General features: G+C 40.2%; 1 protein-coding gene across 1 annotated transcript; it reads right to left on the reverse strand.

Moving 5' to 3' along the window:
• Positions 1-2,125: 2,125 nt before the first annotated feature.
• On the reverse strand, positions 2,126-85,986 carry LOC126469251 (F-box only protein 9). Its single transcript, XM_050096617.1, has 10 exons — positions 85,822-85,986; positions 85,470-85,634; positions 62,600-62,803; positions 34,339-34,504; positions 30,777-30,889; positions 29,664-29,827; positions 19,765-19,953; positions 19,302-19,398; positions 12,383-12,526; positions 2,126-4,412 (listed from the first exon to the last, which is right to left on the reverse strand). The coding sequence occupies exons 1-10, from the start codon at positions 85,822-85,824 to the stop codon at positions 4,221-4,223; spliced, it is 1,437 nt and encodes a 478-aa protein (XP_049952574.1). The 5' UTR covers positions 85,825-85,986; the 3' UTR covers positions 2,126-4,220.
• Between the last annotated feature and the right edge of the window lie 58,193 nt (positions 85,987-144,179).

The following is a 144,179-nucleotide window of genomic DNA, read 5'->3' on the forward strand; positions in this document are numbered from 1 at the left end:
GAATAAAAAACTAATATTCATACACAATAACTTCAAGTATTCTTCCAACTTACACATTAAAATAAGTAGGAGCAAAACAAATAAAGTGTGCACACAAACTATTACATCCTCTATGAAGACATACACATTAATGTTCCACCAGTAAGGTATAAAGTATCACCCACAAATCCACTTCACAATGGAAACAGAAAAAAACAATGCACTAAATTTCTTGGATCTTACAATCACAAGAAACAACCACCAGTATTAATTCTCCATCTACAGAAAACCCACATCTACAAGTACTGTTATCCACAGTTCATCCAACCACCCGACAGTGCATAAATATGCCAGATTTACACACGTGCTCCACAGGATAAACAGAACACCTCTTAAACCAGAAAACTACACAGAGGAACTAAATCTAATCAAACAAATTGCTGTTGAAAATGGCTACAAAACAGACATCATAAAGTAAATCAACAACAAGGTAAAAATGAAATACAAAAATAGCGGCCAGCCACTCAAGAGCCCAATCAAAGGACCTGAAAACCCAGAGGCAGTACACACAGACAACACACACACCATACCAGGAAAAAGAGACAGATGGTACACACTAAAATACAATTAAAAAATTGGAAACATCTTGAAAAACCAAGGAATCCCAATAACAATCAGAACAAAAACACAGTTCAGAAAAGGCTATGACCAGACAAAAAAACCTCACACTTCCCCGAAAGAACCTCTTCCCCATCACACACAGAGATAAATGAGGAAGAGAAGTTGTAGCTCCTGCTACAGTTTTCAAAGCCTTCTCGCAACATGCGATACATCTCTCTCAACGCGCACGAACAAGATGGCATAATGTTCTTGATCATAAACAAAGTGTGAAAGTTTTGTTTTTCTGTATATAGAACAAATAACAGATCAGTACACACCAAAACTGTATTCCACAACACTACCACAACCCCAAGTGTATAATGCTGACATACTAAGTTCACCTTTTAGTATTTGTTTACCAACAGCCGCTCATATAGTTGCAGATGACATGATGCATGCTGAGAAAAAACATAAACAGAAAAAAGCACAGAAAATATGCTGCAAACAGCGACAATAATTCTTAAAAACACGTCATAACATGCAATAAATAAGGTAGTATGAAAATATCCATAGAAAACTATATTTCAAAAAATGAACAGTAAAAATGTACTAATGTGTTTGTATAACTATGCTATTTTCTGCCTGTTTTAGAGTAAAAGAACCCACTAATGATGGTGATATTTGTTGCTGAAACTAGTTTGGGAAATAAATAAGTAAATAAATAACAAGGTGTTTTGCATCAAAGCAGACTCATAATTCTGATATTGTTGTTTTTCTATGCAAACACAGAACAAATGGTAGAGTTCCAAGATATACTTATAAAGTATCATACCAAAATGAAAATACATGAATAAAAAAAACCTTGCTCTTAAAAACAGAAACTCTTTTAAAACCAAAAAATAAGAACCAACCTACTACTGTTTCATCTTGGTGTTTAGGAAACAATATCCAAAAGGATACTATTCATACCATTGGTGGCTGAATAAAACTCACACAAAATTAATTACTGGCCTAACTTTTCAAAAAAAAGTAAAGGAAAAGGAAACCACAGTAATGACCTGGCTGCAGCAAAGCAAATGCCTTGTACATTCACGTGTGCAAGTGTGGGACGTAAATGTAGAACATGACAGTGTAAACCACTGTGTGAAGAGCTACACAACTTTGTCCGCACAATATTTGGTACATCACAATTATCATTTATAGTCAGAACACCATTTCTGAAATAAAGTGATTCTTGTGTTTACATAGACATCACAACCTCTGACTGAACTTGTCTAATCACTGGAATACAAACTGTTCTACGATACATAATGAAATGTATGGAAATTTTTTATATCTGACTTTAGTAATTTAGACATTTCTTGTAATCAGTGCTTGCAACAAATAAATAAATAAATGGCACCATTTCCCCCATTCCTTTGTTCACAATGGAGCCGAATGTAACTGTTACCACAAATTGGTTTATTGTGACCATTGCACAACTGAAACAATTGTATGTACATTACTGTGCAAACATAAGAATTTGCAATAAAATGTAAAACTAAAATTAACTTTTTAAAATGTAATTTAATTTGCAAATTAGCACCAAGTTACAGTGAAGACAAGTCTCTCTCCAGCCACAATAAAATACAACACTTGCGCTATCTATAAACGTACTAGTTACTCAAATGCATATGTCGTACATTCAATACCCTTACAAAACTGCTTCATACAGCAAATTATTTGATACATTTTCTACCACAGACATGTTTTTTACTGTAATTGAAGTTACTCACACAGGAGTAAACTTTACAATAATGTTTACCTTTTGTGTTTTGATTCCTCTGTAATGAGAACATTAAGCTTTCTTCCAACTTCCATGAAATTGGCTTTTATGATATCAACAGAGAAAATGAAAACCTATACTCTCAAGCCAATGACAATTTATTGTTTCAAATTCAAAAATTAAACTCTTCCAAAATATATACATAGTTGGCCTCTTGTTCAGTCATCTGTATTTACAAATTTACATATATTATCTATGTACAGTGATATCTTCAAGGTACAGCTCTGCTCACATAATAGTTATGACAGTTTCACATGGAAAAATAATAATAATCTTTACACACATTTCTGCCGCCACAACAATACAAAATGTTGCATGGTGGTCCAAATGTCCTTTAAATGGCAGGCAGAGAGAGAGAGAGAGAGAGAGAGAGAGAGAGAGAGAGAGAGAGAGAGAGAGAGAGAGAGAGAGAGAGAGACCTCCTCACAACTCAAAAATATAAGTTTTAGATTTACAAAAGCTGACAAGACATTTATTATATCTATAATTATCACTACCTTGGAAGTGTCATAACTATATTAACTCTAAAAGCCACATAACGTCTATGACATCACTTACTGTATTTTAATTTCATATTTGCATACAATATATCTTATTAACACAGCCAACAGTTTGTTCACAAAATTCACATTCCCCAACCAAGAAAAGTTTAATGATTTGCTGTAAACTTTGCTTGACAGCTATGCTTTACAATTATCAGTAACACTATAATAAACATTTCACATTAGGCCATTAAAATGTAGTTTGCATTGCAAGAAACATTTACTGACATAATAAAACTTTTTTAGTATCAGGCCTTTGTGTTGTGCAGGTTTCAATTTACTCCCCGTCTATAAAATAATGTGTTAGTTTAATATGAAATACGCTTTCGTGACACTAACATTGTACTTTGAGAACGAAGTTTCCCACATCTTTCTTGTATAAAATATTCTTAGTATTCTAGCTGCGTCAAATTAAAAGTGAGGCAACAGGAGTATCAAGCATATTTCATACAACACAGCACTTGTTTCCTAAAGCTACCTCCTCAGCTTAAACCCATTTTCTATGTACCATCGCATCATTGTATTACAGCACAATTACACAGGTCAGTAAACCAGTCATCGTAACAAAAGATTTTCAAAGCCTCATGGTCACTTCACCAAAAAGTTCAAAAGTGAGGGCAGGAAACAAATAACAACAATAATAACATCTGTACTGCACAGGTTTCTAAGAAGAGCGACAGTACATTACCGGGCAACTTTGGACTTCCAATTTGCAATCAACAGATTCACTTGAAAACAAATGACAATTATGTAAAAATGTCATAAAATACTAATAAAAATACAGAATGTTACTGTTATCATTGGTCAAGTTTACACCACAACACCACGAAACATAAAAAAGAAATAAAGCAACTACAAAGTAAAAATTCACAAGTTACGATTTCTCTGGAAATGACAGAATGTGTTGTAGTACATGAGTACTACCGCATGTAAAGATTTAAAGATAATATCCATAATGAGAAGAAGGTAACAATTCTGTATCAAGAAAAACACACGAATAATGTGGGAAAAGGAATTAAAACATTCAATATTGTATAACATATTTTAAACAAAAAAATAATATGATACCTGTACTGTGCAACATTTTATAATTATGGCAGTGTAATTTCTCTGTTACAAGACTGTATTAGTTCTTAAAGTTTCTGAAATTTCAGAACAAACTGTTACATTATTATTATTATTATTATTATTATTATTATTATTATTTTCCATTGTACTGAAGCAAATAAGGTGGCAACTAAATGTGTCCTGTGAAGAATTGTTAATCAGACTGATTACTGTAAGAGGCTCTCTGATGTAGCAGTATAGCTTTTGACACGTGAAAACCAGAATGGTGGATAACGGCTTCCTTGCACACTGAACGAAGTAGTTGTTTCATTGCCATTACGAAACCTCGTGAATATGGAATAGCATTCCCACACAAGCTGCACGTGAACCTTCTCTTTGTAGTTCTTTATCTGCAATTTCTATCACAGAGAAAGGAAAACAGTGTTAACATCACATTATATGATAAAAAAAAAATAACAAGTAGCAAAAAGTGAACTGGTAAGATCATTCATTATAACAAGCTTGTTAATCCTGATTAGAAAATTGTTAATAGCAAATCATGCCAGAGAACAATATTGCTGCATGTTATGTGGTTGTGGTAGTAATAAATTGCAAGATTCTCTTGCCTGTACAGTAATGAAAGCTTATCTAAGTAATCATCTAAATCAGTGGCGTCCAACCTTTTGGCTTACTTGGTCCACACTGGAAGACGACGAGTATTTTTGGGCCACACATCTACATCTACGTGGATACTGCATAAGCTGCCGTATGATGCATGGCGGAGGGTACCCTGTACCACTACTTGTCATTTCCCCCCTGTTCCACTCGCAAATAGAGTGAGGAAAAAAAAAAGATGACTATCTGTATGTCTCAATATGAGCCATAATTTCTCATATCTAATATTTGTGGCCCTTACGTGTGATGTATGTTGGCAGAAGTAGAATCGTTCGTTGACATTTCAAATTTTCTCAATAGTGTTTCTCGAAAACAACTACGCCTTCCCCTCAAGGATTCCGATTTGAGTTCCTGAAGCATCTCTGTAACACTTATGCACTATCTGAAACTACCGGTAACAAATCTAGCTGCTGGACTCTGAACTGCTTCGTTATCTCACTTCAATCCGACCTGGTACAGACGCCAAACACTTTAGCAGTACTCAAGAATAGATCAAACCAGTGTCCTATATGCGATCTCTTTTACAAGCGAACCACTGTTTCCCAAAATTCTCCCAATAACCTAAGTTGTCCATTTGCCTTCCCTACCTCAGTTTTAAAATGCTCGTTTCACCTCATATCGCTCTGCAATGTTATGCCCAGATATTTAAATGTGTAACGTTCCCTGGCAGCACACACACTATTAATAAAATGAAATGACATTTAATTGTTCTATGTACGCCATTGTGAAGCAATTCGTATGTACTGTAATTGTTTAACAAAAAAGTATTATTTAATTTTGTATAAAGGACATTTGTTATTATTGTAATATTTTCTGTAATAATATTCTCGATGTATTTATGATTGTAATATTTCTATACTCATAATGTAATTACAAAATATGTTAATATCTGCGATAAAAAAAATGTAAAATACAGCCACAGAGGAAAATAATGTTGTAAGATTACAGAGACATTAACAATCAACAATAGTATAAATAGGGATACATAATGTGCATTCTTTGTCGTCTCCCTCGAGAGCTGAGAGAGAGAGAGAGAGAGGAACCTGTGACATCGCATTTTATGAATGAGTAGACTTCTTTTGTCTGTATCTATCTTTAGCCTCCATTAGAGGAGAAATTACAAAGTAATGTAAGTTTAATTTTTGTTGTGGTCTAAATACATTATAATTTATCAAAATTGTGTATTACTAATGTAAATTAGCTTGCCCATGTCATATATAATATTTCTTTAAAGAATTTTCAGCATTTTTAGCGATTATCGTTGGTGTTGCTGGGCTGTGCCGCGACCAAACGATTTGCAGCGGCGGCACATTTAAAAAATTGTTCCGCTAAAAAAAATTAACCAATCCTGTAAATCGGGAGCAGATAAAATTAGCAGTGAATTATGAAATATTTTTCTTTTACAGCGATCCTGAGGCTGACAGAATTTATTACTGGTTTTACATTTGTGCATTCATAGGCGGATAATTAACGTTGAAGTTGTTAATCTGTTGGTTCTTTCAATTTCCAAAGCAAATAACTTAAACGTATAGTGAAGTGTGTTTTGTCAATGATAATTAAACGTTCAGCTCAGCTTGGCAATATTTAACCATTTTATGCTAACAGAGACAGTCTTGTGTTCCATAGCTAACGCCGGGAAAGAATTCAGTAAATATTTAAAAAAAACCACTGCATTTAGAAAATGTGTGCCAAGGCCGAAATACGTAAAAAAATTTAATTTATATAATTTTCAACTAAATGTTCTTAATCAGTTAGTATGAATTTATCAGCATGAGAGGGTTGCTAAGGTTCACGTAATTTTAAATGTGCTTAACTCTGTCTAAATGAATTTTTATTACTACACGTAAATAAGGGGTTCTACAACAAAGTTCGTACTGAAAGAGCAAATAACAAAAATATTTAAAGCCATTTCTTCTCTATTTTCATCCATTTTCATTTTTTTACATAATAAATAAATAAATAAATTTTTTTTTATTTCATTAAAAATGACAGACCATGTCATGCATACTGTAACCAAACATTACAGGTTTGTTCTTCCAACTCATCTCCATTAACTTGCATTTTTCCACATTTGTCTAAGTCATCTTTTATCTCCCTACAGTCACTCAACTTCAACACCTTACCATACACCTTGGCATCATCAGCGATAACTGCAGACTGCTCCTCACCCTGTCCACCAAATCATTTACATACATAGAAAACAACAGTGATCTAATCACACTTCCCTGGGGCACTCTTGACGATACTCTTTTCTCTTATGAACACTCACCACTGAGGATCGCATACTGGGTTCTATTAATTAAGAAGTCTTTGAGCCACTCACATATCTGCGAACTTATTCCACATGCTTATACTTTTGTTAACAACCTGCAATGGGGCACAGTGTCAAACACTTTCCGGAGACCTAGAAATATGGAATCTGTCTGTTGCCATCCATCCATAATTCTCAGTGTATCATGTGAGAAAAGGGGAAGCCGAGTTTTGCATGAGCAATGCTTTCTAAAGCCATGCTGATTCGTGGACACAAGCTTCTTAATCTCAAGAAAGTTAATTATATTCAAGCTGATAATATGTTCAAGCATTCTGCAGTGAACAGAAGTTAGGGATATTGGTCTGTAATTTCGCGGGTCCATTCATTTACCTTTCTTGTATACTAGAGTCACTTTGCACTTTTTTCCTGTTGCTTGGGCCTTTGTGCTGGACTAGAGATTCACGATAAATACACACATAATCTACTTAACACTACCATGTTGAGAAAAAGGAGGGGGGGAGAGGGGAGTGAAGGGAGGGGGAGAGAGGGGAGTGGAGGGAGGGGGAGAGAGGGGAGTGGAGGGAGGGGAGAGAGGGGAGGGGAGGGAGGGAGGGGAGGGAGGGGAGAGAGGGGAGGGGAGCGAGGGGAGGGAGGGAGGGGCGGGGAGGGAGGGAGGGGAGGGGGGAGGGAGGGAGGGGAGGGGGAGAGAGGGAGGAGAGAAGGGGACAGAGAAGGGGTAGGGAAGGGTAAGTGTGAGGGCAGAGGGGCAGGGGGAGGGGGAGAGGGGGGAAAGGGAGAGTGAGAGGGGGTCAGCTTGAAAACATTCATTTTATCATAAATTTGATAGAATTTCAATTCTCGGATCGCACTGTTACTTACTGTTGACCACAAGAGGCCTGCAGGTTTAACATCCATGTTCTAAAATCTAAATCTTCAACAGGACCAGATGTGAACTGGGTTCCTTCTGAGAAACACACTGCCATTAATACCCAATTCCTACTTCAAGCCCTCCCCTCTTTCATCCTGTTTCACATGTCCCTAAATCTCTCATCATTCCTAACTGTGATCTTCTTATTTAACATCTTGATTACCCATCACAGTTCTGAATTTTCTTTAGTTTCTCTTTTTTTCTTACTATATTATGAATTATTCATGACTCACTTTCCTCATTATTCCTTTTCCTATAACCAAGTTGTTCTTGCCCTTACTCACTCTATAAAACTCCAAAGGGAAATCTCTCATGTATAATATTTATGACACTCTGAATAATGGAACGAGTAAAGATAATAACTCTTCATGTAGCTGGGGCTGTACATGTGCACATATGGGTACTCTGTTAATTTTGAAGAAGGATTCAACTGAAAGCTCAGTGATGTTCTTAGCCTCTTATGTGACTATAAACAACTGAACACCTCAGATATATGGTGTATTGTACGTTTACTACTTCCATCATTTATATTCCATCTAGAATATCCATTACCATACTTTTATGATAATCTGGCTAGGCAGCAGTTCAATTGCCTTAACCTGAATTCCATTCAGTATTTTGAGAGGCTTATGTAGGGAGAAAATGTTAATTTTGTAAAGGATAAGTTATATGTTAGGTTTTTCATTCATGCAACACATGTGTTTTTCAACTAAGCATCAGTATGATGATGGTTATTGGAAAAAACTGTTTTTGAGATTTATAACTCATTTTCAAGGAAATGAAAATTATGACAGTTTGGTCAGAAGAGAGTAGCATGTACACATAACATGAACATATAAACAAAAGTGAGCCAAAAATCATATCAGAACTGTTGGTACCCCATTATTGGCAGATCCCGAGCATGGGTGGCAGTTGTTTTCTGTATAACTACTTTTATCAGCACACACAGCCCATTCACTGAATAAATACCTCACTATTCTTAAAACTGTTCCTACCACTTCATTTTACAATTTTTGATTTATTTTTGTTATTGCAAAGAGACTATTCATTGCATATTATCTTACTATTCACGTACTCACAGTTTTCATTTTAATCCTTCTCCAATTTTTTATCCCCTACAAGCTTCTGTTCATTATTTTTTATTTAAGGTATTTCTAGAATCAAATAGAAAAATCAGTACTGATATAATCCATAACATGTGAAGATGTGCATGTTTTGGTGTCACATTTCATCCAAAGATTAATGAAAAAAGTCTGAAGACACTAACTTTGAAATAGACTCATATATTACACCAAAATTTTAAAAGTAGCTGCCTTAGTCATTATGGAATGTGGAGAAACAGCTAAGCAAACCTAGGTTATGAAAGCAAGACAAAAGGTTTTTCAGTCGGTCACAGTCATACCATTGATAATACCAGTGAAATTTTTGCACAACTACATAAGTTAATCATGAATACAATCTGCACAATCATTTTATTTCAGCTATTTTGTTGACTAATCATGTTTCATTCCATTTGAATTGATAAGCTCGGGTACCACACCATCATACAATTCTTGGTTTTGATCAGTGGAAAGCCATTCACAGTTGGTACAGGTTTATAAAGAATCTCACCCTTCAGTTTCAACAGTTAAGAAATGGGTGGCTGAATTCAAACAAGGCAGTACTTATAACTTATAGAGTGCAGCAATCAGTCTTTTTTTTTGGAAAATCTAGGATGGAATGTAACAATATTAGAGAAGGAAAGTTGAATATTCATAGAAATGTGACTGATGCCCAAACAACAGGGACTTACATGCATCGATAATAGAAAATAGTGCATTGAGAATGGCTAGCCACTAGCCGAAAGGTGGATTTGTGTAATAAAATCTAAAAAAGGATGACTGATTGCTGCACTCTATAAGTTATAAGCCACATAACAGTCGCTGAGTGCACCCACTTTCTGAATGGAAGGTAACCTGAAGGCAGTACTTATCTCAGAGGTGATCAATGTATAACACACAAATTGTAACCATAAATGAAAGCACCAAAAGAATCTGCATAGTGTGGTATTGAATGATCTGCGAATAAAAGTGTGTGACACAGCTGACACCACAGGCAGCTTAGGAGAAAGGAATATGACTTTTTTTTTTTTATCTTCATGTAAATGCAGCTTCTAACACTGGTGAAGGGAACAAAAGAGGGATCTGAAGTATGATTTATTGCAATAGCCATTTTATCCATCAGGGTCTGGCACCTTCCGACTTCCAACTGATACCATTTACAAAGAAATTTTGAGCCTTTACAGATCTTCCAAAATCACATTTCATTAATAGAATTCATGCAGAAAAAAAGATAGGAGAAAGTTCATTAAGTTACATGAAAATTACAGAGTGAGGCAGACATCAAAAAAGATTTTATGACTGGCTGACTACCATGGTGAAGGGTTACAGGACTGGGGGACTTTGCCTTTGGTTGTGTAGGCAGGTGGAAGTTGTAGGAGCCACAGGGTGTGAAGCATATCACAAAAATGTGCTTTCTGTTGAGAGTTTAATTTACTCTGATAGGCTCCTATGACATTCCAGTGCTACCAAACTTTGGATGAGAAACTTTGAAGTCACTGGTAGCACTATAAAGAAAAGAGGTGGTAGTGTAAACATTCTGCACTCAGGACAATACTGAGCATGTTCATGAAGCTTTAAGAAGTTTGATCCATCACACTGCTGCTCTGTCAATGGATTTGCTTGAACTCACATTTCCCAGTCATCTCATGAGCAGAAATGATGATATTCCAAAGCCTCCCCATTTAACAAATTTATTGCCTTCAAAAGTTTTGCTTTTCGGTTATCTCAACTCCAAAGTTTTCCAGGAAAACAACCACAGAAATAGTGATTATTTGAAGGGAAGCATTTGCCAAGAAATAAACAACATTCCACTGGCGATTCTGTTAATGGTTTTACCCTCGAACTCTGAACATGTGTGGGGAAACCAAGGATGTCATCTGAGTGATACCATATTTAAAACTTTCAAAGTAAGCTACACTGATGTCCAAAATTAAAGCAACAAACTACTATTTCCCCCCCCATCCTGTGTCTACTTCATGATATAACCATAGAAATTGTCAACATATGTGGGTACGATCGTGTTCTTCACGGAAGATGGCATTTTGGTCAAAGGAAAACTACGTCAACGATGATGTCAGTGCACCTATTGAATAGAGTAGTGTTTGCTGGATAGCCCACATCTACAATTGCTGTGTACACAGTCACAGAAAGTGCAGTATGGCACAGAGAAGATGCCTACCAGACTCTCTGCAGTGGAAGGTCATAAGAAGAATGGAAGCAGGGCAGTCGCAAACTCACGTGACCCACCTAACGTGAATCGTTCTGTTGTTTCTCACATGTGGCACCAGTTTATAGAGACTGAAACTATCATGAGGACCAGGGCAGGGCCAACCACGTGTGACACTAGAAAGAGGGAGGACTGTTATTTGGCTGTAAGGGCATGATGGTACTGCCCTAGTACTGGGCAGCAACTGGCATCTGACCTTGCAGCATCCGAGGCAAAAAGTGTAGAGAAGGCTTCGACAGGTGGTCTTTATTGGTGGAGACCTACTATAGGTGTGGCTCTGTCTGGAAAGTGGTTCTTGATGGATTCACATCTGAAGGGAATGTGGAACATGATTTCAAGACCCGAACATTGTGGAAAGAGACTGATATTGAGGAATCAGAAAGATTCAACTGCTGTCAGTTATCGTGACGAGGTCTTGGAACCTCGTGTACAGTTGTTGCGAGGTGCTGTGTGCCCAGACTTCAAAATGATGGATGATAATGCTCGACCTCATAGAGCACGAGTGGCTAATGTTTTCTTGGAAACAGAAGATACTGCATGCATGCATGGCATGGCCTGCCCACTCTCCTGATTTGAATCCCACAGAGCGTGTCTGGGCTGCACTAGGGAGACAGGTTGCATCACGTCAGGATCCACTAACCACTCTCCAAGACTTGCGAGCAGCTCCACGGGAAGAATGGGTGTTACTGCCTCAACATGACACTGATGACATTATTCACAGTATGCTCTGTCATAGTCAGGCCTTTATTGCCGCTAGAGTGGTCACACCCCACTATGAGCACATTAACCAGTTGTCGAGTGCAAATCTGTTAAGTTGGAAAAAATGAAGACCATTTTCCTCTACTGTTATGAATGTTGCAGTTGTTTATGATCCATATTCTTTACATTGTTTCTACTTTGCTATCACCTCTTCACAATGTTTTGTCACAAAATAAACACAATCTTGGAAAATTTCGGTTTGATGCTTTAATTTTGGACACCAGTGTATTTCCACCAATGTACATTGGAGCCACTTCAAAAATAATATTTTTTTTTTTTTTTTTCAATTCTCAGTTTGTATGAATTTTTTTTTAATCTTCCCATTTGAATGCCTGGCCCTGTACTGTACAAAGTAATTGGCTGTTCAACTTAAATAATAAAACTTTTTTTATTGCCTAGTCAAGAACATTTCACCTTGCCCTCATACACATATTTACTGCAAAACTAACCAGATGGAAAGTCTGCTCTCCAGGATCATACAACTGTTCTCCACGTCGTCCCTTTGTGCGTAATTGTCGCTGAGATTGCTGCTGTTGTCGTTGAAGCACCACAGTTACACAACTGCCCGAAAGACAATAATACCCACTCAGCACCTGTCAGAAAACATGGAAGTTCCATTACAATATTGCACTGCGTTAAAAAAAAAAACTTATGAGGAGATAAAATAACTTTCATAGCTACATGCAAATGACGTGTACACAATACAGAAATTATAAAGCAATCACTTATGCTCACAACATGTGATTGGCTATTAACCAACACAATACATGGTGTGAGGCAGAGGATAGCTGGTATCTGTAATACGTGTTATCATCTTTTGTTTGGTTTACTGGCAATCCTGATGCATAATGAATTTGTATCCTACTGTGTATAGTACGAACTGGCCTCTGATGTTATCATTATAACTTTTGTGTGAGACAAGTACATCTATTGAGAATTCACAGCAAAAGCAATAACTACGATCTAACTGCGCAAGCATCACGTAAGCTACTGATTCTTAACAGAAGCTACATATCGCCCCAAGACTTTTTGCATAACTGCAATCTAGCATATGCTTCCCAAGCTACAACTTCCATACGTTATTCCATACACTGCTTTAATTGTTGAAACAAAGGAATTTAATTAATTTCACTGCCTAGTGTTTTATATGTGATACTGAACTCAAATTAAGAGAAGTCTCTTCTTAAGTACATTACTTCACATTTACACATTTTAAGGGAATAGCTGGCAGACACAGCATCAGTAACAGTAACAGGAGCCATCGATTACGTTGGCATATCAAATGGATCATACCTGAAATTATTTTGGCTGTTTTGAGTTAATTTGTTCCAAAATTCTTGAATTCTGAACAAAAACAGTGCTGAATGCATTCTGCTCAGGAGTCTCTACATGCAGTCAACAATGCTTTGGGACTACTGATGCAGAATGTAATAGGAGACAAAACATGAGCTGACAGACATAATGTTGAAATTAAGTCTCATTCATACCAGTGAAGTATTCTAGGTTGCCAAGATCGATAAAACCTTGCCAAGTGTGGTCAAATGTGAAGCTTATGCTAAAAGTGTTCTTCAATTTTAACGGTACAGTGCACCACGAGTTCTTTAACAGTGCAGTGCACCATGAGTTCTTACTACAAGCAAATTCATCAATAAGGAGTTCTGTTTACAAGTTAAGCAACGTTTGCCTGAAGCAACCCAAAAAAAGTCCAGATTTGTGGTGGAACAATTCATGGTTTCTGTACCATAATAATACACCTGCTCACACTTTGTTGCTTGTCTGTGAATTTTTTGTCTAAAACAATTCTTTAATGATGTCCTAGCATCCTAATTAGTCCCTGTAATTTTATGTTCCCCAAAATAAATGATATTGTTAAAAGGCTGTCATTTACAAGCATTCATGAGATTAAAAATGCACTGCTGAGAGGGTTAAATGCTACTCCAAAGACAGGACATCCAGAGGTATTTAGGAAACTGGGAAAAGCCCTGGCATAAGGGATAATATATAATGACATATATTTTGATGAAAATAACATTGATGTAGACTAACAAATAATCCGAGTATTGGCTCCAATATTCACTACTGTACTCTAAGATTGTTCCTGATGCTATCAACACCAAGACCCAGCCAACATTTCCTAAAAGAAACATTGTCGTCCATCCAAGTTTCACGACTATAAGACGACTTTCTCTTTTGCTTTTTTATGTGCTTACTTGTATGAAGTATTTGCATCACCAGTCAATTGCATCAGTTCTCTCTACCAGAATCTTTCTTGGCGATCTACTCCAGATAAATCCCATTCCATCCAGTGTCTTGTATAAAACATCTTTCTGCCAAGAAAAATGAATCTTTTTTATTTTTATTTATTTATTTTTACAGCAAAAAGTAATTAGCATTATGCAATTCTTAGTACTCTTTCTTGGCAATTCCAGTAAATGATGTGATTTATGTGTGTGTTCTTTCTGGTGTGTTTCTTTGTGGCAAGGTTAGTTTTTGTAAAATTTTCATCTCTTAGACTGGGACTGGCAATATTAGCCAGCAGTTCATTTTGTGCCAGCTCTTATTATCTGCATCTACATAAATATGCTGGAAGGCACCATATGGTGCATAGCGGAGTATATGTTGTATCACTACTAGTCCTTTCCTTTCCAGTTCCCCTTGCAAATAGAGTGAGGGACAAATGACTGTATGTATGTTCGTATGAGGCCTAATTTCTCTTAGCTCGATCTTCGTGGTCCTTAGATGACTTGCATGTTGGCAGCAGTAGAATACATCTGCAGTCAACTTCAAATGCCAGCTCTATTTACTCAATAGTTTTCCTTGAAAAGAACATTCGTCTCTCCTCTAGGGTTTCCCTTTTGAGTTCTCGAAGCATCTTCATAATACTTGCATGTTGTTCGCACCTACCAGTAACAAATCTAGCTGTCTGTCTCTGAATTGCTTCAACATCTCCTGTCTATCCAACCTGGTGGGGAACCAAACATTCCAGCTGAACTCAAGAATGGGTCTCACTAGTGTCCTATTTGTGGTCTCCTTTTCAGATAAAACACACTTTCCTAAATTCTCCCAAAAAACAAAAGATGACAATTCACCTTCCCTCTACAATCCTTACAAGCACATTCCATTTCATATCTCTTTGCAACATTACAGCTAGGGGTCATTCCATATCAAGTCATCCAGTCTATGACACCCATTATCTAGTTGTGAACTGAGATTTTGTGTACTGCTTTTGAATCTAATATCATGAACTTCTGCCAATTTTTATTGCTTTACATACATTCTGTTGGTACCAATTGCTGAAAGTTTGATGCAATGCGTTACTTCAAAGCAAACTGTACAAATTTGAAAATTGGCTGCAGTTTTCAAGCAAAAAATGGTATTACTACCCAAAAGACATTAACAACATATGTACACATAACAATATCCAAATTGAACAAATATTGCAATATATGAAACAAAATTACACATTATAAAATATAGGGCAACCTGTACATTACATGACATATGGACACTTTCTTACCTCTGCTACAACCAAATTAACTCTATGTAAAAATAAATAGCATTTTGTTTATAATATTTAAGCATTTTGTCAAAAGCCAATATTGACAACATGCACAAAATGCTGGTGCTGCAATCTGCATTCAAGTTGATTAGGAACTACACATGTGACGCGAGGCATTGATGCTTAGATAACATTTTTTTGTATGAGAAGCAATTTTCTTCCACCAACTTTGAGGGCTCTTTGCTCAGAGAATAAGTATGGCCTGTTGCTGTGTTGATATCAACTTCACACAGAATATCAGATAAAGAAACATCACAAACATCATTATCAGGCCAACAGAAGAAAGAGGATGGTCGATGAGGATACAAGAACCTTATGGTAACATCTCCTTTTTCACAATTCACCTTCTCAATAATTCCCAAATACCAAGATGAGTCATATGGACATGCAACACAGTAGTTGGGCTGCATAGTGCATTCTGGCATTAGTGTCGGAAGTGCAGCTGAGAAATCATGCACGATACTAAAATTCGTATCACAGCTCCACTTTTTTGCTCCAATCTTGGTGGGTGATATTGGTGCGGTACAATGTGATGCATAGATTGTATTCCAGGAATTGTTTTTGCATTTGTAAAGTGCTGAGAAAAATAATGTCCGACTTGTACCATTTCATCTTTTGAAGCAAAGAGAACTGAAATGCCTTGCAGGTTCTCACGACAGAATTCAAATACCTGTGAAGCTGCAAGTATTTGATCTTTATAAACTCTTTGCAAACTTGTTTTTGTGATAAATCTTTTAACAGTGCTACCAATACCATCAAAGGGAGATTTTCCATGTGTGATAGCAAAAAAAGGCCCAGCTGCACTTTGTGTTGAAGTCGTGTTCATGGTAGCAGATATTTATGAAATTCTTACAATTTTCATATAATGCAGCACAACCATCAGTGAAATATTCAACATATGCAAGATGAATTTCTGGAAATTCACTCTTAAAAAAATTCAAATTCACTCTAAAAAAAATTCAAGACAGTCTTCTGAGTCTGATACATCAAGGCAACATCATGTTCTAGATTATTAGAAACAATACAAACACTTTTTTGCATGCAACTGTTTGTCCTTTTTGTAACATATATGGACAGTGTGAAGAGTGCAGCTGCCATTGTCCCATGAGGTGCTTCCAAAATTTTATACTTTTAAATCTTTATCAGATTGACTTTGATCACAATTTTTATTTTGTTAATTGGTTTAAATGTAACTTACTTATAATCCTAAACTGCTTTGTTTTAATTATCATATTAACTACTTTATTTGCTGTCATTTTTTCTTCCTATCATTCCGTTTCACTTGGAATTTATGTTTGTGGTTTCATTTTTAAGGTGGTTTTTCATCTGCCTCAGTGAATGCAAGCTGGTTCCCTTATTCTGCATCACTTGCACTATGTTGGTAATTGCTGCGCTAACACAGTCTCCACATGCGTGTACACCATAATTACTCTACCATGCAAACATTTGGGTTAAACTCATCTGGTATGAGATGTTCCTGGGGGGAGGGGGTGTCTACTGGGGACCGAACCACACAATAACCCTGCAGGCTGGCCTGCACACTGGACCTCAACTATAACCTTATCCAGGAGACCAGCTCACCTTCCCACTCGGGAAGCAGTATGCCAGACCATGCGGCTATCCGGGCGGTCTAGGATACATACTTCACATGCATGTCTGTAGCACTGCCATGAGAGTACCCCTTGCCAGACTCCAGGGGAGGACCAAATGGGGTGGTGGGTATTGCAGAACTGAGCAGAAATGTTTTGGGAACTGAGTGATAAGCTGTAGTATGCCCATCCCTGTAGAACTAACGATAGGGGTATGTAGGGGTTGCATACATAAAATGTAATTCAGACAAGGGAAAGCTGGACAGCAACAGTTTGCAACAAGGTGTTCAATGAAATTATTTGGCTACAGACACCGTCTCAGATGAGCAACATTACAGTCCCGTGAGCTGGAAATCCCTCCTTGGGAGGAAAGTCATACACATTGGGGTGAAGTGTAAACGTAACATTGGTCTTGACGCTATATTTTGTTTGAATTTATTCCTGAAATTCACCTTCACTGTAATAAGTACAGATTTACTACCTAAAGCAACATAAGAAAATTTTAGCCACACTGGGCCTCAAACCTGGATTTCCTGCTTACCATGATAAGTTGGACTTCAGGAAAAAATTTCTATATTTGAAAGTGTAGTTTGTCATCAAATATATATGTTTTTCATTTCTTGCAGTTATATAACTCATGGGGACTGTGAACTTAATAGCAGTGCAATTCTGCCCTATGCAATCTAATGCCACATACGTCCACTGAATGAATACAGTCAACTGAATGATAGTAATACTTAAGGATGAGATATGGCACTTGCTTGAAGCCTGGGAGCTTCAGAGTACCTGGTTTTGTATATGTTGCACTAAAGATTTAGAAACAGGAGACGCCTCCATTATTTCTTCAGAGGTATGGTTTTCATGTCCAGGTTGATCAACTTTCTCTAAGTTTGAGGTTCGGTTGTTGATTTGCACTGGTGAAGAGGAGGTTGCCCCGCCAATGTTTTGGGTGATGTTGCTACCGAGAAAGATCTCCAAGTTAGGGCTACTGTCTGTGAAATTTATTGTGAATAGGATTAGTAGTACAGAAATAAGAAATTTAAACATCATACATGATGTGGCAGTTTTTCATGCATCTCACTCTTTATGACATTCTATCTCCTGAACTATGATAAGTAGATGGTTCTTACCCCAACAGTGATTGTCGTCAGACAATAAGGAAGATGTGTATCAAGTTTAGGAGGACATGTGGCGCACAAGCACTCATGCAAGCACGCACATACACGACCCCCCCCCCCCCCCCCCACACACACACACACACGTCTATTTTTATAATATGAATGGATTTTACTTTGCTGTCTGTTAACATTTTACATCCCTGGCTACGTGGTAAAAAATTTTGGCTGCAGCATTGTACACCCCTTTTCATGCGAAAGATAACCTTAATGTGTCATTATGAATGTAATTTACTATAATTATGTTCATCTCTGTTCTTTCTGAACTGCAGTGGATTATTTACAACAAACTTCATGAGGGAATAAATATAATATGAAGCAGTAATCAAAATGCCTAACTGCTTAAACAAATACCTACATGATAATTGCTGCTGAGCACAACATATTATTCTTACAACATGATTTGAGCAATGAAGAAGTTCATCCTTAAGGATGAGTTACCCAAGAACATTATTCCATGTGACATTGAATGAAAATAAACAAATTTACTGATTTGTCTCTCCCCAAGATTTCAATGATCAAGTGCAAATGTGGTTGAACTACGTTGTTTTAGGAGTTGCCAAATTTGATTGAGTAGCGCTGCTGCACAGTGATACCAGACAGCACAAGTCAGTGGTATCCAGGTGTTGCTGGAGAACTGTTTATTCTTCATATTTCACTCTCCCTATTAATACATATCGATAACCTTAATATCGCATTGGACTAGTCTGAGACTGCTATATCAAATTTGCACATAAAATTCTACTATAAAGAGCATTTTGTTTTTACCAAAAAAACAAATCAATCATTTTCATTGACACTTGTCATGTGATGAATTGTAATTGTTTGGGCTGACTCCAGCTACTTATTGCAGAAATGAAACTGCAAATATCTGCTGAAATGTCAAAGTTTCAACTTATTTTCACTGTTTCTAAACATACTCTCATACGAATTCCTATCTATCTTTTAAAGAATTTAATTTGCAATGTGATCCAATGTAGTTTCTAGATCATGTGTTTACATCCTTCGTCTAATTTCATTTCCAATTGTGGCCTAAAATACTCACTTGTGGGTGTCGCGGTGTGCGGTAGGTCAGCTGGCCAACACAGCCAGGAGGCTCATCAGCTGTTGTCAACATTAGGACAGTCCCTCCTGGGAAGAACCTGGCAGCCAAAGATGCAGAATTGAAACATATTATTCAGCACATGAATAAAACCGTGTTTACAAAACTTGAATATGTGAATGCAAGTCGTCAGATGTGGCTATACCTTTGTAACATATTTACATGTTTCACATAAAAATGCTGTAATTTTTTATTAGTACTGTAACATGGTACTAACAGTTTGTGGACAGTATCAGAGTTCAACATGTCGACTGACATAATGTTACTATTTAAGGAAAATAATCGTAACAATAGAGAATGTTTCAATAAATTTCCCTGGTATGATATCTGGAATCCAAAAAGTTAGGCTGCACATCTGTACAATTACTTTCTATCATCTCCATATGAATTTGTTAAGTACACTTACCTGAGGTATCTGAAGTATGCAACAAGATGGACGGGACTGTAAAACTGATCCTGAAAACTATTTTCACCGTATCTAATGTACGATGTCTTGCTAATATAGCACCCATGGAAATTGAGGCGTGGTCGCTTTATGTACATTTCACGCCAAGATTGGTATGGATCAAAGTCTGCACAAGTGATGCCCCACACTCTACAAAAAGAAACATCAGTGAGTGTTCCAATTGTACACTACTGACAAACTTCTACCAGCTAAACATGATTTTCACACAAATATTCCTTCCAAACCTTCTTGTAATTCTTGTGTTAATTTTAAAAGTGCCTACCCAGGCCACCGCAAAATTTGTTTTTGCATCATTCATTGTTTCTGAATAAAATTATTGCTTAGATATAATGACCAATTACAGATCTGTCATGGATCAGCATGTAGGCAAACACACTTCTCTTCAGAAGTGCACAAAACTTTTGTTCATATCTTTTGTTCAGCTTGTGGTGCCCAAGCTTAGTGAGATTTGAGCAGGGACTATCTGAGAATGATTTTTCACTCTGTAGCAGTGTGTGCACTGATTGAAACTATCTCGGAGAATAATACTATTTGTCAGACTGGGATCTGAGACCTCTGCCTATTGTTGGCAGATGCTCTACTGACAAGTTATCCAAGCATAACACACAACCACCCCTCACAGCTTTATTTCCCCCAGTACCTCCTCTTATACCTTCCACACTTCACAGAAGTTCTCCTGCATACCTCGTGGAACTAACACTCCTGGAAGAAAGGACTGTGTGAGATATGGCTTCGCCATAGCCTGCAGGATAATTTCCAGAATTAATTTTGCAGGGTGAAAATTCACTAAACACACACACACAAAAGATGGCCACTGCTGTGACAGCAGTGAAGCGAGACTGAAGTGAGGGGCGATGTCAGATGGACTGAGCAAGGGGCAGGGAAGTGGAGGAATAGCCGAGTAGGGGTGGGGGAAGATACTTTATAGTGTTGCGAGTGAGAATATGCAGGGGCATGGTGGTGACAGGAATGGCCTTCCATGTACAGCATTGGGAGATATGTTTGGGGGTCTGGGTGGTGGAGGGGGAGCAGAGAAGTGGAAATGACTATGTAAGTCCACTGTCAGGCAAAGTTCTTATGAGGCTGCAGTGAGAGCATGAAAGGGCACGACAGGGAGTAACAAAGGTTGAGACACATGGGGTTATAGGAATGAAGGGTATTTGGTAGGGAGAGTTCCCACCTGTTCAGTTCAAAAAGGCTGTTTTGGTAGGAAGAATCCAGATGCTACAAGCTGTGAAGCAGTCACTCAAGTCAAGCACACTGTGTTGTGTGGTAACTACATGATCCAGCTGTCTCTTGGGCACAGTTGGGAGGTGGCCATTCATGTGAACAGACAGCATGTTAATGATCATGCCCACATAGAATATAGCACAGTGATTGCAGCTAAGCTGCTAAACTACATGGCTGCTTTTTCACACACGGTCTTGATTTTGATGGGGTTCGAAACGACGGTGAAAGGACAGTATTAGGTGGCAGAGGGAGGATGTGTGAGAGAGGTATTGTATCTAGGTCTTTAAAGTGATATGGGCGATAGGAGAAGAGGTTAATAGCAGGTGTGGAATACAGATGGGCAAGGATATGGTGAAACCAGATCTTCAACTACCTCTCTCCATGTCCTGAAATGAGAAATATCCTTTCTGTCTTTCCCCCAGTGGTATTACGCTGTCCACTTAACCTACACAATATCTTTGTCTGTCACTATTCCACTCCTGCTCTTAGCGCCATGCCCCATGGCTCAAATCCCTGTAAGACACTTAGAAGCAAGACCTATCCAATACTTCCTCCCACTATCACCTACTCCAGTCCTGTCACAGACATAGCCTACCCATCAAAATCAGGGCTGCCCTTGTGCATATACAAACCTCAACCTCTCTCTCTCTCTCTCTCTCTCTCTCTCTCTCTCTCTCTCTCTCTCTCTCTCTCTCTCTCTCTGTGTGTGTGTGTGTGTGTGTGTGTGTGTGTGTGTGTGTGTGTGTGTGTGTGTGTCAGACCCACATGCATGTTTCTAAATCTAGAAAGAATATGTCCAGTAGCTTAGTCTATTTTAAATGTGCCTCTCTATCAAACATTACCTGTTCTGTGTGGTAAGTACCAATCTATCCTACTTCATATTGTCTACAAATAAATAATTGACAGGAATGGGGGAAAGAAATACAGTAGAAGACGAATGGGTAACTCTGAGGGATGAAGTAGTGAAGGCAGCAGAGGATCAAGTAGGTAAAAAGAGGAGAGCTCGTAGAAATCCTTGGGTAGAAGAAATATTGAATTTAATTGATGAAAGGAGAAAATATAAAAATGCAGTAAATGAAGTAGGCAAAAAGGAATACAAACGTCTCAAAAATGAGATCGACAGGAAGTGCAAAATGGCTAAGCAGGCATGGCTAGAGGACAAATGTAAGGGTGTAGAGGGTTATCTCACTAGGGGTAAGATAGATACAGCCTACAGGAAAATTAAAGAGACCTTTGGAGAAAAGAGCGCCACTTGCATGAATATCAAGAGCTCAGATGGAAACCCAGTTCTAAGCAAAGAGGGGAAAGCAGAAAGGTGGAAGGAGTATATAGAGGGTCTATACAAGGGTGATGTACTTGAGGACAATATTATGGAAATGAAAGAGGATGTAGATGAAGATGAAATGGGAGATACAATACTGCATGAAGAGTTTGACAGAGCACTGAAAGACCTGAGTCGAAACAAGGCCCCAGGAGTAGACAACATTCCATTGGAACTACTGACGGCCTTGGGAGAGCCAGTCCTGACAAAACTCTACCATCTGGTGAGCAAGATGTATGAGACAGGCGAAGTACCCTCAGACTTCAAGAAGAATATAATAATTCCAATCCCAAACAAAGCAGGTATTGACAGATGTGAAAATTACCGAACTATCAGTTTAATAACTCACAGCTGCAAAATACTACCACGAATTCTTTACAGATGAATGGAAAAACTGGTAGAAGCCGACCTCGGCGAAGATCAGTTTGGATTCCGTAGAAATATTGGAACACGTGAGGAAATACTGACCCTACAACTTATCTTAGAAAACAGATTAAGGAAAGGCAAACCTACATTTCTAGCATTAGTAGACTTACAGAAAGCTTTTGACAATGTTGACAGGAATAATCTCTTTCAAATTCTAAAGGTGGCAGGGGTAAAATACAGAGAGCGAAAGGCTATTTACAATTTGTACAGAAACCAGATGGCAGTTATAAGAGTCGAGGGTCATGAAAGGGAAGCAGTGGTTGGGAAGGGAGTGAGACAGGGTTGTAGCCTCTCCCCGATGTTATCCAATCTGTATATTGAGCAAGCAGTAAAGGAAACAAAAGAAAAATTCGGAGTAGGTATTAAAGTCAATGGAGAAGAAATAAAAACTTTGAAGTTCGCCAATGACATTGTGATTCTGTCAGATACAGCAAAGGACTTGGAAGAGCAGTTGAACGGAATGGACAGTGTCTTGAAAGGAGGATATAAGATGAACATCAACAAAAGCAAAACAAGGATAATGGAATGTAGTCTAATTAAGTCAGGTGATGCTGAGGGAATTAGATTAGGAAATGAGACACTTAAAGTAGTAAAGGAGTTTTGCTATTTAGGGAGTAAAATAACTTAAGATGGTCGAAGTAGAGAGGATATAAAATGTAGACTGGCAATGGCAAGGAAAGCGTTTCTGAAGAAGAGAAATTTGTTAACATCGAGTATAGATTTAAGTGCAAGGAAGTCGTTTCTGAAAGTATTTGTATGGAGTATAGCCATGTATAGAAGTGAAACATGGACGATAAATAGTTTAGACAAGAAGAGAATAGAAGCTTTCGAAATGGGGTGCTACAGAAGAATGCTGAAGATTAGATGGGTAGATCACGTAACTAATGAGGAGGTATTGATTAGGATTGGGGAGAAGAGAAGTTTGTGGCACAACTTGACTAGAAGAAGGGATCAGTTGGTTAGACATGTCCTGAGGCATCAAGGGATCACAAATTTAGCATTGGAGGGCAGCGTGGAGGGTAAAAATCGTAGAGGGAGACCAAGAGATGAGTACACTAAGCAGATTCAGAAGGATGTAGGTTGCAGTAGGTACTGGGAGATGAAGGAGCTTGCACAGGATAGATTAGCATGGAGAGCTGCATCAAACCAGTCTCAGGACTGAAGACCACAACAACAACAACAACGAATAAATAGGGTTTCTAAATTATATTCTTACTGTTTCTCAATCTCTCAATCACCTGTTGTGTGCTCAATACGTTGATGATATATGAATGATCTTTGCAGAAATCATCTTCATCTTTACCCAAGAGAAGTTTTTCAATTCTTCTGATTTGCCTTGTCATTATGGCAATGGTGTAGTGATACGTTTAGTACTCTTTCTCCAGAGCTGCTTGAGTCTATTCCATTCCCTTTGTAAAACACCTACACAACCTTTCTTTAGCATCCATTTTTAGGGACTATCTTTTGTTTCTAGTATGAAATGTATGAAAAGGGATTAAAAAGTGGTGTAAAATACACAAAAATGTAAAATGTGGAAAATAATTTTTTAATTCGTAAAAGTTATGTATAGCAACCACCAAGTATTTATGTATAGAATCCCCCTTGCATTTTCATACTTATGTTCGAAATATATATGCAACAGGCATCAGAACACTATTAGGGGCTTGTTCATTATCCAAAAAAGGGTATCAAAATTCCGTACTCTATTTAGCTGCCGACGTAACTAGAAATGGTGACTGACTTGGAAGTGGAAACCTTTGACTTAATACTGTTCATCACAACTGGAAATCCAGAAATTGTGAGATTCATTATTCAAATAATGAAACACTGCACCAGTTACATATTTTTCCATCCTTAGTGCAATGCTTTTCAAAAATTTAATCTTGCTACTGAGCACAAATATTTACAGAAGTAAATTGTGCAATATCTGCATCTGACATGCTGTCCTGCATCTCTTGCACTCTAGTTGTCTCTTTTGAGTTTATGAAGTACTGTGCTTCCTCCATTATGCAGACCCCCCCCCCCCCCCACACACACACACACAAACCTTACTCACATTGTCTTTGTGTGAAGCATCACGGAAAACATTTACGTAAATATTTGCACTTGACAACAAGAATAAAGTCTAGAAAACACATATTGCATGAAAAAATATACAACCAGTGCAGTGTTTCATTAAATAAACCAAAAACATTTGAGCAACTCAAGGAGTGCAAAGGTGTCAATTAACGTCATAAATTACGAAATAACAAAAATTGTGAAACATGCGTTCTAGGTGTCATGATGATCACAACAATCACAAAGGGGCACATGTGCAGCAGAGACAGTTTGAAAACTATCTGGATTGGTCATTATTCAAATGAATTTAGTTTCTCCCACCAGACACCATGACTGATAGAGCTTGGCTGTGGAAGCAGATAAAAGCACCAATTTTTCCCAACTTTACCAATTCAGATCTGTTGAGTAGAGCGCCCTGGTGTCAAGCAACTTAACTGTGTAATGTTTGTAACCAGTACTTGGAGGAGAATGCCGAGCCAGTGTCATTTTATGCTAATAATGTCAGTTTTTTACCCACAAATATTGTTTCATAAAGTGTAAATAACAGGAAAATAATAAATATGTTAACAAGAGATCGGGTGTATATTAACATTGTGGAGATAAGAAATCTGATGGGAGCAATAAAAAATGTCATAAATGGCAACAAAATATTAATTCCGGGAATGTAAAAGTGGGTTATACTGTATTTCAAAATTTCAGTTTATGTTGTCTGGGCTAGTGATTTTTCTATTTTTAAAATTTTTAATCTTGCAACCATGGAATAATTTATACATTCAAACATTACTAACCTCGACATACATTCAAGCAGATGCTTCATTTAAATAAGAGAATGATGCTTTGCTGGCATCATTTATGCCATTTTAAAAATATACATAATATTACATCTTTTGTAGAAAACTGTATGTCACAACACTAAATCTGGCCCAAAAAATCTCTGGCTTCTTTATTATCAAAGTCACCCTCTACACTACTATCAAAGCCATTCTCTACACTGAATACACACACTGTTGCATGAGATGATATACTGCAAGTAGGATGGAAAATATTTTTGCGACATGAATCTACAAGATACCTAAGAAGTCCTTAATGCACATAACCATGAACTGCCAAACAATTACGTTTCAGGCAAGAAGAAAGCCAAGCAACCTGACACTGTGTAGTTCTTAAAGAGGAGCAAAAGAAAGAGAAAAGAATTAGTTACATTTGTAATTTTGTAATATAATATCATAAACACAAATATGATTTCATGTGTGTGAGAGATTATTGATATACGAGGGCGGTTCAGAAAGTAACCTCCGATTGGTCACAGTGCAGGTTGTGGGGGGAGTAGCGACGCCATCTGTGCGTTCACGCACTCAACAGGTCAGTCGGCATCAAGCCGTGGTCGAGTGAACGTCGTACCTGCGCTAGTTTAGTTTTTGTGGCAGTTTGAAATGTGTGCTGGCAATAGAAAACCCGCCAAATGTGAAGTGCGTGCTGTCATAAGGTTTTTTACAGCCAAAGGATATTCTGCAGCAGCTATTCATCGTGAGCTTTGTGCCGTGTACGGACCAAGAGTTATGAGTGAAGGAGTTGTCCGTGAATGGTACGTTTATTTAAAAGTGGACGAGAAAACGTTCATGATGAAGAGAGGAGTGGTAGACCATCATTGGTGACTGACAAACTCGTTCAGACAGTTGATGCAAAAGTTCGTGAAAATCGACGTTTCTCATGTCGGAGTTGTCTACTGGTTTTCCACAGATTTCTAAGACTCTCTTGTACGAGATAGTGACAGCAAGATTGGGTTACCGTAAGTTCTGTGCACGATGGGTGCCCAAAATTCTTACCGACCACCACAAAACTCAAAGAATGGCCTCTGCATTAGACTTTCTGTCACGTTATGAGGACGAAGGAGAACCATTGTTAAACAGAATCGTGACCGTGACGAAACCTGGATTAAGTACGTGAACCCTGAGACAAAAGAACAATCAAAGATGTGGGCACATTCAAATTCGCCTACCAAACCAAGAAAAGCCTCGCAAGATTTTTCTGCCAGAAAACTGATGGCAACGGTGTTTTGGGATGCCAAAGGGGTGTTGTTGGTTGAATTCATGGAACGTGGTACGACCATTAATCAAGACGTGTACTGTGAAACAATAAAAAAGTTACGACGGGCTATACAGAACAAACGCCGTGGTATGCTGACTTCCGGTATCGTTTTTTTGCACGATAACGCCCGTCCTCACTCTGCTCGCAGAACAACGGCCCTTCTTGAGTCCTTCAAGTGGGACGTTATCAACCATCCACCTTACAGCCCAGGCCTGGCGCCAAGTGATTATCACCTCTTCATGCATTTGAAGAAATGGCTCGGGTCACAGCGATTTGATGACGACGAAGAGCTCAAAGATGCGGTCACAGGCTGGCTCCAGGCACAAGCGGGTGATTTTTATGCAGGAGGAATTTCAAAGCTTGTGAAGAGATACGATAAGTGCCTCAATCGCTATGGAGACTATGTAGAAAAATAGTGCAAAGATGTAGTTGTAAGATGTATATATTAAAATATATTTATTTAACTTGGTGTATTTTTTTAAATCAACCGGAGGTTACTTTCTGAACGGCCCTCGTACATACTCTCAAATACCAGGTCAATGGCGCAAGAACAGACCATCATCAAACTAGGAATTAAGTGATAAGTAGTAGACTATGTTACAAAATTGCAGAAATGTCTACATAGTTATGAAATCTTAGCAGCTATCTCCTCTTTTGTTCTGCCCATACATTACTCAGCACTAGTTATCAAGACTAGTGTTAATCTGACAAAGCTCATTTCGTGTTTTTGTTGTTTCAGTTATGGTGCAGTTCATACAAAATACCATACTTGAGAGACAGTTATTCAACATTTTCATGCATCTGAAAAAAAAAAAAAAACTCTTACAATATCTGCCTAAAAAAAATACATATAAAAACATTTTCTAGTAACGCACAATGCAAATGATATTCTGAAAGTTTTGAGATTATCATTTTAACTGGCATATTTAAAAACACATATCCTTACAACTGTTACTTCTGTCCCTGGTGTTCTATGCACAGCTGAATCCAGTCAAACCAACTGGTGAAGGCATCTCATTACACTTCTTTTGGAAAGTTTTTAGGTATGAATCTTACATGCCGAAGACAGGTTTTGAAAACTCAAATCAATGTGACTATAGACAATTCCATATGATTTTTAAGAATAGGAAGAAGAAACAGGGGTTGGACAAAAATATGGAAACACTGAACAAAATGCATACCTGGGACACAAATGCAGTTCCCTGCAGGTTGCACTGTTGTATTTTATCACTAACAGCACCCGTGCAAGTGCCTCAATACTTTGCAACTGTCCCTCACAGTCAGAACAGTGTTCCATGCAGTTATGAGTGCATTATGTCACAGTCAAGTGAATTTGTATGTGGGCAAATTATTGGTGCTTGTATGGTGGCTGCTTCCGTAATAGTAACAAAACAACAAAAAGGGGCTCCATAAACTGGTAATTGAAGAGCAAGCTGAAATTTCAAAACCACAGGACAACAAGGTGCTGAAGCCATAAATGTGGATGATGGAACAATGGAAGACTGTCACTTGGATGGATGAGTCTTTATTTCACACTATTTCCAACTTTTGGCCGAGTTTGCATCCCAAGAGTGAAACGGCAGGGATTCGGTAATGATCTAGGCAGCCTTATCACAGTATCCCATGGGTTCCATGGTTCCTCTGCAATGTTGCATTATTGCCCCTGATTATGTGATGAATTTGGCTGATTAAGTCCAATCTAAAGTTACTGTTTTGCTTATATCTACAAAAATGGTGCCATTGTAACCCACCTGTTCTAAAGAATCTGCACGAAATTCTTATTTCCTTTCACTTTAGTGGATGGTTACCTTCCAGGAAGATAGAAATACATGATTACCACCTCATTTCAGTGTACAACTGGTACAGCCTAAATTCTTCATTTGTAACATTAAATACTGCTCTTACCTTACAGATGTAAAATTAATGTTTTTAGTATCTGATGGCCGAATTCAATGTAGAAAGTTTTTTGTACAGAGGTTAATAAGTGTGATATCCAGATGTTTTAACCACAGTTCATCATGCAGGATTTTACAAACTTCTGCTGATCTAATCCCAAAAACAGCACTCAGTTTCTTGACAGGTGCAAAGGAAATCCTCTTCAATCATAGCCCTAACTCATAACTAGTTTTTTTCAGTAGTGGATGTCACCAGAAGCCATGACAAAATTTCGTTTCAAGACAGTTTCTCTCATGGTTGAACTCATTAAATCAGCTGAGGATTGTTGCAATGGAAACTGAAGAAATGCTAAAAACCTGCTACAGCTTTTACAAACAGTGATTTGCAGTCAATCATATTTTAAAATCACAAAAAAAGTCATCATCCAAAAACACTCTCGTTTCAACTCCACTGCTGCCTCAGTACAACAGACAAGTATAGGAAAACAAAGTACTAGAGTCCACACAGCAGGTTGAGCAAGAGGAATCTTACACAACTTAGTAACAACATGACTGAAGTGGCATGTGAAAATTCGTACCAAGGACAGGAATCTGTACAAGACCAGTTAAGTCTCTGAAATTGTGTCATTTCATTTGAATTACTAACAGCAGATGCAACTGTTTACTGTCTTTCTTGGTTTTAAACAACCAGCAGCAACAGATAAGAGTTTTAAAACTTTCAATATGACTCTGCACACTGACTTGTTTCTAAATATCGTAATGTAACTCCATCTTATTATTTTTAGTAGTCAAATATGACTTAGTCTACTCTAGTTTCTCACCTGGTACATGCTAGCCTCCAAATCTTTGGATCCCGACAACACAGGTAGAAGCCACGGCAAACACGTGAGCACATTTCCAGTGATCGAATGTCTAACTCTGAGGACACCACCCACCGCATTATATACAGCATTATCTCCAATGGCAGTGCTGATATGTGTGTTGTCTGTCAACATCAACAATCATCAGTGCTGGGATATACAACATGGGCAATAGATACAAATAAGCTCCAACATATTGAAACCTGTGATTTAACTTTCTTTCCATGTAAACACTTTATGTACTCTAGCATATTTCTTTATAGTTTGATAGCAGTGAATGTAAAGTTTTGATGAAGCCTTTAAATTTCTAAGCCTACTGGTATTTTACTTTCAGATTCGTGCTGTTGCTCCTCTAGATTAAGAATATCATTGATAAGGAGGTTATTTAGTATGTTCTGGGCCAACCACCAATACAAGCAAAAAAATGGAAATTGATTTAGTCTGCAATACATGCCACTTCCAAACACTTTTCTAGTAACACATATCAGATGGCAGAATAGTTGATCTCTTGAAAAGAATTTGCAACTTCTTTAACGGAAGGCAACTTAAGATTGCTTCTGATAGGCTCATCAACTACAAAGAGCTGTTATGTTTAACCTTTTCAGTAGTACGGAATAATGCTTTGCATCACTGGATGATGCTGTCATCTATACATACTATACTGTTGAAATTACATAAACGAACTAATTTCTGAAAGTATTAAGTGGGTTGAGGGGTTCATAAAATTTACAGGCTACAATAATAATGTATGTAAGTTTATTGGTATAAAAATAAAATGCTGTATGACTATTCCATAAGAAAAATACTTTCTGTAAATGCATTTAGCTTTGTCTGGAAAATAATTGGATTACTAGATTCACACAGATATTATTTACATTTCTAATAAGTCTTCTCTCAAATAAGATTTGTGAACAACATAACACTTGTGCAAAGGTTGAACAGAAATAGCAGAGACTACGTTCTTTCAATTGCGTATCATTGAACTGCAGATTATAGAATTACGTACACTTTTAAGTAAGTTATGAAGTGCAATAATTGCACAGTAATGTTCTACGTCTGTATGGACATACATACCTTCTGTGGGTACTCTGGTAAACAAATACAGTGAGTTTTGTTAAACACCTTCTGGGCTCGATCCAACACATCAACCTCATCCATTGAGTCACTAGAATCTTCTTCATTTCCATCTGTAATTATTAAATAAATATCTGGTAAAACTGAAGAATAGAATTTAAATATGCAGGTGCATTTACACATAGCAAACAGCATCACTAAAAGTGCTTTTCAAGCAATATAATATTTTTCAATATCTAATGATAATGTGTTGATGTCACAAACCATCACTGTAAAGCATTAACAGATTACATAATATGAGGTTACAAAAATCACTACAGTGCATACAGCAAGAGAGTTTGTACAATTGAAGCAGGCTTGGCACATATGCATCTCACATCGGCCACAAACCAACATGTAACATAATTTTGTTAATGTTTCTATGGCAACGTCTCAGTGTTGTCGCAGCTCTAGGCAACTAGGGCTTTCAGCCAGGGCTGCGGCAGCCTTTCGCTCTTGGTGGTTTAAAGCTGGCAACAATGTACCAAGCTGTCAGAGAGCTTATTTCAGTGAGTGGCATATAGTATAAGACTTATATGGTGTCTTCAGTGGTAACTTTATGAGTTTTTCTGCAAATAAGGAAGAAGAGCACCCCCCTTATTCATTCAATTTACTGTCAATAAGTGATACTAGAAATAGCAATACAGATAAATGGCAACACAACAATAAACAATATGTTCCCTGAGGGCTGATTAATCAATGAGTTTAATTTGGACATTGTTTCTAAAGGATTATCAAGCTATGAGACACTTTTTTACTGTTGGAATGTATCAAGAAGGAAATAACGAGTAGACAGCTATCTAAGAAATTTAGTCACCAAGACGCTTGTAGTATAATTATTTATTCCACTATTTAACAACCATCATCGGTAAGAAATGCCGAACTGAGTGGAAATATAGGTATCTGTAAGGGTGGTAGGGGCATGGTGGGGGTGGGGGATGAGGGGATTGGAGACAAAGGAGGGGGGGGGGGGGGGGGGGACTTGCTCCTTATGGATTCTGCGTACACATTTTTTATTCATTACAGAATACTCTTGAATTTCCAGCATTAATTGTCTATGATGCTGCTAAACTATAGATTAACACTGCCTTTCACAATGGAAAATACTGTGACTAGCCCAGCCCACCTTTGTTGGGATAAGTGACACTTGTGACCGGAGTGGACTAGATGGTGGTGGGAGGATGTGTGGGACAGGTCATGCATGTAGGTCTATTACAGGTATATGAGCCATGAGGCAAGGGGTTGGGAGCAGGGGTTGAGCAGGGATGGACAAAGGTGTTGTGTAGGTTCAGTGGGCAGCGGAATACCACTGTTGGAGGGGTGGGAAGGATAGTGGGCAGGACAGTCCTCACTTAAGGGTACAAGGACAGGTGAGTAGCAACTACCATTTTCATAATATTGTCATATAACTTCTTTATATACCTTAGTTATAATTTTATATCCTTTTATATATGTTCCACGCTGCTAGCACAACAGCTTTACACAGACATGCGATTCAGTTATCATAAATTGTCAATCTGTATTTACAATAATTAATAAAATATGTGCATTTTTGGACATATCATGGCATTATCCTTCTATGAAGAACACACAGATATCCGATAAATCAATACCAAGTAAGTTTTTGTAATATATTTCTTACAACTCCTGTAAATGCAAAGGCCTAAAGATTTATTGTATCCTGAATTTTGCAAGCAAATTAATTTCTCGAAACTGGTAAAGTGAAATAAAAATATCTAACAACTGACGACTGAAATTTATTTTGAAGTATATACTACAGTCACTGAATATTACAGCCATGAATAAAATAATAACTGGATAACTATCAGTCATTTGAGGTACACAAAGTTTTGCGTAGTTCTCAAGAGATTTAGTTATTTGAGGCAAGACAGATTTTCAAACTTATGAAATAAGTTACATAAAAAATTGCAATTTCAGTATTTTGCCCCTCTTGGAAAAATTTCTACATATGCCCATGCTTAACACAATCACACAGGTTTTAAGTCCATTTTGTATAACTACGTTTTACTAAGATAAATAAAGCACAATCACACCAGTTACAACCAACCAGTGTGGATAAAATGAGGCATCAGAATCTACGAGGGTAAGTCAATTATTACCCGCAAAGTAGTTATAAAATTTTATTGTAATCAAATAGGAAACTTACAAGAACATTATTTTTCGACATAGTCTCCTCGCGTTTCAACGCACTTGGTCCATCATTATACAAGCTTCCTGATGCCCTCATAAAAGAAGGTTCTCATAAAATAAGGTTCTTGGTTGAACTGTGAGCCACGAATGCATCACTTCTTTCACTGCTTTGTCCGAGGAAAATCAACGGCCCCTTAACGCCCAAACAAGTGATTGTCAGAAGGGAGCAAGATCGAGACTATATGGAGGATGATCCAGCAATGCGGGTAGCAGTATGCGAATGGGCATTATCGTGCAACAACACACCACCTTCTGACAGCAATCCTCGGCATTTGCTTCGAATTGCAGGCTTTAGCCTGGTAGCAAGCATCTCACTGTAATGTATACTGTTTATTGTTGTGCCACTTTCCCCATAAAGTTCCAGTGCTGGACCTTGTGCATCCCAAAAAACCATAAGCATCAGTTTTCCTGCGGACAGTTGGGTCTTGAACTTTTTCTTGCACGGCGAATTTGGATGTTTCCAGTCCATACTCTGCCATTTACTCTCTGGCTCGTAATGATGGATCCATGTTTCGTCACCAGTAATGATCCTGTCTAAGAAGTTGTCCCCTTCGTTACCATAGCGATCCAAATGTTTTTTGCAGATGTCCAAGCGTGTTTGTTGATGCAACTGTGTGAGCTGTTTTGGGACTCACCTTGCACAAACTTTATGAAACACAAGTCTGCTGTGGATGTTTTCGCAGGCAGAACCGTGACTAATTTGCAGACGATGTGCGCTTCGTCAACAGTTAATCATCTGCCTAACAGAATCATTTCATGTGAATGGTCAATGGTCTCTTCATTTGTGACAGTAAACAGTCGTCCGGCTACTTCATCGTGCATAACACTTGTGCGACCGTTACGTAATCTTTCAATCCATTCGTAGACACTCCGCTGTGGCAAAACACTGTTCTCATACTGTACTGAAAGTCTTCGATGAATTTTGGCCCCTGATATGCCTTACAACCACAGAAAATGGACCACTGAACACTGCTCTTCTTTGGTGCAAATAGACAACGGAGCATGGCAGCGAAAACAAAACCAAGCCAGCAGCTTCAGAATTGCAAAGATATAACAACAGATAAACAAAGCATGAGTCTCCAACGAAAAATGACAGTACTACCAAAATATAACTAAATTGCGGACAATAATTGATTTACCCTCCTAGTATAAAGGAGGGTATTAGTTGTGTCAATGTGTCATCCGATTTGATTAGTCCCTCATTTTGCCATGATTTTTCACACTGTGTAAGTACAATATCAAGGATTTGTCCTTTTAGTAACAAAGAAAGAAAACCGAAATAAAACAGTAGCAAAAAATAAAATTATTATACTTGTATCATCTTCCTCATCCTCTTCTTTCTGGTTCTGCATCTTCGACGAATACAGACGAAATTCAATATCTGGCACTAACTGAACAGCTCTTCGGTAAAACCTAATAGCATCATATAATTTGCCGTCCTGTTCATACTCCATCCCTTTCAGAAAGAAGTTCTTAGCCTGAAAGAGAAGAATGGAATTTGATTTCATTTACTTGAAATAAAAAAAGAGTATTAACATATGCATATGAGCAATAAAATGCATATTCAACAAGCAATCAGAGTAAAAGTGGCAGTAAAAATCAATGGTTAAAATTGTAAGTCTCAAAGCTACCCTCATTATATTAGGAGAAAAAAAACTGCTGTCACTGCTGTTGTTACTGCACTGGGACACTCAATCAAACGGTTTTCATCACTTAGAAGAGAAGTGACCACAAAAGATTAGAAAAAGCACATGTATAGAAACGAATGGAAAGATCTTTCAGAAATCTGGGACACAGCAGGTTTGTTTACACAAGGGAAAAGTTTCAGGATATGCTTATCTGTCCATAGCATAAGCTACAAGAGATTGACTACGTATAATTGAAAGGGCTATAGTTGAAATTTTAAGAATGTCTGCTACAAGTAGAGTCAACATATTATTTCCTCCCACATATATCCCTTGAAATAATTACAACAAAAATAAGAGCACAAAGGTTTCTTGGGCACCATGCTCAAATAAATGGAAATGGAGGGGTGAAATAGGGACTTGAAGGGAAGTGGAGGGGAGGGGGTTGCTACGATAGCGATGTGCGCTGTGCACCCTCTACTACATCTTCTAAGGTGGGTTGTAGTGCAACTTACTGTAGGGTGGGTTATATTGCATGAGAAGACAGTAGCAATGAAATGTAATGGTAGAGACTCTAATTTTGTAATTTATTGGAAGAAAAACAGGCCAATTAAAGGAGAATGAGAAATAGGGAAGAATCCAGTTAGAGTACATTGTATAGAACAAGAAAAAATGCAGGCGAGAAAAAATGAATGAAAAGAGGCACAGGGGTACTAACATGGAAAAGGAAAGATGGAAGCACAATCCAAATATAACTGAGAGAAAAAGATTATCAAATAAGAAGAAGGAGTGAAAGATTAAAGTTTTTGCTTTTAGGAATTTGTTAACAGGACACATTCTATAAAAGGATACTGTTCACTGTCAGTGAAGGCCATCTGTATATCAGTTTACATCACTTACTGTTGATCAAATACATTTTGTCTGTTTGAATGCTCCCTCCACATTTAATCTATTGTCCGCCCCCGGTAGCTGAGAGGTCAGCACGACAGAATGTCAATCCTAAGGGCCCAGGTTCGATTCCTGGCTGGGCCGGAGATTTTCTCCACTCAGGGACTGCGTGTTGTGTTGTCCTAATCATCAGCATTTCATCCCCATCGACGCGCAAGTTGCCCACGTGGTGTCAAATCGAAAGACTTGCGCCAGGCGAACGGTCTACCCGATGGGAGGCCCTAGTCACATGACATTTATTATTTAATCTGTTTCCTAAAATGTTTCATCATTTCTCCAGTTACATTTTATCTTATGCTTTTGTTCATGGTTCTTTCAATACAGCAATGTCATCTGATATGGTGTATTTTATGTTGTTTCATTCTGTGGAAGTTTCTGTTGCTAAGTATCAACCAACCATCAATCAACTTCTGAAGGCTATACCTTTATTGTCACATCCATTCTCCTTTACTGTGTCCTGCCTTCTGTTGTTATTGTTGTAGTCTTCAGTCAAAAGACTGGTTTGATGCAGCTCTCCCAGCTACTCTATTCTGTGCAAGCCTCTTCATCTCTAAATAACTACAGCTAGCTACATCTTTCTGGATCAGATTACTTCATTAATTAATGAATCTCTTGGTCTCCCTCTACAATTTTTACCCCCCACATTTCCCTCCAATACTAATGTCTCAAAATGTACCCTATCAACAACCCCTTCTTTTAGTCACGTTGTGCCACAAATTTATTGCCTCGTTAATTCTTTTCAGTACTCCCTCATTAGTTATGTGATTTACTTACATAATCTTCAGCATTTTTCTGTAGCATCACATTTCAAAAGCTTCTATTCTCTTCTTGTCTAATCTGTTTATCGTCCGTGTTTCGCTTCCATACACGGCTACGCTCCAGACAAGTACCTTCAGAAAAGACTTCATAATACTTACATCTGTATTCAGTGTTAATAAATTTCTCTTCATCAGAAATACTTTCCTTGCCATTGCCAGTCTGCATTTTATATCCTCTCTACTTCAGCCATCATCAGTTATTTTATGAACCTCATCTACTACTTTGAGTGTTTCGTTTCCTAGTCTAATTCCCTCAGCAGTGCCTGATTTACTTCGACAACATTCCATTACCCTTGTTACGTTTTTGTTGATGTTCATCTCATATCCTCCTTCCAAGCCACTGTCCATTCCATTCAACCACTCTTCTAAGTCCTTTGCCGTCTCCAACAGAATTACAATGTCACTGCCAAACCTTTAAGTTTTTTTTATATTTTTTCTACTTGAACTTTAATGCCTACTCCAAATTCTTCTTTGGTTTCCTTTACCGCGTACTCAATGTACATATTGAATAATATCAGAGATACAGTACAACCCTGCCTCATTTCAGTTACTGCTTCCCCTTCATGCCCCTTGACTCTTGTAAATGCTGTCTAGTTTCTGTACAAGTTGTGAATACACTTTTCCTCTCTGTAGTTTATCCCTGCTACCTACAGACTCTCAAAGGGAGTATTCCTGTCAACATTGTCAAAAGTTTTCTATAAGTCTATAAATACTATAAACATATGTTTGCCTTTCCTTAATCTATGTTCTAAGAGGAGTCATAGGGTTAGCATTGCCTCGCGTGTTCCGACATTTCTGCAGAATCCAAACTGATCTTCACTGACATTGGCTTCTACCAGTTGTTTCATTATTCCATAAACAGTTTGTGTTAGTATTTTGCAACCATGAATCATTAAACTGACAGTTTGGAAATATTCACACTTCTCAGCACCTGCTTCCTTTGGAATTGGGACTATTAGATTCTTCTTGAAGTCTGAGGGCATTTAACCTACCTCACACATCCTGCACACCAGATGGAATAGTTTTGTCATGGCTCTCTCTCCCACGGCAAGCAGCAGTTCTGACAGAATATCATCTACTCCAGGGGCCTTGTTTTGACTTAGGTCTTTCAGTGCTCTGTCAAATTCTTCTTATTGTAACATATCTCCCATCTCATCTTCATCTACACCTTCATCCTTTTCATTCAAGTGCAACTCCCTTGTGTAGAGCCTCTATACAGTGTGTCTCATTTTAATCTATAATGGCCAACACCTCTGGAGCAGCACAATTCTGTGAAAAAAGTCTCTAGTAAAAGTCCTAAGGTTTGAAGGGGGTCATGGAGTGGTTGCCTCAAAATGACCTTGAACCCTGTTTTCAAGGTCAAACCAAGATCAAGGTCATTTTGCAAATGGTAACCCATATTTTTTTTCCCATATTCATATTCTATGGGAAAAAATATGCACTGTTTGTAGGGAACTTTTTTTTTTTTTTTTTACCCAATGATTTGTCACCAGGGGCACTTCATTGTAACTTTGCCAGGTTACCGAAAATCTTGTATGATTTCTGAACTCTATCCACTGGTGAAATTTTTCTGAACTTGAAATGGTCTTGAAATTCTTCAGTAGGGATTAACCTGAAAGCAAATACTATCGGCATTAGCGGAACCTTATGTATACCACTTTGAGGGAGCTGAATCAGCAGCATAACCAGAGAAGAGAAGGGTGGAGCTTTGAGGCTAACTAATAAGCGTCATTGTTGAGGAATTTGAAATCATGACTGGTGGTTCACAGAAATTTTACCTTTGGAGACTGAAAATTTCTCGGCTGTGCTCACTTAGTATGATTCTTGACTGGTGCGACTCTCAAAAATTATTCTTATGGGCTCAGGAAAAATATGTGTTAAGGGATTTAGAAAAATTCCACCTCCTTGATTTCTGATAAATTTCACCTCATGGGACTCAGAACAATTTCGTCTCGTGAGGCTCTAATGAATTCCAGCAAAACAAAATTTTTCCAAATCCATACAAGCAAAATTATTCTCAACACAAATGTTTGGCGTCCATAAGATAAAAATTTATCTGAGTCACTTTGTCTCGTATTTGACTTTCTCAGATCCGTCTTTCGTTTCTGCCTTGAAAAGGATGAATTACTATGGAGTATTTCATTACTTTATTATTTATGTCAATATCGAGATATGTAAAAGTGTTCTCTAGAAAGACACACATCTGTTACACACCTCAGTAATTTTCTGAAAGAGTGCACTTGAATACTGTATGTTTTGACTTCACATTGTGGCATAAAAAACAGCAAGCATGTGCAAACAAATGGGTGGCGTACACTGTAATAAGTCAGTTGTCCTTCAACCTAAGAAAACCAATAATAGTAAAAGTGATTAGTACAATTTATTTTTCAACTCTAATCTGTCCAAAATGGCTGATTACACACTGTTAGAAATAGTGAGAATGATAAAAGCTGTTAACGAGTGTCGCGATAATTATGCAGCTGCGCAAAGATTGTATGCAAAAAGCTATCACGATGCCCATCACACCACAAAGGTTACAATTAGGTCTCTGGTAAGACAAGCTGAAAGAGGGACCTCGAAAAGGCAGAGACGAAAGACGGGCCTGAGAGAGGTGACTGTGCTTGGAGTTCGTGCTATCATCACTGAAGATCCACACCTTTCGACTGATCAGATTCAGCGAATGCATGGTGTGCCTCGATCAACAGTATCTGGCGTTTTAAGAACTTTTAAGTCCTACCCGTATCATTTATATATCACCCAAGCAAATCAGCCTGGGGATCCTGAGAGATGTCCAGCGTTTTGTCAATGTGCCGATACACTAATACATTGTGATACCTTTTTCTTCGCATGCACTCTCTTTACAGACGAGGCGAATTTTGACAACATGGTAGGAGTCAAGCTATGTAAAGCACACTATTGGGCAGAAGCAAACCCTCGCATGCAAAGAGATAGCCAAACACAGATACAGTAGCCAATCAATGTCTGGATGGGCATAGTTGGAGATTACAAAATTGGTCCTGTTTTTTATGGCGAGATGCTGAATGACTTACACTATCTTCATATTCTCCAGAATCTGGAGCTTCCTTTACTAGAAAATATCCCCCTAGACACACGAGGACATCTGTGGTTTCAACATGACAGTGCCCCTGCACATCAGGACTTGCCTGTCAGAAGGTACCTGAATGCAAGTTACCTGAATCGATGGATTGGTATTGGTAGTGCAATTTGTGAATTCCTGCCAAGATCACCAGACTTACCACATTGGACTTCTTATGGGGAGCTGTGAAGCAGAAGGTGTACTCCACTCCCCCGACGACACCACAAGATATGAGAGAAAGAATTGTGGTGGCATTCCTGGCAATCACCCATCAGACATTGAATGATGTCGAGACCAGTTTCCAACAGAGAGTGCAAATGTGCATTAGGAAAAATGGGCAGTTGATCATCTGATATCCTAAATTTCCAGTGAGAACCATGTTAATCAGCCCTTTCCAGGGCAAATGTTGTGCGAAGTCCGCTGGGCAACCTCCATGTGGTGCACATTGGGTTCCACTAATGACGACAGTATTTGCTTTCAGGTTAATCCCTACTGAAGAATTCAAAGGCCATTTCAAGTTCACAAAAATATCAGCAGTGGACTGAATTAAGAAACAAGATTTTCATCAAAAATTTTTCCTGATCTCACTTTGTTCTCAAGATACTGGTAACCTGGTGAAGTTACAATGAAGTGCCCCCTAGTGACAAACCATTGGGTTTCGAAAAAAATGTTCCCTACAAACAATGCAAATTTTTTCCCGTAGAATACAAATACAGAATTAAAAAATAGGGGTTAAAATTTGCTAAAATGAACTTGACTTTGGTTTGACCTTGAAAACAGGGTTCAAGGTCATTTCAAGGTAACCAATCCATGACCCACTTCAAAACTTACAACTTTTACTAGAGACTTTTTTTTTCTGCAGAATTGTGCTGCTCCAGGGATATTGGTCGGTATATATTAAAATGGGACATTCTGTATACTCCTTCCACCTTTCTGCTTTCCCTTCTTTGCTTAGTATCCGTCTGAGCTCTTGATATTCCTACAGTTGCTTCTCTTTTTCGCAAATTTCTCTTTAATTTTCCTGTAGTTGATAACTATCTTTCACTAGGGGAAATATGCTCTAAATCCTAACATTTGTCCTCTACCCATCCCTGCTTAGCAATTTTGCACTTCCTGTCAATCTCATTTTTAGACATTTGTATTCTCTTCCACTTGCATCAATTGCTGCATTTTTCTATTTTCTCCTTTAATCTATTAAATACAATAACTCGTATGATATTGACAGATTTCTACTAGGCCTTGACTTTTTGATTATCTGATACTCTGCTGCCTTCACTATTTCATCTCTCAAGGCTACCCATTTGTCTTTTACTATATGCCCTTCCCCTGTTCTAGTCAACCATTGCCTAATGCTCCCTCTTAATCTCTCAATAACCTCTCATTCTTTCAACTTATGCAGGTCCCACCTCCTTCATTTCCTACCGTTTCCCAATTCCTTCTGTTTTAATCTACAGTTCATAACCAATAAAGTGTGGTCAGAGACCATATCTATTCTTAAACAAAGTGACTGCAATGATTAAATTATTCTCTGTGCAAAGTTCTACCAGATAGCTTCTTCTTTCTTTCCTTTCCCCCAGTCCATATTCACCTACTACTTTCCCTTCTCTTCCTTTTCCTGCTATCAAATTCTAGTCCCCAATCATAATTAAATTTTCATCTCCCTTAACTATCTGAATAATTTCTTTTATTTCATCATACATTTCTTCAATCTCTTCAACATCTACAGGGTAGTTGGAATATAAAGCTGTACTACTGTGGTGGACATGGGCTCAGTATCTACTTGGCTACAATACTGCATTCACAATATTGTTCATAGTAGCTTACTCACATTCCTAACTCCTTATTCATTATTAAACACACTACTGCATTACCCCAATATGACTTTGTATTTATAGCCACATATTCACCTTACTACAAGTCTTGTTCCTCCTGCCAAAGAAACTGGCTAATTCCAATTATATCTCACTTCAACCATCCCACTTTCCTTTTAAAATTTCCCAAGATACCTGCCAAATTAAGGGATCTAACATTCCATGCTCTGATCTGTAGAACACCCATTTTGTTTCTCATGATGATGACATCCTCCTCAGTAGTCCCCACCCAATTATCCAAATGGGGACTATTTTACCTCCAGAATATTTTACCCAAGAGAATCCCATCATCATTTAACCAAACAGTAGAACTACAAGCCCTTCCGAAAAATTATGACTGTAGTTTCCTCTGACTTTCAGCTGTTCAGATTACCAGCACAGCAAGGCCATTTTGCTTCAGTCAATCACCTAGACTGTTGCCCCTGTAACTACTGAATAGGTTTTGCCCCTGTTCAAGAATCACATGTTTGTCTGGCATCTCCACAGATACGCCTCTGCTGGGGTTGCACCTATGGTACAGCTATCTGTATTGCTGAGACATGCAAACTGTCTCATCAATGGCAAGGTACATGGGTCATGGGGGCCTTGTCTTCTGTATTTCTTGATAATTTTTTACATTTTGTTACCTCCAATACATAATCATTTATGTTCTATCTTGGCTCCTACTTGCTTTTCCTACCCATCATTTCTCCTTTCTACATATTTGTTAAAAACTTACTGTGTCTGAATAAATATCAAATTCTTTTTTTCCTGCTTTGAATAGTTACTATGAAATTTCTTTGCTCACTGTTCCCCCCTTCAAAACCCTTCATTAAGCCAAATCATCACCACTTCTCAGCACTTTCTGTCATAAACAGTGTCCAGCTTTCATGGACATACAGGATCCCACGGAGATGAACATATTTGACACACACGTGTTTCTTTTCTATACTAATCAATTTCTTGAGAAATAGTTATCTTCTTCCACTGTAAGCATGTTTTGCTGTTCCAATTTTTATATGATTCTCCAGCAGCACATTTTCTTCAGTAATTAATTATATCTTTTTTCCATTAGAGTCTTTCAATTTTGATGTCAAATGTTCTCATCTTTGATTTTAAACTACCATAATTTTTTCCTGCTACTACTACTACTACTACCACTACCACTACTACTTACTATTACTATTTATTACCTCCCCCTCTGGAGGTCATGTTTTACCTGTCACAAGCCAGGATAAAGGAAAAGTGATGGAAGCAATTACTTCCATAAAATATCCAGGAGTATGCGTATAGAGCAATCTGAAATGGAGCAACCACTAAAAACTAATCAAGATTAAGGTAGGTGCCCGACTGAGATTCACTGGAAGCATCCTCAGGAAATGTACTCCATTAATAAAGGCAGTAGCTTACAAAAGACCCATTCAATCAATATTTAAATGTTGCTTATCAGTAAGGGAGGGCGGTAGAGGAAGTACAGACGATCCAAAGAAGATTACACAGTTTTGTTACAGGTTCGTTTAGTACGCACAAAAGCATCACAAAATAATAAACAAACTCCAGTGGCAGACACCATAAGACAGGTGTTCTGCATCACAGTGTGGTCTATTATTAAAAGTTCCAAGAGCATTCATTCCTAGAATAAACAACAAATATATTCATCCTCCTACATATATCTTGCAAAAAGCCCATGAAGATGAAACCAGAGAGGTTAGGGCCCACATAGAGATTTAGATGTAGACAAACAACTCATCATTTGGCTCCCATCCTTTGCCCCTTTACCCTCATACATTTTAACCGTGTCAGTTTTCACTACTAACTGCAATCTGCAGTGTATACAAATCTTACACTTGGGTGTCTCCCTCAGTCTGACACCCCAAATGGTGGCTAGTGTCACTTGGGACTTAAGCTGATCATGCCCATATACTTGAGCAATATTCTGGGATGGGTCACACAACTGTTTTGTAAGTAATTTTCTTTGTAGACTAACTGTGTTTTCATAATAACCTGCCAGTGAACCATAGTTTGCTATATGCTTTACCTATAACTGAAACTATGCGATCGGTTTCATATCCCTACAGATCTACTTGTGGAAGAGCAACCACCAACTACCTGGATGGAAACAGAAAATGTTCTGAAACAAATAAAAAGAGAGGAAGTGCTACCTGCAGATACAAGACTTAATAGAATACAACAGTTGCTCTGAATCCTGGAAGCAGTATAGAGAAAATAATGACTGGAATAAGGGAATTATAACACAGACATTTAAAAAAGAAAGTAGGAAAATGTATTCCAATCACAGAAGAATAAAGAGGTTGAATGTTATCCTACAACTTCAATTTGAAGAAGATAGCATGAATTTAAGACTAACAGAGGAACTATTGATATTTTCTTCATTCAGACAAATAATGTCAAAGGATAAGACATAATGGTACTCTTATTTGCAGAGGGTAGATGATAGTGCAGTGAACTATGAAATACGGGACTGCAAGAGAGAACATACTGCCCCAACTCTTAAATTACAAAAATCTGGATTCTGTATGATGACTGTGAGACATAACCCCTCTTTTAATTGAGAACAATATTATCAGGCTTATTCTCATATAGGGGAGAGGTGTTGACAATACCAGAAATAATTAATAGCATTGAAAAAATTTTAATTAAAATTATCAATATATAATCTCTCATCAGAATAATACTCACAGCAAAGTAGCACTTCAGGAAAATCAAAGAGGGTTCAATGCGGCTACTTTTGTTTCTAAATTCTACTATATAAACCATGCGTGGCTATTTTTAGTTCTAATCTTGTTTTTCTGCACTCTGGATAAGTCTACGTAGCTGCAGCGGGCGATATAGCTGGCATTGCCGTGTGGTATGCTACGGAAGGGATCAGGGAATTTCTGTTAAACTGCAAGAAATGTGACTTTAGTTAATTTATAAGGGACAGACTTTGCAGCAAGGTCAGAGACTAAGAATATCTGAGGAATTGTGTGCATGAGAGAAAGCAGCGCTCAGTATTAAACTCTATTACTTGCCAAATAACCAATAATAGGAAGTGTGGACTGTACAAAGGGACGTTAAATTGAATATAAGAATGGAATTGGACACAGCTTTGTGAAAGTAAAAGCGTACAAAGTTGGAATGACTGTATCGAAGTATAGTAGTGGATCATACTCCTTGCAATAATATCTTTGAATGATGAACTATAAAAATCATGGACATTTTAGCTGCCGTAATTGCTGAGAGTAATTGTAGGATCAACCCTCCTTTTCTCTATATACAAAACTCAATCATTCATGATCATTTAATAATTATTAAATGTTGTTAGTAAAAAAGTTAAAGTGATTTTCACAATAGCGTGTATATTAGGTAATGATAATCATAGGCAAGTGGCAAACTGTATCTCTGGATGACAGAAGGTTTGATTATGAAATAATATGAAGTGTAAATTGTGACTTAAAAGCTATTTAACATTTCATTTCTAATTGGAGAGAAATAATACAAAATCAGAAACAGTGCGGGCAAATGGTAAAGTTGGAAATAGGAAGTTGAAATAACAACTAACCTCCAAAGACATTATAAACTATCTTGTCTTTGGTAACGCAGCAACGTGTGAACAGTGATGGACTGTGCAAAAAGTCAACAGTAATTATTACTACAAAAACCCAAAATATAGTCGTCATTACAGTGAAGATGTTTGTGGCTGCTCCATCTGACGTATAGATACAACAAAAATTTGCGCATGTACAGTAGATAACAACATGAATGTCTTACATCAGAGAAGTCGATGACAGCAGATCGAAGGAGGATGATGATGATTATTATTATTAGTGTTTTAGGGCGCACAACAACGAGGTTATCAGCGCCCATTCCCAAAAGTTCAATTCAGAGCCGAATTGTGAGAGAATTGGTATTGTTCAAATTGCAAGATTGGACACAGCACATCAAAACAGGGAGATAAAACTAAAAATAAAATAGCAGTACAAACAGGTAAAAATAATTAACGGTGGCTGAGTGACCAGTTACAAATAATGGGCGACCAAACCACTGGACAGCACACTAAGACTTCAATCCCAATATTTTGGGAAGAAGGCCAGACATCACACAAAAACGTAAAACTCTAGCGACACTCGTCTCATTATTAGTTAAAAGAGAGGGTAGGTCTGGTGGGAAACTGAAATCTTCCCTCAAACCCGCATATAAAACACACTCAGTTAAAATATGTCGTATCAACAGCTGTGTCCCACATGGCTGACACGTTGGTGGCTCCTCACGACGTAACAGAAAACCATGTGTCAAAGAACAATGTCCTATTCTAAGCCGTGTAAGGGCTACTTCCTCAGCACGTCGTTGTCGGAAGGAGGTGAGCCACGGTCGGACAGAATCCTTCACCGCTCGCAACTTATTATCCCTCACGTCCAGCCACTGAGCCTCCCACCAACGCATGACCTTACGAGTCACGAAAGACGTAATGGCCTGCAGGGGGACGGAACAGCGAGCAGGAGGTGGGATGGAGCAAGCCTCCTTGGCAGCCGCATCTGCAAGTTCATTTCCAGGAATCCCTATGTGCCCTGGAACCCAGCAGAAAATTACATCCTTACCCTGATGTTGCAAGAGCAGGAGTGCGTCCTGCACCTCTTGCACCATCCGATCTTCTGGGTACATCTGTTCAAGAGTGTGTAGAGCACTTTGGGAATCGGAGCAGATGACGATTTTTGTGCCACGATGTCGGCGCATATGCTCTAATGCTTGCAGAATGGCAAACAGTTCTGCATAGTAAACTGAGAACTGCTCTGGGAGCCCTATCCGATGGACAGTATCGGGAAACACAGCAGAGCAGCCCATAAAATCCCCGTTTAGACCCATCCGTGTAAACAGTAATAAAATCGGAATGGCGTTCTAAAATCTCAGTAACTTTAATTTTAAAAAGGTGGTCCGGGGTACAATACTTCCTGTAAGCAGCCATATCAAGAAGTAATCTTGGCCTTTGTAGTCGCCAGGGAGATCCCCTACTCCATCCCTGGTGGAGGACCTTAATGCCCTCCAGGTGTACTGACACGAGACTCTCCAGATCGAAGGAGGGCAACTACAGAAAACAACATAGAAATAGGAGATGGAAGGTCAGAGTGGTTTACAACAAAGAGAGGATGGATACACGTAACAATGAAGGGTGTGAAGGATAGGAAAAAAGATGATCTACAATGCTTTTGTATTTGCAGATGATGATGCCATTTCAGTTAGACATCCATGAAGGAGGTGGCTGGCCCAGATCAAGAAATGCTTGAAAGTAAAGGAGAAACATAGGTTGCTGTGGACAGGGAGAAAATATATCAAGACAGAAAAATATGAAGCCAAATCATTTGAAAACATTATACTAGGCTTGTTGGAAGAACTCCTTGGTGATGATAAAAGTTTTAAAAGTTAAGGAATGCAAGAGTTGTTGAAATGCTAACACTGAGAGTGATCACAAGCTAGTACTAATGGCAGGCCTGTTGAAATGCTAGAAATTATAAGAGAAAATAGATGAAACATCTGAATTCAGCCAAGTTGAAAAAAATAAAAACTCAGATTGCATTGGAACTATATGTGGCCACAGAAATGATGGAAGTTCAAGATTAACTGATGGGGAAAACACAGTTTAATGACATCAAAAGACGTAAATCGAGCAGAGAATGTCTCGCAACTTCAGTCTTCCCTTCTCATCCCATACAGCAAGTCACCACTGACCCAGGGTTCTGGATGACTTTTCCTAATTCTACTGCTTTTCCTAAGCCTCACCAGTCCTTTTCCTTCACCCATCTTCCTTCTCTTTAGCCCTTCTGCCAGAGGAAAGAGCCACAGGCAAACTGTAATATCTTTTATATGTGTGTTCTCCTGCGCCGCTTGGTGAATAGATTTTTGTGTGTCCAATTACACTATATTTAGAGAAAGTACTAAGACTGAAAAGGATAAAAAAGAAACAGTCACAGATAACTGATGAGAAACTCAAACAAACAAACAAGATAAAAGTATAAAAAGGTTGAAAGCGACATACCTGGACACACAGAAAAGCTAACAAAGAATGATTGGCGGAAAGATGTATGTAGATGCAAAAATTGGAACTGTACATTTATTTGCAGGAGTGCAGAACAAAGAGATAAGAGATAGAAAAGTGAACTGGCCAATGGAGGCAGAAAATAAAATGAGAAGTGAGTTAATAGATGGCCAAAAGAAATTAGACTGACTGAAAATGAGGGCGTGATGTAAGATAATGATAGGAGTGACTGAACACATACTTTTAAATCTGAAAAGGCTTTACAAGAAGTCAGGCCAAAGAACCAAGGAAAAATCGAGCCAAGGAAAAATCAGGTAAGTTTGTGGATGAAATTCATGAAAGTGGCAAAGTACTACTAGATTTTGAAAACAATTTAATTATTACTTTACCAAGAATGTAGTAAAATTATTTCATGATCAGTACAGTATCACTTTATCAAAAGTATTCAACAAGCGTACATTATCAAAGAAAGGAAGAAACAATTTAAAGCAGATAAAAAGAGGGCCAGTTTAGTAGTTTTTGGGACAAGTAAGCATATTTGAGAAAAAATTTTAATACTGTGATTAATAATGGGGGCACAAAGGGGTAGTATGTGGCTCTGTGGGTGCATTTCCTGCTGGTGAAAATGTTCTAACAAATCACAGAAATGCCATATATCCCTACCATGTCCAATGCAGATTTGATGCAATACATCTGTCCAATCTAATCGATGCTGGAAGTCATAGGGGTGCTAACGTTGATTATGACAGTTACCTTATAATAGTCACAATCACAAGTCGCATATCTAATGTAAGGAAGGTATTTGGATCTCATGCACAAAAACTCTTTATTGATAAGCTCAATGAGCCCAAGTCTACTCAAAGATTCTCTGACCACCTCAAGGAAGACTTGGCACACTTCCCCGACAATAAGAATATCAACGAACTATGCAATAACCTAAAAGACACCCTTACAAAAGCTGTGACAAAGGTCTAGGAAGAGTAGAATGGGCCACACAAAAAGGTTGGTTTGATGAAGATTGTGCACTAGTAACAGCAATTAAAAATGAAGACAGCAAGAGAATGCATCAGAAGATCTGTAGAAGATTACAGAACAGCAAGAAGGGAAGAAAAGAGGCTGCACAAAATGAAAAGGAGAGAGCATGAAAGGAAGGAGCTGGAAGAAATGGAACAGCTGGAAAGGAGGAATGAAATTAGAGCTTTTTATCAGAAGTTAAATAATAACTGAAAGGATTTCCAGCCAAGGGCAAATTTATGTTGAAATACAGAGGGTTCAATATTTTGATGGACTTTTGATTGATAGTACAGCTGAGAACCAAGGAATCTTAACCTCTGCAAATACAAGGAACTCAGAAACAGAGGAACAACTACCAACTGCTGAGGAAGAGGAAGCAGCTATCAAGAAGGTGAACAATAGTAAGGCTCCAAGAATGAATCTAAAACACAAAGAACTCTTTAAAAATACTGGAAATGAATTTGTCAAACATTTCAACATGCCTGCAATTAAGATTTGGATCAGCCTATGACAATAGTGACAGAAGGGAATTCCATATAGCAATGGAAGAGTCAGACGTTCCTAATAAAGTGTTGTCTTATTGAAAGCTGCTATGGAAAACACCCTAGTCAAATTAAAACACAGAATATGTTATCAAGAGCTGTGATCACAAAAAAGGAGTAAGACAGGGAGGTGCATTACCCTGTCTTTGGTTTAATACAGCCTAGGAAAAAGTGATAAGAGCTGCAGACATCAATACAGGTGTTGGCATATGCAGATGATATTGTTACAATCGCAAGAACACCAAGAGCAGTGAAAGAAGCCTTTACACGTCTCGAAAGAGCTGCTAGAAATATGAACCTACAAATAAATGAAGGGAAACTAAGTATATGCTGAATGAACCCCCATTCACACAACTGGTTCATTTGAGTCTGATGTGTGTATTTCACTTACCCTTGATTAGAAGTAAACTGTAAGGATAATGTCAGCTCTGAAATCCAGAAATGAATACTGTCCCCCAACAAGTGCTACCGTGGCCTTAGAAAACATTTGAAATCTAAGTTGCTAGAAAAACTAAAGTTATGATGTGCTGGTGCCAACAGGTTGTGATCTTCAGTCCAAATACCGGTTTGGTGCACCTCTCCATGCTACTCTATCCTATGAGAACCTCTTCATCTCCGAATAACTACTGCAATCTATTTCCTTCTGAATCTGTTAACTGTATTCATCTCTTTGTCTCTCTCTATGATTTTCACCCTCAAAACTTCCCTCCAAGGCTAAATTAGTGATCCCTTGATGTGTCCTATCAACTGAAGCCTTCTTCCAGTAAAGTTGTGAAAAAAATTTCTTGTCTCCCCAATTCTATTCAGCACTTCCTCATCAGTTATGTGATCAACCCATCTAATCTTCAGCATTCTTCTGAGCACCACATTTCAAAAGTTTCTATTCTCTTTTTGTCTAAACTGCTTATAGTCCTTGTTTCACTTCCATACATGGCTACAACCCAGACAAATACTTTCAGAAAAGACTTCCTAACACTTTAATCGATATTCGATGTTAACAGATTTCTCTTCTTTAGAAACGTTTTCCTTGCCACTGCCAGTCTACATTTTGTGTCATCTCTACTTCAGCCATAGTCAGTAATTTTGCTGCCCAAATAGTAAAACTAACCTAGTTCTTTAAGTATCTCATATCCTAATCTGATTCCCTTAGCATTACCTGATTTAATTTGACCACATTCCATTACACTTGTTTTGCTTTTGTAGAACTTCATCTTATATCCTCCTTTCAAAACAATGTGCATTCTATTCACCTGCTCTTCCAAGTCCTTTGATGTCTCTGACAGAATTACAAAGTCATCAGCAAACCACCTCACTGTTTTTATTTCTCGTCCCTAAACTTTAATTCCTACTTCAAATTTTTCTTTGGTTTCACTTACTGCTTTTTCAATGTACAGACTGAATAACATCAGGGATAGGCTGCAACCCTGTCTCACTCCCTTCTCAACCACGGCTTCCCTTTCACGCCCCTCAACTCTTGTAGCCGCCCCCTGGTTTTGTGTACAAGCTGCCGATAGTCTTTTGCTCCTTGATTTTACCCCTGTTACCTTCAGAATTTCAAAGAGAAAATTCCATTAAGCATTGTCAAAAGCTTTCTTCAAGTCTACAAATACTATAAACTAAGGTGAGCATATTTTCTAGACTCAAATTCGGGACATCAACATATTTCCTAGGCCCAAATCCAGGACACACTAAAAATTTCATGGTGTGGGTTCCTGTTGTCATGTCCTAGTTCATGAACCACGGGCAATGTATGAGTGGCCAGGTAAGTGAGGATACCAGTTACTTTGGAATAAGGCTGGGGGAAGAAGAAAAAAAAAAAAAAAAAAAAAACGGGACGGATGGTCACCTTATATAAACATCGGTTTGCCTTTCTGTAACCTATCTTCTAACATAAGTCATAGGGTCAGTATTGCCTCAAGTGTTTCTACATTTCTCCAGAATTCAAACTGATCATCCCCGAGGTCTGCTCCTACCAGTTTTTCCATTCTTCTGTAAAGAATTGTGTTAGAATAGTGCAACTATGACTTATTAAACTAATAGTCCAGTAATTTTCACAACTGCTATGGTAATTTTCACAACAGTCAGCAACTGCTTTCTTTGGAATTGAAATTACCACATTCTTCTTTAAGCCTGAGTGTATTTCACCTGTCTCATACATCTTGTACATCAGATGGGAGAGTTTTGTCATGGCTAGCTCTCCCAAGGCTATCAGTAGTTCTGACAGAATGTCTTCTATTCCCAGGGCCTTGTTTAGACTTAAATCTTTCACAGCTTTTTCGAATTCTTCTCACAGGATCATATCTCCCATTTCATCTTCATGTATGTCCACTTCCCTTTCTGTAATATTGCTTTCAAGTTCATTTCCCTTATACTCCTTCCACCTTTCCCTTCTTTGCTTAGGACTGGTTTACCATCTGAGCTCTTGACGTTCATACAGCAGCTTCTCTTTTCCCCAAAGGCCTCCTTAATTTTCCTGTAGCCAGTATCTATCCTTTCCCTAGCAAAATATGCTTCTAAATTCTTAAATTGTTCTCTAGCCATTCCAGCTTAGCAACTTTCCACTTCCTGCAATCTCATTTTCTGTGTGTTTGTATTCCCTTTCACCTGCTTCATTTGATCATTTGTTGCATTTTTAAATTTTCTATTTTCATCAATTAAATTCAATATATCTTGTGTTACTAAAGAACTGCTGCTAGGCCTATTCTTTTTACCTATTTGATCCTCTACTGCCTTTACTATTTCATCTCTTCAAGCTACACGTTCATCATCTACTGCATTCCTTTCCCCTGTTCTAGTCAACCATTGCCTGTTGCTTCCTGGGAAGCTCTCACCAACCTCTGGTTCTTTCAACTGATCCAAGGTCCCACCTTCTTATTTTCCCACATTTCTCCCATTTCTTCAGTTTTAATCTACAGTTCATAACCAAAAAAATGTGGCCAGAGTCCACATCTGCCCCTGAAAATATTTCCAATTTAAAATCTGGTTCCTAGATCTCTGTCTAACTATTACATAATCAATCTGAAACTTCCGGTGTCTCCAGATTGCTTCCATATGCTAACAAAAAGTACTGAAAAATGGACATTAAAAAATTTTATGAGAAGCAACTGGGAATATTTGAAAGAAAGATCTTGAGACAAATTATTGGGTCAGTAGAAGAACTTGATACCTGGAGGAGGAGATCCAACTATAAATTATATAATTCATGTAATGAACCACAATTGTCATCTACACACATCACACATCAAAAAAAGTTTTGCATCACTTTGGTTCTGAGAGTTCTGGGACCTGTACAGAAAATTGGAATAGAGATCAACATAAACATCATTTCCGCCCTTTTTATTCCTCATGAAAACCACACATTGCATGTTGTGCAACCATGCAGCAAGACCTTCAGAGGTGGTGGTACAGACTGCTGTACACACTGGTACCTCTAATACCCAGTAGCAAGTCCTCTTGCATTGATGCATGCCTATATTCGTCGGCGCATACTATCCACAAGTTCATCAAGGCACTGTTGGTCCAGACTGAGAGTCGGCATAGATCCCTCAGAATGGTTGGTGGATCATGTCGTCCATAAACGGCAGTTTTCAGTCTATCCTGGTGTGTTTGATAGGGTTCATGTCTGGAGACCATGCTGGCCATTCTAGTCGAGTGATGTCGTTATCCTGAAGGAAGTCATTCACAAGACGTGCACGATGGGGACACAAATTGTCACCCACTAACAAGGGGAGGCCGCCAATTGTGAAATTCAGATTCGATTCATACTGCGCATAATAAAAGCTCATAGCCAGAGGTGTAATGTGACAAAGCACCAAGATGCACTTCTCAGTCATTGTCGAGAAAATTGACAGTTAAAAGAAACCATTGCAGTGAAATACTCTCTACGATTAATGACCTGCTACAGCGTCGTGGCGCAGCGGTAAGCGCCCGGGTTAGTAATCCGAAGGTCGCCGGATCAAATCTCGCGCCATGAAACCTTTTTTTTAGTATTTGTTTTTTGTAATTCAAATGTACACACACACACACACACACACACACACACACACACAGATATATAATTCCCGGCAATCAGTTGCAACGATTATGCACATAATAAGATGTTGAAAGTCGTTTGTCGTGGAAAAACTGTCGACTTTGAACATCATTATGTTTTCCACAAAAAAAGTTGTATTTCACATATGTTATTAATTGTCTTCATAATGTTTACCACGTACAGTTAACGGAAGACGTAGAAACGATATTCCGAAACGAATACGTATAGTGCAAGTCAAACGTTCGAATTAGAATAGAGACCCCACGAACACAAATTGTGCTTTTTTAATCGAAACATCAACTCCAGAGACGATTGTATAAAAATCCAATCAATCGTCCACTGCCAATTGTCTTCTCCGATTTTTGCCGATATGAGACGATACGCGTGGTATGCATCAAACCTGACGAACGATGGAACAATTTTTCGGAATGTCAATCAGGTGTGTTTCCCAACATATAATTTAAAAAACATTTGTTCTTGTAAAAACGCATTGTTTATCAGATGTGCTTGATGTCGTGCTGTTTTCTGCTTTCCATGTTTCTATGATAACTATCACTCTGTTTCGTGCGATACTCCAGCTACTTCTGGTCACTAATTGTTAATTATGTGCAAGTGTATTCCGAACTTTTCAGTAAATTGTATCCACTTGAATATTATTTGTGATATTGTGTTTTATTTCAAGTATTATTTTTCCACGACAAACGACTTTCAACAACTTATTATACGCATAATTGTTGCAACTGATTGCCGGGAATTATATATATATATGAATTACAAATAACAAATAATTAAAAAAAGTTGCATGGCGCGAGATTCGATCCGGCGACATTCGGATTACGAATCCGAGCGCTTACCGCTGCACCACGACGCTGTACAAAATTATTAATCATAGAGAGTATTTCACCGCAACGGTTTCTTTTAACTGTCGATTTTCTCGACAACGGCTGAGAAGTGCATCTTGGTGCATTGCCACATTACGCCTCTGGCCAAGAGCTTTTATTATGCGCAGTATGAATCGAATCTGGATTTCACAATTGGCAGCCTCTCCTTGTAAGACGAATGCCTCACCAATATGCTGCCAATATGGTTGCACTATTGGTCGGAGGATGGCATCCACGTATCGTACAGCCATTATGGCACCTTCCATGATCGCCAGTGTCATACGTGAGCCCCACATAATGCCACTCCAAAATAGCGGGGAACCCCCAACTTACTGCAATCGCTGGACGGTGTGTCTGAGGCGTTCAGCCTGACTGGGTTGCCTCCAAACATGTCTCAGACAACTGTCAGGTTGAAGACATATGCGACAGTCATCGGTGAAGAGAATGTGATGCCAATCCTGAGCGTTCCATTTGGCATGTTGTCGGACCCATCTGTACCGTGCTGCATGGTGTCATGGTTGCAAAGATGGACCCCGCCATGGATATCAGGAGTGAAGCTGCACATCATGCAGCCTATTGTGCACAGTTTGAGTCATAACACAACATCCTGTGGCTGCACAAAAAGCTTTATTCAACACGGTGGTGTTGCCGTCAGGGTTCCTCTGAGCCAAAATCCACAGGTAGTTGTCATCCACTGCAGAAGTAGCCCTTGGGTGGCCTGAGCGAGGCATGTCATTGACAGTTCCTGTCTCTCTCTGTATCTCCACCATGTCCAAACAACATCGCTTTGGTCCACTCCAAGGTGCCTGGACACTTCCCTTGTTGAGAGCCTTTCCTGGCACAAAGTAACAATGTGGACGCAATCAAACCGCAGTATTGACCGTCAAGGCATGGTGGAACTACAGACAACACAAACCGTGTACCTCTTTCCTGGTGGAATGACTGGAACTGATCAGCTGTCAGGCCCCCTTCGCCTAATAGGCACTGCTCATGCATGGTTGTTTACATCTTTGGGTGGGTCTAGTGACATCTCTGAACAAAGGGACTGTGTCTATGATACAAAATCCACAGTCGACGTCTATCTTCAGGATTCTGGGAACCGGGGAGGCGCAAAACTTTTTTTGATGTGTGTACATCAAGATTAAAAGGCTGAAATGGCCAGGGCACATACTGAGAGTTAACAACAGTGTAGTGTTGACAGATTGCCAATGCTACGCACATTATTTAAGGGAGGCGGCCGTTAAGCAAGCAGGCGGACTTGATGGTCTGAAACAGGATACTGCATAAATGCTATAAAGAAAAGTACGTAGCTGCTGGAATACTTAACTTTAATCCACCATTTGTATACAGCGTTCTTGATGAGACATTTCATACGATAACTATCAAACTATGTAAGGCTAATGGCGCCTTGCTAGGTCGTAGCCATGGACTTAGCTGAAGGCTATTCTAACTATCTGCTCGGCTAATGAGCGATGCTTCGTGAGTGTAGTCGCTAGCAATGTCGTCCGTACAACTGGGGCGAGTTCTAGTCCGTATCTCGAGACCTGCCTTGTGGTGGCGCTCAGTCTGCGATCACACAGTGGCGACACGCGTGTCCGACATGTACTAATGGACCGCGGCCGATTTAAAGCTACCACCTAGCAAGTGTGGTGTCTGGCGGTGACACCACAAACAGAATGATTAAGAAGGTATTCAGTGCAGTGCCTGAAGTAATCAGGAGAGCTGTACGATCAAAGCTAAGGTGGGAGGAAGGTATCAGATAGGATATAAGGAAAATTGGAATTCAGAACTGGAGGAGTTTGACACTAAGCAGGGTTCGGAGGAGTTTGACACTAAGCAGGGAAGAATGGAATAATCTTCTACAGAAGGCCAAGGCTCACAAAGGCCTGTTGTGCTAACGATGATATTATGATGATAATGATTAATAATAGTGGGCAGATCTGGGAAAAATAAGGAAACGTACACTGCATTTATAGAACGGGGAAAGGCTTTCTACAATGTAGAACAGTATAAAATGTTTTCGAGTCTTAAGTAGAGTTGCGTGGAAGGATAATTCAACTTTGTACACAGTAGGGGAAGGGGGATACAACAGAGAAAGAGGGAGATTGTGGAGAGGGTGGGGATGCAGGATATCTTTGGACATTCTATTTTGAATGTTTCTCCAGTCAGCTGCCAGTTGATGATTGGAGACGCGACTTCATTGTTACAGGTATTGTAGACTGTGAAAACCAGTTGATAGATGTTGGCCAATCGCAAATCGTGTATACAAATGGAGTTAATGCCCTCAGCATTAGTTAGTACTGAAGATGGTGTACTGGAGCACCGAAACTGATAGCCACATAATAAATAACATCGTAAGGGTGGCTGTAGGTGTTTCATTTTATTACATAAGTGAATGGCCGAATTCCCTCAAACCTCCTATCACGAGGAGGATATACAAGAAGTAAAGTTAGGGTCATGGGACAAGAGTGGAGATGGGTGTTTGACTCAGGCCAGCGGAGTTGAGGACACATGCTCCACATGTGAATGAAATGGGAAAAGCTCTTAATAACTACTACAATGGAGCATCCCCTCTGCCAAGCACTTTGTGGTGGTTTGCAGAGAATGGATGTAGATGTAGATTTAAATGCACTGGTTATTAGGGCTTTTTCTTATTCCATTCACATATGGAGCATGGGAAAAACTGTTTGAATGCTTCTGTGCATGCTGTAATTAATTTAACCTTATCCTCAAGACCCTTATGGGAGCGATATGAAGGGGTCTGAAGTATATTCCTGCGGTCATTATTTAAAGCTGGTTCTTGAGACTTTGTTAGTAGACTTTCTTGGGACAGTTTCCATTTATCTTCAAGAGTTTTCCAGTGCAGTTCTTTCGACATCTCAGTGACACTCTCCCGCAAGTCAAACGAACCTGTGACCATTCATGCTTCCCTTCTCGGTATACATTCAGTATCCCCGGCCAGTCCTATTTGATACAGGTCCCACACAGTTGACCATTATTCTAGGATGGATCACAGAACTGATTTATGAGCAATCTCCTTTGTAAACCGACTGCACTCCCACAGTAATTTACCAATAAACCAAAGTCTGCTGCCTGCTTTAATCCATGACTGAGCCTCTGTGATCATTACACTTCATGTGCCAACTAAGTGCTGCACCCAAGTGTACGAGTTTACCAATTCCAATTGTGACTCACTAGTATTATATTCATGGGATACTATTTTTTAAGTGCATAGTTTTATATTTTTGAACATTTACGGCAAACTGCCAATCACTGCACTGCTTTGAAATCTTATCAAGGTCTGACTGAATATTTATACAGATTCATTCAGATTGTTTTTAATTTTAGATAATTGCATCATCTGCAGAAAGTCTGAGGTTACTATTAATATTGTCCACAAGATCATTAACAAAAAACATGAACAGCAAGGGGCCCAATATCTTCCCTATGGTACACCCAAAATTACTTCTACATCTGTCGATGTCTCTCCATGCGAGATAACATGCTGTGTCCTCCCTACCACGAAAGCCTCATTCCAGTCACATATTTCGTATGGATACCCCAATATTATCATACTTTTGACAACAAACATTGGTGTGGTGCTGGGTCAAATGCTTTTCAGAAATTGAGAATTACAATGAGAGAAACAGAAGACATTACATTATCACTAAAAAATAAAAATTTGGTGGGATGGGATGGGATACCTGTGAAAGTAATTAAACCAGTGTACAAAATAGTAAGTCCTCCACTAGCTGAATTAATCAACAAATCATTTGAAGAAGTTTGTTTTCCAGAATCATTAAAATACACGGAAATAAAACCACTTTTTAAGAAAGGGTCAAGAGAAGATATGGGGAATTATCATCCTATCTCCCTCCTTCCAATGCTGTCAAAATTTTTTTGAGAAAGTAGCTGCTATCCAAATCCAAAACTTTATTGTATCACAGGGGATTATTTTGTGCAATCAGTTTGGCTTCCAGCAAGGGAAAAATACAACAGATGCCATAAATAATTTCATAGAAAAAATTAGCACAGCTCTAGAGAAAAACAGTAAAGTAGCTGGAATTTTCTGCAACCTGACAAAGGCTTTCGATTCTGTAAATCATTCCTTGCTAATCCACAAACTAGAAAAATATGGGCTTAAGGGTGCAGTATTTCAATGGCTTACTTCTTACTTATCTAATAGAGAACAAAGAACAATCATCTCTTCAAATGGTGTAAACTACCACTCAGACTGGAAAACAATAGCACAGAGTGTCCCACAAGGTTTGATCCTCGGTCCAATTCTCTTTCTATTGTATGTCAACGACTTACCGTTAAACATAAATTCACCATCCATTCTGTTTGCTGATGACACGTCTGTCTTGATAGAAAGCGAAGAAACAGAAACGATTCCTGATAGAGTCACTGGTACATTAGACAGGCTAGAGACATGGTTCCAGTTAAATGGTCTGAAGCTTAACATATCAAAAACAAACTTGATTCAATTCAGAACCAAACAGTCAAAAAGACCAGGAAATTAGTATAAATCATAAAAGTGAAGAATTAACAGAAGTGCATTCTGCCAAATTTCTAGGTCTACACCTCAATAAGAATTTAAACTGGAACACACATATTGAGTACCTGTGCAGCAAACTGGGTAGCTTTGCATATGCCATGCATATTATCAAGTGCTACTAACACGTCCACTCGCAAAGTAGCTTATTTAAGTTACTTTGAATCAGTGATAAGATATGGCATTATTTTCAATAATACATCTCGTGTACTGAAGCTCCAGATGAAAATTATCAGAAATATGTGCACTGCACAACAAAGAGAATCATGTCGTCCATTATTACAGAAACTAAAAATTTTGACTGTCCCCTCCCTATCCATATACGAGCTGATGATATTTTTACACAACAAACCGGAATTGTTCATTAAAAACCAATTTGATTATCCATACAGTACAAGGAATAAAGATAATTTTATGCTTCCTGTCCACAGATTGAAATTATATGCTCAGACCCCACAATATATGGGCATGAAAGTCTACAACAAACTTAGGGAAAGGCAAAAACATTCTAAACATGAAATTAGGTTCAAATGGCTCTGAGCACTACGGGACTTAACATCTATGGTCATCAGTCCCATGAAACTAGGGATACTAAAAAGAAGTTACATGAAATTCTTATACACAAATGTTATTACTCATTAGAAGAGTTCCTGGAAGATGAACTGATAGTTTGAGCAGAATCCAACTGCAAATTAGCATTATATTGTGGAGGGGGGGGGGGGGGGGGGGGGGGGGGAATGTCCATTATCAAGAAAAATATTTACCTATGCTGGAAAATAAGAAAATATAGATACTGCTACATAGACCAAATATAGTTTTAAAAATTAATATTAGATTCTAGTTTGCGATTTTTGACATGTCTCCTGTACCATAATCATGTGATTTGTAAGTGTATGTTATGAGACTAATAAATCACAATTCACAATAGCTACCTGACTGCCTTGATCTATGTCTTTCAGAATGTAATGTGAGAAAAATGTGAGTTGTGTTTTTCATTTTAGATAACTGCATCTGAGGTTACTACTAATATTGTCCACAAGATCATTAACAAACAACATGAACAGTAAGGGACCCAATATCTTCCCTGTGGTACACCCAAAATTACTTCTACATCTGTCGATGTCTCTCCATCTGAGATAACATGCTGTGTCCTCCCTACCACGAAATCCTCATTCCAGTCACATATTTCGTATGGATACCCCAATATTATCATACTTTTGATAAAAAATGTTGGTGTGGTGCTGAGTCAAATGCTTTTCAGAAATTGAGAAATACTGTATCTACCTGACTGCCTTGATCTATGGCTTTCAGAATTTCATGTGAGAAAAATGCGAGTTGCGTTTCACATGATCTATGTTTTCAAAATCCATGGTGACTGGCAAGGACAAGGTTGTTCTGCTCAAGATACCTCATAATGTCTGAGCTCAGAATATGTTCTAAGATTCTACAATAAATTGATGTCAAGGATACTGGAAGGTAGGTTTGTGGATCACTTCTGCTCCCCTTCTTGCAGACAAATGTGACCTGTGCTTTCTTCCAACTACTGCGCACAGTTTTTTATTTGAGGGATCTATGATAGATTATAGTTAACAGAGGGGCTAAGTCAGTTGTGAATTGTATCTTTCTGCTTAGATAGGGAATATGTTGTATTTACCGTCACTGGTTTAATATTTTGCATTAATTTCAATGTATATGGAGCTTGGAAGTCATATTTCTACTGTAACTTTTATAATTTCACAATTTTTTTTTTAATATCTCCTGCTTGCTTGTTAATACAGGTATAATGATAATGGTAGCTGAACAGTATCATGAGGGCTCAGAGATTTTATCTTTTGTAAAGCAATTAATATCCTATATTGAAATTATATGAGGGCAACTAACGCAAATATGATGTGAGTACAAGAGTGATGAGCCAAGTAATTAAGGACAACAGAAAGCTATCTTGGCTCATAATTGTGTTTCAGAACTTGCACAAAGAATTGAAACTTCCGTAATACTCGTAAAAAAAAGAAAATAAAAAAAGGAGTCAAGTAAGACTGACAGATGAATTGTAATTATAGTTTGTGCATCTGTAAGAAGATATGTAAAAGAAAACTATAATTATTTATAGCTACGTTCAAGCAGATGATGGTCCAGAAGATTCTAGCCCTGTCTCCAACTAATCAACATACAGTCAAACTCCCTAAATTGCTCAATTAAATTGATTTTTTAGACAGGAAGACCATTCTATGCTACTATCTTATCACCAACATATGAAATCTCAAAGGGGATGATATGATCAGAGTTTCAGTGTTGGGAAAGATGACACCTAAAACAAAAAAAGTCACCAGGATTTTAAGATGTTCCCACTCACTTTGGCCCAGCTTATATTTCTTTTGCTTAGAGTAAAATCCCAGACAACTGGTTAGGTAGTGAGTTTTGAAAAGGGTGCCGCAACTGTGAGTTCAGGTTTAACAATATTTGTGTTTAGCTACAAATCTCTCCAAATTTGTTTGTGCTTCTGTTGGCTGTAAGGATCCAATCAGAGTTAATAAGACACGTTAGGAGAGAAACTATAATTTGACCAAGGAAAACACTGCCTTCTTGATAGCAAAAACTAATCCATTTAAAGCATATTGATGGCATGACAGATACCATGTCTACTAGTATACAGATATATGTGCTACCTGGTACTGAAGGATCAGTGCAAACACAGCTAGTACGAAATTCTGTAACACCAAACAAGGGCATCTCACAGGGAGCTTCTCTGATTTTTTTTCATACTGAATTTGAAGGTCAGTGCCCAAACATCAATTTCCTAAGGGAGTACAATGCACTCCTCAAAAACAATATAAAAACCTATTTTGAAGTTTCCTGAGCGTTGTTATGTAAAAAGAATTTCCAACATTTTAACAAAGAATGTAAATACATAAAACTGCAACCAGTCACTTTTTTTAATATTTATTTATTATTCTATGAACCAGTTTATTTTCTGGAGGTTACATTACTATTTCTAGCATAATACTGGGTGCTGGCTTGTAAAAGTATCGGCGGCATTTTTCATTAGCCAGCACTCAACATTATGCTACCAAAAGTTATGTAACCTCCAGGAAACCAACCGAATATGAACTTGAAAAGGTTCGAAAACTGGTTCATGGAATAATAAATAAATGCTCAAAAAAGTCACTGGTTCCAGTTTTCTGTATTTAGATTCAATCAACAGTCACTGTTTCTAAAATATCCGTAATGCATAAGCTTCATGTTTTAACAAAGATGCAGGCAGCCTTCTAGAATGGAAGTCACAGATTTAAATCTCATTAGTAGCAACATTTTTCCTGTACTTTTCTTTGACTTGTACATTTGTTATCAAATAGAAATTTTTATTAGCAAATGTTGAATCATAATTTTAATAAAGATAACATCCTTTTAATTGTTTATCACATGAAAATGAGAATACTTGAATAAAATTAAAATGTTTGTACAAAAATGTGAATCATCAAATAGAAAACAAAATAATTTGTTTTATTCCTGGAGACTACAGAGTGTTATTGATACATGTAATTGTTTTATTTGACAATCAGACATTCATTTTACACCATACTGAAATTTATTAGAATGCTGATATTTTCACATGACTATTAATTAAAAATTAAAATTTTATTTTTTGGTTAAAAAACTATGATTCAATACTTCTTAATTAATATTTCAATTCGATAATAAATTTAGAATTAAAATGATATTTTTAAAAAGTTGCTACTAGGGAGAAACGAACCAGCAACTTTGTGATCAAGCATCTAAAATGGTATGCACTCAATTACAGGTGTGTCTGTTTAAATGCTTTCAATGTCTCATTATTATATACTAAACAGCATTAAGAAATTTTCAGTCATTCTTTTTTAATATTTTTGGGCGGTGTCTCATACTGCTTTGGGAAATTTATGTGTGAGGGCTGACCCTCAAATCCTACAAGCACAGTAAATCGAAGGGGGGCAGTCTGTAAGGCCCCTTCTCATCAAGTCTGTACAAGGCAATGCAGTTACCGTTTCTTATTTCTTCTACACTTTACTTTCTTAGTTTGCTTAAGCTGACTGCAGACACAGGTTTATTGGGCAGGAATTCAGTTAATAAACCAGCCAGCCACAGGTGAAGAGTGTGTAAGGGAGGAGAGAGAGTGAGAGGTACTAAACAGGGTGAACACACCTTATTCTCAACACTCCCAGGATCATCTATCTCAGACTCCAGTGCTGGTGTTTGCTGTTGTAACGAAGATGGTGTCTGCTGTATGTCAGACACTCTTAACTGTGGCTGTTGCTGCTGCCTGATTTGTCCCACGACTCTCTGAGGAGACTTTTCAATTTCTCGCTGCCACTGCTCACGGAAGCTTGCCAACAGCTCTTCCATTCTCTGTAAAGAATAAGGCAACTTTAGAAAATAGCACTGTAAATAATACAGTATTAGATATTATTCTACATACACAAGAGAACTTTAATAGAAGAAGAATGGAAAATAAAATTGAAAGCGGATTAAAAGAAGACCAATGTGGTTTTAGAAGCAGGGGCACTGGAGGAACAATTTTAGCACTGTGGGTAAGAGCACAGCTTTAAGGAAACTGATGAAAAACATACTGAATTCTCAGATTTGAAAAAGGCTCAATAATATGGTGTGGAATAACACCACTGCTATTTTATTTGTGCACTGAAGAGAATTGGAGGGAAGTAAACAATCATCTCAATGTGAGAGTTGCTTGTTATATGCTGAAAATCAGCACAATATTGTTCACTGATGACAGCAGTGGTCATCAACAGTAATAATGAGCGAATAGCATTGGTGGCAGTATGATAGCAGTGGTTGTCGAAAGTAAACAGGAACTTAGTCTGGTGCTTAATGAAATGGAACATTTGCTGGCAGAAGCCTAATGCACATAGTTAAAAAGAAAATGAAAGCAATGACACAGTAAATGGACATGCTGCACATCTTAAATGTTCAAAATAGAGATGCCTGGAGATCTGGACTAATTTTGCTGTCTAAGGAGTATAATAAATAAAGACAGATGAAGCAAGAATGAGGTAAGTTAGTAGCAATTATTGCAATGGTAAAAGGATTTTATACAAAGAGAAACATCTGCTAGCATCCGCCGAATTAGAAGAAGATTTTAATTAAAAACAGAATCAGAAAAAGATTATTTAAAAACTATGTTTTTACTATCTGTGCATTGCAATCGATGGGAAAATTGCAAAATAGGACACTAACTACCTCTAGAAACATCTGCTTACAAAAGGGTAGCACTGATGCTCCAGCTCTTAGCAACCAGAGAGTTACACTAATATGTTTCACTTATCACCCCTTCCAAGCTTGTACCTTTTTCACTCTGTTCCCACCTGAAGAAAACAAATAATGACTTATCTTCAACATCACTTTCCCAAATATTGAGTGCTTCAGCAATTTTCTGCTAGTCATTTAGTAACCAAGATACAGATATCAACTTTGTTTTTTTGAATGACAGTGTGCTGTGCTATTCTTTATTGCCATCTTTATTGCCACAATATCAGATCTTGATGAAACAAATTCAGTAACATAGCTCTTCTGCAGAACTAACAAGAAATCATAAGGTACAAATACATTTTTGTCTTACTGTTATGGTCTGTTGATGGTGTGCTACACTGAATTTTATGGTACTCTCCAAGGAAACTTGACCTGCTTAGCCAACAGGCAGGTGATGTTTATGAAACCTGTATTGTCAACACAAAAGATATGTCATCTACTATGCATTTAAAGTCTTGACTGCAACATAATGGAACAACAACTGGCTAATTAACTGTTTCAGTTGATTAGTAACCATCTGTAGATCTAAAGATGCTTACTAAACGACTGAAACGTCTTATCATCTTGTTGTACAATACTGTTTGTGGAAATTGCAACACCATGAAGGAAACGCACAAACTCAAATAATGTAATACTCCTGGTTACGTACATGACACATGACAAATGATTACCTTTTCAAATCGGTACATGTCCTTTGAGTCCTACTGTTCAGTACATCATGTGGCCATCATGCACTGCAATTAGAGCTGTTATACACCATGACATTGAATCAATAAGGTTTTGAATATGTTCCTGAGAGATTTCCCTCCATGCAATTAGTATCCAAGCCCACAAATCTGTGACACCAGTTACTGGAGGACCGTGACGCACCAGGTGCCGACCAACCATATCCTAGACTTGATCGATGGGCGATATGTTTGGCGAACATGCAGGCCAGGGAAGCAATGGTACCCATCGCTCTTCGAAGAAGGCCTGTACATTCCTCGCAATATGTGGCCAGGCATTCTTCTGTTGAAATATGGCCTGTCGAGATGCCTGAAGCAGGGGGAGTACTTCAGGCTCTGAAGCAGGGGGAGTACTTCAGGCTCCACAACCTCCGTTAGGTACCGGTTGCTGCCCAATGTGCCCGCAATATGTACGAGGTGAAATCGGTTGTTGTAACCAAAGGTGCCCCAAACCATCTCACCTGATGTTTGTCCACTATGCCGCTCCACAATGCAGCCCTCCAGGTTGCGCTAACCACGGTAACGCTGGACACATATGTGGCCATCACTGTAGGACACGTTGAAGAGGGACTCATCCGAAAAGATTACATGTTGCCATTCAGCACTCCAGTGATGGTGTGCACGTGCCTGTTGCAGTCAGAGGAGCTTGTGGTTTCTGGTCAATGGAAGCCGGCGTAATGGCATGTGTGCAACCGGTCCAGCTTGCAGCAGACAGTGACAAACAGTCGATGAAGGCAAGTTCACATCTGTTGCAGTGCTCCAGAGACGTGCCAACACTGTAGATGACGCTGTACAGTCCGTAATGGCCATGCAGACAGACAAGATGACGGTCATTCCATGCTGTGGTCATGTTCCGTGGTCCAGTTCCCGCTAGTCGCTGCATACAACCTTCCTCTATACACTGCTTCCATACACGCATCACTGTCGTAGCAGCATGCCCTGTGCGAGCAAAAACGTCATGAGATGACAACCCCGTTTCCCGAAGACCGATCATTCTGCCCCGTTCAAACTCGCTCACATGCCGGTATGTTTCCCTTTGATGTCCACGAGGCACACTGGCACTTACTGTATTGTTTCCACCTTGTGTGACAGCTCTTCACCGACTGCACTAGGCGCAACACCAACCCTGTTGGACCCACACGATAGGGCTCTGCTTGGCCTACGTGTACCCCACCTGGCTGCAAAACTTATCATTTATTGCTTGCACACCCGTCGCCACTTCCACCAAGTGTGGCGCTATTCAGGTAATTCCTTTTTGGTGTTGCACTTTTCACAAATGGCATTATTGTAATAAAGCCATTTGATATATGATATGATTTGATTTCAATACAACGACAAAACAACAGTGTTCCAAGCCCCCTGTTCCCCACACCAAAACTAAGTTTATTGTGCAGTATCTCTTCCTGTCATTCTAGAAAAGCCAACCACTACCCTTAAAGGGTAGTAGGAGCCCCTTTACTAGATGCCTGTTAGTCACAATTTATTAATCAATGACCCAAATAATTTGTACCTTTTGGCCACCAGTTTTCACACTGTAAGAACAAATGTGGTGCAGTTTCATCCCCCCTAGATCAATTCCATTAAAACTTTTATTATATACATTACTGTATTTTATGGACTGTAATACGCACTTTTTTCTTCGAAAAACTGCCTCGAAAATTCAAGTGTGTCTTATACTCGAAATTAATATAAAGATGTCCAGAGTTTGATTTAAATTCCTGCAATGGGCCATTAAAAATGGCCATATATTCAATGCCGTGGGAAACCTCCCTCTATCTGACAACATTTGATTCAACTGGTATCAGGAGTGCACCTATGCAACGAACATGAGTTACAGGGATTCACAAGCTTGCTAACACTGTCTCCCTTCTAACCTGCCATCACAAACCCAGAACACTGTCCAGCCTCTGATGCATCACTGCAGTCTATAATGCCAATGAACTTGAATTGAAAGTGATTTGTGTTATCGGTAACAGCAAAATATTTTTTTCTGTAGTTAGTTTCATAATGGAAAAAATAGAAGTTTTTCATATGATGTGAGCTATAAATTGAGAGTAATACCTTATGCAGGAGAACATAGAAACAGAGCAGGTGAGTGGAATTTTGGCCCTCCACCAACAGAAAAAGCATTCACAATTGACGGGATAGGAGAGGAGAACTGAAAAAATGAGGAAGATTAAATGTGCAAATACAGGACTGAATGCAGAATGGCCAAAACTGGACGACAATGTACAGAAATGGATCTAAGGAAACTACCAAAATGGCATTGGAATTAACACAAAAATGATTCAAATATAAGCTCATAAGCTAGCACTACAGTGGAACTTAACGGATTTTAAGGGTGGAATTGGTTGGTGGTACAGGTTTATGAAGTATCATTGACACAGCATGTGAACCAAAACCAAAATATCTCAGAAAATGTCACAAGAATAAGAAGAGAAAATACTATCTTTTCATCACTTATCACTTTATTATTCAACATTGAATGAAAGCCAGTGTGGAACTAAGCCAAATAGTGAATATGGACGAAACTCCTCTAACATTTGATCTTCCACGTAAAAAAACTGTTGCCATGGAAGGCGCTAAAATTGTAACTATAAAAACAAGTGGACATAAAAAATGCACTACACTGTTGTCCTTTCATGTTATGCTGATGGTACTAAACTTAATCCAATGGTCATTTTCAAGTGCAAAACAATACCAAAACCTTCTGAAATACCACCACGTGGTTGTGTTCACATATATGACAAGGGTTGGATGGACAAGGCTGTAATGAAATTATGGATTAACAGAGTGTGGGAGAGAAGGAAAGGTGCTTTGCTGAAGAAGAGTTCTGTTCTTGTACTACATCAGTTTAGTAGTCATTTGAAAAATTCTGTGAAGAAGAAATTGATACAGGAAAATACAGAGATTGCTGTTATTCTGGGAGGACTTACTTCAAAAATTGCAACCTCTTGATGTCGTGATAAATAACCATTTAAAATGTATATGAGTGAGGAATGGAAGAAATGGATGATGGATGAAATTCAATAATCAAACAAGTGTGTCTGTGGATAAAACAGTGGTGATCTAGAGTGAGAGAAGACATTATTATTGAATCATCCAAGAAGTGTGACATCTCTCTATGGCAGTGAAGACCATCTTCTACGTGCAGAGGACAACAATGATGATGATGAGGAGGAGGAGGAGGAGAAGAAGAAGAAAGTTAAGATGATTTTCGGCGATTTTAAAGGTCAGTTTGGTTTTGTACACTAACATTATTTTTTTAGTATGCCTTTACAGTCTAATAATAAAAGTTGTAAAAATGTCGTCTTTTAAAAAAAATTCCTTAAAAATTAAGGTGCATCTTTAAATCTGTAGTGACTTATAGTTCATAAAATATGGTATAAGATTGCTGTCCCCCTCTCAACTGACAATGTCAGTCTCAAAAGCAATTATTAGCTAGATGATTAGGAGTGACCCGACAAGGTGGCAGAAACTAAGGGAGAAACAACACCTACTGAACACTCCAGTTGATGGGAAAGGAAAAGGGGCAAACAAAGAGGCAAAAGGAACTTTGGTGTGGCAGGAAGAGTAAAGAATAAGAGGGGAGAGGAAGGGAGTGAGGGACAAGAGCAGGGGGCACCTCAGAGGCGCTAGGCTCAACAGGGCACTGGCACCACCTCCGACCCATCCCATTCCCCACACTATACCATGATCATGACACAAGAGGGACACCAGAAAGAACACAAGAAAAGGGGAAACAAATTGCCACATAAGACCAGACAAAACTTTGGGAAAAGGGGAAAGGGGGTGGGGGGTGGGGGGAACATGGCTGGTGTGCACACAAGGCCGAAGACCACCCAAACCAACACCAATGCTAACTGGGGGTAGGGTAAGGGGAGTGGCAACCAGAGGAGAGGGAGTGGGAACTTGCATGGGAGAGGAAGAGGAGATGGGGGCATACACAAGGCGAAGACAGCCATTTTCCTGAGGACCCTCAGTGTAGGATAAAGTATCAAAGGACTTATTCACTCCTGTATCTTTTTATACATTTGGCAAACTGGCAATTACCATATGCAGGCAGCCAAACACAGGAATTCCCCCAATGGAGTGGGCATTCACTTTCACCCCATAGTGTGCGTGCTGTACAGCAGGAAGCCGTGCCCAAACTGCAAACACCAAAAACACCTCATGGGTGACAGGACGTACGGCTTCACATCACACTAATAAACTGTAACCTTGACCTTCTCTTTGAAGGTATCTCCTCAAATGCTAGAATAAAGATGCCAGTACCATCACCTCATCGGTCCAGATTGGACACACTGGAGAATGAACCCAAACCATACTCAAAAACTGATGAGGAGTAATGGATACCAGGATGTCACCAAGATGGCAACAAGCATGGAGGGCCACGGATTTGGTGGAAGAAGTGGAATTCAAACCCCAAAGGGGGACCAAAAAAAAAAAAAAAAAAACACCAGGAGAACAAAACTGCATGGGACAGCAGGAATTGGAGGATAGCCAGGCTGAAGAATGCAAGGACACAGAGAGTGGGAAGGAGGCAGCACAGGAGAAGTAAAGAGTACAGGGAGGCACAGGGAAGGGAATGCAGCTTGGGATGGAAGAAAGGCTTGCAACAGCTTGGAGCCCTATGTGCGCCACGCACATATTCAGGAAAGAGTTGTGAGCCTCCTGGTGGTTGTGGGGTGAGGTCTTGCAAATAACAGATATGTCATCAGTTGTATATAGCCCTTCAGATGCGTTAACAGAAGTGCAGTAGAACCACTGCCTACACAGATCAGGTTTGTTATGAGGAATGCTTCTTTCTCATGTTCTTTTCAGTCAAATTCATGACATTTTCAAAATAACACACGAAACTTCACGACAAATGAGTAAAAAATCAGGACACAGCAGAATTAGCTTCAACATAGGCTTAATAAAAATTTATTTTCACACATCCTATCACTGATGAGGTTAGACTTGCTGGTATTAAGCTGTAAATTTTAGTGGTGCATATTTAAGAAGCACGTACAAGAGAGGCTAACAGATGTGGTTTTTATCATTGACAGAGCTTTTACTGTTTCTAACTTGAATCTGGTTTCTTTGTCTATCCACAGAGATTTAATTATAGAAAACACCCTTTCGATATATGCATTAGAATCTCAAATAGCTAGTGAAAACCAAACAAAGCTTCTAGTATGTATCAGACCAGGGCTTCCCAATCTTTTCAGCTGGCAGACCCCTTCTTCAGTCGAAAATCCATGGCAGACCCCTAGTCAGTCAAGAGCTAAGTAAACTTAAATTTCAGAGTGAAATCCATGGGAACTGAATGCTTCTTAATGCAAATGCCATGTTCCCAATGCCCCCCCCCCCCCCCCCCCCGAAGTATCAATAGTCTTGGTTTAGAGATGAATGAAAACAACTTGAAATTAATTATCCAATTAGAATTCCCACTGTATCCAGACACATACTAGTGGATTTACTCCCTTTGTTCAACACACTACAGCCTGATTAAAATTATTTGGTAATTGACATTTCACATGTTGAAGATGCCTTCCTCCAAGAGCTATCGTCACATCCAAACTGTTCACTGTTGACAAGCTGCCGCTTGTGGTCCATTCACTTTCACTGTTTGGCTACTGTTGTGTAAGGAGCATGCATATTTCGTAACAGTCGTGTGTGTGTGTGTGTGTGTGTGTGTGTGTGTGTGTGTGTGTGTGTGTGGTTTTTCATGAAATCCAAAGAAAAATGTTCAAATGTTTGTAAAGTCTATGGGACTTAACTGCTGAGGTCATCACTCCCTAGTCTTACACACTATTAACCCAAGTTTAACTTCCGCTAAGGATAACACACACACACACACACACACACACACACACACACACACACACACACACACACGAGGGAGGACTCGAACCTCCAGTGGGAGCAGCCGCGCAATCCACGACAACATGGCGCCTTAGAGTGCGCGGCTGTGAAGAAAAAGAGGCAGACCCATGATTCGGGATACAAACACATCACGAAAGAAAAGAGGCCAAGGAATTGCCTTTGAAGGACTATTGTGACATTTGTTGAGCAATGTGTGGGAATACATTCACCCAGTTTACATGCATTACCAAAACCGGATTTGTAAGCCGCTGTTCCAGTTCTGCTTTTGGTTGGTCAGGTAAACACTTCAAAATCGATTCTGGAAATCTGCTTTTATAAAGCCGTTTTCCAGTTCCACAATCGATTTTCATGCCCATGTAAACAGCTTGGAAAGTCTAGTTATTTTTAAGTCTTTGCATATCTACTGAACAGCAGCTGTCTGTCAATAGCCGGCACCTAGCAGATGGCATTGCAACAGTGTACTGTCAGGTGGTAGCTGGCAACTGGCAGGCAGTGTGGCAACAGTTTAGCCACAGCTGACAACTTCAACTACTACTTGGACACTATATAGCGGCAGTCAGCCCAGACTGTAAACAAATTAGGAAAACAAACAAACAGACACTCTTATTTCTATATACGAAGACAAAGCATTTCACAGAACATAAGACTTTTTTTCTCAATGGAAATGATTCTGGCAGAGGAGGGTTACCTTTTACAAGGTGGCACGTGAAAAGTCCTCATTTGTTTACACTCTCAGCCAGTTGCCACAATATAATGTGAGAGTAATAGCAAGTAATTGTAATTGAAGTATAGGCATATAGGCAGGCCAAATTTTTAACTGAGAGGATGGAATATATTATAAAGAAAAGAAATTAGCTTTAGAGATAATTTTAATTTTTGTAACAAAAATATCAATGTCAATAGAATTCAATTAATAATTATTTTGTAAATAATAGAAGACAGAAACAAATTCCTACAGAGTTATAGTTCAGGTACGTTCACTGAGCATCTATGAAGAAAAATGCTTTCTTCTTTACTATAGATGACTCTGCAAGAATAATAATGGAATCCTAATGTGATGGTTGAGGGTGCTTCTGCTGACACAATTTTGAAAAGTTGGGTTCAATTCTTGACAACTGGAGATGGATGTCTGGTTCTGTATCTAGAGAGCTTCGGTATTTAGTTTTGTGGGCAGCATAGATCGAGAATGCAGATTCACACATGTATGTTGTGGCAAACGGAAGAAGTACATGTTTTGCTTTTTCAACAAGGGGGTAGTATTTCTTGTTATCCAAATGAATCCAAAAGTGTGAGTAACCGTCAATGTCAAAACTTGATTTCAAGGTAGGGTCTGTGGAAATTTCTATCAAGAACTCATATTCATTTGATGATAGAATGTTCGGCTTTCTGGATACAGTGAATGGGTTGATCACCCATTCGTATTTCTGCAGCTTCTCATCTTCAGCTGTTGGGAAATAATGCTCCAACAATGACATCAAGCTTCGGAGATGTTTCAGGATTTTATGAAACAAATTCTTCCCAAGCGCCAATGTTTTGTTTTTCAAAAACTCCTTGAGAAGAGGAAAACACTCGACCTCCCCCTCCTTGACACTCTCTGCCCAAAAATTGATTTTCCTCTTGAATGTTCGAACTTTGTCAATAGCAGTGACCTTTCTTTCACTTTGCCCTTGGAGTGAAATATTCATTTCGTTCATTTTGGAGAAAATATCTGACAAATAGGCAAGTATACACTGCCAATTTTCATCATTAATAAGGTCTGCTAATTTGGTGTTATGCTCCAAAAGCAAAGCTAAGACTTCTAATCTTAATCCGTACAACCAAGAGAATGCATTCCCATGTGAGAGCCACCTCACTTCTGTGTGGAGAAGCAGGGAACGATGAAGGCTTCCCATATTTTCACACAGTATTGTGAAAAGTCTTGACTTCAACGGCCTTGATTTTATGTAGTTAATGATTTGAATGGATTCATCTAAAACTTTCTTGAACGAAACAGGCATTTGTTTTGTAGCTAAAGCATATCTGTGGAGAGTACTGATGCAATTCTTGGCATTTTCTTTTATTTTCGTTATTGCTCCGACTGTAGAACCCGTCACAGCTTTTGCACCATCTGTGCACACATCTATGCAATTAGACCAGAAACTTCGTTAGTCCTTAAAAAAATCATCCAATAGATGGAATATTTCAGCACCTGTTGTGTTGGCAGGTAGTGGTCTGCACAATAAGAGGTCCTCCTCAAAACATCCAGAATATTCATAACGGACAAAAGCCAATAGAATTGCTAATCCTGCAACATCAGTGGATTCATCTATCTGCAGAGAAAATGAAATGTGTTGGATGCGAGAAACAAGAGTGTCTTTCACATCATTTGACATATCAACAATGCGTCTCTAGACAGTATTGTTTGATAATGGCACCGAAGATACAAGCTTTACTGCCTTGCGCCGGCCAGTGTGGCTGTGCGGTTCTAGGCGCTTCAGTCTGGAACCGCGCGACCGCTACGGTCGCAGGTTCGAATCCTGCCTCGGGCATGGATGTGTGTGATGTCCTTAGGTTAGTTAGGTTTAATTAGTTCTAAGTTCTAGGCGACTGCTGACCTCAGAAGTTAAGTCGCATAGTGCTCAGAGCCATTTGAGCCATTTACTGCCTTTTCGTCTAGCATGCAAGAAACAATATCATTAACACAGGGCTTTATGAGAATTTCTGCAATGGTATGAGCTTTGCCTGTTTTTGCCACTTGATAACTAACCAAGAATGAAGCTTTTAATGAATTTTAATTAATTGTTTTTGCATTCGTTTTCATGCAATGCTGAGAAGCAGCTAGTTCAGCACTCTTCCTTTTGAAAAAATCGATGTCTTTAGCCTGGAAATCCGGGTGAGTACCTTCAAATGACGGTGCAATTTAACTGGAACCATTGCACTGTTCGGAAGGACTCGCGCACAAATTACACACTGAGCTTTACCCTCCTTTGTCTCCATAAAGCCCATTTCCAAATAGCTTTCGTTGTACTTATGCTTCTTGGTTATTCCACTTCCACAAAAATTTCCTGTCATCATTCACTAACACTACTAAGATTAAGTTCATGACACTATATTTTGCCAAACTATACAATTCCTGAACACTAATCCAGCTTTTGGTTTGATTTAGGGCTATCCACTCCATTGGATGAAGGGGTTCCAGAAATTGTTCACACCATTCACAAATATATCAAATGCAGCTCTTTACTTCCCAGCTCACAAAACTGCTGGTTTATGTATATGTCAAAAATCTTTCAGATTTTCCAGCTCCTTATTTGTAAGGCAACACATTTATTTTGCCTGAAGCTTCAATTGTAGTTAAATTTTCTTTTCCAGTGCACTAAATACTGTTGGAGATACACTTAACTAGATTCAAAGAACTGAACAGTGATGAATTACAGCAGAGTTTCAAAAAAGTTCTTCGCTGTGATAACACGCTTCACAAGGAATGGAAGCTAGGATTTTAATGCTTGGATAGCATTAATGACTTTTTCCAACAGTTGGTAGAAGAGATAAGCACCTAGCTGTACTATGATCTCGAAGTTCCTACTATACTCCTTCAGCGAACTCACAGAATGATTTTAGTTTTTCAATATGAACAGCAAAAATATGGAGCTGTATAGTAATGGGTAAGCCATTTGTAGCAGTCTGAATAGCGTTTTGTATAATATGAGCAGGGCAGTCAACACCTAAAAATCCAACTTACATGAAAACAGTTTTTCCTCTCCTTTTCTTTTCTCTATAACCAGCGTGTATGTTGCCAGATGAAATTGCTATAACCTTTTTCTTAAGCTCCAACCTTTCCAATACCTCTATGACATATGAAGTCAAATGCTCTGTGCTTTCAACACCAAAGTTCACAAACTCCAACACTATATGATCTATAACACTATCCGGATCGAAAAATCTAAAATAAACTATTAACAGTGAAATAAACTGTGCAATCATGTTTGTGATAATTGATTTGGTTTTTGTCTGCAAGTATGACAACTTCCTGTTGAACAGTGATTTAATTATGACAGCTGTGCAGTCTATGGACTTGAAATGCTGGTTTCGCACCACTGTGTGACATGCAAGTGTGACTCATTGTGCCGAAAGTTGCTTATCAATATCTGAAACTATCTTTATCGATAATTAATTATCAATTTTTGATCCTTAAATTGACAGACTTCATGTGAGTTACATCACAAACTCTACACTCAATATTCTCACCATGTCCATTAAAAACAAGAATTCTACCAGTGTCCTACTATTTAGTTTGCACTTGCATTTTCTCATGATGAACACAGGAAATATTTTAAAGTTTATCAAAGCCACTGCCATAAGCACTGCAAATGTTAAAGCTACTGTACAACAGCACAACACACTGAAGTTAGACCATGCGCAACTGCTTACAAGAACTCTGTACCATTGAGTTTCTCAAAGAATCATTATATTATATTGAACTTAACAATCAATACAGTTTAGTTTTTTTCTTCTGGATGAAGCACAATGCCTAAATTCCGTTTTCAGATGCAGAGACATTTTGCCAGAAACTGGTACAAAAGGGAACCAGAGGAATGCTGAATTCATTTACAGTGTGTTACTCATAAAACATCAACAAAGTCGAATCATTAGTAATGCAGACACCATTTCAGAAAGGCTACAGTAACATGTAAAATGAAGAATTCATTGATGTGCTCTTATTTTTGGGCAAATGTCACCAAAAGGCATCAACTGCATTCAAACAGTAGGCAGAACAGTGTCAAGTATACACTGTCCGATTCATCTAACCCTCATTAACACCATAAAATCATTTCCTGAGACTGGACGCTTTGCACTAAAAACTGTCAACAGCTCATGATCTAGCAGTTAGTGTTGCTGATTCTTGATCATAGGGTCCAGTGTTCAATTTCCAGCCGAGTCAGGGATTTTCTCCACTCAGGACTGGGTGCATGTAGTGTCACCATCATCATCATCATAATTTCATTACCACTGACATGTAAGTTGCCGAAGTGGCATCCAACAAAAAGACTTACAACAGTTGGCCAAACTCTCCAGAAGGGGATGCCAGTCAAACATGGCAATGCCAGTCAAATATGGCATACACACTTTTCATTTTTCACACCATAAAATATATGGTAGTGAATTTCAACAGTGTTTGGAATGCTGCCATTTGGTTCTCCAGCAAGACAATAATTTTGTGGAAAAAGTATTGTTTCTGGGTTGCCGTAAGTTTCCCTACGTGAAATTCTCTGATATTTCCCTGATTTCCAGACAAGTTTTAGTATTTTTCACTAATGAATTTTGAGATCTCATGGATAAGTAAAGACATAAGTTGACAAAAAATGTAAGGACTTATGTATTTCTCCCCCCTGTGAGCAAAAATCTTAAGTACTAACATCAATATCCTTTGTAATTAACTGTTTTTAGATGGGGAAAGCAAGCCAAACGGTATATGTATTTCATTAAGACCAATGTTGTTATTTTATTTCAATAAAACAAAACACATTCGGTGACAAAAACATGCATTTCACTGGAGTCACAAGAAAGATTTAAAATACCTCCAATGATTTCAGAAATAACCTCAGAAAAATGTAGGTGCCTGGAAATAAGTGTATGAGGCACAGAACAGTTGTGAAAACCAACACTATTGGTGACTACCAATAAAATGTTGATTCTACTATGTTCGTTATTGTTGGTTATTACCCACTGTATTATGACTATGATTTTTCTTTTGAGAAATGTATGAGTACACTGCATACAAACTGCCAGAGACTGCCACAAATTTCTTTTCCTTATCATCCATACTTTCATATATATAAACTACTTTTGAGGTGCCAAAATGTACTTGAATAAATAAAATGTCGCATTGTACAATGTACTTGCTAGCCTCTGGCCTGCCGAGGAGCACAGCAGTCCTAAGTCCATGGATAAACCACAAAAACCCACCACATTATGCCATCACACACAAACAGACTTGGACTGGGGTAGATTAGTGAGACTGGATCTGACAGGCACGCCCTGCACATTCGTGAGAAACAGTGGGCTTCAGATCAGCAGGCCCGATCCATTACAGATACCCACGCAAATGGCCTGCGGTTTTGGCCCGTCGTGGAAGTCCACTCATGTGGACTGCTGCTATTCACGTGTCACAGACACCATGTTGATGAAATGAGATTGCAGTGATCAAACCATGCAACACATAATTTGCACAAATACTCTGAGAATCAGTACTAATGAGGATAGGTATCTGTAATAACTTCAAGTTGAACAAATATATTTCAAGGAAGACGCAATACATGAAAGTCATAGATCAAGTAAACAGAGTAAGATGTGTGTACACTTTAACAGTCAAATCATAACTGAGTCCAAGTCTAGCAGCCGCTGGCTGGCTGGCCGCTTAGGTGGTGGTGGTGGTGGTGGTGGTGCTGCTGCTGCTGCATGGCTGGCAGACAGAGCCGCATGTAGAGGACGCGCATAACTGCGTGGCGGCACTTTGAAAGATCGGCGAGTCACAACACTTTTCCCCCCTTTGAATTTTGATGGAGGTGGCCTGTAGATTGCTAACGTCCATAGGTGTTGTTTGACTGGCCGTAAAGTCTTGAGGAGGAGGCTTCCCGTACGAACGGAAGTGTCCCCGATGATAACGGGTTGAGATGACAGGAGACGTGGGGGTCGAATCTGCTGGGGACCCGTGCACCAATCTGCCCGTTGCAGCAAGTCCGGTTGTTATAACAGGTGACACGGGTGATGTGTCCGCGTCCATAGGAGAAGGAGGCGAGTAGAGTTGCTCCGACAGATGATGGTCATCTGGTTCCTGCATGGGCACGTCTCCTGGTGGCGTCAGTTCTTGTGCTGGCACCAATATGATGGTGAGAGGACTGCGTTGTGAGTAATGAGACATTCCAGTATCCCAAGTGTCAGGTCGAGCCGAAGGTGGTGTAGAGGCATCCGGAACAGGCGTTTCTGGCTCACGAGGCCGAAGCTGGTCCAAGTGACGCACTGCAACATCCGTGGCTGTCTGAAGTAGCGTGCGGGGCTGTCGGCCATGTAAGAGCTCAGCCGGGCTGTGGTCGCCCATGGGGGTGAAGCAAGAAATTGGAGTAGCACATCATCAGCAGAAGAAGTCAGGAGTATCCTCATCTGAGACTAAAATGTGCAGACCAGTCATTCAGCCTCACCATTTGACTGTGGATGGAACAGAGGGGTCGTGACATGCATGACGCCGTGACGGGCACAAAAATCCGCAAAATTGAAGAGGCAAATTGCGGACCATTATCAGTAACAAGAGTAGAGGGAAGCCCTTCCAAAGAAAAAATGCGAGCTAGAGCATTGGTGGTTGCCACGGTGGTAGACGACGTGCAACGGACAATGAAAGGAAAGTTAGAGTAGGCGTCAATAACGAGAAGCCAATAAGTACCTAAAAAAGGTCCCGCAAAGTCAGCATGAATACGCTCCCAGGGCTTCTCAGGCGAAGGCCACGTTGACAAAGATGACTTCGGGGTGGCGGCCTGTGATGTACAAAGGCTGCAGGCAGCGACCATGTGTGCAATTTCAGAGTTGATGTCGGGCCAGTACACGTGACAGCGCACCAGAGATTTTGTGCGAGAGACACCCCAAGTGCCCTTGGTGAAGGAGGTGCAAGACCGAAGCACGCAAAGATGCAGGTACCACAACACGCGGCGAAGCATTTACGGTGGAAAGGAGGATAACACCATCCCTAGCCGGGAGGCGGTAACGCAAAGCGCAGTAGTTCCGCAATGTATCAGAAGTCTTAGCGGACGGACGATCTGGCCAACCCTTCTGAATACAGCATAAAACCCAGGAGAGGGGAGGGTCAGAACCCATAGCAGCCACCAGCCGGTCCCCGGTGATGGGGAACCCATCCACAACCCGCTGCTCGGAAACATCCAGGTGGAAACACAAAAGTTCATCCCTATCGAATGCCAGATAAGGACCCATGGGAAGGCGAGACAGTGCATCAGCATTCGCAAGTTGAGCCGTCGGCCGGAAATGAAGCTCATAATTGAAACGAGACAAGTAAAGAGCCCAACGCTGGAGGCGGTGTGCAGCCTTGTCGGGAAGTGACGTTGATGGGCGAAACAAGGAAACAAGTGGTTTGTGATCCATAACAAGATGAAATTTGGATCCATAGAGAAAAAACACCAAACTTACAAAGAGCATAAATAATGACGAAAGCTTCTTTTCCAATTTGAGAATACTTTTGTTGGGCATCCGTGAGCGTTTTGGAGGCATAAGCAATGGGTTGTTCTGAACCGTCAGAAAAACGGTGCGCAAGGACTGCACCGACCCCGTATTGATGGGCGTCCGTGGCAAGAACAAGATATTGGCCAAGTGAATAAGTAGCCAGGCACAGGGCCTGTTTCAGCATAGCCTTCAATTTCTGGAAAGCCGCATCGCATGACGCGGACCAGTGAAAGGGCACGTTTTTATGCAACAGGCGATGCAACGGCTGAGCCACCGAAGCAGCAGATGGTAAAAACTTGTGATAGTATGCTATTTTCCCCCAAGAAGGCCTGCAGTTCATTAACAGATGTAGGGCGAGGAAGGGCATCGATCGCAGCGACAGTTTGCCGAAGCGGACGAATACCATCCCGAGAGAGTTGAAACCCCAAGTACGTGATAGATGCCTGAAAAAATTTTGATTTCTGATGATTACACTTAAGACCGGCAGTCTGTAAGACGTGAAAAAGTGTGCGGAGATTTTGAAGATGTTCATCAGTGGTGGAGCCAATGACAGCAATGTCATCGTGGTAATTTATACACCCAGGGACAGTGAGCAATAATTGTTCCAAGAATCGCTGAAAGAGAGCAGGGGCGCTGGCAACACCGAATGGCAATCGTTGGTATTTATAGAGGCCAAAAGGAGTGTTAAGGACCAGAAACTGCCGGGAAGCAGCGTCGAGAGGAAGTTGATGATAAGCTTCTGACAGGTCAAGTTCAGAAAAATACTGGCCTCCAGCAAGTTTAGTGAACAATTCTTCAGGTTGAGGCATAGGGTAAATGTCGATACGGCATTGAGCATTTACAGTGGCTTTGAAATCGCCACAGAGACGAATATCATCATTTGGCTTAGCAACGACAACGTCAGGAGAGGACCACTCACTGGTAGTGACAGGAAGCAAGATCCCTGAAGCAGCGAGACGATCCATCTCCTGTTTGAGCTGATCACGAAGGGCCACAGGAATGGGCCGAGCCCAAAAAACCTTAGGCTGAGCAGTGGGTTTAAGCATGATATGAGCTTCAAAGTCATTTGCACGGCCTAACCCAGGAGAAAAAAGGGATGAAAATGTCGTCGACAAGGAATCCAATTGAGCATAAGGAATAGCATCAGAGATGATACTGACAGAGTCATCTATGGAGAACCCAAAAACGCGAAAGGCATCGAAACCAAAAAGATTCTCCGCGTTACTATGGTCGACCACAAATATGGGAACAGCGCAAATGACAGATTTGTAAGATACCTCAGCATCAAATTGTCCCAAGAGAGAAATCTTGTAAGTCCGTAATTGCCTAGTGACAGGTGACAGGATTGGAGAACCCAACTGAAGATAGTCTGAGAATTAATGATAGTGGCAGCAGAACCAGTATCCACCTGCATGCAAACATCTCGACCAAGTATTTGGACAGTGAGGAATAACTTCCCTGAAAGGGAATAAGTAAAATTTAAAGACAACACAGAATCAGCGTCATGTTCATGAACATCATGTATCCGGTCAGGTTTGCAAACGGATGACACATGCCCCCTTTTTTTTCCATTTGTGGCACACGGCCCAACATTGTGGACAATCTTCTCATGAATGTTTCGTAAAACACTGCAGACATGAAGGAAGTTGCCATGGATTTTGCTGCAGTTTCTTAGAGGTTTGTTTACGGTTAGGCCGAGACTGTGCTTGGGAGCGTACTGCGGCCACGTCGGCCGGGGGGTGCATGCCACACGCTTCGTCAACATCGCACAGAGGTTGTATTTAACTGGCGTCGCCCCATGCCTCTATTTGCACTCCAGCGGCGCGAGAAATTTCAAAAGACTGAGCAACGGACAGGACTTCATCTAGAGTCGGATTTGCCAACTGAAGGGCACGTTGCCTAACTCCTTTGTCGGGCGCCGATCGGATAATAGCATCCCGCACCATGGAATCGGCGTAGGATTCTTTGTGAACTTCAGTAACAAACTGACACTTTCTACTGAGGCCGTGAAGTTCAGCAGCCCAAGCACGATAGGATTGATTCGGTTGTTTTTGACAACGATAAAAGGCAACACGAGAGGCTACCACATGCGCTTGCTTTTGAAAATAGACGGACAGAAGTAAGCACAGACAAAGACGCAGGATCTTTAAAGGAACCAATTGCAGCAACAACCGATGCATTTGAGGTGAAGTCCATGAAAGGAACAGAGACTTACATGTATGTTTGTTCGTTCGCGACATGAAATGCAATGAAGTGCTGTCGAAGACGTTTTTGTAATCACACCAGTCTTCCGCCGTCTCGTCGTAAGGAGGCAAAGTAGGAAGAGACAACAACAAGAGACGCCCCACATTTGATGCTGCGACGAAATCACGAATCGCATTTGTGAGAAGCGTTTGCTGTTCTATGAGACCTTGCAATAGTTGCTCTAAATTAGCCATGGAAACATGTGGGTCAACGATGGAAAAGAAAAATCCCATCCTCGTCGCCAATTGTAATAACTTCAAGTTGAACAAATATATTTCAAGGAAGACGCAATACATGAAAGTCACAGATCAAGTAAACAGAGTAAGACGTGTGTACACTTTAACAGTCAAATCATAACTGAGTCCAAGTCTAGCGGTGCTGGCTGGCTGGCCGCTTAGGTGGCGCTGCTGCTGCGTGGCTGGCAGACAGCACCGCATGTAGAGGATGCATGTAACTGCGCGGCGGCACTTTGATAGATTGGTGAGTCACAATAGTATCAGCTCACAGTAAAGATGATCGCTGAGCCACAGGCAGGTGTGTAGAAAAGACAAACACACTCTCACAAGTAAATTTGTGGCTACAGCCTTTGTCAGAAAACACACATTCACTCAGACACAACTTGTGCATACGACCGCTATCTCTGGCCACTGCATCAACAGTCTCTTGAGATTCATCCAAACAACACGCATCCCTCCATCTCATTGGCAGCTGCTAGGCTAGCGGCAAGAAGTGGCAGCACTGACTGCAAGCTGAGGGGAGTGGTAAGAAGGGGAGAAGCAGTAAGAACGAGGGAGTAGGGAAGCGGCACCCAGCCAGCAAGGATGCAAGACATCTCAGTAAACAAACGATTTCATCTACTGAGATAAAAATGAGACTTTCCCAGTGTTTTTTTTTTTTTTTAATTTCCCTGATATTTCCCTGACATGCTTGAAATTCCCTGATGTCCAGAACTTGTGGCAACCCTGTGTTTACTAATGACATCACATTGTAAATAAAGGGAGAGGAAATTTCAGAAATGTGCACTACTTATCAACAGTAAAGTGCAGTGTACCATAATCAGATAGCACGTGATCTACCATTATTTATTGATGATATGTTACATGGGCAAAAGTACACATATCTTCTGATAAACACTTTACTCTTCTTACCAGAAAATGTGCCCTTGAAAACTTGCTCAACGATGTGGCTCAACAAGATGAATGTCCTGCCTACAGTTCTTTGTTAATAAGAGATACATTAAACTGCCTATTCCCAAACTGGTGGGTAGGAAGAGTAGTCCTATTCAGAGGTGTCCAGCATGATCATCTGACTGATGCCCTCAGACTTTTTACTTTGGGGTCATGTAAAGCAACAAGAGGGTCCAATGACTGTAGAGGACGTGAGATAATGAATGAGTGCTGCTTGTAACATGATTACTCTAGATGTGTTGACAGCACTGAGCTCATCAGTGATGCAGTGTGTACATGAGTAGTGTCATGCAAATGGCTCTCACTTTGAACATACTCTTTAAAAAATTCTAAATGTGGTGGCACATGATAATGTCTTCACTGTTTTTCATACACAATATTTAGTTTCATTTATCTTACGCATTTTTTAATATATGGTTTTTTACCAGGGTCCAAATGATATAGTATACGTAAAACAAAAAGAAGAAATAGTGGGAAGAACATTGGGGTCAGGCTACAACCTTGTCTCACTCGCTTTTCAACTAGCGCCTCCCTTTCATGCCCTTGGACTCAATTAACTGCCATCTGGTTTCTGTACAAGTTGTAAATAGCCTTTCGCTCCTTGGTTTTACCCCTGCTAACTTCAGAATTTCAAAGAGAGTATTCCAGTCAACACTGTCAAAAGCTCTCTCAATGTCCAAAAATGCTATAAATGTAGGTTTGCCTTTCCGTAACCTATCTTCCAAGGTAAGTCATAGGATCAGTATTGCCTCACATTTTTCTACATTTCTCTTGAATGCAACTGATCTTCCCCGAGGTCTACTTCTACTAGGTTTTCCATTCCACTGTAAAGGATTCGTGTTAGTATTGTGCAACCATGACTCAGTAAATTGATAGTCTGGTAATTTTCACAATTGTCAGCAACTGCTTTCTTTGGAATTAGAATTACTACATCCTCCTTGAAGACTGAGGATGTATCATCTGTCTCACACATCTTGCACACCAGATGGAAGAGTTTTGTCTTGGCTGACTCTCCCAAGGCTATAGGTAGTTCTGACAGAATATTTTGTACGCCCAGGGCCTTGTTTCAACTTAAGATCTTTCAGAGCTTTGTCATATTCTTCTCACAGTATCATATCTCCCTCTTATCTTCATCTACATCCACTTCCCTTCCTATAATGTTGCTTTCAAGCTCATCTCCCTTGTATAGACCCTCTATATACTTCACCCACCTTTCAGCTTTCCCTTCTTTGCTTAGATCTGCTTTACCAAATGAGCTCTTGATATTCATACACCTACTTTTATTTTCCCCAAAGGCCTCTCTAATATTCCTGTAGATGGCATCTATTTTTCCCCTAGTGAAACATGCTTCTATATTCTTAGATTTGCCATTTAGCCATTCCTGCTGAGTAATTTTGCACTTCTGTCAATTTCATTTTTAAATATTTGTATTCCCTTTTGCCTGCTTCATTTGCTGCATTTTTAAATTTTCTCCTCTGCTGCCTTCAGTATTTCATCTCTTAAAGTGACCCCTTCACTTCCTACTGTATTCCTATACCCCGTTCTAGTCAGCCATTCTATAATGCTCCCTCTGAAACTCAACAACCTCTGGTCCTGTCTCCTTAATTTCCTATCTTTTTCCAATTTCTTCAGTTTTAATCTACAATCTATGATCAATAAACTGGGGTCAGAGACCACACCTGCTGCTGGAAATGTGTTACAATTTAAAATATGGCTCCAAAATCTCTGTCTTACCATATACAATCAATTTGAAACCTTCCAATGCCTACAAGTCTCTCTCATGTATACAACTGTCTTTCATGAGTCTTAAACCAAGTGTTAGTTATGATTAAATTATGCTCTCTGCAAAATTCTATCAGGTGACTCCCTCTTTCATTCCTTCCCCTTAGTCCATATTCACCTACTATTTTTTTCTTCTCTTCCTATTACTGAATTCCAGTTCCCCACCATAATTAAATTTTCATCTCCTTTAATTATCTGAATAATTTCTTTTATCTCATCATATATTTCTTCAATCTCTTCATCATATGCGTAGCTAGTTGGCATAACCTACACCTCCATGATCCCTATTTGATTTTGTATTTATAGCCCCGTGTTCACCTGACCATAATATCTGTTTCTCCTACCACTGAAATTCACTAATTCCCATTATATCTAACTTCAACCTACCCCCCTTTTTAAACTTTCTAACCTACTGCCCGATTAAGGGATCTAACATTTCACACTCCAATCCGTAGAATGCCAGTTTTGTTTCTCCCAATTATGACACCCACCTGAGTAGTCCCCACCAGGAGATCCAATTGGAGGACTATTTTATGTATGGAATATTTTCCCCACGAGGATTCCACCATCATTTAACCATGAAGTAGAGCTACATGTTCTTGGGAAACGTTATGGTTGCAGTTTCCCCTTGCTTTTAGCTGTTCACATTACCAGCACAGCAAAGCCATTTTGGCTGAAGTTACAAGGCCAGATCAGTCAATCATCCAGACTGCTACCCTTGCAACTACTAAAAACACTGCCTCCTCTCTTCAGGAACCATACCTCTGTCTGGCCTCTCAACAGATAATATTGTCGAGGTCCGCAAACCATCCCACCAATGGTAAGGTCCATGCTTCACATGCGGCGTAGTACATAAGCTAAGTAAAGTTTATTGCCTTATTCTGATCACAACAAAGCCTCTTTTCTATTAAACATATTTCTTTGTTCTGGAATAGTCCATTATCCATTAAAAATAAACGAAGCTTTTGGCACTAGGAAGTGTGGGGGGGGGGGGGGGGGGCATTTCAGCACACATTACACACTGACATGTGGATAAATATGTCAAAGTGGTTAACAGCTAGTTTTTAATAGGACAGCTAACACACCAACAATCAAACTGCTCGTTTGTACTTTCTGTTCCATTCACAAGTGCTGTGTCACTCAGCACCGCAGGAAGCAATTATCACTGTCAGATGCTGGGAGCCAATAATGTAACTAATCCACATTAATTTTTGTGTGTGATTTGTTTCTGTATATGGCAACCTCATGTTATTAAGCAGACTTTAACAAGTTAAAAACAAGTGCGGAAGAATTATAAGATTCTTACAATCATGCAAGGGAAACTCAATACTTCATGTTACAAAGAAGGGTTTCAATGTATCGAGTATATAACTGTACAGCTGCTGTTACTGCAGCCATGCTGTGAGTAAAGGTCACACACACACACACACACACACACACACACACACACACACACACACACACACACACTCTCTCTCTCTCTCTCTCTCTCTCTCTTCAGGTTAATAAAACATGAAATGTAGCAACAATTTACGTGCTGCATATTTGTGTGCCACATTCATTATGTATTTGTAATAAGTTTCCACATATTGACAAATGCGCTATGAGAGTTGTACTAAATTCTCACTAACCTGGTGGAACGATCATCTATTACACGAAATTACTCCATATTGTCTTCATAATCATAAATACTGTAAATTAAGAACAGATCATATTTGACATGAAAATAAGTACCTCATCATTGTTGTTCGTGAGGCTAGAAGAAGAAGGTTCTTCCTGCTCCTCACTCTCCTCGCTGGCACCACCCTGTCCTGCTCCTGATGGGTTACTCCCCCCTGCAGAAGCTGTCGATCCTGTAGTACTTCCTGAAGATGATCTCTCATTGCGGTGAGCGTCTGACTGAAAGAAATAATTTCTGTCACTCGCATACATATGTCATTTACGGAACACATCGGGCGACACTTTGTTTAAAAAATATTGTACTGTTTACTAACAATATTCACTGCGTAATTACAGGTGATTACATGTTTAGCTTCTTCACAGCAATACAGCAATTATTTCAAACGAATACTCGCTTGTATCTCACCATTCTGCTTGGTTTTTGTACAGACGTCAATTCAGGGAACAGATTCTCGGTCAGAAAATCTTATAACAGATTCAAAATATTTTCTTGCCATAAACACAGCAGCCATGCTTGCTACTTGCTAGCAAAGCACAACTTCAGCAGACGCTTCACGAAGACGATACAATCAAAGCTTTCAAGGAAAATATGTGGAATGCGCAGCCATGATCGTGCTACGACGTGTACTACTATCTATTTTTTCCCTCTAGTGTGCGAACTACGTAATTAACAATAAATTCGTACATTAAAATGCGTCTAAATTTAAAATATCAGAAAATGTTAAGATTGTAGATAAACCAGTCCCTTTTATTGAAGAGTGATCATCCATAGTCGTTGTAGACATTAGCACATAATTTTACAAAACACTTCAGCAAATAACAACGAAGGACTGTATTAACTGCATACATAATAAATAATTTTTTTCGGTTTATATTTCCATCTAACTCTTTTAGAATATCAGAGCGTCCTGCGAAATTACAAATTCATTTCCGGAATTGATTTTGGAGGCTTTATATGACCAACCAGAAGTGGTATTGGGGAATCGGTTTACGAAATCCTGTTTTGAGAGATCCGTATAAAAATATCCTTTATAACGTGAAATCCGAAACACGTATCGTTTCTGAAAAATCGTCACACCATTTCACATATGAATCAGGGTTAAAATGACATATGTCCGCAGTACGAACGGAATTCGATCCAGCGACCTCTCTGTTTTCCAATAACACTCTTTAACAATAGAGACCACCAAAAATAAGGGCTGTTACTTATTTTTCTTTATTCAACTTATTAACGCAGTCTAATGTACACTCTAGCTGTGGCATTAAGCTGGAATTGTTAGGTGACTAGGGACAATGCCCTGTAAGTCTGGGTCCACACATTGGGGCCAACATTGGCGTCACAGAGTTGATCCAATAAGGGGGTCGATGAAGTAGCATTACAACTAACGTTGACGACAATGATGGTAAGACTCCGTTACTTGTCGGTATTTCGACCAAACATCGAAGGACTTTGAGCCAATATCGATAAGCCGGCCATACATTGGTGCTAGTGATGTTTTCTGTCTGCGTCGTCTGAGTTTTTGTTCTCTCGTTCTTCGTCTCTAACACATAACTGTCGTTCACTTGTTCTTCGTCGTATTTTTTTTAATGTGTCAATGGGAGCAATAGAGTGATCCTCAAGTTCTGGAAATTTTGGAACAATATCAACAACATAATCATTCACGGAATATAGCTTCAAGCTACAATTAAAACAGAAATGTCAATGCTGATGCACTGAAACAAATTCCAAAACAACTCTAACACTGATTACTTCATTGATGACGTGAAAAGAAAAAAATCCTTATCTTCGATGTATCGTCTGTATCAAAAAAAGACGAAACAGTCAATCAGTTGAGGGGCATCGGAAGATGAAGTTTACAAAAGCATATAGCTCTCATGGGAAGTAATGGACAGTTTTCTTGGCACAGTTTATACCAACACAATAAGTAAAGAGGTAAGTGAACTGAAACGAAGCTGTTTTACATTAGATCTTCTTTTATTCTCATGTAAGCTCCTGTATATATTTTCATATAGTGCATCCGCAAAGTCTCTGCAGTGGCGAGCTTCGCGCGTTTCATCTTGTGGGGCGCTTAACATCGGCAGCACATTCATCTCGCTATACAGGGTGGTCCATTGATATTGACCGGGCCAAATATCTCACGAAATAAGCATCAAACGAAAGAACTACGAAGAACGAGACTCGTCTAGCTTGAAGGGGGAAACCAGATGGCGCTATGTTTGGCCCGCTAGATGGCGCTGCCATAGGTCAAACGGATATCAACTGCGTTTTTTAAAATAGGAACCCCCATTTTTATTACATATTCGTGTAGTACGTAATGAAATATGAATGTTTTAGTTGGATTACTTTTTTCGCTTTGTGATAGATGGCGCTGTAATAGTCACAAATGTATAAGTACTTGGTATCAAGTAACATTCCGCCAGTGCGGACGGTATTTGCTTCGTGATACATCACCTGTGTTAAAATGGACTGATTACCAATTGCGGAAAACGTCGATATCGTGTTGATGTATGGCTATTGTGATCAAAATGCCCAACGGGCGTGTGCTGTGTATGCTGCTCGGTATCCTGGACGACATCATCCAAGTGTCCAGACCGTTCGCCGGATAGTTACGTTATTTAAGGAAACAGGAAGCGTTGAGCCACATGCGAAACGTCAACCACGACCTGCAACAAATGAAGATGCCCAAGTAGGTGTTTTAGCTGCTGTCGCGGCTATTCCGCACATCAGTAGTAGATAAATTGCGCGAGAATCGGCAATCTCAAAAATGTTGGTGTTGAGAATGCTACATCAACATCGATAGCACCCGTACCATATTTCTATGCACCAGGAATTGCATGGCGACGACTTTGAACGCCGTGTACAGTTCTGAGACTGGGCACAAGAGAAATTATGGGACGACCACAGATTTTTTGCACGCATTGTATTTAGCGACGAAGCGTCATTCACCAACAGCGGTAATGCAAACCGGCATAATATGCACTATTGGGCAACGGAAAATCCACGATGGCTGCGACAAGTGGAACATCAGCGACCTTGGCGGGTTAATGTATGGTGTGGCATTATGGGAGGAAGGATAACTGGCCCCCATTTTATCGATGGCAATCTAAATGGTGCAATGTATGATGATTTCCTACGTAATGTTCTAGCGATGTTACTACAAGATGTTTCACTGCATGACAGAATGGCGACATACTTCCAACATGATGGATGTCCGGCACATAACTCGCGTGCGGTTGAAGCGGTACTGAATAGCATATTTCATGACAGGTGGGTTGGTCATCGAAGCACCATACCATGGCCCGCATGTTCACCGGATCTGACACCCTCGGATTTCTTTCTGTGGGGTAAGTTGAAGGATATTTCCTATCATGATCCACCAACTACGCCTGACAACATGCATCAGTGCATCGTCAATACATGTGCGAACATTACGGAAGGTGAACTACTTGCTGTTGAGAGGAATGTCATTACATGTATTGCCAAATGCATTGAGGTTGACGGAAATCAGTGTGAGCATTTATTGCATTAATGTGGTATTTACAGGTAATCACACTGTAACAGCATGCGTCCTCAGAAACAATAAGTTCACAAAGGTACATGTATCACACTGGAACAACTGAAATAAAATGTTCAAACATACTGACGTTCTGTATTTTAATTTAAAAAAACCTGCCTGTTACCAACTGTTCGTCTAAAATTGTGAGCCATATGTTTGTGACTATTACAGCGCCATCTATCACAAAGCGAAAAAAGTGGTCCAACTAAAACATTCGTATATCTTTACGTACTACACGAATATGTAATAAAAACTGAGGGTTCCTATTTTAAAAAACGCAGTTGATATCCGTTTGACCTATCGAAGTGCCATCTAGCGGGCCAACCATAGCGCCATCTGGTTTCCCCCTTCAAGCTAGACAAGTTTTGTTCTTTGTAGTTTTTTCGTTTGGCGCTTATTTCGTGAGTAATTTGCCCGGTCACGATCAATGGACCACCCTGTATCAGAAAGGGGCTTTGACTCACTACTAGTGGCTGCATTTATTTTGGGAAATGGGATTCAATATTATTATACTTTAAACAATGAAATTAATTAATTACAATTAAATACAGAGTACTCACAAATATCACAGTAGGTGCTGGAAATGATTTCCTCCATCTTGAAGGCATAGTTCAACACATTTACATTTGGTTGGAAAAGCCTTTACCAAGATTTCATACGTAATTGAATGCAGATAATCAATTATTGCTGTCTCAGTTCATCTATCGTCTATGGGTTGTTTTGATTCAATAATGCTTTAGCCGCAGCGCAAACGAAATAGTTGGGCTGAGACAGATCCAGTGAGCTCAGAGACAAATATTTTTCATAATTACTCCATCTCCAAAGATTGTAAGGACTGATGTATCGTATGAGCAGTAGCCTTGTCGTGTTGGAAAAATGAAATATTGACCTCATTTTTATTCAGCAGGGCAATAAATGGGTAAATTATCTGGGAACAATTGATGCTAGAAGTGGCTGCAGTATCGAAAAAGACTGAGTGGGGTGGCGCAGTGATTAGCACACTGGACTCACATTCAGGAGGTTGATGATTCAAACCCACATCTGGTCATCCATATTTATGTTTTCTGTGCTTTTCCTAAATCACTTCAGGCAAATGCCAGACGGTTCCTTTGAAAGGGCGCGGCCAGTTGCCTTCCCAGTTCTTGACCAATCCTAACTTGTGCTCTCTAATGACCTCAGTGTCGACAGGACATTAAACCCAATATTTCTTCATGTCCTTTAATTGACACTCGTGTTATGGCAACATACACTCTGCTTTTCTCTGCGTGCAATGGCGTTTTTCTTGAGGCACGTAGATTTTCTGATGACCAATTTCATGAATTTTGGGAATTAATGTAGCCACGTGGTGAAAGCAAGTCTCATCAGTTTGATCTAAAATATCAGCTCCATATCAGTTAACAAACTGCTGAAATCATTCACAAAACTTCATTTATTTTGCATGGTCCATACAATGTAATTGCTGCTCAGCAGTAATTTTATGTGGGTACATCTGCATTTCTTTGGTTACAATCTTATGGGCTGTCACAGGAGAGACTTAAGACTCTTGCGATAATTTCCTTCACTGATTTTGTTCTACTCTGCAACATGATGTCCAAAATGTTGTCAACCTTCCATTCTGTTAAAAAAATGAGGCTACCATAGTGCATCATGAACTGAACCGTTTGCCTGGAATTTGTGAATTAAAACAAGTACAGAGCCACGATGTAGACACCTTAGAGCAAGAAAACACAATCTAAATTTCTGCCTCACATGCTCTGTCAAATTTCCTCCAACAAGAAAAACGTCTTCCTCAAGAAACGCCCTCTCTACAATAGTAATCACTCTCACCACACATAGCTTACACAAGAACTAGACAATAACACAACTAACAGCTGCAGTACAGATGTAACACTACTACCTCCACCCTACCATTGCGTGTTCATGGAACACATGCAGGTGTGACTAGAATGTGCTGCCAACCTCATGCACCCCGCAAAGAGAGACGTGTGAGACTTGCTGATTCAGAGAGATTTTGTGGCTGTATGATACTTAAAATGTGTCTGAATAAAAGTAAGCTGCAAATTCTTCAGGTATTTCTTTCACATTTTGTGTTGGCCACCTTTGAGTATTATGTAGTGGTAGTAGTGAAGTTTGATTTTCCTGTAAGATACGTTGTATTGTACCTTCAGGCAAGTACAGACTACGTGAAGTTCCGCTGTTCTTTAAGAAGTTGTGCCATATTACACAACTGAGTGTTGCAAGTGTTGCTTTTTCTGATTCCAACAGCATTGGTTTCTGAAAAATTCTGAAAACAAATGTCGTTATACCAAATGTAGATTCAGTTATAGCTCTGGCACATGACAAATGCTGACTGAATATTTTCAGTTGACTACCAGTTGGTGGTACTCCAGAACAGGGCTTCACAATCTGTCTGATAATGAAAAGGCTGTATCTGCCAGAAAAACATAAGGAACTGCCAGATTTCGACGAGGAAGAGAAGTTGGTTGGAGAAATGTGTCAGTCTCCTCAAGTTTGCAATAAAGCAAGCTGTCATAGAAAACTCTGGCATATCTCATCTGACCATGGATACCAATATCTGCAAATAGAAAGTTGTAGTCACTGTCAGCTAGACCTAACAACATTATACTGAAAGTACTTATATAATTAAAAAACTTTGAACCACTGTTGATAGGAGCCTTCATTTAGACATGTTTGCCACCCAAAGCCCTCAAACAATGAGGGAATCGCTAAGTGTTTTCAAATCTTTGTGGTGCAAGAAGCCATTCTTCACTACTTGCAGGGAACTGAAACAGAAAAGAAGAGAAACAAATTAGTAGTTTCACTATAGTAGTATAAAATTGCGGTACACATTAATTATAAGATATAGTTTCCATTTACTAACACTGTGTGTTTCTTTCAGACCTTTACCAATGAAACTGATGGTGAGAATGAATATGTGGAACAAGAGTCCATAGAAACACCAATCAGTACAAATGCTAGAGACTGCCAAAAGTTAAACAAGCTAAGGGTCAACTGGACCAGGCAATCTCCATTTTAAAATCATTATCAGAAACAAATGGATGAAGGCCTGATGATATGGATTTGCATTGCCAGTTGAGGGCAAAAAAATTAAAAAAAAATGGTGAAGAGGAGAGAGAGGATATAATGCACACAATAGACATTTTTGTATGAAAAAAATTCAGTGAAAACACAGTACGTAACACTCCATCAATGTTCACCAGATGCACAGTATTCAGCATATGTGCAACAGCCACATAGAAAAGGACATACGAGAGCACAGGCTACACATGTGCCAACAGATTTAACAATTTTAATGTCCAAAAATAGTGATTAATTCAAATTCTGCATTTTTTAAATTTTATCTTGTAATGAAATATCCTTTACACAACTAACAAATGTCATTCCACCTACTTACTGTCTGTATTTCAAATTTTTCAGTTAATTGCGTTGCTCTGAAAACTGTAGGCACTACCAGCAACCCTACTAGAGTGGGTATTTAAATTTATTAGTGCTGTCGCTTACTGAATGTAATTTTAAAAGTGAACTTTACCTTACCATAGGCATTCTAGGCCTCATATACTGCTCTGAAAACTTCAGACACTATCTGCAAAATCCCTTGAGTGGATATTTTAAAAATAAAATGTAGTCTTTTGAAACTGTTAGCAGGAAATCGAAGTGTCACTGACAAATGAACTTTCGTAGGTATAGCTTCCCTCCAAAAAGTACCTTTCTATTTAATTTTGGGTTCAGTCATTTGAAGGAGTAGTTTAAAATCAGTTGTTAACATACAACAGAAGTTATCAAATTGTCATGAGGGTTCATGTCTCAAGTAGCCTAGTAATTGATGCACGTCATACCTGCAAGAATAATTATAAACAAAATCAAGTTAGCGAAATTTAATAATGTTAACAGATAACATATCACTTTTAAAACTTACTGATTTCGAAATGTATGAAATGATGTAGCCCACCATCTTCATTTACGTGTTTTCCTTCCTCCAGTTTTAAGCATCTCGCATGTGATCTGAATTTCTCCTAGCACCTTAAATTCTTGAGTGGTTTTGGAGCTCTTTCCATTTCATTTTTGCTCTTAGGTTCCAGTTATTCAAATCCCACATCTATAAGAAATCTTCGCGAATCATCATGTAGAGCTTCCGACGAAAGTCCCAAATGGTTTTCATAATTTTGTCTCTTTCAGTAACAACTTCTCCTTGGCCATTCCAAATCTGTTTGACTGGAATGAAGGCCTCATGCTCACATTGGTTTTGATGATCTCCTCGATCACTCTCGTGTTTTGCGTTCACTGATCTCTTCTGATCGCCTTCTATACGTTTTTTGTTGAGGTCTCTGCATTTGGATGCTTTTCTCTGTCAGTGCTTCGCCTTTCTTCTGTAAGTGGTTGTGTTTCGAGGCAGAATCTCGGATTTTCGTGTTTTTGGAGCACACTGACTTTTTTCACTGCTGTTAAGATGTTGATGGTAATTGCTGTCGAGAGTTTGTCCAGTTCCATTCGTCTTATTGCACAACAACCTTATTTCCAGGTACACTAATAAATTCTCGAAGTTATTGCTTGACACAGGCAGTAAAAGAATCACGCCCAACTCAGACTGTGTGTCACAGCCTCAGTACAAAAAATGGAAGAGTACCAGTATTGCAAAAGAAGAGCAATGGTCATATCTTATTGTCACACAGCAAGCAGATTAATAGCAGGAGTGTCAACAGTGCAGTATGGCGGCACCCATAACGTTCTTCTGAAAACTCTACAATACGGAGTAATAACATACAACATACGAGCTCCACCGCTCCAAGATGCACTAGTACTGATGACAAATTCAGCGACAGGAAAAACCGTCCATCCTTGAGACACCACAGTGCAGACAGGACCACTGAGACCTCAACTCAGCAGGAGCAAATCGCAGCCTAGCCTGCTACAATGGCGTGTTATCTGGCTTTAAATACCTCCGTTTTGGACAGCTTATCTTCAGTGTATCCGTTCATTCAGTCTGAATCACCGATCTCGATGAAACGACAGTTTCGCTAGTAACAGGTTAGCGCTGCTGGCGAACAATGATGTGCTGCCTGCTGCCTGTCTGTAGATTTCAGCTATGAGACTGCAGCCTGCGGACTTAGTCGCTCCTGATAGGTTACAGCCGTGACTAGTAGAAGATTAACAACAAGGCGAAGGGCCACGCATTCAACTGGAAGCTGCCACCTTCTACTTGCTCGGTGGGTGCCTGAGTGCCGCCTGCCAGGCTGGACATCTACCGTCTTCCTGGCTCTATGCTACATATGCTGAGGGAGCACCGGACTTTCGCATTCATGACAAACACCATCAGGAAAAGACTGTGGCTTCATATCAGAGTGCACGCCCCTCTTTAAGTGCACTGAGGCCTTCAAGTTCACTGCGGTGCCGTGGGCCATCCTGCTGCCAACCCTGTAACACTTCACTGTCAGGCAGGGTCCCTAATCTGCCACACACTACACAAGCTTTTTGGATACTGTGTCCAGCATTTCTTGCCGATGGCTGAGCGAATGGCTCATCCTGTTTCCTGTGCACTGGGGAACACTAAAGTCATTGTAACAAAGATGTTAATAAAATGTCATTTCAGAAAGCACTTTTTCTCAGCCGCCTTTGGGCATTAGACTCAATCACTCACGAGCCATCTGAGTTTGGACTCTTGACACATTGTAGCATCACTGCCTCACCTATTCAATTGACCTCCTGACCTAAGTGTTGACCATTACACTCTTTAACTTTTCTGTTGGTTGCTAAGAAATTCATCATTATTTGTCCTATAAGATTGCACGTTGTCCCTTGCTTTAATTATAAATATATGTCTGAGAGATGCTATTTGTTGTTATTGTTACATAAAAAAGTGCTAATCTCCCAATAATCTTCAAATCGTGAGGTACACCCTTAATTGTTGTAAATTAATTAGTGAATTTACACATGGCACCTTTGTTGCCTTTCCCTGTGATCGCTTGCAGAATTCAGCTTAATATTCAAATTAATTACTTTAATAAGAATTAACCTTAAATTTCTGATGTACTCATATAGCACAACAATAAAATAAAAACTGTGAATAGTTGATTGAGTACGAATGAGAATAGTGGTGCATTTAGGTTTAAAAAATAATGACAAGCTTTATTAATCCAATAGAACTACAACTAGCTGACCAAACTGACAAACTCAAATCAGAAAAGGAACAGTGTTTGATTGGCGAAGCATGCATTGGGGCGAAAGCTACACAACTTCTCCCCTGAATTAATTCCTTTTGCAGTTCAATCTGACTTTGTTTAGATGAATCCACCTTGAGGCCCAACTCTATTCAAACAGAATCAACTTGACCAAGTACATCACAAACTATGGTTCACCTGAGAACAGGGGGCTGTGAATATAATTTAACAGACCTACACTCATGCAGCAGTATTTTACCCTTTCACCTTGATTCAGACAGTAGCAGAAAACGGCGCTATGTGCGAGGAGCAGTGCTCTGCAGCACCTGTAATTTTCTGACGCATCCACAAAAATTTGCGTTCTGATTATCAGAAGGCGGGAAACTTCCCTATCAGAACCCTGAAATCCTGGCAGATTGCAGTGTGAGGTACACCTGTTGACTGGTCTGTCCAAACCAATCTGATTGGCAAACGTCAGACAGCTGACTAAGGATGAAAAAGTTCACACTCGTTATACATGATATGTCCGAGATGAGATGCTGTTCCACTGTCGGTACAGCTGGAAATTGCCACTGGCTCTTAGTCCACCACAAGACGTAGACCACAAGTCTCACCCACTAGGGAAAGACCTGAAGTTCTCCACCAGGGGAGGATCAGAAAATGAAGAAGGCAAAGAATCATAACCATTTTCCACCAAGGCTCAGTACAGGTACCGAATTAGCAAAACCAAAACTGCCCCCACATTGCATGAACCAATTGAACTATTCTCTAGTTGAATCTCCCCTCACTATTCTGTTGGCTTGGTAACCAATCCAGACACAGCAGCGGGGCTCCCACATTGGGGGGAATAAGCATCCACTCTGCTTATTCTGAGATGAACCAATCAGCAAGTCCAAATCTCTCTTGTCTGAAAAAAACATTTTCAACTAGGGAGGCGCCATTCTCATGGTTAGCATGGCCATGTTTTTACAAAAAAAACATCTACCTAGATGGGACCACAGTCCCTCATTTATGGAGAGATCTAATGCTTCCGAGCTGACCATTTCCAGTTTCTGAAAGAAGTCTGTTAAGCTTCCGAGACAATTCTCCCCATGAAATATACGTTTTTGCCACACACTAAAATAATCTGGCGACTTTGTGGCGGCGTCAGGTTGGAGTTACAGTCTTGCTTCCACTAAACACATACAGCAGCTGCTCTTTCCATATCGTCCCAGCTTCTAACATAAGAATACATGGAGTTTTATGACCTTCCCACCATTTGCACAAAAGCTCAATTTACAGCAGTCTTTCTTAAGTGGCTTCCTCCACCCACTTTCCCCCATTTGACCACCATCACGATGCACTGCCGCCTGGCCCTGGTAAAATGTTTTGTAACCAGTGCCATTCTGTCTGACCCTAAGCGGAAGGAGTAGAGGACTTCTGCCAGAAGTCCATCTGCAGGTACGATCCACTGAACGCTGCTTCCCAGAATCATTCAAACAACCACGTCAGCATTTATGGCCCCTATTCATCTCTCTCACTACAATGAAACTTTCTCTCTGCAGTAGAGTTTGTGCTGATGTGAAACTTCCTGGCAGATTAAAACTGTGCCAGCGAACTCAGGACCTTTGCCTTTCATGTGCAAGTGCTCTACCATGTGAGCTATCCAAGCATGACTCATGACACTTCATCACAGCTTTATCCATCCCCCAGGCTGTGGCTAAGGCAAGTCTGCGCAATATCCTTTTTTCCAGGAGTGCTAGTTTTGCAAGGTTGGCAGAAGAGTTTCTGTGAAGTTTGAAAGATAGCAGATGGCACAACTGAAGGTATGATGATGGGTCATGAGTCGTGTTTGGACAGCCCACACCACCACTATGCCCACAATTGATTTGAAAACCAATCATACTATTCACTTCAAAAGTCATGCAGATCAGTCTGTTTGAAGTGGATATGGTCTTGGTGATGAGGTTTTCCATCCTGTTGTGAATTAGTAGAGCTATGCCATCAATTTTTATCCGAATCATTCTAAAACAGGAGTGCCCTGACTTGAAGACAGTAGTCACTTCACTTTCAAGATTCGTGTCACTGACTTTGAGGATCTCCTATTTGATGCTCTTGAATTCACGTTGCAAACAGCCCAGATATTCTTCAAGTTTCTCAGCGCAAATATATGTGGCAGTATAGGAAGTTTTATTCAAGTTGATCCTATTTACTCTAGATTTGTTTTGTTGTTTAATTTGATTAGTTCACTTTTTGCCCCCTCCTCGCTCTCCTCCTCCAGAATCCATGTGACAGACTGACATTTCAGTGTCAGATTCAAAGCACCCAATTCTAGTTGCCTGGGGTATCCTTGTTTCAAAGCTCGAGATTTTCGTTCAGACAATTTTGGATCATATCTTCTCATGTTGATCCAATGTGGGTTGAGAAGGTGCGGAGAGTTATATAGGAGTTAATGGAGATTTAGATGTATAGGGGTTTTAAGGCATGTTGCCCTCAGAGTATATGGGTGAGGAAAACAAATACTAGTATAGGGCAGGGTCGCCATCCCATGAGAAGACTCTGCTCCCACCAGTTTGTAAGGGAGAAGCTACTGCTAACATAGCCATCGCGTTCACCTCGATAATTCTCATATGAATGTTGTGGTACCCTAGAGGTGTAAAACCATCAGGGATTAATAACGCTCTGCGCCGACTGTGAAGAGCTGCACAGAAAATTAGCACCACACTCAGATTAAATCTGTCTGTCTTAAGCTTACTGCAAGTTGAAAAGCGCTTCAACACAGATGCTGTTATCTTTTGGCGATTAAGCATCAGAAGTGGTCATATTGTAATCATTATGAGTAGATGGTTTTTGTAATGTTTTCAGCATTTATAGACTGATTGACAGTTTCGCTTAAGGATCACTTATTCTACAAATTACTGTCAGTGTTCTGTGTTACTTGTACTACATACTGGTGACAACTGTTTCTCTTTTAACTTTTTCTGGTTTGATTTTTTCTCCTTCTTTTTGAGTCCACTTTTTCAGTCACGGCATATGGTTTCTGAGTACAGTGGACTTCCTTGATATGGAACTTACGACGTCCCTCTATGGATGTTCATGTTTTGCAATGAATGCTGTGTTGTTATCTATTCATTTGTGTTCCAGTATTTTGGGGATAGTGACGATTACAGCGTTCTTAAAAAAATATTTTCAAAGTCTATAATGATCAAAAGATGCGTGGTTTACTCATGATGTTTACAGTACAACCACTGAAACACTCCAAAAATGTGAATCCCATCTGGTGAAAGCACTTTTTAGTTTCCATTATGTTAAGACAGAAAAACATGTAGTTGTGATGGTTATTGTTTGATGACGTTTATTTTGCAGTCAGTGCGTCTAAGTATTATTAGTAACAATTTTATAGTTCCCAAACCTAGTTACAGAAATGGGAGTAGGACTAATTGACATATACTTAGGGTATTCTGGCCATCGAAAGCCGTGTCTTTGAGATGTAAGCTGTAACCACTTCCTAACCAGCTCAAGTAAATCACAAGCTGATGTCCTCCCTGCTAGTAGTATAAATAAATCTTGACAACAAAGCAAAATGTAATCAAAATATCCACGGGTGTACTGCCGGTCTAAGGTGTCCAACGGGCACAATATTTCGGCGATCATACATGTCGCCATCATCAGGTGAACTGACGGACTGAGATCCTGTGAATGCGCCGGTACGGAGATCCGTACGCTATGGCTGCTCAGGGGGAACTGGGTTCGGTCGCGGCGGCGGCCGATTTAAATACCCTCCGCCCGCGGCGCACTCCCTCCGCCGTCCGCGCCCCGCGCCACGGTCGCGCGGTGGAACAGATTGCGACGGCGTCTGAGATGACGTCGGTGTGATGGCTCTGTCCGCCGTGGTCGTCACAACTATACGTTTGCTCGATTTACTCTTGATTGACCCAATCGCTGGTTCCCAAGCTTTGCAGTCACGGTTTATGAGGTCGTCATTGGTGCGAATTTCGATGGCCTCTCTAACAACGCCGTCCCAGTATCTCGACGTCTGTACCAGAATCCTCGTGCGTTCATACTCCATAGCGTGATTTTCCGACAAACAATGTTCAGCGACAGCCGACTTGCTCGGATAAAAATGGCTCTGAGCACTACGGGACTTAACATCTATGGTCATCAGTCCCCTAGAACTTAGAACTACTTAAACCTAATTAACCTAAGGACATCACACAACACCCAGCCATCACGAGGCAGAGAAAATCCCTGACCCCGCCGGGAATCGAACCCGGGAACCCGGGCGTGGGAAGCGAGAACGCTACCGCACGACCACGAGATGTGGGCTTGCTCGGATACATCAGTCGAGTGTGCCTCTGGTGTTCACGGCATCGATCCTCGACGGTACGCATCGTCTGACCAATATACGACTGATATATCCGAGCAAGTCTGTGATAAAGCTATAAGCAGTCAGATCGAAAATCAACAAGGAAACCTTAAGAAAACCTAAGTAGTCAAAAGTCGTCTTACTACTTACAGTATCCCGTAGCGTCATGACATAAAACTTAAGACACTGCATAACTGATAATGGCTCCTTTTGCTTCTGCACGCATAATTTTTGGTAACTGTGAGTACACAGTTTTATTTATGAAGTACCATATTTCCATTGTACTTGTATCTGTCGCATTATAAGAAGTAAACGTAGAGCGTTTTGAATTCCAGAGCGAGTAACATCTTACTAATTTGTGCCAGTTTATGTATGCTCATGTTACAAATACTTTATGTGTTATTAAAATGAACTTTTGACAAGAATTATACATTTATTTCATTTGTATCAGTACAGTGCATATTTAAATAGTTTTTTCCATCGGTTTATTGAACACACCAGTAATCATTAGAGAGAAATCAAGTCTCGGTGACTTAGTGTGTCACAAGCGAAATGATCGATATTCAGGGATATGAAAAGAACGAACATTTGAGGCAAAAAAGTCTGGTTATCATTAGTTCCATAATGCATGCCTTAAGAGCTATGATCAGTCATTCATCTTCGCTACTGTGAAATGAACTTCTTCCGAACAAGTGCTCATAGCTCTTCGGTGACTTCGATTATTAGATTTCTTTACTTCGAATGATCGTTCCTGTCATACCGCTTAAATTGATCTTTCCTCATGGGACACGCTGCATTTTCTTTCTCATTATCTAAAACAATTGCATAAAGTTCAGGTAGTTTATGGATTCCACGGCAGTAGATACCTACTGGTTCTAAGTTAAAGATGTCGTCAAACCAAGTCTGAACTGCGTTTTTGTCCCAAAAGGAATTTTCTTGGTGGTTGATTGGTGAGGAGCAGGAAAGATTAACATTTGAGGGCATTAGTTCAGAAGAAAAAAAATGTATTGAATATGCCTGGACACTTTTGTTTGTGACATCAGCAGAGAGTGTTGTCATGTAGTAGCAACACATGATGCAGTTTTCTTAGTCATTTTTCTTACACTGTGACGGAAAAGTAACTCAGTTTCTGGCAGCTAATAACAGCTGCAATGGACACACCCTTGGAGACTAGTTAGTAGAGAAAAACACCTTTTTTGAACCATCAGATGAAAAAATATTATGTTGACACTGCCCTTTGCTCGACTATATATCTTTTATTAGGCCTCAGCCGTTAATTTCTTCTTAAGAAATTAACATAAATACAGCATAACTCATCACCAGTAACAATATTGCTCAATGAGTGAGCTGGTGACTTTCAAGCAAATTTGCAGTAATTTTCAAGGATTTAGCTTTTGTTGCTTTGAATTAAGCATGTAGTACTCTTAACCCTGACTTCTGAACCTTGCCAACTGAATGAAGTTATTGCACAACGGTTAAATGGACCCAGTTCATGGCATGTGTCAGTTACTGAGACTTCTTGAATGTTGAAAATCATTCATGCCAGAACGATCTTTCTAGAAACAAACAAAGCTGGCATATTTTGTCCGAAAACATTCACCCCATACACAACACAAAGGATGAACTGCCACCACTGCCTTCACCTCATTACTAAACCCAAAGTGAACAATATGTCGCAAATGTTGAAATTTTTCCAGTGACGACTCTATTTTACAGTGCTTACATAATGGCCATAAGTTTCAAATGTGCAAAACCCAATGCATAACTGCAAGATCAGTGCTACAGCTTCTAACAAGAAAAAGACTCTCATAGCGCTGCACTGCGTTGCGCTGCAGGCGTCTGGTCCAACGGTACTTGCCATGAGGCGATGGGTGGTATGGGGCCAGTTGCTGGTAGCAGGTGGGCGCTGTGGGCAATGAAACTCTCTGTTCTGATCTTGATGGAGACACAAAATATTCTGCAGAAATGTTTCCAAAAATTTTTGCTGTTGCTGGGGACTAGGAAGTGAAGCGAATTTTCTTTGAATTTCCATAAAACCGATAACTTTAGCAGACAGCTGAAATGTAGTTAAAAAATAAAGGAGTCTGTTGACTCAAACTCGCGACTCTGTGCCTTCATTTCGCAACGCTTACCACAAGACCAGAGCTCAAATGACACTCAAAAATTCGAGGAGGAGACCACAAGTCCTCTATACACTTCTGCATTCTACAGTTTTGCCAAATCGTGCGTGTGGCCAGACTTACAATTCTGAGAGGTCGCCGGTCTTAGTCCCTGCAGTGGCCGATTGGCAGCCAGGTTTTATGTATATGACTATACAGAACCTCAATGTAAAACATCTTATTACCATCCCTAGTCCAGGACATGATCGTTGTCCACTCACCAGATGAAGCACTTCACAAGAACCTTCTAAAACACTAAGGTCCTACATTGGAGACAGGTCTTGCATCATCAGGGCTTTTGAACAGTCTGTTTGGTCTTCCATGGGGTTGCTGGGCCCCTCTCAAGTGTTTGCTGCTTGCCCATTTCGCCAGTCCCAGCCCAAACCTCGGCTTTCCCAGCGAACTTAATCACCCATTATGGCTAAATCCCCTGCAGGTGTGTGAAGCCCAGAACGGTTACTCTCATCCAGCAATTGTTTTATAACACATCGACAGAAACAGTGACACTATTGTCGATCCAAATGCACGTCCTGTGGCAAAATGGGTCACAAATCAGAAGTCTTTGAAGCTTCCCTCAAGATAAACATGGACTGTGCCCATCTAGACCCCCGAATCTGGGTTTAGATGAGGTGCCTGAGGCCCACTATCCAGATTTACAGATTGTGTTCCCTATTTCAGACATAATCCTAACACTTAAAGTGTCGGTTAGACCATCAGTGACAGAGCACATCAAGTTCCTGCTGCTAATAAGCCGAGTACGCCGTTTGTGTGTTACATATTTTTATGAGCTTCAAACAGGAGCAACTTAATTTCAGTTATCTGTGTAGTTACTAGTTTATTTTTGCAAGTTCTTGCGCTTTTGATTGATTACCAGGCACAACCTTTTATTTTAATAACAGTGCAGCATGCAGTACCACTGCTGTTATCGAGCCTTGTATTGGCCCTCATATAGAACAGGCTTTTGTTTGTTTTGGTTAGAACAGCTCAGTGTTGGTTAGACCGTCAGTGACAGAGAACCTCGAGTTCCTGCTACTAATAATCCGAGTACACCTTTCATTTGGTACATCTTTTTACGAGCTTCAAACAGGAATGACTTCAGTAATGGAGAGGAACTGTGATTGCTGTGTGCAGATGCAAGCTGAGTTGGTGACCCTTTGCTCACAGCTCCAGGCAGTGTTGGCTTCCGTCACACAGCTTGAGGCTGCTACCAAGGGGCAACACTGTGGGGGGTTGGACATGGGGATGCAAGGGACATCGAGCATGTCCCACATGTCCCCCAGTCAGTCCACTGCTGTGGCTGCCCCAGGTTGCACTGAGGTTGACCCCTCACCAGTGGTTGAGGAGAGATCATTCCAAATTCTGGCAGGCACCAAAAAACTTTCCAAATGGCCATTTGTAGGACCTCCCTGGTTCATTTGGCAAACAGGTTTCAGGCGTTATCTGTGGCTGATGAAGTCCCTAAGCCGGGTGCGGGAAGCTTTTCTACCCGCAAGATTTGGGTATTCACAGAGGATGGGTTTGCTGGTAGTTGGGAACTCCAACGTTAGGCGCGTAATGGGGCCCCTTACGAACATGGCTGCCAAGGAGGGGAAAGAAGCCAGTGCGCACTCCATGGCATACTGGTGGGAGTGATTCTGGATGTGGAAAGGGTGCTTCTGGATGCTACCAATGACGTGTGTCGCTTTGGATCGGAGGAGATTCTCTCTGGTTTTGGGTTAAAGTGGAGATTAAGGTGGAGCTCACCATCTGCATCATCGATAGAAATGACTGTGGTCCTTTGGTGCAGAGCCGAGTGAACGGTCTGAATCAGAGGCTCAGGTGGTTCTGTGACCATGTAGGCTACAGATTCCTTGACTTGCGCCATTGTGTGGTGGGTTTCCAGGCTCCGCTTAATAGTTCAGGAGTCCACTACGCACAAGAAGCAGCTACACGGGTAGCAGTGGCTGTTTGGAAGGGACTGGGCGGTATTTAGGATAGAGGGTCTCAGGAAACTACAGAAAGGGCGGCCGCCTAAACGGGGACCGATAAAACATAGTAAGATAGTTGTAGAAACGATCAGTATTGTAATTGTAAATTGTCGTAGCTGTGTTGGAAAAGAACCAGAGCTCCAAGTCTTAATAGAAAGCACTGAAGTTCAAATAGTTATAGGTACGGAAAGCTGGCTAAAGCCGGAAATAAGTTCAGCCGAAATTTTTTCAAACGACCTAACAGTGTTCAGAAAGGTTAGATTAAATGTAGTTGGTGGTGGAGTATTTATTGCTGCCAGAAGTAGTTTACATTGTAGTGAAATTGAAGTGGATAGTTCCTGCGACATAGTATGGGTAGAGGTTATACTTGACAATCGGACTAAACCGCCCCCCCCCCCAAACTCATAAGATATAGTTGCTCAACAGTTCAAAGAAAACTTGTGTCTCATTTCCAATAGGTATCCCAATCATACAATTATAGTCGGTGGTGACTTCAATCTGCCCTCGATATGCTGGAAAAATACGTTTAAAGCCGGCGGCAGGCGTAAAACATCGTGCGAAATTGTACTGAATGCTTTCTCAGAAAATTATTTTGAACAATTTGTTCATGAGCCTACACGAAGCATAAATGGGTGCGAAAGCATACTTGAATTCTTAGCAACAAATAACCCTGGAAAAATAGAGAGTATCATGAAGGATACAGGGATTAGCGACCGCAAGGCAGTTGCTGCTACTGTGAATAACGTAACACCCACAACCATAAAAGAAAAACGCAAGATACATCTATTTTAAAAAGCTAATAAAAATGCTCTTAAAGTCTTTTTAAGAGACAGTCTCCTCTCCTTCCGTTCTGATAATGTAAGCATAGAAAAGATGTAGAATGATTTCAAAGAGATAGTATCGACGGCAATTGAGGGATATATACCACATAAATTAATAAGTGATGGTACTGATCCCCCATGGTACACAAAACGGGTCAGATCGCTGTTGCAGAAGCAACGAAAAAAGCATGCCAAATTTAAAAGAATGCAAAATCCCCAAGATTGGCAAAGTTTTGCAGATGTTCGAAAGATAGCGTGTACTTCAATGCAAGATGCTTGTAATAATTTACACAACGAAACGCTGTCTCGAAATCTGGTAGAAAACCCTAAGAGATTCTGGTCATATGTAAAGCACTTCAATGGCAAGAAGCAATCAATACTTTCACTGCGCGATAACAACGGTGAAGTCACTGATGACAGTGCCACTAAAGCAGTTATTAAACACGGTTTTCCGAAACTCCTTCACCAAAGAAGACGAAGTAAATATTCCTGAATTCCAATCAAGAATGTCTGCTAGATGAGAAACGTAGAAATAAATGTCCTCGGTGTAGCAAAGCAGCTTAAATCACTTAATAAAGGCAAGGCCTCCGGACCAGATTGTATACCAGTCAGGTTCCTTTCGGAGTATAGTGATACAATAACTCCATATTTAGCAATTATATACAACCGCTCGCTCATAGAAATTGCAGCTAATCTCTTCTTGTACATCAAGTCACACAAGTACCCAAAAAGGGAAATAGGAGTAATCTACTGTATTACAGGCCCATGGCACTCACGAAGATCTGCAGTAGGATTTTGGAGCATATACTGTGTTCGAACATTATGAATTACCTCGAAGAAAACAATTTATTGACACATAGACAGCACTGATTCAAAAAATATCGTTCCTGTGAAACACAACTAGCTCTTTATACTCATGAAGTAATGAGTGCTACCGACAGGGGGTGTCAAATTGTTTCCATATTTTCAGATTTCCAGAAGGCTTTCGACACTGTTTGTCACAAGCATCTTCTAACCAAACTGGATTCGTGATTTTCTGTCAGGAAGGTCACAGTTCGCAGTAATAGACAGAAAGTTCGATTGCAGATGATGAAGTCATTTACCGTCTTGTAAAGTCATCAAATGACCAAAACGAATTCCAAAATGATTTAGAGAAGATATGTGTATGGTGCGAAAAATGGCAATTGTCCCTGAATAAAGAAAAGTGTGAAGTTATTCACATGAGTACTAAATGAAATCCTCTAAATTTCGATTATCCGATAAATCACACAAACCTGAAGGCTGTAAATTCAACTAAATACTTAGGGATTACAATTACAAATAACAGTGGGCGTAACTATTTCGCAAGAAGAAATGTTAAACAAAGGCCCACTGTTAGCTATGACGATCCAGTAGGTGTGGGACATGGGCGTAGACAGATAGCAGATCAAAACTACTGAGATAGGTTGTGGCACAGAGTACAACAAACTATTTCCAACAGGGACAAACCAAGGTTCGTGTATCATTAGGATGGTGTGAAGTCAAGGAGACTTCAGTCGCTTCGAGGAATAATGCGACTTCACAGTTCCTTATCCCAGTATTAAATGATAGTAGTGTAGAAAACGTAATAGTTAGTGTGGGCAGAATACTGAAGTGCATTAAGAGATACCGCCACATGTATTTGACGATCTTTACTAACGACCGGGGCATCTTGGGTTTGCCAGAGGATGTGATTTTTGGTTGCTGACCAGGCAACCAGAACACAGTGTAGACTGTAACACTAGAATTCACAATTGTCACAAGTGATATTTGGGCCTGTAAATTGTCCACCGATCTTGATAAGCACACCTTTGGAACAGAATAATAATACTGCAGAGTTGATTCCCGTACGAGTTACACCATTTGCATTGGCGACCATAAGTGAAAGGAGACATTAGTAAGCGTTTGCAAGAACAGTTCATTGGCTAATAAGTTACGGCTAAGTTTTTATTGCAAATATAGCTGAATAATAGCATGCAAGGTGGCAGCAAGTAATTGGGTTGCGTGGGTGTTAGAATATGTAGTGCTTAGTTACTTCCATGATAGAAGCGGTTAGGTTTGACAGCTCCTGGCGCATAGTAACCAATTCATGCTGGATTGAGTCTCTCACTTCCCCATATTGTTGTATTAATGCAGGAGCTACACTACACATTTACCTGATTGTGGACAGGAGATTTTCCTCGATATGCGCGAGCTGCACATTCTGGTGTGTGAGATTTTCATGGTTTTGGGCAGTGAAAGGAGTAACTTGTCGACAGGTTTCACCCCAGTATTGTTCTCAGCACAGCACCGCCCGCGTTGAACGAAGCTAGCTCGGTGCATAGCAGCAGCACAGCATCCAAAATGCTTCGCACTCGTTCCTGGGTGATAATAAGCACCTTTTTAATGTCCCACAAGGTTCGAAGCATTCCACTTTGGCCCGACATCCGTAGCAATGTTTCACACGTCATTAATTGATCGGTAATTTGCTATAGTGCTACTTCTTCTTCTTTTGAAATGGCCAAGTCCAAGTCAACCACTATATTCATTTGGTGAGTTGTATACACACATGTCAACTGCTCAAACATTGAAACAAATGAAGATGGATAGTTCTGGAAAAGTGGAGCACTCTCAGCACTAGTAAGGAGGTTAAACATAATATAGCATCACATGGTAAGAATTGGCAACAGCTGATGGAGTGCGATGGTACTGAAGTGTCTAGCTAAATGTGGTTATCAGTTGTTTTTGAAACTTTAGTGGCAGCACCATCTGATACTAGCCCAGCTGCCTACAATAATACACACTATGTCACATTAAGGCGAATAATTCCTAGCAATGTTTTAGTTAATCAGCTTATGACGCAAAAGACATTTCACGTAACATAAGCGGCAGAAGGAAGAGTGTCAGTAGGTAGTTACCCATCTGTCGCTGAATGAACTGATGAAGTAAGTTATGTAGAACGTGACAGTGTGAAACGCTGAACTTGGACAACAGCCAACGGAGTGAGCCATGTTCACATGTGTAAATCCAGAAGTGGAAAAGAGAGGGGAAATAAAAGGCATCATGCAGTTTTGTATTCTTACACATGAGCCACATTCACATGTGTGATGATAATGCCTCTTGTCAATCCAGAAGTGGAAAAGAGAGGCGAAATATAAGGCATCGTGTGGTTCTGAATATTTACAGATCACATGAGTTGGTGTGGAAGCAGATGAAATTTGTCGCCTGAAATCGTCTGACTTATGAACAATGAATTCGATCAGCAAAATCGATCGAACGGCGAGAAGTGCTCATTTGAAATGGCAAGTAATAGAAAAATCCAAGCAAGGTCAGCTGCAAGCTTGGGTGTACAGTTAGACATTAGCATATGTTTCCTGACAGTGTCTAAGAATGAGGCAGGAGGCTGATAAAGGTAGTTCAGCGAAGTGGATACCAGGTGTAGCATGAAAACTCATTAGTAGTGGTGTTCTCATGTAGAAAACTTTTCACACCGTTAGGTATACTGACCACAACATGTCAGTACATATACTCTCTGATGAATGTAGTTAATAAAGACTATGCTCAGTATGAAACAAATTGTTCATACCAGAACTAGAGGTAAAGATGATGTACATGTCGAACTAAAAAATTTATCACTTGTACAGAATGGAGTAAAGTATGCTGCCATAAACACTTTTAATGCATTGCCTAATTATATTAAATTTACAAGAGAAAATGAAACACTGTTCAAAGGTACGATAAAAAAATACCTACTTGACCATCCACAGTACTCCTCAGATGAATTCTTTTCCAGAAGTAATGCACTCCCTTAATAATAGATGTATTTAGTCTCTTAGTTATTAGATGGACGATACAATATTATGTTAATGTATAGTGTTAATGTTACAGTTATAATGTTATAGTGTGAATTGCTATACTAGTTAAATGACAGCTTGTAAATGAGGAAAAGTGATACATATTAATATCTATATCATTGTATTATATTACTATTCTGTAGCATTAATTGTATTTGTACAGTTGTATTGACATGTTCCACATCCAGGCGAATCACTCGCATGTACGGATCCTTAGAATACGCATACCAAATAAAAGAAAATACAACACGTAACTTGAAGATATCACAGGAACTGAATGTACCGCTGCACAAAGAGAGAGGGAGGGAGAGAGACAGAGAGCTTTGCAGATGATACGAGAATATTTAAACAATTACACATTTCATTACATCTACATCTACATGGTTACTCTGCAGTTCACACTTAAGTGCCCAGCAGAGTGTTCATCAAACCATTTTCATACTACTTCTCTACCATTCCACTCTCGTATGGCGCGTGGGAAAAAGGAACACCTAAATCTTTCCGTTCGAGCTCTGATTTCTCTTATTTTATGATGATCATTTCTCCCTACGTAGGTGGGTGTCAAAAACTATTTTCGCATTCGGAAGAGAAAGTTGGTGATTGAAATTTAGTAAATAGATCTCGCCGCCAAGAAAACCGCCTTTGTTTCAGTGACTGCCACCCCAACTCACTTATCATATCAGTGACACTCTCACCCCTATTGCGCGATAACACGAAACGAGCTGCCCTTCTTTGGACTTTTTCGATGTCCTCCGTCAATCCTACTTGGTAAGGATCTCATACCGTGCAGCAATATTCCAGCAAAGGACGGACAAGTGTAATGTAGGCTGTCTCTTCAGCGGGTTTGTTGCATCTTCAAAGTGTTCTGCCAACAAAGCGCAGTCTTTGTTTCGCGTTCCCCACAATATTATCTATGTGGTGTTTCAAATTTAAGATGCTAGTGATTGTAATTCCTGGGTATTTAGTCGAATTGACAGCCCCTATATTTGTGCGATATATCATATACCCTAAATTTAGCGGATTTCTTTTAGTACCTATGTGGATGATCTCGCACTTTTCTTTGTTTACTGCCAATTGCCACTTTTCGCACCATACAGAAATTCTCTCTAGATCATTTTGTAATTGGAATTGATCGCCAGATGATTTTACTAGACCCTAAGTCACAGCGCCATCTGCAAACAATCTAAGGGGCTTTTCAGATTATCACTCAGATAATTGATGTAAACCAGGAACAGCAGAGGGCCTATGACACTACCTTGCGGAACGCCAGATATCACTTCTGTTCTACTCGATGAGTTAGCGTCTATCACTACGAACTGTCCGCACCCGGTAGCTGAGTGGTCAGCGCGACATACTGTCAATCCAAAGGGCCCGGGTTCGATTCCCGGCTGTGTCGGAGATTTTCTCCGCTCAGGGACTGGGTGTTGTGTTGTCCTAATCATCATCATTTCATCCCCATCGACGCGCAAGTCGCCGAAGTGGCGTCAAATCGAAAGACTTGCACCAGGCGAATGGTCTACCCGACGGAAGGCCCTCGTCACACGACATTTCATTTCATTACTACGAACTGTGACCTCTCAGAGGAAATCATTGATCCAGTCACACAACTGAGACGATACTCCATATGCACGCAATTTGATTGATAGTCGCTGGTGAGGAACTATATCAAAAGCATTCAGGAAATTAGGAATATGGAATCGATCTGAAATCATTTGTCGACAGCACTCATTAATTCATGGGAATAAAGAGCTAGCTGCGTTGCACAAGAACGTGCATGGGGGCTTAATTAAATAAAATGCAAATAATTTTAATTTTTTAGTCGCTGTATGTCCGGCTACGCAGTCTCGTAACCGGTTGGCCCTGTGACTTTACATAATAGTTTACACAATACACAAAAAATCAGTTTATACAAATGTTCACATAAAATGCTTTCAATGATTAAAAAAAAAAACAAGTAGTTGATAGTTCAAGCAGTAGCACCCAGCAATGGTCAACAGGTGCAAATACCAACAAGTGACATCATTTTAGTAGAAGCAGTTCCATCAGTTGCACCCAGTAATGTTGAACAGGTACAGACACCAACAAGTGACATTATGTCAGTAGAAGCAGTCCATCAGTGGCACCCAGCAATGTTGAACAGGTGCAGACACCAACAAGTGACATCTTTCAGCAGAAGCAATTCCATTAGTGGCACCCAGCAATGTTGAACAGGTGCAGACACCAAAAAGTGACATTATTTCAGTAGAAGCAGTCCATCAGTGGCACCCGCCAATGTTGACAGGTGCCGACGCCAACAAGTGACATTATTTCAGTAGAAGCAGTCCATCAGTGGCACCCAGCAGTGTTCACAGGTGCAGACACCAACAAGTGACATTATTTCAATAGATGCCGTCCATCAGTGGCACCCAGTAATGTTGAACAGGTGCAGACACCAACAAGTGACATCATTCAGCAGAAACAGTTCCATTAGTGGCACCCAGTAATGTTGAGCAGGTGCAGACACCAACAAGTGACATTATTTCAATAGATGCAGTCAATCAGTGGCACCCAGTAATGTTGACAGGTGCAGACACCAACAAGTGACATCATTCAGCAGAAGCAGTTCCATTAGTGGCACCCAGCAATGTTGAACAAGTGCAGACACCAACAAGTGACATTTCAGTAGAAGCAGTTCCATCAGTGGCACCCAGCAATGTTGAACAGGTGCAGACACCAACAAGTGACATTATTTCAGTAGAAGCAATTCCATCAGTGGCACCCAGCAATGTTAAACAGGTGCAGACACCACAAGTGACTTCATTTCAGTAGAAGCAGTTCCATCTGTGGCACCCAGCAATGTTGAACAGTTGCAGACACCAACAAGTGACATTATTTCAATGGATGCAGTCCATCAGTGGCACCCAGCAATGTTGAGCAGGTGCAGACAGCAACAAGTGACATTAGGTCAGTACAAGCAGTTCCATCAGTGGCACCCAGTAATGTTGAACAAGTGCAGACAGCAACAAGTGACATTATTTCAGTAGAAGCAGTCCATCAGTGACACCCAGCAATGTTTAGCAGGTGCAAACAGCAACAAGTGATATTATTTTAGTAGAATCAGTTCCATCAGTGGCACCCAGCAATGTTGAACAGGTGCAAACAGCAACAAGTGACATAATTTCAGTAGAATCAGTTCCATCAGTGGCACCCAGCAATGTTGAACAGGTGCAAACAGCAACAAGTGACATTATTTCAGTAGATGCAGTCCATCAGTGGCACCTAGCAATGATGAGCAGGTCCAGACAGCAGCCCATAATATTCACTATCACTAATCACACTGTTCATCAGAGTTTATAAGCAGAAATTAAACATGTCCTAGTGGCACCAACCATGTAGAAAAAGTGCAAGTAACAGTCCATAATATTCACTATCACTAATCACACAGTTCATCAGCAGAAATTAAACATTTCTAAGAGGCACACATTATGTTGAACAAGTGCAGGTAACAGTCAATAATGTTCACCATCACTAATCAGACAGTTCAGGCATGAACAATAGTTTGAATGCACACACAATTGCTTTTACAAAATTATTATCAATGCTCTTACACTAACATACAAATTATAAGAAACACACAAATAATATCAGATAATTGTCATATTAACTGTTACAAATGCACAAATATCAGTAAACCTATAATATTTATGGGTGTCAGTGCAAGCCACAACAAGCAAGTAAAATAATATTTAGGAGATAGGTTGGTACCACTTATCTGGGATTAGGAAGGGAAAACACACAAAACACACTCACTCATCTTTCATCCACATTAAGTACTACTGTGTAATTGAATAGTGTTAACTGTGTAAATGCAATTCTGTCAAAATTTGATGTTCATCATGTGTATCAAGTAGTAGTGGCAGCAATGTATAACAGTCAATAATAGTTAGTCAACGTCATAGTCATCATGTCAAGACCAATGTTTGCCAAGCCAAATCAAATGTACGGTTGCTGAACAACTGTCAGTGTGCCAAGATATGCAATTACTTCCTCTCTCCAAAAAAGAAGGTATGTACTGCTTATTGACTTAACAAAGTGTATGTGTAGACAATCTTCCTTCCACTTTAGTGTTCTAGTCTGCCATCTTCATTCTCCTTGTTTCATATAAACCAACAAACAAAAAAAATATGCTCCTCACTTACTTTACCTCTTATCCACCAAAACTCCAATAATCATTAGCATCACATAATCTTAATACTTCAATAATACCTCTTACGTCGATACATATAAACCTTATCATCAATATCATTTCCTTACCTCTTGTCCACCAAAACTCCAATAATCATCAACTTCACATAATCTCAATACCTCAATAATACCTCTTCAATACGTCGATACATATAAACCTTAGCACCAATATCATTTCACATCCATAACAACTCTTTCCTCTAGTCAGTCTCCTCGAACAAGTACAGATAAAATCCTAGTGCAAACTTCAGTTCATCATCCCATACAATCCGAAGACACAATGTCCACACACAACCTCTGTGTAGTCCACCTGAGCCAAATCTTCTACTCATTATGAATTATAAAATACATTTTGGTTACCTTGTCCATCATTAAACAAAAGAAATGCATACATAACCTCTAACAGACTTTAGTTCGAATAACTCTCAGTAATTAAGTACGATTACGGAGTGTGAATGATCATAATATTTCACAATGTGTACACCACTTCAAGAATCATGGCAGAAGCAAACATGTGGAGTATTTTTTGTGTCAAGTGTCACTTCCTATTTCAATTGCTCACGAAGAATGCAGTGTAATAACTGTCAATGGTCTAACCCTAGTGTTGGTATCTCATGTCGATAGCTTCCTTCCTATTAGCATAAATTTATACAGCTTTCATAAAACCTCCAGCTCATGTGACTTCTATGAAGCTTCGTGTACTAATGTCGTTCGTCGAATTATAGCAGTTCATTTTCTTATCTTAAAAATATAAGGCACTGAGCGTAAGCAAAACATGCAACAGCGAATAAATATACCAGTAGAGAACAGAATGTCAACAAGTGGATGCAGCACAATTCCTACAACGAGGCTCTGCCAAGCGAATAATCTATAATTAATACCATAGTGTGACCTAAACTCTATGTTTGTACACAGTATCAGCATTTATATATACCAAATTAAAGAGTAGTTATGACAACAAAATAGGAATATGTACGTATGCAATCCATACGCAAAGCAGCAAATACACTCCTGGAAATTGAAATAAGAACACCGTGAATTCATTGTCCCAGGAAGGGGAAACTTTATTGACACATTCCTGGGGTCAGATACATCACATGATCACACTGACAGAACCACAGGCACATAGACACAGGCAACAGAGCATGCACAATGTCGGCACTAGTACAGTGTATATCCACCTTTCGCAGCAATGCAGGCTGCTATTCTCCCATGGAGACGATCGTAGAGATGCTGGATGTAGTCCTGTGGAACGGCTTGCCATGCCATTTCCACCTGGCGCCTCAGTTGGACCAGCGTTCGTGCTGGACGTGCAGACCGCGTGAGACGACGCTTCATCCAGTCCCAAACATGCTCAATGGGGGACAGATCCGGAGATCTTGCTGGCCAGGGTAGTTGACTTACACCTTCTAGAGCACGTTGGGTGGCACGGGATACATGCGGACGTGCATTGTCCTGTTGGAACAGCAAGTTCCCTTGCCGGTCTAGGAATGGTAGAACGATGGGTTCGATGACGGTTTGGATGTACCGTGCACTATTCAGTGTCCCCTCGACGATCACCAGTGGTGTATGGCCAGTGTAGGAGATCGCTCCCCACACCATGATGCCGGGTGTTGGCCCTGTGTGCCTCGGTCGTATGCAGTCCTGATTGTGGCGCTCACCTGCACGGCGCCAAACCGCATACGACCATCATTGGCACCAAGGCAGAAGCGACTCTCATCGCTGAAGACGACACGTCTCCATTCGTCCCTCCATTCACGCCTGTCGCGACACCACTGGAGGCGGGCTGCACGATGTTGGGGCGTGAGCGGAAGACGGCCTAACGGTGTGCGGGACCGTAGCCCAGCTTCATGGAGACGGTTGCGAATGGTCCTCGCCGATACCCCAGGAGCAACAGTGTCCCTAATTTGCTGGGAAGTGGCGGTGCGGTCCCCTACGGCACTGCGTAGGATCCTACGGTCTTGGCGTGCATCCGTGCGTCGCTGCGGTCCGGTCCCAGGTCGACGGGCACGTGCACCTTCCGCCGACCACTGGCGACAACATCGATGTACTGTGGAGACCTCACGCCCCACGTGTTGAGCAATTCGGCAGTACGTCCACCCGGCCTCCCGCATGCCCACTATACGCCCTCGCTCAAAGTCCGTCAACTGCACATACGGTTCACGTCCACGCTGTCGCGGCATGCTACTAGTGTTAAAGACTGCGATGGAGCTCCGTATGCCACGGCAAACTGGCTGACACTGACGGCGGCGGTGCACAAATGCTGCGCAACTAACGCCATTCGACGGCCAACACCGCGGTTCCTGGTGTGTCCGCTGTGCCATGCGTGTGATCATTGCTTGTACACCCCTCTCGCAGTGTCCGGAGCAAGTATGGTGGGTCTGACACACCGGTGTCAATGTGTTCTTTTTTCCATTTCCAGAAGTGTATATATCTTACATAATAAACAGATCATTAGCATCATATCAGCATAAGCAAATAAATGTTCATATGTAGTCTTAATAAGTAAACATAAAGGCACAAGCAGATAAATCACAAAGTGTAACCTACATACATAATCACAGTCAGCACAATTAATCAGGTGACAATTATAATTTAATAAATAAGCACAGCAGGCACAAAATAAAAAAATATGACATCAGTGAAAAAGCAGTGCAGCCAAGCGATGCATAATATACACAAGTAACAACCCTGTTCAATCATCAATCATTGTCAAAATCAGTTAATGTACGAAAGCACGTCGCTTCACAAGTAAATTCACAGAACATGAAATTTAGCACAAAGTATGAATCACGTAATCACGAGCAGCAAATTATGTCTAAAGTACGTACCTAAGTGGAAATATGTTACCTGAAAAATAAACTCAATTAATAGTTACCTTTTTAGTTTATTAGTTTCTTCTTCGAAATTACATTCTTCCTAAAATTTTCTCGATAGCAAGTCGTCTTAACGTCGGACACACACAGAATTTACCTGAAGTTCTTAAATATTTTATAGAACCTTATCCTGAAAAATACTGAACGTTAATAACATAATTCATCAAGTCACTATAGCTTTATACTGAATTTAATCGGAGAAATTAGACTGTGTATTTGTTTACAGCTGTCAGTGCATTCGCACTGAGCGCTCGATCAGCTGTAGGCGCGTGACGTAGGAAGTAATTGTTAGCGGTCAACGACTGCCTTGTGCGGCACGCAGACTTGACTGTTGCTTTGAGTATGTGCCGCCGCCAAAACACAGCGCGGTATCCTTGTATTCTCTGCATGTTTACATGTAACTGTTGATGTCTCAAAAGTATGTCATTCCACATAAATTTTAACGTTCGATATATGATGTATTCCCTTAGAGCGCCGAGATTTAGGAGTTTCTACTTCAACAGTGTTATCATGAATAATTTTGCGAACTCTATATGGACCGTTATAAAGCAGAAAAAATTTGTGACACAAGCCTTTTCCTTTGTGAGACAAACGATGAGACTTAATTAACACCTTTTGATCAACTGACAAGATTTTTAAACGACCAGGACGCTTAGCTGATTTCTCTGTTCTAGCAGCCGCAGATGCAATATTTTGCAGAGCCAGGTTCACAACTTCAGAATGCCACAGTTTCCGTGTAGGCGGAAAAGGAACGATTTCAGAAATGCGATTTGTCGGTGCTTTGTTTTTTAATATCAGTATAGGCGGTAAAGAAGTTGCGTCATTAGGAAGTTCATTCAGAATGTTTTTAAAAATATGAAGATACTGATCCCAAGTTCTGTGATTCTGATGACAATAAAGACGACACAATTTATTGATTTCCTTCATCCATCTCTCTGAAGCGTTAGATTGAGGGTGAAAAAGTGAAATGAAAATTGGTTTAATTTTACGACGCCGTAGAGTACGAAGCCAAATTTTAGACCAAAACTGTGATCCATTATCTGATATAACCTTATCAACATGACCCACTTCTTTAAGAAAATGTTTGATGAAAGCATTAGATACTGAACGAGCTGTTGCTTTGCGTAAAGGTGTAAAACACACATATTTTGATGTCAGTTCCACTGCTACTAAAATGTACGCAAAACCATTAGTAGAACGAACCACTGGACCGAACAAATCGACTGCAGCCATGTCCTTTAATTTCACTGGAATGATAGGAAACAACGGTGCTCTGTGAGAAATAGTTGGCGGCTTAGCCTTTTGACATAATTTGCATTTGGCAAGAACAGATCGAATACGTTTTTCCATATTACTGAAGTAGCAATTTTCTCGTAATTTATGAAAGCATTTTCTCGAACCAAAGTGTGCATAACTGAAATGTGTACCAAATCAATTTGTTGACCCACTCATCAGGAATACAAACTAACCAAAAAGAGTTGTCAACCGATTTTCGTTTATAAAGAACTTTCTAGATAGTTTGCAAAAACGAGGTGTGGCCAAATTGTCCAATCTAACAAAGCGTCTAAGAAAATTACAGACACCAAGGAAACTACGAACATCACGTTTTGTGGTAGGAACAGCATAATTACAAATCGCGTCTAGTTTCTCTGGATCGGGAAGAATACCTTATATAGAAATAATATGACCAAGAAATTTCACCTGAGAACGACCGAATTCAGATTTTTTCAAGTTAACTGTAATGCTAACTCTTGCAAAAACACGTAATAATGAATCCAAAATTTTGTTGTGCTCACTCCAAGAACGTTTAGCAATAAGAATATCGTCAACATATGAAGTAATATCGTCACGAAGATAAACAGGTAAAATTTCGTTTAAACTACGAATGAATGCTGCTGAAGATACAGTAAGTCCAAACGGTAATTTCCGAAATCTCTTTTGGGTAAAATAGTCATATCCGGTTATTCTTTAACGACTCTATAGATAGATTGATAGTCGAAGAGTTGTTTTGACAGATGCAAAGAATAGTAAAAGAGTAGGCAGCAGTGCAGAAAACTAAAAGGGAAATAGCACCACTACAGCTCGGGGCCCTATGCACGCTACGGCACATATTCACTTAGTGTAGTGAATCCCCTGAGGACTTTAATAGCCGCACATAATCTCTAGTTTGTGTCTTAGTGGCAAATTTGGCGGAAGTGCGTACATAAATTGATCTAACCATGCACATGGATGTATGTCATTCTTAGAATTGCGAAAGATCTTAAATTTCCGAACAGTTAAGAAGTGTTTATAGTCAAAGTTTTCTCCTCATGGCGACAAAGACCTACCGCGTCTGTCCCAGTCCGAATGTCGATTATTGTCAAGTTCGCGCCTGGCGCTCTCTTGTTGCATCCCATAAATGAAATAAATTATTTTCTTCAAACCCCTCTGCTATCTGTGATTCTAAATTTCTTTTGCTGTCTTTTCCTACGATTTCGCCTTCAATTTGTTTGACTTGCTTTTGTAATGCCTCAAATTCCCTTTTAACGCGTTCATTAAATTTTCCCTGATTTTCAACATGCTTATTTATGTTCTGGTACTCTTCGGTTTCTGCAAATGGTAATGGAACTGTATCATCCGAATCTCTGTCCCCATTTAAACTAAGACTTGTCAATTTATCTGAAATCTCCTCAACTCTTTCCGATAAATCACCTAATTGTTCTTTCTGTTTATTTACGTCTTCCGTAAGTGTCGCGACTCGGGTTTCAGTAACGACACATTTGGTAGTTAACTGTTCATACTCTTGCTTAAGTTATTTATTCTGTCATTTGGTACGGATTCCTTGATTCTCTCAAATATTTCCTCCTTATCGTGTGCACGTTGTAAATTTAACTCTGAAATTTTTTGTTCTCTATCCTGCTCCTTTTGTCTAATCTCTACTGCAATTAATCTATTATTGTGAGAATTCAAAATCGGTTGTACTTCTTCTCTGATTTCTTTCTTTAATTCATCTTTCATATTTTTGAAACATGTCCCTATTCGTGAGTCTAATCGTGTTTCCATTGTTCCCATCTCAGTTCTAATTGTTCCTATTTGTGATCCCACTGAGTCTAACCGTGTCTCCATTGTTCCCATCTCAGTTGTAATTGTTCCTATCTCTGTTTTAATTGTTCCTATTTGTGAGTCTAACCGTGTTGCCATTGCTTCCATCTCTGTTTTTAATTCAGATCGTAACTGTGATCCCATTGTTTTTAATTCAGATCCCAAATTTAATATTGCACTCATCAACTGTTCCATATCTTCTGTCGTTAATCTCGTATTCTGAAAATTTTTTGATTGTGAAAAATTTTGAACTGTTTCCGGGCTATTTTCCTGACTTATTAAACTGTTTTTAACTTCATTATTCATCATACTGATGTCCTGTGTTGGCGAGTTCGCCATGTCAACAATTTCGTCATTCTGACTATCCATCATTTTTGCCTTTTTCATCGATCGCGTAATCATTTACAAAACATACATAACTCGTCACTGTACGAAAATTACACACAATGACTCCTCATCTCCAACAATACCATTCACACGAAATGTTTCCCTCAAACACGATTAACGAACAATTGAAATAATTGCACTAAATTGTCAAACGCGTATACAAGACAACAAAATTAAATTCTGAAATACCATTAGAAGAATGACAATTACCAAATCTACACATGCAAAATAGACTACAATTACTAAACTACAAATTACTACAACAATACTACTGTCTGCCATTTTTACAATCAGAAGAATTCCAAGGGACGATCCGAAGCAGCGGTCGCCACGTGCATGGGGGCTTAATTAAATAATGAAAATAATTTTTAAATTTTTAGTAGCTGTATGTCCGATTACGAAGTCTCGTAAACGGTTGGCCCTGACTAGTTTTAGTACGCAATCTGACTGCATAGAATAACAACAAAGAATGGAATGAAATTTTCCGTGAACACAATTAATTAATTAAGTCCCCAGCAGTTATAAAACCAACGCAACAACAAAGCACAAGTGTAATTGTTCTGTGTGTGGAAGTGTGACTCAATGTACACATCTGGCACGGTTCTTCTTCAATAAGACAAGAAATTTTAAATACCATTTATACTGAAGTAATTTAAAAAAATAGAAATACTATAATTGCGCAAGAAAACCAGAATCACACTCTAATACAAGAACACAAGCCAGATGCTTTGTTGACTGAACCCGTAATGACGCATTATTTAATACATGGAAATAATGAAAAAAAAGGGAGTATTTTACCTTCATATATATTGACGAAAAGCACTCTGATCATTACAATATCTCCATTCGAACAACATCTGCTGTCTAGCCCATCAAACAACTGCATAAAACATGGAACAAGCACTCCCTACTACAACATATCAACACCGACTCACTACTACCACATCTCAACAAGCACTCTACACCACGACTTCTCGACAAGAACTCTTAACTACGACATCTCAGCAAGCACTGGCTACTACGAGTTCTCGACAAGCACAGCCAGTGGAGGCGGCCGAATAAAACTCTCTGGCGCAATCTCTGGCGCTGTGGTTCAGTGTAGCCACCTTTCAAACGATATTTTCTGAATCCGTGCTGGTTATATATCAATAAGTCATTTTCTTCAAGGTGATTCATATTGTTCGAGTACAGTATATGCTCCAAAATCCTACTGCAAATTGAGATCAGTGATACGTGTCTGTAATTCAGTGGGTTACTCCTATTTCCTTCCTTGAATATTGGTGTGACCTGTGGTACTTTCCGGTCTTTAGGAACAGACCTTTCGTCAAGTGAGCGGTTATATATGATTGCTAAGAAAGGCGCTACTGTGCCTGCATACTCTGAAAGGAACCTGATTGGTATACCATCTGGAGCGGAAGACTTGCCTTTCTTAAGTGATTTGAGTTGTTTCGCAACACCTAAGATATTTACTTTTATGTCACACATGCTAGCAGCTGTTCTGGTTTCGAATTCTGGAATATTTACTTCGTCTTCTTTCGTGAAGGAATTACGGAAAACTGTATTTATAACTCCGCTTTAGTGGCACCATCATCGGTAACATTTCCGTCGCTATCGCGCAGTGACGGTATTGACTGTTTTTTTGCCACTGGTGTACTTTATATACGACCAGAATCTCTTTGGGTTTTCTACCATATTTGGAGACAATATTTCATTGTGGAAACTATTAAAAGCATCTCTCATTGATGTCCGCACTAAATTTCGAGCTCCGTGAAACTTAGCCAGTCTTGGGGATTTTGCGTTCTTCTGAATTTGGCATACTTTTTTCGTTGCTTCTGCAATAGTGTTCTGACGTATTTTGTGTACCACGGTGGATCAGTCCCGTCTCTTATTAACTTATGCGGTATGAATCTATCTATTGCTCTCGATACTGTATCTTTGAATTTGAGCCATATCTGGTCTACACTTACATAATTAGCTTGGAAGGAATGGAGACTCGCTCTTAGGAAGGCGTAAAGAGAGTTTTTATCCACTGTTTCAAACAGTTATGTTTTGCGTTTATTTTTTGTGGTTTTGGTTGATATGGTTTTGAGCCTCGCTACAATGATCTTGTGTTCACTAATCCCTGTATCCGTCATGACAATCTTTATTAGATCAGGATTATTTGTGGCTAAGAGGTCAAGAGTATTTTCGCAATCATTTACAATTCGTGTGGGCTCATGAACTAATTGTTCAAAGTAATTCTCAGAGAAAGCATTTAGTACAATTCCGGAAGATGTTTTCTGTCTACCACCGGCTCTGAACATGTATTTTCGCCAACTGTATGAGTGCGGTACTTATTTGTAATGAGATTCAAGTTTTATTTGAAGCGTTCAGCTATTATATCATCTGAGTCGGGGCTCGGTAGAAGAAGCCAATTATTATTTTAGTACGGCTGTTGAGTATAACCTCTACCCATAGAAATTCGCAGGAACTACCTATTTCAGCTTCACTACAACATAAATTACTACCAACAGACACAAACACACCACCACCTACTTTATTTAATCCATCCTTTCTGAACACGGTTTGCGCCTCTGTAAAATTTTCGGCAGAATACGGCTTTAACCCTCTTTATGTTCCTATAGTGATCTCAGCTTCAGAGCTTTCTATCAGCGCTTGAAGCTCTGGTACTTTTCCAACACAGCTACGAAGATTTACAACTACAATACTGACTGTTGCTTGGTCGATTCCGATATTTTCTTTGCCTGTACCCTTTGAGACTGGAGCCCTTTTTGATCTTTCCCGAGTCTGTCTAACCTAAAAAACAGCCCAGTCCACGCCACACAGCCCCTGCTACCCGTGTAGCCGCCTCCTGTGTGTAGTGGACACCTGACCTATTTAACGGAACCTGAAACCCCACCACCCTATGGCGCAAGTCGAGGAATCTACAGCCTACACGGTCGCAGAACCGCCTGAGCCTCTGATTCAGACCCTCCACTCAGCTCTGCACCAAAGGTCCGCAATTGGTCCTGTCGGCGATGCTGCAAATAGTGAGCTTTGCCTTCATCATGCTAGCAAGACTGGCACTCTTCACCAACTCAGACAGCCGCCGGAAACCAGAGAATATCTTTTCCAATCCATTGCGACACACATCATTAGTGCCGACATAAGTCACCACATGCAGTTGGCTGCACCCTGTACCCTTCATGGCATCCAGAAGGACGCTTTCCACATCTTGGATGACTCCTTCCGGTATGCACACGGAGTGCACATTGGCTTTCTTCCCGTCCTTAGCTGCCATATCACACGCCTAACATTAGAGCGCCCAATGACAAGCAATCCCACCCTCTGCGCTTGTCCGGACCTCTCAGGAAGATCGGCCACTACCGCAACCGACGAGGCCGCCCTTGCTGGCTCAGAAGTACTTTCAGCAGTGGGCAGCACCTCAAACCTGTTATGGAGGCACAAGGGTACAGCCTTACGGCCAGCACCAACTTTCATCTTCCGCCCAGGGATTCGCGACCCCGCCACGGTTCGCCAATCACCATCAGGCAAGTGTAGACCGGCATGGACGTCCGAATCAAGGGCACAGTGGCATCAGAGATCCCAGGCGATGCTACAGGATCCAGAGGCCCAAAAGCGCTCGCCTCGGCTGTCCCAATGTCACTGCGACCCAGGGCAACAGTTGGAACCTGTCACCCACAGCCAACACAGCTTCCAACTGTTTCCGGATGGTGGCCAATACCTCCTGAATCCGTATACAACAGGCGCAGTCCCTATCCATTCCTAACAATTTTTTTTCCTCTCTTTTATCCCACAAGCCATTCAAAAGAAACAGATGACTGATGACTACGCGAATTTACACTATACGAGTACTAAAACGTGATGCTACAACTCTCAAATACTATAATACTCCCGAAATTTGTGAACTAAACTATGCAAGTACCCAAAAACACGCAAAGAAATTAAGTATTAAACTATGAAACAAATAAGTGATCTAAGAGTACAACTTGCTGCTGGCTGCTGCTTGTCCAATGGCGGCCGGGAGCAAAAGAATTTCCACAGTCTTTCATCATTAATGGCTGAAACAAGTAAGTACACCCGTGTTACAATGTTTTTCTTTATAAAAAGGTTGAAACAGAGGTAAAAATTACTTTTATTTTACTAGTAATAGTATTTTTAATTTTACAGACAAATGAGGTAAGTACTGTGTATTTATGAAAGACTCTAAAATGTAGTATGTGACTAAAATGCTCTGTGTGTTTTCTTGCTTATTGGAATCAAGGAACTAAACCATAAGACCAAACAACTTCAGCCTAAAGAATTGACAGAACTGTCTAATCTGGGATGGGCTCACAGATCAGACATTTGACAAGAGTTTTTGCTTAGCAGTAATTGCACCCATGCTTGTTGAACTTACACTTGTTTGATGTTTTATTCTCATTTTGTTGTTTGCAGGAAACATGAATTTGACAGTGTGTTTGATGTGGATTAAAATGTTCATTGCTTTGTGTTTCAATATTCATGACAAATGAAATATTTCAAGTGATTTTTGTAAATATTTTTATTATGTGATCGCTAGGCACCAATTTGTGTTGTCATAATGTTCTTATACAAACTTGATTGTTGTGTTGTTAGGTACAAAATGGTGGTTTATGGCAGACACCAGTAGTACTAATAAAATCCAGTTAATGAAGCTCAGTGTCATGAGTTTTTTGATACATTGTACAAATGTGTTGCATACAACTCATCATCCCCACTTTGCACCACAAGAGGAGACCTCTTTGAGGGATCTTAAGGTAAATAACATCAGTTTGTGCAGTAAGATCTGCCACACCTACCAGTCCATTAGGTGTATAAACATTGAAACTCTTTCTGATTTTAATTACCATCTATCACAAATAAACAGAGACCCAGTTTATAGGATAAGTGATATAAATGGTAAATTTAACATTTTATAAAATGAATTTATCTCCTTGTTTGGAATGTCTTCTCCAAAAAGAACTGTTTAGAAGAACACTGAGGCTTTTTCTACTAAACCATGGGTTACAGAAGGAATCAAAGTTTCTTGCAGGACTAAGAGGGAATTACATGCCTCATTAAGATTGTCATATGATCCTCTTAAAAGATATTATTATAAACTGTACTGTAAAGTTTTAGAAAAGTGATAAACAAATCCAAAAGCTTTTATATTAAATCAAAAACTGATAGCTCTAAAAACAAAATTAAAACCATGTGGAATGTTATAAACAGAGTCTGGCAAAAAAATTAGAATGATAACATCATAGAGATAAGCCGTAATGACAAGGCAGTACATAATCATGTAGCAATTACTAATATATTTAACAATCATTCCTTAACTGCAACAGATCATGTGGGTTGTAAGGTTTCATTAAATATGGCCATGAATTTACTACAGAGAGCTGACCACAACGTGTATGAGCCAACTTGTACAGCTCCAGTCACCATTAGTGAAGTCAAAAATACAATCAAATCGTTAAAACCAAAAATTCAACAGGTATTGACAACATTTCATCGAATGTTTTAAAGCATTGTTGTTATTATATATAGATCAAGTCCTGTGCCACATTTTTAATGAACCTTTGCAGCAAGGTATTGTCCCAGAGAGATTGAAAATTGCTATTGTGAAACCACTTATTAAGAAGGGTGACAAAACTTATTTAACCAACTACTGTCCAATATCTCTATTAAGTTACTTCTCAAATATGTTAGAGAAAGTAGTCTACAAAAGGGTTGTAGAGTGGCTCACCATTCACAACATCCTCAACAAAAATAAATTTGACTTCCAAAAGAACAGATCAACAGAGCAGACTATTTTCTCTCACACAAATGAAATTCTTGAGTCACTAAATAACAAAATGTCACCTACTGTAATTTTCTGTGACTTGTCAAAGGCCTTTGAATGTGTTGACCACAGCATTTTCTTAAAGAAGGCCAATCTTTATGTTTTGAATGGTAGTACAGGTAGATGGAGTGAATGTATCTACACAATAAGAAGCAGGAGATGATACTAAATGGCTTTGATGGCTGGCCTGTCTCATCTGACTGGGGCATATTAAATGTGGAATGCCACAAGGATCCATTTTGGGCCTTTATCTTTGTCAACGATCTCCCACTATGTACAAACATTGAAAGCAAATTTACTCTTTCTGCTGATGGCACTACTATTATCCCTGAAAGTCAATCAGTCAGAGAACTAGTAAATAAAAGTAATACTGTCTTGTAGATGTCCTACATTGGTTTAAGTCTAATGGATTAACACTAAATATTGAAAAAAAACACAACCTATTCAATTTCATGCATCACCACAAGAAAATGAAGCAATCAACTTATACTGTGGCAGTGAAAATATATTACAGTGTGACACCTCTAAGTTTCTGGGCATTATAACTGATGACAAGTTAAACTGATCTGGACATATTCTAGATCTTCATAAAAGTCTACGTGTAGCAGTTTGTGCCCTGCGTGTAATTACCCCTCTTGGTGACATGAATGCTATCAAAACAGCTTACTTTGGCTATTTTCACTCCATCATGTCATGTGGTATAATTTTTTGGAGTAATCAACCTTTAGCCAAAAAGATCTTTACTGCACAAAAGAGAGCAATTAGAATCATGCATGGTGTTCATCCAAGATATTCTTGCAGAAACCTGTTCCGTAAGCTCTATACATTAGCCACCAAATGACAGTACTTATTTTCTTTGATGATTTTTGTCTTGAATAACCATTCTCTTTTTACATCCAATAATGCCTACCATTAACACAATACAAGGTCTATAACTGATTTACAGAGGGAACTAAAACAGCTAGGTATCATAAAAAAAGGTGTTCTTTATTCTGCCATAAGGCTCTTCAATTTTCTTCCATCTGATCAAAGCCCACATTAATTCCCCACCTACATTTAAATTTAAATTAAGAAAATACTTTATGGATAAGTTCTTCTGCTCTCTGCAGAGTAGGCCTAATCAGAGACTGTATTTGAAATGTTTTATTATATTTCCTGTTTATATTCTAGTCTCTGTTTATATTATGTTAGCTGTAATTCGTCTTTGCTGCCTAAGATGGTCGGTGTACGGATTTTCTTTCTCCTGTACCAACAGTTATTTTCAGTAGCGTACGTCATGGTTATTCGAACTGTTGTTGTTGTTGTTGTGGTCTTCAGTCCTGAGACTGGTTTGATGCAGCTCTCCATGCTACTCTATCCTGTGCTTTTGTTGATGTTCATCTTATATCCTCCTTTCAAGACACTGTCCATTCCATTCAACTGCTCTTCCAAGTCCTTTGCTGTCTCTGACAGAATTACAATGTCATCAGCGAACCTCAAAGTTTTTATTTCTTCTCCATGAATTTTAATACCTACTCCGAATTTTTCTTTTGTTTCCTTTACTGCTTGCTCAATATACAGATTGAACAACATCGGGGAGAGGCTACAACCCTATCTTACTCCCTTCCCAACCACTGCTTCCCTTTCATGCCCCTCGACTCTTATAACTGCCATCTGGTTTCTGTACAAATTGTAAATAGCCTTTCGCTCCCCGTATTTTACCCCTGCCACCTTTAGAATTTGAAAGAGAGTATTCCAGTCAACATTGTCAAAAGCTTTCTCTAAGTCTACAAATGCTAGAAACGTAGGTTTGCCTTTCCTTAATCTTTCTTCTAAGATAAGTCGTAAGGTCAGTATTGCCTCACGTGTTCCAGTGTTTCTACGGAATCCAAACTGATCTTCCCCGAGGTTGGCTTCTACTAGTTTTTCCATTCGTCTGTAAAGAATTCGTGTTAGTATTTTGCAGCCGTGACTTATTAAGCTGATAGTTCGGTAATTTTCACATCTGTCAACACCTGCTTTCTTTGGGATTGGAATTATTATATTCTTCTTGAAGTCTGAGGGTATTTCGCCTGTTTCATACATCTTGCTCACCAGATGGTAGAGTTTTGTCAGGACTGGCTCTCCCACGGCCGTCAGTAGTTCCAATGGAATATTGTCTACTCCGGGGGCCTTGTTTCGACTCAGGTCTTTCAGTGCTCTGTCAAACTCTTCACGCAGTATCATATCTCCCATTTCATCTTCATCTACATCCTCTTCCATTTCCATAATATTGTCCTCAAGTACATCGCCCTTGTATAGACCCTCTATATACTCCTTCCACCTTTCTGCTTTCCCTTCTTTGCTTAGAACTGGGTTTCCATCTGAGCTCTTGATATTCATACAAGTCGTTCTCTTATCTCCAAAGGTCTCTTTAATTTTCCTGTAGGCGGTATCTATCTTACCCCTAGTGAGATAGGCCTCTACATCCTTACATTTGTCCTCTAGCCATCCTTGCTTAGCCATTTTGCACTTCCTGTCGATCTCATTTTTAGACGTTTGTATTCCTTTTTGCCTGTTTCACTTACTGCATTTTTATATTTTCTCCTTTCATCAATTAAATTCAATATTTCTTCTGTTACCCAAGGATTTCTATTAGCCCTCGTCTTTTTACCTACTTGATCCTCTGCTGCTGTCACTACTTCATCCCTCAAAGCTACCCATTCTTCTTCTACTGTATTTAATACAGTTTATTTGAACTGTAGCTATCTAATTTTAGTTCACCCTTTAAGGTTATATTACCAGATTGCCACATTCTTGTCATTGTAGTAACGTTTGTTGTTTATCTATGAAGATGTAAACCTGACATCCTTGTGATTCATCACTATATGGATTCATGGAATTTGAAATAAATAAATAAATATCCAAAGAGTAGCAACAAAACTTGTTCCTTTTTGTTTCAGCCCATCCACCAGTTTCACAGAGGTGAAGAAGTTTTCAGTCGAGGAATGGCTGCGACAGTTCATAACGACATCATGACAAAGACCCTTGCTTGGATCACGAGTTTCATGTTTGACGTGGTAAGGGACTCAATTCAGGATATTGCACTCGACAGCATTGCAAAAAAGCCAGTATTTTACCCCATACTTGTCAGGTTTACTAGGCATGTACTGTATGAATGGACACCTGCACTTGCAAGGATACAGTCTCTCGTCGACAGTCATGTTCTCGCCTGGCTTGTAGCCGGCAATACAGTTGTCAGTAAATAGATTCCAAGGTAAAATTTATCTGTTTACTTACGTTACTTTCTTGATGACATAGAATCAAACGTAAGATGACTGCATATTTCCGCAAATCTGGTCCATGACATGCTGCTTTGAAATAAGTGAGGTCGCCACTTATTGTTCCATTACTCTTTGTATGAAATACCCCGAGCACCATAGAGTTATCCAATGAAAGTATCTAGTTCTTCCAGGCTTAGGGACCACTTATTATCACCAACTGTGCTGTGAGGCTTTTGCTCAGTGTTCTTTTTATGAGTTTCTAAATCGGTTTGCTGACACACAGCTGCAACGCAAGGAGTGGCGAGTCGTCTACAACATGTCTTTTGGCTGTTCCGTCGACCAGGATATTTCCCGTAACACATTCTGATTGCTTCGCCTACCTTCTGTGTCTGTCCTAGGGTAGAATCCGTAAATCCAACACCTAAAGAATATAAGAAACAAACCCATACATTAGATTGTCTGATCATTGGTTCAAAAACTTACATAGAATGGTCATGCTTTCGTTGTGCAAGAGGTAGCTCATCATCAGATGGATCAGAGTCCTCTTACTGTTCATTTGATGCGTCTGAACCAATTGGGTCAGCAGTTTCCACTGGAACAAAATCGTCGTCCATTTCCACATTCGTCTCACTACTGGATTCATCACTCGATTACATCGATGAAACATGCTCCAGATAGTAGAGAATCGCGGTCTACATAGGCCACGTCGTCTTGCCATCGTACCTTCGATGACGTGAACTCGCGAAAATAAACTGCAAGCCCATATCACTGGCGTCAGGACTGCCTCAGCCCGCCTGGCTTGTCCATAGACTGACAGAAAACTTCCGTTAAGGGCTACGCGCCTTGCATCCGCTATCGTGTAAGAGAAGTATTATCAGTGCTCCAGACAGCGGTGTAGGAGGGAGGGGGGGGGGGGCTTCCCCACTGTATAATATGCTACTCTGTAGCTTCCCAGTGTCCCTTCATAGGTCCACATGTCGCCAATTTCTAGAAAACGGAAAGCCGCGCAGATATGAAGGATCGCCCGACCTCAGATATCTTCGTATTTCACGTTCTTTTTGGCCCAGAGCGTCATAATACACTCCAACGTCTCGTGAATAACGTCGAGGCACGCCCAGAAACCATTTAGTGTCTGAAAACCGGTGTTACTGACATCAAATTGCATTAATGCCTATGGGTAAAAAATAACCCACATACTTTCGCATAACAGGTAAATGTTTCATACTTCTATGTGGTCTAGGGGGATGAAATTCTGGTGAACTGTACAACCCCACAAATGATGAAAAGTCAAAGGAGCGTTTGGTCCTGTGATGATTATGGAAAGGGCACGTGGTAGGGCCATCAAAAGTCCTCATGCACCAAAAATGACTCTCATGTACTTCTACTGTTAAAGGTTAACACAATAAAGTTAAAAACTATGTAGAAATCTCGAGGCATTGTAGCTCATAGCAGGTAAATTACCCAGACTATATTCTGCAGCCAATGCTGGTTTTAGGTTTAAAGAGACTAAACATTTGAAGTCTTAAGTCTCCAATACACCCCCCAGGGATTCCCATTTGATTTCCCGAAGCATTTCCGTAACACTTACGTGTTGTTCGAACCTACCAGTAACAAATCAAGCAGCCCGCCTCTGAATTGATTCAATGTCTTCCATCTGTTCGATCTGGTATGGATATCAAACACTCGAGCAATACTCAAGAAGAATAGGTCGCACCAGCGTCCCATAGGCGGTCTCCTTTACAGCTGAACCACTCTTTCCTAAAATTATCGCAATAAACGAAAGTCGATCATTTGCCTTCCCTACATCAGATGTCACATGCTCTTTCCATTTCATATCGCTTTGCAACGTTACGCCCAGATATTTAAATGACTTGACTATATCAAGCAGGACACTAGTAATACTGTAACCGAACATTACAGGTTCGTTCTCTCTAGTCATCCACATTAACCTGCATTTTTCCACATTTAGAGCTAGCTGTGCCATTCATCACACCAACTAGAAATTTTGTCTAAGTCGTCTTGTATCTTCCTACAGTCACTCAACTTCGATACCTTACCGTACACCACAGAATCATCAGCATGGGACTGATGACTTCCGATGTTAAGTCCTATAGTGCTCAGAGCCATTTTTTGAAACAGCCGCAGATTGCTCCCCATACTGTCCGCCAAATCATTTATGTATATGAAGAACAACAGCAGTCCTATCACACTTCCCTGGGCGTGCTCCTGGCGATATCCTTGTCTCTGATGACCATTCGCCGTCGAGGGCAACATAACCACTCACATATTTGTGAATTTATTCCATTTCCTCGTGCCTTCGTTAAGATTCTGCAGTGGACCACTGTTGCAATTGCTTCCAGGAAATCTGTTGTTGTTGTTGTTGCGGTCTTCAGTCTTGAGACTGGTTTGATGCAGCTCTCCATGCTACTCTATCCTGTGCAAGCTGCTTCATCTCCCGGTACCTACTGCAACCTACATCCTTCTGAATCTGCTTAGTGTAATCATCTCTTGGTCACCCTCTACTATTTTTACCCTCCACGCTGTCCTCCAATACTAAATTGGTGATCCCTTGATGCCTCAGAACATGTCCTACCAACCGATCCCTTCTTCTAGTCAAGTTGTGCCACAAAATCCTCTTCTCCCCAACCCTGTTCAATACCTCCTCATTAGTTATGTGATCTACCCATCTAATCTTCAGCATTCTTCTGTAGCACCACATTTCGAAAGCTTCTATTCTCTTCTTGTCCAAACTATTTATCGTCCACGTTTCACCTCCATACATGGCTACACGCCATACCAATACTTTCAGAAACGACTTCCTGACACTTAAATCTATACTCGATGTTAACAAATTTCTCTTCTTCAGAAACGATTTCCTTGCCATTGCCAGTCTATATTTTATATCCTCTCTACTTCGACCATCATCTGTTATTTTGCTCCCCAAATAGCAAAACTCCTTTACTATTTTAAGTGTCCCATTTCCTAATCTAATTCCCTCATCATCACCCGACTTAATTCGACTACATTCCATTATCCTCGTTTTGCTTTTGTTGATGTTCACCTTATATCCTCCTTTCAAGACACTGTCCATTCCGTTCAACTGCTCTTCCAAGTCCTTTACTGTCTCTGACAGAATCACAATGTCATCGGCGAACTTCAAAGTTTTTATTTCTTCTCCATTGACTTTAATACCTACTCCGAATTTTTCTTTTGTTTCCTTTACTGCTTGCTCAATATACAGATTGAATAACATCTGGGAGAGGCTACAACCCTGTCTCATTCCCTTCCCAGCCACTGCTTCCCTTTCATGTCCCTCGACTCTTATAACTGCCATCTGGTTTCTGTACAAATTGTAAATAGCCTTTCGCTCCCTGTATTTTTCCCCTGCCTTCTTCAGAATTTGAAAGAGAGTATTCCAGTCAACATTGCCAAAAGCTTTCTCCATGTCTACAAATGCTAGAAATGTAGGTTTTGCCTTTTCTTAATCTAGCTTCTAAGATAAGTTGTAGGGTCAGTATTGCCTCACGTGTTCCCATATTTCTACGGAATCCAAACTGATCTTCACGAGGTCGGCTTCTACCAGTTTTTCCATTCGTCTGTAAAGAATTTGCGTTAGTATTTTGCAGCCGTGACTTATTAAACTGATAGTTCGGTAATTTTCACATCTGTCAAGGCCTGCTTTCTTTGGGATTGGAATTATTATATTCCTCTTGAAGTCTGAGGGTATTTCGCCTGTCTCATACATTTTGTTCACCAGATGGTAGAGTTTTGTCAGGACTGGCTCTCCCAAGGCTGTCAGTAGTTCTAATGGAATGTTGTCTACTTCCGGGGCCTTGTTTCGAATTAGGTCTTTCAGTGCTATATCAAACTCTTCACGCGGTATCGTATCTCCCATTTAATCTTCATCTACATCCTCTTCCCTTTCTATAACATTGCCCTCAAGTACATCGCCCTTGTATAGTCCCTCTATATACTCATTCCACCTTTCTGCTTTCCCTTCTTTGCTTAGAACTGGGTTTCCATCTGAGCTCTTGATATTCATACAAGTCGTTCTCTTATCTCCAAAGGTCTCTTTAATTTTCCTGTAGGCAGTATCTATCTTACCCCCAGTGAGATAAGCCTCTACCTCCTTACATTTGTCCTCTAGCCATCCCTGCTTAGCCATTTTGCACTGACAGTCGATATCATTTTTGAGACGTTTGTATTCCTTTTTACCTGCTTCATTTACTGCATTTTTATATTTTCTCCTTTCATCAATTAAATTCAATATTTCTTCTGTTGCCCAAGGATTTCTACTAGCCCTCGTATTTTTACTACTTGATCTTCTGCTGCCTTCACTATTTCATCCCTCAAAGCTATCCTTTCTTCTTCTACCGTATTTCTTTCCCCCATTCCTGTCAATTGTTCCCCTATGCTCTCCCTGAAACTCTGTACAACCTCTGGTTCTTTCAGTTTATCCAGGTCCCATCTCCTTAAATTCCCACCGTTTTGCAGTTTCTTCAGTTTTAATCTACAGTTCATAACCAATAGATTGTGGTCCGAGTCCACATCTGCCCCTGGAAATGTCTTACAATTTAAAACCTGGTTCCTAAATCTCTGTCTTACCATTATATAATCTATCTGAAACCTGTCAGTATCTCCAGGCTTCTTCCATGTATACAACCTCCTTTTATGAATCTTGAACCAAGTATTAGCTATGATTAAGTTATGCTCTGTGCAAAATTCTACCAGGCGGCTCACTCTTTCATTTCTTACCCCCAATCCATACGTTTCCTTCTCTTCCTTTTCCTAATATCGAATTCCAGTCACCCATGACTATTAAATTTTCGTCTCCCTTCACTATCTGAATAATTTCGTCATCTGCAGAGCTAGTTGGCATATAGACTTGTACTACTGTAGTATGCATGGGCTTTGTGTCTATATTGGCCACAATAATGCATTCACTATGCTGTTTGTAGTAGCTAACCCGCACTCCTATTGTTTTATTCATTATTAAACCTACTCCTGCATTACCCCTATTTGATTTTGTATTTATAACCCTGTATTCACCTGACCAAAAGTCTTGTTCCTCCTGCCGCCGAACTTTGCTAATTCCCACTATATCTAACTTTAACCTATCCATTTCCCTTTTTAAATTTTCTAATCTACCTCTGCGATTAAGGGATCTGACATTCCACGCTCCGATCCGTAGAACGCCAGTTTTCTTTATCCTGATAAGGACGTCCTCTTGAGTAGTCCCCGCCCGGAGATGCGAATGGGGGACTATTTTACCTCCGGAATATTTTACCCAAGAGGACGCCATCATCATTTATCCATGCCCTCGGGAAAAATTACAGCCGTAGTTTCCCCTTGCTTTCAGCCGTTCGCAGCACCAGCACAGTAAGGCCGTTTTGGTTAGTGTTACAAGGCCAGATCAGTCAATCGTCCAGACTGTTGCCCCTGCAACTACTGAAAAGGCTGCTGCCCCTCTTCAGGAGCCATACGTTTGTCTGGCCTCTCAACAGATACCCCTCCGTTGTGGTTGCACCTACGGTACGGCTATCTGTATCGCTGAGGCACGCAAGCCTCCCCACCAACGGCAAGGTCTCTGGTTCATGGGGGGCCAGGAAATCTATAAACAGGAAATCTGCTTGTTGCACTTCATCCGTAGTTTACGGTATATCATGTGAAGGGCAACCTGAGTTTCGCACGAACGATGCTTTCCAAAACTATGTTGATTCATGGACGTAAGCTTTTCAGTCTCAAGAAAGTTTACTACATTCGAACTGAGAATATGTTCAAGGATCTTGCAGCAAACCGAAGTTAGGAGCCCGTTCTTTTGCTCTTCTTATCTGTTGGAGTCACCTCCACTTTTTTTCCAGTCGCTCGGGACTTGGTGCTGGGCGAGAGATTCACGACAAGTGCAAGCTAGGTAAGAGGTCAGTGCCGCAGAGTACTCTTTGTAAAACAGAATTGAGATTCCATCTGGCCGCGAGGGATTAGCCGAGCGGTCTGGGGCGCTGCAGTTATGGACTGTGCGGCTGGTCCCGGCGGAGGTTCGAGTCCTCCCTCGGGCATGGGTGTGTGTGTTTGTCCTAGGATAATTTAGGTTAAGTAGTGTGTAAGCTTAGGGACTGATGATCTTAGCAGTTAAGTCCCATAAGATTTCATGCACATCTGAACATCATTCCATCCAGACTTGGTGATTTATTTCTTTTCAAATCTTTCAGTTCTTTCTCCACGCCAGGGATGCTTATTACTATGTCATCCATACAGGAGTCTGCCTGATGACGGTATGTTATACCGTTCTCCTGTGTGCACGATTTCTTGAACGTGAAATTTAAACCTCGGCTTTCGTTTCCTGTCTTCAACTGCCACACAAGACTGGTCAACAGGGGACTGAATGGAAGCCTTAGACTCGCTTAGCGATTTTACATAGGACCAGTATTTTCTCGTGTTCTCTGCCAGATCTTTCGCTAAGGTATGACGTTGGTAGTTGTTATTTGCTTCGCGCATACAGCTTTTCACAGATGCACGGATCTATACTACCTTTGCTTGCCGTCATCTGTGTATTCTCTTTTGAACCGGGAGTGCAACACCCTCTGCTTCCTCAGCATTTTCTGAATTTTTTCATGGTGGTTCTTTTCCGTCTTTAATCCATTTACTAGGCACATAATTCTCCAGACCATGATTTAAAATCTGCTTAAACTTTGCCCTTAATTTCTTTACATCCATCTTACTGGAACTGGGTGATGTCAGTTCGCTGTATAAGTGAATGCTAACAACTTCTTATGTGCTCTACCTAGTAGAAACACTCCTCTAGCCTTCTTGACTGATTTATCAACTTTCGTAACCAATGTTGCTAGAATGACATCGTGACCGCTAATCCCCGTTTCCATACTGACATTGTCGATAAGGTCCGGCCTATTTGTAGCTACAAGATCCAAGATATTTCCATTCCGTGTAGGCTGCCAAGCTAGTTGTTCAAGACAGTTTTCAGAAAACGTGTGCAGAAGTATTTCGCATGACTATCTGTCTGTACTCTCCGCAGTGAATTCATAGACATCCCAATCTACAGTCAGTAGGCTAAAGTCGTCTCCAACTAGTATTGCATGATTTGGGTATTTCCGTGCTACTGACCGTAGGCTTCCTGTTAATGACTCTAGAATTGCCACAGCGGACTCGGGTGGCAGGTAAAAACATCCAACAATTAACTTGGTTTCACCTACGCCTGTTATATGCAACAAGATAACTTCACTGTTATTAGTTATGTTTCCGGACATATTGTATGTCACCTATGACACTGTTGCTCGTTTAACACCACACAGGGGTCACGTGTAGGGTAATTTAGGACATACCTACGGACGTGAGCAACGATCGACCCCCATGCCACTGGTTACCTGTACTGAGTCACATCCCTCCACCTCGCTTAAGGCGGAAACAAGCTCTACTGAGGGAGGCCAGGAAACTCTCTGCATAACCCTCTCTACCACTGCAACAGGAATTCTGTCATCCGCCACAGCAACGATTGCGATCAAGAAGACCAGCAAGTGTTACTACAGGACAACTCAGCGCGGATGGTTTTGATCTAAATGAAATCTGGAAGCATGAATGGTCAACAAAAACATTGGGAACAAGAGCCCATCACCTTGATCCCACAAAGAAGCTAAAAGGTTTTGACCTATCGAGGAACCTCTGGTGCCGCCCCAACAGGTTAAGGACTGGACATAGTTGTTGTAGCTACTTTAGGTACAAATGGGGCTGGATCAGTTCACCAATGTGTGAATGTAATCAAGAAGAGCAGACAATTGAACATTTAGTCTAACGCTGTCCACTTCATTCATACCCTGGAATTTCTGATGGCTTGTTCACTCTCACACCCAACTTAATTAATTGGTTGAAAAACACGGACTTTAAGGTTTATCATATTTGTTTTGCCTTGTATCAACTGAATATTGTATAAAATCACCATACGATGAAATAAAAATAAACTTTACTGTCCCACTCAACTTTGACCTCAATAGACACAATATTTTTGTCAACTGCAGTGAACACTCCCCCTCCTATGGTTGATAAACTTCACTGTCCCACTCAACTTTGACCTCAATAGACACAATATTTTTGTCAACTGCAGTGAACACTCCCCCTCCTATGGTTGTAATCTGTCTTTCCAATATATGTTCCACAACTCGCTAAATATTTCAGAGCTTTACATCTTTAGTTTCAGCCAGTTCTCGGTCCCAAGAATAATCTGACTGTGATAACTTTCCTGGTGAGCAGTAAATTCGGAAACTTTATTACGAATACTTCGATAGTTCGCTGATAAAATTTTGACACTCGAAGTATCTTTACACTGAACGCCGTCTGGCTTCTCTTGCTGCGTATCGACTGGCGAGTGTTCGTCAGAACACCTCAAACTACAATCTAGCCTAAAAAAAACCCTCATGTGCACTCCACAAGTAAACTGCTACTCTAGTAGCTGCTTCCTTTATGTAGTGCTCCCCTGACCTATCAAGTGGACGCCTACAAATCCATACACGACGACGCAGCCCTAGAAATTTGCAGCCAAGACTGCCACAGAGTCGACGAAGCCTATGGCTGAGGCCCTCCACTGGGCTCCAAACCAAAGGACTCCGCTCAACTCCGGGAACAATGCGAGCTCTGCTTGCACTCTGCGTGGGGCCAGCAGCTTCACCATCTCCGCCAGCCCCCTGAATGGACTCAGGATGGCCTCAAGACCCACGCGACAGTCACCCTATAGGCTCAATAGTTACAGGCAAGGCCACCTCCACATCCCAGATGAGGCCCTCCAGCAGGACGATTGTGACGAAACATGAGAGGACGACAGCTGCAGAAGTCAATACACAACTGAATGTTGCAATCAGATCACTGTCAGCACCAAAACAACACTAAAGGAGATCCACAAGTTTGGAATTGCTGGAGGCGTTGGAATTTCAAAACCACTCATCTCATCAGTGATGCAAAGGCCCATAAATGGAAAACTTGGTGCCGAAGCCATAAAACCTGGACTATGGAGCAACGGGAGGCTGTCATTTGGTCGGATGAGTCTTGTTTCACATTTTTTCGACATTTGGCCGAATTTACGTCCAAAGAGTGAAACATGGCAGGGGTTTGATGATGATTTGAGCAGCCATATCGTGGTGTTCCATGGGTCCCGTGGTTTTTCTGCAAGGTAGCTTTACTGCCAAGGATTTTATGACCATTTTGATTGATCAGCTCCATCCCAGGACACAATTTTTGTCCCCCAGTGGTGATGCTGCGTTCCAAGAGGACAGAGCGCCTGTTAACAAAGTTTGCATGGTCCAAGACTGGTTTTGTGATGACCCATCTCCTCTGGCTATCAGTCATCAGATCACCGTGTTAGTGAGTCTTTGTGGTCTACTTTTGGAGAGAAGGGTGCGTGGTCACTATATATCTCCATCACCGTTATCTGAACTTGACACTATTTTGCAGGAAGAATGGTATAAGATGCCCATGAAAAACACGCAGGACCTGTATGTATCTATTCCGAGACGACTGAAAGCTGTTTTGAACTCCAGTGGTTCTTGTACAGCGTATATTGAGTTCCGTAACTCACTTTCTACCCCAAGTGCCATCTAACAGCATTTTGTAAACCGGACAGGTCAGTCTGTCCAGTATAATCCGCTCCCTGTCGGTAAATATTGTAACTTTGTCTGTGCAGAATAGGGCTTTCCAGGTCCTTTGTTCAAGACAGTATCGTCGAACACCATTGAGAGCGGTTGCCTCAGTTAGCCTGGAGGCAGTGCGGCGAGCAGACCTATATATTGACTAGCCAAGGGGCCCAGTTCGTGGGTACCTTGAAAAGGATTACTCAATATCACTTGTAATGTAATAAGGAATAAAGTATTTTCGCGTGTCCTCTCGTACTGCACACTCCGAACTTAAATGTACAAGTGCAGGACCAAAGGCCTGCAGGTGAACTGCGTACATTCTTTGGTCCTCCGGGTCGGATACGTGAGCACGCGGAATAGGTACGTTCTCGCACCTGTTTGTTCTGGTATTCATGAATATTTAAAAAACCGTGAGAAACTGACCACGTGTGAACCGCACACTTTCTGGTTTCGACAGCAAGCGTTACCGAGCGTTCCGAGGCCGGTTCGGGACGTCGATAACAGCCCTAGCATTTAATGTATCCCGTCGAACGCGAACTACGGAGTGACGTCATCTGCTCCCGCCGAAACTTCGCGTCATCTGAGACCTTTGCCTCCTGTGGGCCACCTGCAAGCGTCTGAGACGTCACTGCTGTCCCACTTCGCCCCGACTGCAACCTGGGGGTGCAGTTGTTGGCTCCCTGTTTCTAGGATTCTTCTGAAAGGACACGATTAGTCAAACAGAGGGGGGGTTGCAAGGACCGCTCTCGCACGTTTGGGGAGTTTTTGCAGACTAAAGATAGTTCTAGCACTGAAACGTTGGAATCAAAATTTCGCAGATTGACATGGGTTCAGAATGAGACTGAGTCGTCTCAAGGTCGGCTGGGAACTGAAGATGAATCCACGGATCACTGTAAGGACAGGAAGAAATTCGAGGATTCCTGGAAATTCATTGAATCCACTATTAAGTGTTTAATAAAAATGCATGCTAAGCTACCACAACCTGTGGAATCGAATCCGGACAGCAGTGTCAGTGCTTTGAATCTACCTGCTATTTATGTTGTTTTTTTAATCTCATTATGAGTAATAATTCAATTGATGACATCCAAAAATTTCATTACCTAATTTCCTCTTTGCGGGGTGAATAAAAGGAGCTACTGAAACTTTTATCTGTCCTATTAGAAAATCTATCCATTGCTTGGGGCCTTTTTGTGCAGAGGTACGACAATCCCAAAATATTTGCAGCCATACATGCAAAGGCTTTTAATGACTCTTAAGCTGGCGTCCCACTTCATGAAGTCATTTTTTCGGAAGCGCTTTGGTTGGTTTGCGACCCACAGACCGTCATGCGTGCGATTTAAAATGTCTGGGTCCACATTCAACACACTGAATCAATTGACAGATTTTTTGTACGCAAAATGTCAGGCTCTTGAGCTGATCAGATTCAGGGACATCACCTCAAAGGATTACAGGGAAATGCCAGTAACTCATATCAAACGAGGCGTGTGAGAAAGGCTCATCTGCCTAATGCGGATGTTGAGGAGGCGTGTCAATTTTGTAATGAACCGCAAGCTATCAACAAACGCAAGGTGTTTCCAGCGTTAATATTGGCGAGTTTGGGGGATTTATAACAAGAAATAAGCTTTGGTTTTGTGCATGTGCCCTGGTCGCTTCTTGAGAAAGAACAATATTGCTCCTTGTAAGAAAGTGTAGACAGCAATCTTCTAGGGTGCTCCTAGACAGTGCAAGCCAATTGTCTATTTCCAGGGGCGTGCCAAAGAAACTAAAACCGAGAAAAATAGCCATTCCCAGAGAATAGTATAAACAATAGCCACGCTAATTCTGTGTAACATATTTGTACGGTTGATGTGTCTTCCAGTCTTAATGATTCTCGCATTATAACCAATTGTGCTGTTGTGGACAATGTCAACAATGAGTTATCATCTAACTGCATAGACACAACAGCTTGGAGAATTCCGTCTGTTCTGCGTCTAGCTGATCTTGACATCTATGTGTCTGCCAGAACAGGGGGGGGGAGGCAGATGTTTTCTTTGATATCTTGGGCAAGGGAGATTAGCAAAGTCAAAGCACCCCATGCTGATCGAAACAAAATTTGGTTGGATTTTATCAGGTAGAATTTCTCCAACTCCACGCAAGGCTGTGTGCAAGCAATATAAATCGTGTGAGACACACATTCAGCAGTGTACAGCTAATGATGGAAATCGCAGATTTGTTGGCCAGTTTGTTGAATCACGACAGTCCTCTCGACGACTGGAACATCTGGTATTTAAAGGGGAACCATCTTGACGCCTATCCTGAGCCCTCTGCTCTCTTGCAGAGATGGTAACTTGTACAAAGGGTGAATGATTCTTCGGGAGAGGTGGCCTGCAGCAACACAGCTTTGAACATGGGAAGGAGCGTAGCATGGCAGTGCCACATCGGTAATCTCGGCTTAGTCCGGAGGCTGGGTCTCATACATCAGCTGTTTCATGTTAGTGATAAAAGTGTTCGTATGGTGATGCTGGAAACTGCCACTGGCGGATTAAAAAGGCCTGTTAGCGAAATTGCTTCCCCTGCCCAAGCAGTGAACCAGTGATGTGTTCCCTCTCATAAAAGCCCATCTCCAAACTGCTGTTTACAGCAACAAAATTTTAATTCATAATATCAGCTTGAGAAACTGTTTTTTTCTATGGACTGACTGTTGTCAGTGTTGATTTCCTAAGTTTCATAGGCAGTGTGAAAGTAACATTTTTATTGCTTTTGTGTCTGGAATGTTAGTACCTTTAATATCTCTAATGCAGTGTGGCATTAATATTTATTGTTTTTTATGTCTTACTTCTTAGTATCCTTCATGTTTCATATTCAGTATCACAGTAATATTTAGTTGGTTTTGTGTATCCTGATTGTCAGTGTATTTCACTTTATATATCTTGATATTGTGTCTAGTTATATTTTTGTTTTCATTGTTTGGAATTAACGTTTCCATTTTTTCCTTGTTAAATTCATGTTTATCAAAAATGGTTCAAATGGCTCTGAGCACTATGGGACTTAACTGCTGTGGTCCTCAGTCCCCTAGAACTTAGAACTACTTAAACCTAACTAACCTAAGGACGTCACACACATCCATGCCCGAAGCAGGATTCGAACCTGCGACGGTAGCGGTCACGCGGTTCCAAACTGTAGCGCCTAGAACCGCTCGGCCACTCCGGCCGGCTCATGTTTATCCCGTAAAATAAGATGGCTCATTTTAGAGTGAGGATATGCTGAGACCCATAACTCATTTGCCAGTCCAAATGCCATCAAGTGGCGTTTTGAAAACCGAGCAAGTCATCTGTCCAGCATAACTCGTCCCCCTGTCGGGAAATATTGTGTTTCCAGATCCTTTGTTCACGCAGATACTGCCCAGCATCAGTCGAGTGCAGTTGCCTGGGGTAGCCTGCAGATACTGCAGCGACTAGATGTATGTGTCGACCATCCAAGGGCTGCAGCTCGCGGGCACGTTGTAAAGTATTTACTGAATATCACCTTGCGTAGTTGTAAAGTGATTTGGAGTAAAGCACTGTCGCGTCAAGTTTGTGTTCTGTCTCATCATTGTGGAGTGATAAGAAGGGAAGGGCGGTGAAAATCAAATGGCTCCAAGCACTATGGACCTTAACATCTGAGGTTCAAATGGTTCAAATGGCTCTGAGCACTATGGGACTTATCATCTATGGTCAACAGTCCCCTAGAACTTAGAACTACTTAAACCTACCTAACCTAAGGACATCACACACATCCATGCCCGAGGCAGGATTCGAACCTGCGACCGCAGCAGCAGCGTGGTTCCGGACTGAAGAGCCTAGAATCGCTCGGCCACAGCGGCCGGCTGGAGGGCGGTGAGAACTCTCTCGCTACACACTCCAAACTTAAATGTAGCAGTGCAGGACCAGAGGCCTGCTAGTAAACTGCGTGCTCCTTATTAGGCATGGTACTGTTATGTGTGGCGTTCACATATTTCTGTCTACCACCTGCATTTTGCAGCGAATGAGGCCAAAATTAGAATAGAAGTAAGGCACAAGAGGTTCAATTTTAAAAAAAAAAGTAGCTTCAGTATTTCGGTTGAAAGAGGAGCTAAGAAGATTAAACACACAAAAGACTTACGTGCCTCTCTGTGTACCACTATTCACTGACCATCTCGTTTAGATATCTACAGCCGTTCACGAGATAAAAGGGGTGTCCGATCTTACGCCACACACACACACATTATGTTTAGTGTTAATCAGCCAAAGCTTGCGCCCATCTTGTGTAGTGAGCAGTTCTAGATATCGGAACGAGAGTTTCGGTAGATGATAGTGCGTAGAGGGGCGCGTGGATTTGCTGTATATTTAATCTTAACTCCTGTGCCAGCCGAGATATTGAAGTAAGCATGGTTACTGTAAATGGGTTGATGTAATTTTTTTAACTGCATTCGAAAACTCCAGAAAAAACGAGTACAGCTTGTTGACGTCGACGTTGAAACTTCGCGCCAAAGCATTCGAGAAGTATGCTAAAATTCGAAGATAAGGTGGCCGGAATGGGCTATTGGGTGTAAACACCGCTCTCATATCTGGCTATGTCGTTATATGAAGCAGGAAGACGGACTTATCTACGGAGATAAAACGTGTTTCTTCTTGGCCGTACTTTATACGAAATTGATACAAGGTCAGCTACAGTTCTTTAAATTGAACAGTGTACTAACTTCTACTGTATCAGTATGGCCATATAAGATACTACTTGAGATATGTGCACGTACTCATTTTTAAGAGAAGAGCTTTTGTGGAAACAAGTAAACTGCAGAAATGCCTTGTGCAACAACGGAACTTGGCATTAAAGGCCCAATCGGCGAAATTTACACCACACTAGCGGGTTCCGGTTGCCTTTCCTTCCTGCGTCCCTGACGCGCTGCATGTTTCTAGAAGCCGTTCACATGGATTACGCCACATGCGGACAGGACAATTGACCTGACGAAACAACGAACGTAATTTATCCGACCAGACGGCACGCTTCCTTTGATCACCGATCCACTCTCGATGACCCCGCGGCCCCTGCAGTCGAACTTGAGGATGTGTTCGGGTGAACATGGGAACAAGTAGGCTGGGCCTGCAGTGGAACCATATTCGTCCATCTAGCTGTACGGGCATACAGACGCACACGACTGACTAATCCTACGGCCTGTAGCAGGTCTGTCCCGCGTCCGCTGCACACGACCAAGTCGGGTGGATCCCAGTGAAATGAGATTCGTCCAACGTAGTTGCTGGTTTTACCTCGGTGTGTTTCTTACTTAACCCTAAAACACTAAATCGCGGGAAAATGTTACTGTTAGTTTTTGTTTTTTGTTAGTGTTGTGGTAAGTTCCTATGGGACGAGACTGCTAAGGTCATCGATCCCTAGGCTTACACACTACTTATTCTAACTTAAACTAACTTACGCTAAGGACAATACACACACCCATGCACGAGGGAGGACTCGAACCTCCGATGGGGGCGAACCGCGCGAACCGTGGCAAGGTGCCTTGAGACCGCGTGGCTAACCCGCGCGGCACACTGTTAGTTAATTTGTTGTTGATGCACTAGTTAATTACAGTTATAATGTCTCCAATGATATGCCACATACAAAATAAGCACGACATCTCCCGTTTTACACCCTATACTGACAATACCAGATCGGCGAGTACTGCGAGTTGGTACCAACGGCGATCGTAAATTTTGCAAGTGTTTAATAATAAAAGGTTAATTACAAACTGTAGATTTTGAGAAGCTTATATGTCTTGTGAATGAGAACAGATCAGTGTGGGATATGCATAACACGAAGTTTCACCACCGCTACTTACCGAGAAAACCATGGTTAATACACTACTGGCCATTAAAATTGCTACACCACGAAGATGACGTGCTACAGACGCGAAATTTAACCGACAGGAAGAAGATGCTGTGATATGCAAATGTTTAGCTTCTCAGAGCATTCACACATGGTTGGCGCCGTTGGCGACACCTACAACGTGCTGACACGAGGAAAGTTTCCAACCGATTTCTCACAACAAACAGCAGTTGACCGGCATTGCCTGGTGAAACGTTGTTCTGATGCCTCGTGTAAGGAGGAGAAATGCGTATCATCACGTTTCCGACTTTGATAAAGGTCGGATTGTAGCCTATCGCGATTGTGGTCTATCGTATCGCGACATTGCTGCTAGCGTTGGTCAAGATCCAATGACTGTTAGCAGAATATGGAATCGGTGGGTTCAGGAGGGTAATACGGAACGCCGTGCTGGACCCCAACGCCCTTGTATCACTAGCAGTGGAGATGACAGGCATCTTATCCGCATGGCTGTAACGGATCGTGCAGCCACGTCTCGATCCCTGAGTCAACAAATGGGGACGTTTGCAAGACAACAACCATCTGCACGAACAGTTCGACGACGTTTGCAGCAGCATGGACTATCAGCTCGGAGACCATGGCTGCGGTTACCCTTGCTGCATCACAGACAGGAGCGCCTGCGATGGTGTACTCAACGACGAATGGCAAAACGTCATTTTTTCGGATGAATCCTGGTTCTGTTTACAGCATCACGATGGTCGCATCCGTGTTTGGTGGCATCGCGGTGAAC

This window comes from Schistocerca serialis, chromosome 1 (assembly GCF_023864345.2).
Source record: "Schistocerca serialis cubense isolate TAMUIC-IGC-003099 chromosome 1, iqSchSeri2.2, whole genome shotgun sequence".
Lineage (NCBI taxonomy): Eukaryota > Metazoa > Arthropoda > Insecta > Orthoptera > Acrididae > Schistocerca > Schistocerca serialis.

What these genes read in the sequence shown, in the direction of transcription:
- LOC126469251 (XM_050096617.1), bottom strand. An exon ending in TGGAGGCTAGCATGTACCAG is followed by an intron (nt 19,954 to 29,663) that starts GTGAGAAACTAG and finishes TTCTTTTTGTAG; the next exon opens with AGTGTGGGGCATCACTTGTG. An exon ending in GCACACCGCGACACCCACAA is followed by an intron (nt 12,527 to 19,301) that starts GTGAGTATTTTA and finishes GTTTTCTGACAG; the next exon opens with GTGCTGAGTGGGTATTATTG.